We start from the raw sequence: 144179 nt of genomic DNA, 5'->3' as shown, positions 1-144179 counted from the left end.
TAGGTCGGATATGAAGAGAAAAAAGGATTCTTGCTGGAGGTCATTTAAGAAAAGTTAAACTTTGATAAAAGGGACCTGAGGGGATAGAAAATGAGCAATATTTACAAAAGATGGCAGCGTTGGTGGCGTATGTAGGCCACGGCAAACATTTGTTGTTGAAGTTGAGTGTGCGAGTGTGTTGGGTCTTTCCTGCGCCGTGACAGATGGCCACGCAGACTGTTGGGGGTCCGAAAGGCTGTCACGAAGGGCTGAAAAAACAGCCTCTCGCCTCCTGTATTTTTGTATAGACTGTTTGTGAGTGTACGCGTCTGTGTGTGTGTGTGTGTGTGTGAGAGAGAGATGCAGCCATTATAGGGAATCAGATACAAAAACTGATCCTGTTAATCTAGGAGGTAGATGTGAAAGAGGGGCAAGGGGGGGTGGGAGGGGTTTCACACCCATCCACACCATGTGGGACAGCAGTCAATCACAATTTGGACGAGCTGGCACAAGCAAAGCAGGGAATTAGGAAGGATTATCTATGGCGAACGGAGTGGGGGGGAGAGGTAGGCAAGGGGAGGGTGACGAAGGCGGGTGGGGGGGTTCTGTTTCGACTCGATCACATAACAGGATACGCCCCCTCCTCTCAGCATGGACATCACCTGTCCCTGTTGTTGTAATTGGTTGGTAATGGACTCTTTGATGGACTAAATGGCTAAATAATGCGTTGGCAAAATAAACATTGCAAATAATGAAGTAGAATTTAGTGGTTAGTTTTGAAAATGACCTACCAGTCAGTAACTGTCACACTGCCCATGTGAACGGGGATTTAAATAAACTTTCCAATTTTTAGGTTGTGTCTTGTAGCATGGGTTGTACAGTCATAGTCTAGTTTAACACATTGTAGACTCTACTTAATAATATACAATTCACTTTTTGCAGAATATTTGAAAAGTGTGCTCAAAATGTGCTCATGTCAGAGTGACGTTTAAATACTGCAATAACGGTGCATATTGATAAACTGCATGTGCATCTTAGTGTTTAGTTAAATTAGCCAGCATATCTTCTTAATCATTGGACAATTTTTAGTATGTAGGTGGCCAACAAAAAAGAAAATACATACATCAATTTACTAGAGCACTTTTCCTCACTAGGGTCATGTGCTAGCTGGAGCCTATCCTCGCTAACTTTAGGCGATAAGCTGGGTACACCCCTGGACTTGTCACCAGTTATTCGCAGGGCCCAAAATATGTATTTGGTGTATATTTGTAAATAATCTAGTGGGACCTAAAATATGCACATTTTACTTTTTGTGTATATGTGGACAGCTATTACCCGCCGTACACATTAAAGATGTTGTAAAACTCTGCAAGAGTTGTCGAGAGGCAAACATTGCATCATGCAGTTGAAAAGTTCAGACGCAAAACCAGACATCTCCATTTATTCATTTATTTTTTTGTAAAATTATTATTATTATTATTTTTTTTTTAATCTTTGGTTCCAGGGTAAAGCAGAGAATTTTTCTTTAGGGCATTCCAAGTTAATAAAAGTTCAGCAATTAGAAGGACTTGAAATGTGCCAAATGTAGGCTAAAGACTAATTAGCAAAGGCAGCATGTTACTGTTACAGTAAATGCGTCACAAATAACATACATATGTAGCTTCAATTAGTTTGTGTTTATCATTCAATGTAAGCTGTTTTATGGCTTTTTAAAAACATGTCACAACAGGCCGGAATGCTGGAAAGTTTAATAAGCAAAGATGTGCCTTGGGTATGCGTTTGGCTTGTGATCATCCAAGGTGTGAACCGTCTTTGTTCACTCCAAACGTCAAATTTGCATACATTGAAGCAAATGTTAGTCAACAAATTCCTTGAAAGCGACACTTTTATCCATCTGATCAGCACGATTTGTTTCGCTTTCTCCCCAAACGCTATCACCTGAGTCTTTGTCAGTGTCTCTCGTAACACTGAATTTCTGCTCAAATTCAGCTGCTGTTCCCCCCCACCACTGGAAATGAAAGCTCAAGTGCGGAACAGATGCACGTCTGTCAGTGATTGGGTGAGAAATAATTCGATCTGTCTGCTCGTCTTCCTACTCTCCCGCCGTTTAGCCGCCAGTGCACTCTACCAGCACACGGTGTTAGCGGGCATGCCTGTGCAAGGAGGCATCTTCCTCTTCCTCCCCGTCATTCTTTACCCCTCGCTCTTCATTTTGCATGAGGACGTCTCTGAGACAAGCAGAGACTCAATCGGATAAAGCATGAAATAATCATTGGCTGATTAAATATTTAGGGACAAAAGACATGAATAGATGAGAAAAGCCAAGTGCTGGTGCCCCATGTGAACACGTCTGCAGCTGACTGCTTTTTGGACCGAAGGGCGGTTATGCTGGTTTTCGAGGCACAGTTTCATCACAAGGGGCGCGTTGGATCACATTGTGTTATGTACAAACACAGTGGGCAAGTCTGGAAAGGCATTCGCTAGTTGGCGGGTCACAACTTGGCAGTTCAGCAACTTGGGATGATCTCATTATGCCTTGGATGTTGCACATTTGTGCTACACATACCAGCCGCTGCATTAGGCACACCTGCACAATCTAGAGTTGGATGAGAATATTGTATTTTCACATATAGTTGCTGAGAGGAGGCGGGGGGTGGGGGGGGAGGGGGTTGGGGCGTTCATTTTACTTTATAGCAGAGAAGCAGGCATGACATATCTAAATTTAATTACACTGGTACCTACACTTACGGGTGACCTAACTTAATAGTTTTTGCGATACGAACAGTCGATTGAGTTTCGGGCAAAGGTTTCAAGCGTTAGATGGTGCAAGCGAACTTCACAACAAGCAGCAGTTTGGCAGATAGTGAACAATTCTTCCAAAAAAAGACAACTGTAACGCATGCAGTTTGGTGTCACCTCCAAACCTCTCTGTTCATGTGTATAAAAACACTTACCAGTGACTCGATATTCTTATTGAGTCAGCTAACGTGGCTGGCTAACATTAGCTAAACACTTACCCGTGACTCTACAGTAGGAACAGAAAGTTTTCAGACCCCCTTAAAATTTTCACTCTTTTTTATATTCCAGCCATTTGTTAAAATCATTTAAGTTCATTTTTTTTTTCGTCATTAATGTACACACCGCACCCCATATTGACAGGGAAAAAACAGAATTGTTGAAATGTTTGCTGATTTATTAAAAAATAAAAACTGAAATATCACACAGCCATAAGTATTCAGAGAGGTAGGGCGGTGACTCCACACTGCATGCGCACCAGTCTAAAATAAAAGGGCAAATGCTTGCCTTAAGCTGTTTCTTGCCACCCTCAGTTCAAGTTTACTGAAAAATCAACCATAAAACAATGAGTATTTTAAAATTGTAAATTTAATGTTTAAGTTTAATATTTAAACAAACCACATTATAGTCTTACAAAAGTCCACTAGCTTAATGCTAACGCACAAGGCAAAATGCCATAGACAGGCAAACAAGACATCGCTGTCACTGAAGTAGCGGATATTTGAACATAAAAGCAACACACAAAGACAGACAATATAACACTCCGCACGGGAATATACTCTACCCTCTGCAAAAAAAACACTAATAATATTGTAGCTTTGCATGCAACTGTGGTGGCATCACACAAAAAAGCAGCTGGCATACTTGCATGTCCATAAAACTCACACAACTCAAACTCCACACGTATTATGTGCGCAGACACAAATTCATGAATACTTGGTCCTCATTAATGGAGTGTGTGCTTTTTTGTTCTTGCCATAAGCAAATCTGCGTTGTAATTAAAGTCAGACTGACAGTCCATTTATTGTGATGACATAGACCAGCACCTCTCCTCACATCACAAACACATGCATCAACACTTTCATAGGAACAAGGACAAACACACGCACACACACTAAAAAAATACGTCAGACACTGAGGCGCAGATGCACACACAAAACATTTAAATATGCGCACACACATGTACAAAAACAAACATCCAGTGGAACCAATTACAGGGCTCCACATACAATCAAACACTTCTTCAAGAGCCACAGAGCAGTCTATATAATAGTCTGTATAGAATCATAAAAAAGAACCCTGCCTTTTGCCTTTTCAACTATAAAAGAAATCTTTGTTACCACAGCAGGGACACAGCATGAGAAAGGAAAAGTAAGCACTGTGGCCAACAGGAAGTAGAACATGGCGGGGTACACTCTTGACTGGTTGCAGGGGGCACATACTCACATCGATGGACAATTCGGACTCTTAAATTAACCAATAATGCACGTTTTTGGAATGTGGGAAGAAGCGAGAGTACCGGGAGAAAACCAACAAGTAACATGCAAACTCCAAACAGGCAAGCTGGAGTGGAGATTCAAACCTCCTAGGTAGACATGCTAACGACCAAGCCACCGTGCTGCCCGCCAAAAAAATATGATCACAGAAAATAATGAATCTTTTGGATATGCACTAAATGATTTCTTACAAGAATAAGTTTGTGAGACTTTTGAGGCATGTTTCATCCTTCCAATTGTGCGACCTTGAGAGCGTTTTGAACGTGTCTGCTCCACAGTCATTTCTAGACCTTGAGGTAGCGCATTTGCATGAGACTGAACAACAGGAAATGAATATTCCAGCTGCACTTGGAGAGGAAGATTGACTAAACAAGAAACAGGATGAACTGCAGTTGTGTACAGAATACTGTAATATCGGTGTGTTTCAAATAAGTGAGCGAAGTTCAAAATCTTTATGACGGCTTTGATTTCCACACACGCAAATGCCAAATCAAAACATGCAGAAAATTATACCAAATGTGTTACGCCTTTACAGGAAGGAATATTAAGCAGTTTAAAAGAAAAAAATGTTTTCATTTACTGTGTTCACTGAAAAGTGCTTGAGGATTTTGCGTTCCCATGAATCGCTGATCTAATATTCAGTTGTATAAGCAAACTTTCTGAGAACTGCTTCACATCTGTTATAGAACACTGTTTTTAGCCTTTTATTCATCATACTGTATACTATGACGTAATATTTGTTGGACATGTATTCAAGTTTTTTTATTCTAGCACTGAATTTCTCTAGCCCCGTCACCCGCTCCGTAATGCTCGGTTCCCATCGAGCGAAATAACTCCCGTTATATTTTGGAGTCAACAGACAGATGAAACATGGCATCCAACTCGACTCTACGTTCTTCTTCGTCTCTTATCGACTGCATGTACACCATTTGTATAGTGCCCCCTAGTGTTCAGACTGAGACACCACATAACTGAAATACCTTGGGTTACGCCGGCACGGTGCACGACTGGTTAGCACGTCTGCCTCACACTTCTGTGGACCGGGGTTCAAATCCCGGCCCCGCCGGTGTGGAGTTTGCCTGTTCTCCCCGTGCCTGGACGGGTTTTCTCCGGGCACCCCGGTTTCCTCCCACATCCCATAAACGTGTGGTAGGTTGATTGAAGACTCTTAATTGCCCGTAGGTGTGAATGTGTGCGCGAATGGTTGTTTGTTTCTATGTGCCCTGCGATTGGCTGCTTCAGGGTGTACCCCGCCTCGTGCACGAAGATAGCTGGGATAGGCTCCAACAGCCTAGTAAGGATAAGCAGTAAAGAAAAATGGATGGATGGATGGACCTTGTGATACAGGCTACATTTAAATTAAATGTGTAGCAAGTGCGGGAAATGTGTGGCCTGTCCAACAAAAGTTGTTTTGTGTATTTGAACCACATTTGATTGAAATATAAGACATTTACGTCACAATTACAAGATGGTGGAGGTAATTTGAAATAAAATATGTGATAGTAAACAAAATCTGCAGTGTTCTCAATGTGAAATAAAGGGGAAAGGATTTTCAGCTTGACTTCCTTTTTTAATACGTGCTGCAATTACTCACAACTTGTGCAGTACTTGTACAACCGTAGACGCAAATCAAACGCACACGTGAAGTTACGTGCGTGCGTGTTTGGCGCTCACACACCTCGCCGTGGATCACATTTCATTGCCACACCAGAAATAAAGATGTGCTGTCAGAGGGCATGGTGCTGTGGTCGGGGGGGGTTCGTCATGGAGAGATGGTGTGAGAGCGGAAGTGGGGGCGAGATGGCGGCCATCACCCTGTCGGGGTCCAACTTTATCGCAAATGTTCCCACTCTCCCTCCTCTCATTCATTTTCATTCTTGCTATTTTTCAAGACTCTTCTTTTTTGTCATCTTTTACTTTCTGCCTTTGTTACTTTTTCACTTCCTACTTCTCTCGGTTTCAGTGCTATTAGCATTTTCTGCGCACACATAATTGATTCCTCATGCCTGCCTCTTGTGAAATGTCATTCATAATTCTGTGTGATAGTTATGCATGTGTGAGTGTGTGTGTGTGTTATCTGGCAGGGAAGTCAGTCTGCAGGCTCGCTACACACACACACACACACAATAAAGTGGCCGCTGACCTATTTGTAGCACAGACACGGAGAATGACAAATAAATCTGATTATACCAAGCTGGCCATGAGAAGAAGAGAGAGAAAAAAAAAACACAGCCACACTGAGCCAAATCTGTCATTCACACCTCTTTTCCCCCCTTTTTTTTATTATTAGTCCCTGCATATTTAACCTTCATCTCACTTTTGTATTTAACCTCTTTTACTCTGGCAGCTACATTAACGCCACATGTTGACCGCACTTGAGGGCGGGTTAGCGAAGGGAGGCACGGCAGGCTTTTTATACAAGTGACAATGGATATGTAGGAATGTAGCTGCCAATGAAATGAGCGTTTGCTCAGCCGTCGAGATGAGAGCACCTCCAAGTACACACTGTAGTGAGTGGCACATACACTTGTAAGCTTGACTAGAGCTCCAAGGTGGCATGACAACACAATACAGAAAGTATGGTGAAGACTAAGGAGAAGAAGAGAGATCAAACAAATAATAATAATAATACTAAGAAATAGTTGGGACAAAAACAAGAGAAGACGACGACGAACTTACCGGATGCCTGCCCTGAGGGTACATGATCCCAGGAGAGGAGAGGCTTCCAGTCCGTTTGATGGCCAGGTTCGTCCCCTGGCCCTCCACTCCTCTGCCCTCCACCGGTTCACAAAGTCCACTTCTTCTTGCAAAGTCAATCCAACGCAGGTCTATCCAACACTGTCACGAGAACACACAAGACTTAGTTTCCAGGCTCTCCTCTTATCACGCTTCCTTCCCCCTGCTGTGATCACTCAAGGTCCAAACATAGTGACATGACAATTACATCCTCTCTCCTTTCTTTCTTCTTCTTCGTCTCCCCTTTTTGTTCCTCACGTCTCCCGGTGCCCCTTCTTCACCCGGCCGTCCGCTGACAGAAACATAAACACACAGATGGATGGTCTACCTCCTCTGTTCGGGCTTCCTCCTCCTGTCACACGCTGCTGCAGAATGGAAGAGGAGGGACGAGGAGGACAGAGTGTGCGCAAGCTTTTGTTTTTTAATATGATTGGGGGCGGGGGGAGGGAGGGGGGGAAGGAAAACAGGAAAGACGAGCAGGTCAGTGGAGGATCCAGCGGGCTTTTCAGCAGCAAGCCCTAGACTAATATATTGCGCCTGTTGGCTTCAACACAAACAGGAGAGGCTGCTGAAGCTGCTCTTAAGGTGGAACTGAACAGACTGAAGGAAGGAGGCAGCGAGAGAGAGCAACATAGTTCTCTTCTTAGTTGTGAGCTCACACACACACTCACTCACTCATAGAGAGCAATCACTCATGCACAAAGACTGATAAGGAATTGAGATTGCCAAACAAACGCTCCGACGCTCATACACGCATTTGTGACAGCAATCAGCCCGCGCGCACACATGCGCACCATAATTACTCACAACGTTACTCATAGCGATAACGCCACGTGTGTGCCCGGTCTTCGCAATGTGTAGTGACATACGTGAAATATGTACGCTGCGCTGATAAATAACACGAAATCAGGGGTGTCAAACTCAAGGCCCGTGGGCCAGATCCAGCCGACCGCATCATTTTATGTGGCCCACGAAAACAAATGATCGGAGTCAACTTCCATGATTCTTGCTAAATTCTGTAACAAAAATTCTAATTGGCATAGTATGTAATAAATAACGTTGAGATATTGCAAGGTATTTTTGGGGAGCGGTAACAAATCCCTTTTTAAAATAACGAACAACAATTGAACAAACTATTATCCAAACTATAATCCAATTGAAGTCACCACCCATTTGTGAACAGCCCTAGTATGTACACTATATGTATTTTAACAATAATACTTAACTAATTTGAAAATTTCATATGTACCTTTGGCTAAAAAGTCAACCATGGGGAGTCTCTGTCGCTAAAATACACGTGTGGGTTTGCGATTGTTCAGTTCAGTCGCGTTTGATCGCGTCGCTCTTTGTGCGGTGACCCTAAAAAGAAGTTGTTACATAAAACACACAAAAACAACAAAACATTCGACATGATACACTATCTTCTTTTCTCACTTTTCCTATCGTTGAGAACGGCGTTTCTTTTGAAATGCGTCACAAAAAGTCAAAGAAAAGCAGAGTTAATGCTTTGATTTCTGTGGCGTGTTTCCCCCTCAACACGTTGCTCAAATTTTACAACATGGGCATTTGACTTGAGAGTTTGTACTGTACTTTGGCCTTCACACAGAGTTGGGCAGGTAAGGTATTTTACCCCATATGGAAATCAGGTGTTAGGCACCGCAGTAAACCATTTTGTCAGGTGTCTTATTGTAAGGGAAGAACACTAAAGTAGTGAAGGAAAAGGCAATAAGGTCTGCCTCCAAAAGAAATGTCATAAAGATCAAGTGAAGGGAGTGGCAGTATTGCAGGTGGAACATATGACGTGATGATGAAGCCACCCACACATCGTCAAAAAACACAACCGCAAACATGAGGGGGATTAACATAACAACACCCCACAATACCCCACGCGAGGACAGTTAAAAACATCTGTCTTTCTGTTTCTGGCCTGGTTGTTACCTCCTTTGCACACGTTATTTACAGGACAGCCCGTGAAGTCGCGTTATTTAAAGTCTTTCCATGTAGCGAGCATCAGCCTGGCCCAGGCGTCTTTTGGCCCGCTTCATAATGACTTTATCCGGTGCGGCGCTGCCTTTGAACTTGATCAAACAGCCATTAATCCTGCACTGTTGAATTGGACACAGCCTGTCTTGGCATGAGGGCGCAGGGTTTAGAGTAAGGCATTTGATAACGAGGGTCAGCCAGAGGGCACCCCCCAAGTGTTAATTATGGTCACATACAGGACTGATGTTTTATTACACAATGCGGGATGTTACCAAACTACTTCTGGGGAACGCCTCCTTGTACAACCCCTAAATTCAAGTTAAACTTCTTGTGTTGGTTATAGCAAAGACAATGGAATTTTCCAAAACAGCTTGGAAAACCTCAGTCACCACCTTGGATTGTTTGTCATTTTAAATCAGTACAGCCTGGCACAATGCATCAAATGCGGTAGCACTTACAAGTGTCAAGATACGAGCCATCGCTGGGCAGATTTGTTTGTCTTGAGTTGCGAGCAAAACAAATTTTGTTACGAGCACGAGCGATGGTAGTAGCGAACTTCACAAAAAGCAGTAGTATGGCAGATGGTGAACAATTCTTCAAAAAAAGGGCCAAGTGCTTGCATCGAGTCGTTTATTTTCACTTTCAGTTGACGTTTACTGTACAACTAAACAAAGAATTTGTTACTACTATAGCGAGGATAAGCGGGCCGAAAAATGGATGGATGGATTATTTATGAAAACCGGATTCATTTCTAGTCTGCTATCTTAATGCTTACGCGTCGCAAAACGCAACTTTAAACATTTAAAAGACCTATTTGAACACAAGCAGTAGATACACAAGCAGACAGCCATACTCACAGGCATATATATTCGTTATTCGCAACTAAAAATTATTATTAGACGGCCCCCTAGTGGCGCACACACCAGAATAAGCAGCACACTGACCATTGAATTATCATGATGGTGTTTACATGTTTATATTCTATTTAACTACTGTATGTCATTACTGTACAGCTTTATAAAGTACAAAAACGTTACAAAAAACTTGGGAGTGTTTTTGGGGGTCCTGGAACGTATTAATGGCATTTTCATTCATTTCAATGAGGAAAGATGAGTGAGTGTTTTGAGTCACAAGCATGGTCACAGGACGAATTCAACTCGTAAGTCAAGGCACCACTGCACCTGAAAGCGAGGAGTGAGCAAAGCACACACAATCAGACCATTAGAATCATGACAACATCAGCGGTTCGGTACGCATCTCTTACGACTAATATTACCCCCCACAAGCAGAAAGTTGACAGGTTGACTTTGCCTTCCCATTCGGCACATAAAGTATACATCTGTGTCCGACAGGCAATTGGAAAACAAGAATGCACAGTTTTCTGGGAAGGACTATGACCCACAAACCAGATATTAGATTTACCGCTGATATCATTGTAAAATAAACAGTTAATTCCGCTTCAGTCTATGTTACTTTGAATAGAAATTGTACTGAGCCTGCAGACTGACTTCCCTGCCAGATAACACACAAACACACATACCTATCAGGCATTGTAACACAACGGTTCCCATGGTTCGCCACAAAAATGAACACGAATATAATTCAAATACAATAACAAAGCATCCATCCGTGCAATTTTTTTACAGCGCTTATCCTCATTAGGGTCAAGGTTGAGCTGGCGCTTATCCCAGGTGACTTTGGGCGAGAGGCAAGGTACACCCTGAACCAGTCAATTCCAGCGCACGCAATTTCACACCTATGGACAATTTAGTGCCTTCGAATTAACCTAGAAATGTGGTAGAAAGTCGGAGTACACAAAGAAAATATACATAAGCTCGGGGAGAACATGCAAACTCCACACGGGAACGCTGGAGCTGAGATTCGAACGGTGCCTTGAGATACGAGCGACTCGATTTACGGATTCTTTTAAGATACGAGCGGTCGTTGGGAGGATTTCTCGCTTTAAATTGCGAGCCAAAAATTTGAGCCAAGCAGTTTGGCAGAGAGTGAAAAATTTTGCATAACGAGGCTTCAAGCTCCTAGTTGACGCTTACTCTCAAACTAAACAACAAACAATGAGAATTGCACATTGTGTATTAGCCTCATGCTAAAACACCAGAGACAGGCTAACAAAACCGTATAATTGGTCATGTTAAAATGACACTTATTAACATTACATCACTATTTAAGTAACATTCACAAAAATACATCTTTCCAGTGTCTGTATTTTTTTCAGTATTTTTAAAGTGTGCTGACATTATGGGCACAAACCACAAACTCATATTAGTCGTTCTAAGTTAGGACTGTCAAATAATTCAATAGTGCAAATTCCTCTCTTTCCTCCACCACGCACGCATGGGCACATCATAATGAATGCTGAGCATACTTTACATTTCATTTTGACTTCATAAAAGGTTGCGAGGGCCAGTCAGAGACTGCGGACGGATCGGGTGTTGGCCAGGAATGCCAAGTCCTTTAAGTTCATCCATGAGGTCAAAATGAGCACTAAACAACCACCTGCGGTGCTCCTTTGAGAACCAAGCCAAAATTGTTATGTGCACCTGCTAATAATACGTATAATTTGTTAGGAAAAAAGACAAGCAGGAATACGCACTGCCTTCCACTTCCTGATCCGGCCACAACAGGCGGCGAAAAGCGCGGGAAGCCTCATTGCAGTCCTTTTACGTCTCAATTTGGCTTCGTCACGCGGCTTCGTCTATCGCCTGGTTCCACCTTAAAAGAGCTCGGCTGGCCGGGAGGCTCTCCTCGCGCGCCGATTGGACGAAGCCGAGCCAATCGGCTCCGCTCGGGACCCCACGTTGGGTCGTGACGTGTAATGAGACTCTGGCCAATGGGAGCGAGGAGACGGCTGTCGGAACGGCCGTGGAAGAGAGGGATGGCAGCGGAGGGTTGAGGAGTCTTGTGGGGATTGTGGGCATTGAAGTTCCAATTATTCTGCTAGCGCGCGCGCGCGCACGCACACAAGACACAAAGCACACACGCACGAGCACGCCGGACTGACTGTCAGTCACGCTACGTAAACGCTCACTAAATTCCGGCGTGAATTTCAACCCCTAAAGAACACACATAAAGAGACAGTAAGCAAACACACCTTGCCAGTTTGTTTTATATTGGCTAGATTTAAGATAACATGTGGGCAAAAAAAACTAACAAAACAATTGAATCGAATCCCAGTCTCCTTTACTATTAATACAATTATTATCTTTAGAATACATAACATTTGTTATTTAACTCTTCACATAATTAAGGTATTTATAAACAAACAATTGTCATTGTATTACATTATTTAATACTATCAAATTATTTATGATTTATTGAAGATTATTCCTGACTTGTGCACAGTAAAAAATGGAAAAAAAAAATTGAAGGTGGAAAAAAAAAAGATTCATTCATTGTGCCACTGAGTTATTGGGATTTTTAATTTTCATTATAATGTATCTGCCCACTGTCAATAAATACGCAACAACGACTCAGCAATGTTAATCACATCAAGACAGTCAAATTTATTAACAGGACTTTTAACGTAAATTCAAAACATCATACACAAGTAGAATACCGGTAATACTTTTGTGGTAATGGAAGTATTTTTTGTTTTTATTATTTTTTTTGTAATGTGCTTTTATCAAGGAAAATACCACTCTATAATATTGTACTGTATAAAAACAGAGTAATGGCATAATTAAATTGAATATAAAGAATTAAACAGATTGTACATCATGATTTAAAGGGGAAGTGAACCCACAGATTTTTTTTATTAATTAATTGTTCTCTCTTTTTTTCTCTTTTTTCTCTTTCCTTTTTTTGCTTCTCTTATCCTTTTCTTTTTTGTTTTCAAGATTTCAAGATTACATTTTATGTGCCATCACTAATTGACCAAACCCCGAAAAAAGGTTTGCAGACTCCCTGCATATTCTGTTTAGTTCTTAATCCACAAATAAAATATTAACCAGAATATTGTGTCCTGATTAAAGGTGGCACATACAACGTATTCCTGTTAAAAAAAATAAATACAATTTTCAATAAAAAAACAAAAAAAAGGCTACACCTCCCCTTTAATGCTTCAATTCATTGTGCTGCTCCGGCTAGTGTGCCCACTTTGGCCACTTGGGGGCAGTATAGTACAGTCATGCAGACACAAACGAGGAACAGTCACCGCTATCCTCAGGCATTCAGTCACCTTTAATAACATTAGTATTTTTTTTCGCAGAGGATAAAGAATATATGCCTGTGATTATCGTCATATTGTCTGCCTACACGTGTTGCGCCACTGTTTGTGTTCAAATATCGGCTATAACACTGCAACCTGCAACTATCGATGCAAATCGATCGCCCCGGTTTCCATTCTGTTAGCATTCAGCTAGCGCGAGCATTCCTAAGGGAAAGTTGTTTGAAAGGTTGTTAAATAAATATTTACATATAATGCAACAAAGACATTTTTTTAAATAAATTATGTATTTACATTTCATCATGTTTTGTTATCAGTTTATTATATGTGTAAAAAAAAAAAACAATATGTGGTTAATTCCAAAGTAATGATCTATGGTTTTAATCCGATTTTTTTTAGCGGAAACATCCAAGGGTCCCGTTGATGCAGTCTTTCAAAATGAAGTAATTACTGGATCACAAACTATGATCCCAAAAGGGTTTAATATCAATTCAAACTCAACACACAATTCCATGTGTAAGTCCTGAAGGGAGGTGGGAGAGGAGTGTTGCTTTTTCCTTTTGTGCCAGCAAACAAATTTGATCTCGTAACCTTGCAGTGCAAATGTTAAACGATGTGTGCTCGAGTGTGTGTTTGCTTTGCGTGTTTTTTTTTTTTCTTTGTGTGTGTGTTTGTGTAATGTTTTGAGACGAACACTGTATATGTGGGACATGTGCAGGAACAGCGTGCCAGAATTAGCTCCATCCAACTTATTTCCTGCCCCCCAGCAGCAGGAAAGAACTGTGCCACTTGTGTGTGCGTGTATGTGTGTGTGTGTGTGTGTCTGTGTGTGCACACCAAGTTTGACGTTGACATATTTTCACATTGTTTGACTCCTATGATATTTATGTGCGGATGTATTTACTGGATTTATTATTAATGCTATTGGAGCTTTGATACGAGGCATCATCTGGAAGGAATATACAACCCCAATTCCAATGAAGTTGGGACGTTGTGTTAAACATAAATAAAAACAGAATACAATGAATTGCAAATCATGTTCGACCTATATTTAATTGAATACACTACAAAGACAAGATATTTAATGTTCAAACTGATCAACTTGATTGTTTTTAGCAAATAATGATTAACTTAGAATTTTATGGCTGCAACACGTTGCAAAAAAAGCTGGGATAGGATCATGTTTACCACTGTGTTACATCACCTTTTCTTTTAACAACATTCAATAAACGTTTGGGAACTGAGGACACTAATTGTTGAAGCTTTGTCGGTGGAATTCTTTCCCATTCTTGCTTGAGGTACAGCTTCAGCTGTTCAACAGTCCAGGGTCTCCGTTGTCATTTTACGCTTCATGATGCGCAATAATTATAATAAGCAAGACGTTGCTTGGATGGCAGCATATGTTTTTCCAAAACCTGTATATACCTTTCAGCATTAATGGTGCCTTCACAGATGTGTAAGTTAGCCATGCCATTGGCACTAACACAGCCCCACACCATCACAGATGCTGGCTTTTGAACTTTGCGTCCATAACAGTCCGGATGGTTCTTTTCCTCTTTGGCCCGGAGGACACGACGTCCACAATTTCCAAAAACAATTTGAAATGTGGACTCGTCGGACCACAGAACACTTTTCCACCTTGCATCAGTCCATCTTAGATGAGCTCGGGCCCAGAGAAGCCGGCGGCGTTTCTAGGTGTTGTTGAGAAATGGCTTTTGCTTTGCATGGTAGAGTTTCAAGTTGCACTTACGGATGTAGTACCGAACTGTATTTACCGACATTGGTTTTCTGAAGTGTTGATGTCGGTTTTTGATGCAGTGCCGCCTGAGGGATCGAAGGTCACGGGCATTCAATGTTGGTTTTCGGCCTTGCCGCTTACATGCGGTGATTTCTCCAGATTCTCTGAACCTTTTGATGATATTATGGACCATAGATGAGGAAATCCCTAAATTCCTTGCAATTGTACGTTGTGGAACATTGTCCTTAAACTGTTTGACTATTTTCTCACGCACTTGTTCACAAAGAGGCGAACCTCGCCCCATCTTTGCTTGTGAATGACTGAGCAATTCAGGGAAGCTCCTTTTCTACCCAATCATGGCACACACCTGTTCCCAATTAGCCTGTTCACCTGTGGGATGTTCCAAGCAGGTGTTAGATGAGCATTCCTCCACTTTCTCAGTCTTTTTTGCCACCTGTCCCAACTTTTTGGGAATGTGCTGCAGCCATAAAATTCTAAGTTAATCATCATTTGCTAAAAACAATCAAGTTGATCAGTTTGAACATTAAATATCTTGTCTTTGTAGTGTGTTCAATTAAATATAGGTCGAACATGATTTGCAAATCATTGTATTCTGTTTTTACTTATGTTTAACACAACGTCACAACTTCATTGGAATTGGGCTTGGAATTTGGCTGACAATCGTTATGGAATATATAACATCTATGCTCATTTCTATTAGCCCATTAATGTCATTTTGCATTATATGTTAGCATGAAGCTAGTGAACATTCTTTAGATTAAATTATGCAGTTTGGTTGAACATTTTGGTGTTTAAATATACAATGTCGAATTCTCTTTTTTTATGCTCCCATTGTATGTGTTGCTGCTCTGTGTATGTTGAAGTATTAGTTCTCTGAAGGTTTATAATTATAGTCACATCTATGCTAATTTCTAGGGCTTGGACTCGCCCGCTAAAGAAATCTCATAGTCCATCCATTTTCCGGACCACGAGGGTCGCTGGGGCCCATCCCAGAGAGGCGGGGCCAATCGCAGGGCACATATTGACAAACAATCATTTACACTTAACCTACCATGCATTTTTTGGGAGTGTGGGAGGAAACCGGAGTACCCGGAGAAAACCCACGCAGGCACGGGGAGAACATGCAAACTCCACACAGGTGAGGCCGAATTGAACTGGGTTCCTCAGAATTGTGAGGCAGATGTGCTAACCAGGCGGCCACCATTTTTTAATTGATGTTAGCATTAAGCTAGTGGGTCTTTCGGTAAACAAAATACGATGATTTGGTTGAACGTTTTGGTCCTCCTCTTTTTTTTTTCTTTTTTTTTTAAATAAACTAGAAAGACAGCTTTCTGTGTTTTCCAGTGTTTTTTTTTTACAGAACTCTCTTAAATAAAATGAGAACCAAGGCTAATGCTAACACAACATAAAAAGGTAACAGAATGACAGTTTTGTCTGGCGTCGTCATGTGATTCAAAAGAAGTGACAGCAACTTGTCGCGCTATTAACAAGCTTTAACAAGATCCGACAGTCGGGGAAATGAGGCGAGCCGGCACAATGGCGTCCACATCAGTCACTGTCCTGCCCTGACGCGTGTGAATGTAAAGAAAGATGAGCAGCGGGGACGCGCCGAGTAGCCCACTGCACTTCGTCAAATCAGCCCACTATGAATAATAAGCATGGTAGAAAGTGGTTATCCCCGCTGCCTCGCAGCTCTGAGGTTGGGGGTTGGAATCCCTGCTCCGGCCTTTTCACGTCCTCCCCGTATCATGGATGAAGGATAAACACGTGAGGGGTGGGCAAACTTTTGTTCTCCTGGGTCACATTTGATATGAGGTCATTCACAAATGAGGCAAAAAAAATTAACTAATGCAACGTGTATGTCATATTTAAAAATAGTTTATTTTAAGAAAAACATTGTAACAAATTCTAAAAATTGTATTTAGAATCAATTTAATTAAAAATAATTATTTAATTACTTTAAAAAAGTACAGCAAAGCATGTGATTGTTTTTTACCAATAGCTTTTATTTAAAAAAAATATACTTAACCAGTTCTTTAATAAAAATAAATACACAAGTGTTAACTATATAGTGTATATAAACATTTTATGAATATCTGTATTTTATTATTATGATAAATTAAACAACAGTTTAGTAAAATTAATAAAAACATGATCTTTATATGTAAAGTTTATTTTATTATTTTTTTCAATTATTTACAAATTAACCAATTGAATCTATTCAAAATAGTAAATTTATATGTAAAATTACACACATATATATATATATATATATATATACACACGTACACACATACATGTAATTTCTACTAAGTTAAGCAATATTAACCAGTTATTTTCATGAGGTAAGTGAATTAAAAATGAATAAATACATTTTAATCAACCAATTTTAGGAAAAACTAAATTAGGCTACATTACTGCAGTAAATACGATAGAACTCTTGATAATGTCCATGTCAGTGGGCTGAAACAATGAATGGATCGGGCCCTAAAGCTTTGCCTAGCCCCTCTGTGGTTTCCTTTGCATGTTATGTTTAGTTTACAAAGCCATTTTGGTAAGCCGCACATAATGCGACTGCACAGAAAGATAGATCTGGAAGTGCACATTTGTATCTATGTGTGTACAGTATGCAAATAAGAGTGTGAGAACACGGCGTACATACCGGCGAGATCACGTCATGTGTACATGCAGCACTGGTGTAGTGTGAATTACGTGTGTGCGTGTGTGTGTGTGTGTGTGTGTGTGTGTGTGCATGGCAGGGCACCCAGGCTGGAGTACGCAAAGTGGTTATCAGCCAACTTGGCACAAGGCAGTTGTGCGACTAATTGGAAGCGAGGCAGGCTGCGGAGAATGCACTCAGTGACTGCTCTGGAGTGAGCCACACACACACACACACACACACACACAAGCACAAGCACAAACCCACGTCCACTCCCACACACACGTTTATAATGAAAAATACATTAGCCTTTCCTCTTTAATCAATAGTTTTTCCTCACACAGAGAAAATACTACCGTGGAACCTCTGGGGTTGAACATAATTGAGGGCGAGGACCAGGTGCTAGGTTCTAGGTTGATTGGTATGCCTAGTTTTTGGTTCCAGGTTGACCTCAAAGCCTCGGCTTTGCATGGAGCCTATTTGGAAGCCAAGGGCCAGGTCCTAGGTGAACTGGGATGCCTGGATCTGTCTCTTAGGTTGATTAGAATGCATATGGACTTGGTTGCAGGATAAGTTACAGTTATAGTTTGTGGAAGACTTGGGCCAGGTTTTCCCCATCATTCCGATCTCTCTCTATCTGTCTTATTGTCCATTTGAAGGCACACAGTGAATGCATTATGTAAGTGTAATACTGTCGCAGCATGACTTCTTACAAGCAGGTGCACAGAGAGAGGATGAGAGAGAGGTGAGCACGCCGGAAACAGAGCAGATGCGTGTGTGCGTGTGAGGAATAATGCCCACAACATGCGTGGCGTATGTGTGTGTGTGTGTGTGTGTTGGCCTAGGTGCAGATGGCTGATGTCACTGTTGAAAAATTCATGATGCCAAACTCCTCAGGGGATATGTTGATGTTCAACTGCTGGCCTTTGCGAAGGCGCACACACACACACACACACACACGCACACACATCTAAGGTGTGTGTTGATTATACGGGATGCTGCAGAGAAAGCACAAATGCCAGAGGCAGAGAAATTTACTATGCTTGTGTTTCTTTGATTTTTTTACTTCCAATGAATTTAGGTTCCCACACAGTGATGGTGTAAACCAGTCTAGGGTTTAGTCCATCAGTCAATCGCAGGGCACCTATGGACAAAAAACACTGATGGACAATATGGAGGTCCTTATTAGGGTTGTGGGTGAGCTGGAGCCTATCCACGCTAGCACTGGGAAAACATTGCAAAACGAGCGAGATAGGAAACTAACTTGCATGGTTTCTTTGGGGGGAATTTGGGAGGAAGCTGACCACACAAACACAGGGAGAACATGAAAACTGGATGGATGGAAGATGGACGGATAGATGGAGGCGGGCGAGTCAGTCTGTAGTGCTGAGTGTAAAGCATGGGGACTCAATGTCTGATGACATCCTTGGAACAGTCAGGTAGCGAGTGTTATCCCGGGGGATGCACACGCGCACACAACACACACACACATATACGTGCAGACGACTCGATGACGATGCTCGCTCAATGTCACGTTTGCATTGGCGTCACTGAGGGCGATGTGTCATCCACAGGATGAATGTGTGTATCGCGACTGTGCACACGCATATTAAACGACAGTACAGTTACAGTAAAACTCCGTGTCGTATTAACAACACGTGCACATATTATTTTTCCCCATCACCTGTGCTAATAGTCTCCCATGAGTCATTACGTTCATCATTTTGGGGCCTTGATGACTGACCAGCTTTTCGCCGCCTCGCGATTACGGGAAGATAAATGACGCTCGGTGCCACATCGCAGTATTAAGACAGCGGGGAGCGACTCAATTACGCGGCAGACACACAAGCAACCTGACTGCGATGCCGACTGCACGAAAGCCATACACTATTGCACATGGACGCCTGCAAGAGGGGATACGTGTCAGGCGGCACCTTGCTGCTAGCTAGGAGCATTCGATTCAAGATGTTTATTGTCATACGCACAGTAAAAACACAAGGCTGTCATAAATGTGCGTGTAGTGGCGTGAAGTTGCCGAGCAGTTTGTAAGATGCCGTTTCCTCGTTTCTTTAGTATTAACAGCATTTAAAGACAGATTATTTTCACACCACCATCTGAAAAAATCAGGAAATCCAGCACTCAATGGATGTTAGTCTGAGGGTTAGCAGTTTCTAAGCCAGCCTGCTTGCGATGACTGTGTTGCATGCTGAGCTGTAGTCAATAAACAGAATTCGAACATATCTGGAAGTGTCCTTGTTTTCGAGGTGTGTGAGTGCTGTATGCAGGCGAGGCTGGATTTGAACCCAGAGCGGCTCCAACTACCGGAGACAAATTCCTTGTGTGTTTTGGACATACTTGGCAAATAAAGATGATTCTGATTCTGATTCTGATTCTGAGGAACTGCGAGGCAGATGTGCTAACAAGTTGCCCAGTGTGAGATTTTTTTTTTTCCACTGGAAAAAATAAAATGAAGGTTGGGAAACACTGCATGAGAACAGTGTTTTCAATTCTGTCTTTTAGGGCTAATGAAAGCAGGTGGACAAAAAGAAAGCATGGGGGGTAAAAAGCGGAAGCAACGGGGGAAAAAAAGAACAAGGAAGAGGCCTGGTTCCAGCTTTTGTGTCCAGTTAGCCGCAGGCGTTTTCACACTTGGCCTGGCATTGATGGATGAAGGTCGTACAGCGTGTGTATGCATTAGTGATGAGGATCATGATGATGGAACACAAACAGCACAGCCCAAAAGTAGCCATACTATCACAAAACAGGTGGGTCCTGCCCAACGGAGGCCCGTCTGACGGACAGCACCGGCATGACCTTGTCGTGAACTTGTCAACTCTCAACTGCTGTCAATGTGTGTGCGTGAGACTCGTTCTTTTAAGTCGACAGACGTCAGAAATGCCTTCTTCTTGATTTGTTTTGACAGTCGGCAAGCGTGCTACCGACACCTACGGGACATAATGGCTCTTGGTGTAATGCATAGTGTATCGCGGTTAGCACGTCTGCCTCACAGTGGCCTTCCTGTATGGACTTTGCGTCTTCCCCCCAGTGGCGTACAGTCAGGCCTTCTCTGCTGGCCTAAACACTATTAGAAGCACTGACCTACATTTACAATTCCATGAAATGATGTTAATTTATTTCCAAGTGTTGTTTATCTTCATTTCATAGTGTGTGTCTTGGCTGCGCAGCTTTCAGTGGCGTTTATTAGGTTAGATTTATTTTTTGTCCAATCAGATTTCAGCTTCTGCGTGTCGCCATTTCAATTTCACCTTGCCCAGGGCCTTCAATGCCGTAAATGCTGGCCCATGCCACATACACATTCATTCATTCATTGCCAGCCTTCCCAGTTAACATGGATATTTGACTTCTAAAGCTGTCAATGGCAGTTAAAGAAATGTCTATTTTTTTTTTTTTTTTTTTTTAAAGCCACCAGATTTCAGATTCAATAAACAGGGCCAGCAACAAGGCGTAGAGTGAAGGCGGCATTTTTCTGTTCTCTGACTGGTTGATTTGAGCAAAACGGTAAACTGAACAGTGTAGCGATTTGCATGTAATAACACCCAAAATGGCTGACAGCGACTTGATGTCTGACATTTAAAAAAAAAAAAAAAAAACATTTTCACTTTTCAAGAAATGCATGCAGCCATGAAGAAGTCAGCGTGTTTGTGTGTGCCGGCCGTGAAACACCAATTTGAATAGCATGCTCATGTGTGTAAAACTTCAGCAAGGGAGTTGTTGCTGTGTGTGTGTGTGTGTGTGTGTGTGTGTGTGTGTGGTTGTGTCACGAGGATTGCAAGTGACAGGCAGGAAGTATCAGAGGCTGTTGGTTAGCATTGCAAAGCGCACACACACATACACACACACACACACACACAACCGCTACACTAACTAGAAACAGAAGAACAGGGAAAGCAGCATTTTTGGCTGTTATACAGTACGCCCTTTGTCGCACAGCAGGGTGGAGTAGTGTTTAACACATCTGCCTCACAGTCGAGAGATTCTGGATTCTTTGTCCCACGTTCCAAAAGGTTCGGGCCATTAAAGGTGCTAAATCAGGGGCGGGCAAACGTTTGCACTCAATTTGAATATTATCCAGAAAGGTTGTTCCAAGTGAGGGTATGGAGGGAAGAAGTCGGAAGTTAAAATGGGAACGTACAATACGCAAAAAGAGCACATTTGAAGAATTATTATTTTCATGTCTTTACTTCATTATTAGTAGACTATTTAACTTTATGTCACACTTCCGCACTCAGTTCAATGCGCATCGTACTGCTCATTCTGGTGTGTGCACCTTGCCCAGATGGGAGCAGCACTATACAGACACAAGGATATGCATGCAAACAGAGGGGACGTCACAACTCCGCAGCAGTAATATTAGTTGTTCTTCGCTGGGGATAAAGAATATATAACGAGGACCACCGCTGCAGAACATGCATGAATGTACTTTGTCTCCACAACTAGTGCTACTGAACATGTGCTTTGCATATGGAGACATTTAGAAGGTATGCGAAGGAATGAGGGATGCGGAGAAAGAGGGAGATCCAGAGAAAGGGAGGCAGATGGTTATTAGCAGGAGAGATGAAAATGTGAGAACAGGAGGAGGGTGAGAGTGAGAAGAAGAAGAGAAGAAGAGAAGGTCAGTTGAGGAGAGGAGAAAGGACATGCAGAGTATGCGTGCGTGCGTGTGCGTGAGCTCTCACTGCTTCCTGCCACTGCAGAGAAACAGCTGCTACACACACACACACACACACACACACACACACACACCGGGTGCTATGGGGATATGTACAGAGAGCAGACTGGGAGATTAGAAAAGCAGGCCAAAAGGATGCTTTCCCATGATGCATTTGCGGGAGCATCAGCATTAGACGAGCTGTGTCAACACTGACTGCTGCTCCAGCTGAGGCTGACACACACACACAAGCCTGCACACGCAGTCTAATAAGGAGGTCATCTTAGCATTTTTGTGGTGTGGGCAAGATAAAAAAAAAAAAAAAGTCCATGCAGTGATGTAGATGTCAAGGTTTGTGCAACACAAAAGGCATAAAGACACGCACAAACGCACACGCTCAAATTAGGAGCACGCCGTCCTCACTATCGTTTGGTGTGGACCGGACAGAGCAAAAGCGTAAATAACAAAAGGATTGTGCCAAAAACGGAAAGACAAGAGTACACGCGCGCACACACACACACACACACACATACTGAGGGATGATGACAGATGGCATTGAATGCATTGGAGGGAACATTTTAAGGTTTAATAAAAAAGAAAAGTAAAAAAAACAGAGGTGACAAAGATGAATCATGTACGAGTGAAGGAGCAAGGGAGTGACACGGTGTCAGGAAAGAAAGATGGAAGGAAGGATGGTACGAGACATAGTATGGATGGATGGATGAAGGGGATGAGAGTGACATGCTCCCATCGGGGGAGACAAAGGGGGAGGAAAGTCATGCAGCGTGGCGATATGAAAGAGACAGAGAGTGGGTGAGGATGGAGAGACGGATGGAGAGATGGAGTGCGTGTCGTAATCAAGGAAAGCGTGGTGATGGAGGGATGAAGAAGAGGGCGCGCTGAATGAGTCAATCATGATTAATCAACGTTTCTCTCTCTCTCTCTCGCGCGCTGCTTCTACATCATGCAACATCAATCATGTACATTCATTTTTATTTTTTAAATAATGCACACAACTGATTCATCAGGGGTTCATCAGATGAGGTGAAGCAGCAAGTGGCTCATTACACAAGGTTCATATTGGACACTCAGTTCCAAGTAACTGTCAATAATAAGATGTTCATGCTAATGTCTAGTGTAAGTGTGACAGCGGTTGTTGTGTTAAAAGAAGTTGTAGTAGCACAAGAATTTATGATATTATAAAAATAGTCATGATGAGTCTATTTCCTTTTGAGAAAAAAAGTAGTAATAATATGGTAATATTTTATTTTTTCAGGACAATAGTCGAAATCAACTTTTGTTTAAACGTGGTATTTTTTCAAAGTTACTTATATATTTCTGAGATAAAAAGTCATATTTTAGAGACAAAACCCTTATTTTTCCAAATAAAAAAAAATAATAATTTCAAGAAAAAGTTGCAATATTATGAATTTTTTTTGTTTCAGGACAAAAAGTCAAAATAAAGACATTTCAGAGATAAGTTTTAGATAAAAAGTTGGATTCCCCCTCCCCACCCCCCAAGACATAAGGTCATACATTTCAAAAATAAAATCATATTTGATTTTTTCATGCAAGAAAAAAATCACTTGAGAACAAATATATGAAAATAATGATAAAAATAAAATAATAAATAAAATATGAAGATGTTTTTCCCCAAGACAATAATCGATATAGTCAACTATTAGTTTGAATGAAAAAGTGGTATTTTTTAGTCATATTTTAGAGATAAAATCTTATATTTCCAAATTAAAAAAATTCCTACTTAAAAAAAAAAATCGTAATATTATGAGAATGTTATTTTTTTTTCCAAGACGATGGTCGAGACAAAAAGGCAACTATTTTTTACATAAAAAGTGGCATTTTTACAAATAGAAAGACGCATTCTTTGTTTAAAAAGTCATATATTTTCAGGATAAAAAGTCTATAGTGTTTTAGATATAAAGTCTTTTTCAAGTCATGTTTCAATGGATTAATACTACAGCAGTGAACTTCTTTTTAACACTTGTGAAAACAATGTAATTCACACATTCATCATATTTGCATTACTTCTATTAGTTCAATATTAGATTCTTCTTACACTTGTATGACAGTTAATAATGTAAAGATTAATTTATTTTTTGGGGGGGAAGCACCCCTCTGTGTTGTGGATGCGGTACCAAAATGGTGGAGCCAGACAGAGGGCGAGACTGTATTGTAAAATCACAAGCGGCTGTAAACAGGTCAATCGGCCATGTTGGTGCGGTCACAAGCGGCTGAGAATAGAGCAGCATTCATCAGTGCCAGGCCAAAAGAACAGGAAGTGATTTTGTGTGCGCGTGTTGAAGTGCGCGTGAGAAAGCGTTACTTTTGAGGATGCTGGCGATGAACCAACATCTCCCCCTAGTGGACGTACAGGGAACGACAAGCCACGAGGACACGACTAAAATCATATTATATACATAAAATAGGATTTTAATCCCGGAATGCTTGATGAAGCAGCATGTGACTTCAGTTTTTTTTTTTTTCCAAAAGCAAGCAAGTATCAACATATATGTTTGTAATCATAAGTCCACATTGTTTTTAGATAAAAACGATTTTTCAAGGTAAAGACTTCCTTTCAAGATGTGGTTTAGTAATAAAAATCTCCTTTTAAAAATATAGTCATAATTTGAGATTTTAAAAGAATAAATTGTATGCTTGTGATTCCAGAATGGCTTAAAAATCTTTTTATTTTATAAAGAAAAAATAATAATTTAGTAATATTAATAGTTGTTTTTTCAAAGAAAAACCCAGTTTTCTGAAAGGAATTTTCTTTTAGATAAAAACTTATGATTCATGATAGTCATATCTTTTCAGGGTCTATATATAGTTTTTAGATGAGTGACTTTTTATTTTAAAAAAATAAAAATAAAATAAAAGGTCATTTAGATTTAAAAAAATGTTTGTGATTCCAAGCCATGTTAGTCAGATGACCTTGTGTGCATCTGCTGTATGCAACCTCTCATCATAAAACCTTTATTATTTTATGGGCAAGTCATATTTTGAGATTACATTTTTTACCACACAGAGAGATTATCCACTGTATATAAAAAAAAAGTAAAATAAAGTAAAACTACTCACCCTTTCAGGATGCCTGATAACGGTGAGAAAACAGGATGCAGTCTGCAGAGCAATACTGTCACCTAGCACATATCTTTATCAGCTTTAACACTGCTCAGGGAACTTTCAGACTGTGTTTGGCTAGAGGTTGCTGTTTTGGTTAGCAACAGGGTTCCAGTGGGCCCAGCAGTTAAATCTTTAACGCGCACATGTGAACGTCACCCTCGATGAAGTGAGATATTTATACTTTGAGCTCAAGGACTATTTATGCATTTCGCTGGTTGCTGCCGTTTTGGTCAGTAACATACGGATACTGAACACAAATAGCACAGTTGTGCAATATGTCACATCCGTGAGGTGGATGGATTATCTTGGCAAAGGACATGTGCTCACATAGACAGATTTGTGCAAATTTGAGAGGAAAAAAAGGCCTTTTGTGTACAACCCCAATTCCAATGAAGTTGGGACGTTGTGTTAAACAAATAAAAACCGAATGCAATGATTTGCAAATCACGTTCAACCTACGTTAAATGAATACACTACAAAGACAAAATATTGAATGTTCAAACTGACAAACTTTATTTTTACCAAATAATCATTAACATAGAATTTTATGGCTGCAACACGTTCCAAAAAAAATAAATAAACTGGGACAGGTGGCAAAAAAGACTGCAAAAGTTGAGGAATGCTCATCAAACACCTGTTTGGAACATCCCACAGGCTAATTGGGAACAGCTTGGGTGCCATGATTGGGTATAAAAGTTTCAACATTAAATATCTTGTCTTTGTAGTGTATTCAATTAAATATAGGTTGAAAATGATTTGCAAATCATTGTATTCGGTTTTTCCTCATATTTAACACAACATCCCAACTTCATTGGAATTGGGGTTGCACATAGAAAGAAAATAAATAGTCCAGCTCATGAAAAGCATTGCTTGTTCAGTATTGTTCCAATTTACTTGGCAGTTAACTCTTTCATGTCAAATAGTGTCTACGAACTGACATATTTGCACTTTGACCTCAATGATGTCACCGATTAATTGACTTTCATTACATTATAGTTGACGAAAAAACAACCTTTATTTGTTCCACTAGAGTAGGTGGAGGCTTTTCTTTGAGGAAATTCAAGGTCAAGTTAAAAAAAAAAAAAAAAAAAAAAAAAAGCACAAGGGAGCGCGGTTATGATTTGATTGACTTTATTTGTAAGGCACCAGAAGTCCTTCCTTAATGCACAACATTTCATATTATTTCACATAAATGTCTGCTGTACTTTTAATAGTTTCCTTGTTTTTTTCCATTTTTTTTTCCATTGTTGTTTAAATGTAGGTATGATGTAGGACACAAAACATTTTCACTTTCAGGTTTTACATTATACACAAAAAGTATTTAAAAAAAGAAAAAGAAAAAAAGAAGACCTTACAAAGCTTACAATGCTTCACGCTATGAGCTAGAAAGTCGGGGGACGCGAGAAGGGCAAGGAAAAGGGGCAAAGGTACTGCAATTGTCAACACCTCCCAATAGCAAGAATGATCCAGAATATACACATAAAGCTTTCTATGTATGTAGAAGTAAATGTACGAGGTGGGGACGACCTCCAGGTATGTGAACTAATACATCAGGGTTGGGGAACCTTTTTCTTATCACTAAATGATAGAACTTTTTTTTTTATTATTATATGATCAGCAAGTGTGTTTGTGTTTTTTTTTTTTTTTTTTTTTTTTTAAAACAGTTCCAATGATGAGATTTGGATTTAAGTATGGCAGGTTCATGTCATGTGGTCTCGGATTCCCACCAATAAAATATACTACAATTCAACATAGCAAAACCAAGTGCAGTGATCACAAAAAAAAAAAAAAGCTTCTTTTTAAGAAAATTAATACAATTTGCTTCCCCTGTGGACCATGCATTGACGTGCGTGTGTCTGTGGCATCACTACAATGAGCAACAGCATGAAAGAGAAGCAGAAGGATGATGCACTGCATTCACAAGCAGAGAAACGTATTATTCCAATAAGCTATAATTGTGCACACATAAACACACGCACGCGTACACGAGGGGAATGTATGGATTTTGTCCTCCTCTCGTTTGGACAGCAAATACACACGCTGGCCCCTGCTGTCTAACACACACACACACAAAACATACACACTGCTTTAATGAGGCGCTTTTATTTGCCACCCAGGAGTATTAAGGACACACTGGAAGCTTTGTGTGCGTGTTTTTTTTTTTTTTGTGTGTACATCAGAATAATGCCATTTTTTCCCCCGTTAAGTCATCATTTTCAAGAAAAAGTTAAAAGTCATTTTGTAATTCTGAGAAAGGTATTAAAATAATACACAAAATGAGAAGAGATTTTTTTTTTAATAACAGACGACAATAAGAGGTGACACTAAAAGAATGAAGACAAATTATTTGAGAGAGTAAAGTAATTTTTTTCCAGGTTAAATGTTATTTTTTGAGAGAAAAATCATAATATGAGAATGGTTGTATCACCCAAGCAAGGCATAAGAGAATTTAAAAAAAAAAAACAAAAAAAAAACAAGATGAAAAGTCTGTGTGTGGGGTGGGGGGGGGGGCATAATATGAGAATAAAGTCGTGTTTTGGGGTTGAAAAAACTAATATGAAAATAAAATTTGATTTTTGATGAAAAAAGGTGACAAGAATAAAGATTTCTAATAAAGAAGTCAGATCTTTCACGGTAAAAACATTATATTATGAAGCAAGTGGTATTTTTTCAAGATGGAGATATTTTTCCAGAGAAAAGCTGTAATATTGCAGTTGTGTTATTTGGAGAAAAAAAAAGTGATTTCTTTTTCTCTCTTTTTTTTATAGGAAATACTTTGGCTATTCTTTTGAGAAAAAAAAAGTCATGGTATTAAGAGAAAAAATATGTTATCGTAGAGAGAGCGAAAAGGTTGCAATATCACGAAAACAAGAAAAAAGTCATGATTTTACAAGGTTAAAGTCAACAAAATACAATATTCTCGTGCATTACCCCTTTCCTCAGTGTGATACTCCATACATTTAATACAAAAGCCGCATTATTTATCTGCCTTTGCCTTTTACACGAAGGCGGGACACATTCCTCTGTAGGTGCTGCTGTTTAGGGTAGCAACCGATTTCAAACAGGATCAGCAGTTTAATGTCTGTCTGGGTGGACAATAGCATCTATGAACTGAGACTATTACACTTACAACCCATTTCAACTCCAGGGTTGTTTACATGCTTCTTTAGGTGCCTGCTGTTTTGGTTAGCAATGGAGTTCAAATGTTCAGACACATGCAATCTTATTCAAAAAAAAAAAAAAAAAGGTTTACAGCATAATTAAGTTTGTATGAGAGGCCTGACAAACAATTCTAGTGTTTACCATGACCGCTGCGTTCATGAAAACTGAACAACGGAAATTTCCGACCTCAGGTTAGCATAAAAGTGCTTTGGAACGCCGCTTAAAGCCAGGTCCTACTGCAAATGTAAGTACATACACTTCACTCAGAGAATAAATTTGAATATTAAAATGTCAAGATGATATGAACCCGACGTATTGGCTGCATTGGATAGCAGCGTTTATCACTATATAGAAAGTCTTCATAAGGGCCGCAGGGGAGCTGGAGACGTGGTACACCCTGGACTGGTCGGCAACCGATCGAAGGGCACATTTTAAGAGTCTTCAATGAAACAAGTTTTTGGAATGCGCAATGCATTCCATATTGACTCAATTATTATTATTCCTGATTAATCAACAATCAATTTGAGAATGGAATAACTGTTTATCATGCCTGTCTCGTTTCCAAAAGGTGCCATTTCCTACTTCCCAGCAGTCTTGAACGCAGCGTCAGTCATGTTAAACGTGGGTAGAATAGGAGGAGGAGGGAGGAAGGAGGAATAAAGAGCATGAAGCTTCATCAATAAAACATTCAATAAAAAAGAGATAGATGAAAATATGAAGAAAGTCAGAGTCCGGTGAGAAGCTCGGAGGCCATTTTGTCTCCGTGGAGAGCGGAAGTCAGGGGGTCTCCGCGTTAAAATTGAGCGAGAGAGAGAGAGAGAGAATAGAGCTATAGATACAGATGAGAGAGAGACAGAGAGAGAGCGAGAGAGCGAGAATAGAGCTATAGATACAGATGAGGGGGTCACCGCCTAGTCAGACTTGTCGCCGTCCTCCTCGCGGTGGCTGTCGGCGGCGTCACGCGAGGCCTTCTCCTCCTTGGCCAGCTGCGCCTGGGTGGCCAGCAGGGAGGAGAGGGAGAAGAGGCCGGAGGAGGTGGTGACGGCGGGCAGGCTGGGCTGGGTCAGGCCCAGCGGCAGGGGGGTCATGGGCAGCGCCAGGCCCTGGAGCTGAGACAGCTGGTGGGCCTGGAGCTGCTGCTACACGGAACACAAGCGCACGCCACTTAGACTCGACACGCCCACAAACGGAATAGAACGGTATCTCCCCTGACGCCAAAGCGCTAATGGATCATGCATTTATACATTCACTGCCATTGACGGCTTTAGAAGTCAAATATCCATGTTAACTGGGAGGGCTGGCCGTCAGTGAATGAGTTTTAAATGCAAAATAAAACAAAAATCTGATTTTTGATTCTCCTATACGCGGTTTACTTTTTACAAACTGACGATAAGTTTTTTTCTGTGGGGGAAAAAAAAAAGCCTTACACTCACACATTCCTTATTTATAACCAAAATTACATCACAAGGTAAACATGTCCACAACAAAAGGCAATCTTCAAATAAAATCAATTGACATAAAAAAAATATATCTTAATAGAGTGGCAATACATACTGAGTGACAAATTGTGTTTGCATGCTGATCCTCACACACATTGTGTTTGTAAATAATGCATCAAAGTGCAGCAGACACCAAAAGCCACAGAAGTCTCATGGCTGCATACACTCAAGTGACATCTCAACTGACTGCAACATGTTAAATCTTTGGGCTCACAAGTGACGACGTGTCACCACAATCAATTCAGATTTTTTTTTTTCCCCAGAGGAAAGAAACTATGAATATTATGTGAATGAATTCATAATTTTCCGAGAAGAAAAATCCAGAACACTATGAGAAAACTATAAAAATAAAGTTTTTGGAGAAAAAGTCAGACAATCAAAATTTTTAGAGAAAGAAGTAAAAGCCAGAACTTTACAAGAATAAAGTTGCATTTTCCCCCACCAAAAAAGGTCTTAATAACACAAGAATAAAATCATGTCTTCAAGAAAATGTTGTAATATTACGAGAATATAATTTTGGCAAAGAAAGTCTTAATATTATGAGAATGAAGTCATTTTCCTAGTTTTTTAAATTACAATAAAGTTGTATTTTTTCCAAGATAAAAAGTCAAAATAATAGATAATAATAGAATAGGGTCAGATTTTTTAATGAGGTATAAGTTGTATTCCTCTCAAAAAAAAGTCTTAATATGATGATAATTTATTTAAAAAAATTAAAGAGAAAAAGTCGTATTGTGTGTGTGTGTGTGGAGGGGGGGGGGGGGGGGGGGTCCTTAGTATTAAGAGGATATTTTTGTTCTATTATATTATAGCTATTATTATATTATATATATTATAAAAATATGCTGCAAGCTGATGAAATGATATCAAATAAAGTATTTTATTAAAGAAAAATAGTCTTAATATTAGGAGAAGGGTTAGGGTTACTGGTAATATTAGGAGAATAGAATTAAAAGGAAAAAAAAAGCCCCTACCCTAAAAGGATTAAGTAATTTTTTTCAACTGAAAAAATTCTTAATCAGAGCCCATTATAGCGAGGGAAGCTGTTTTGAGACAAGTAGGTAATGCACTCTTAAACATTTGACTAACAATAAATGTCAGGAAAAACAAGAATAAAAATGATAATGACATGCACTATTACAGAGATTAACAAGAAATCGCCAATCCAAAGGGAGGGCCAGATCATCGTACCCTTATGATGGAGTTCATCTCTGGAGGGGTGACCTGCTTGGCCCTCTCGATGGCCGCCAGGACCTGCTGCTGGTGCTGCACACGGGTTGGGGGCGGCAGGAAAGCGAGAGACACAATGAAAGAAAAGAGGGGAGGACGGGTTAGATCAATATAAATCATCCAGACAGAGATCCCGACAAACCTTTCAGCTATTCACACACACACACACACGCACGCGCGCGCGGAAAAAGCCTTGTGTGACATCAGTGAATGGATGGTGTCAAGTAATGGGTGATGGTCAACCCCCTGGTGGCCAGATAGATAAGAACACTGCTTATCTGAATCTCACAGCCATTTATTATTACACACGAAGACAAACACGTATGGTAGTTGGGGGTGGGAACGATGAGGGAAGGGGTCAGTGCGGTGTAGGGATAACGAGTGAAAGTGATCTCACTCCTAGATGCTAGGGGGTCTCTGCCAGAGGGTCGTGTGTGTGTGTGTGTGTGTGTGTACCTCCTGAGACAGGTATGGGAGGACTTGTGCACAGATCCCGTTTAATCTCTTTACGATCTCAGCCTGTGGAGGAAAAGGGGAGATGTTATTGTTAAAAGACAAGCACTATATCATACAGTAATAAACACTAGTAAACACCAGTGGAGTTGTCTTTCTTGCAAGAAAGAGATACAATTGTACAGGCAAGAAAGAGGAAAAATTGTATAGAGCAAACACTTAGAATGCGGTCTTCAAGCTCTGACTGCTAACACAAAAGCTGCTGTCACTCTTACAACAAAATCAGGAGCCATCAGGTGATCACAAACATACAATTGTTTAAGGGTTACTTGGAACAGAGTACAAAAACAACATACTCCTGCGTGGCACCAAAGATGTTGCTTCACCAAGACATTTTTGTGAAATATGACATGTGAAATATGAATTAAAATCGTCCACGTATTCCTAAATTCCAGACATATTTCTGCAGAGGTCTGATATCAGCTCATTCGAATTTCTCGAGCTTATCTACGTCACTACCGAAGATCTCCGGCTTTCCTTTCCGCTCCCGAGCCAGCGCTGTCAACATAATCATGTGTGCTCTCGCATGTGGGTCTTCTACACGGAGGCAACCAATCAGTGGAAAGGGGGCGGTTCTTGACAAATATGGGCAAAGCGGATACAAAACTGGGTCAAACAGAAGTAAGTAGCTGTCAGAGGGGCCTTTTCTGGACATGACAAAACCAAGGTGTTTTTTTTAAATGAAATCTACACTTTTATCCTAAGAGAGTCACTCTATGGAGGTCTAAATAGCCAAAACATTCAATACATTTTGAAGCTAAAACAGTCCAGTGGATAAGCAGCCCTATAATGTTGTTGTTGGTTTTTACATACTGTATGATGTGTTGAAAAGGGGAGGAAAAACAAAAAAAATCTATATGTACATATAAAGATATCGCAGGACTTACCCTTTAAACCCTCGATACAGTACATGAAAACAGCCATTTTGTGATTCCAAGCACACACTCATTCGTATGAGCAACAGCAGGTATGACCTTCTCAAACTCTCTATCACACACGCACACACACACACTAATTGTGCACAATCCCTGCTATCGTCCTCACATGCAGGTCTATTATCACATTTGGCTGCTAATCACCCAATCCGAGCGAGATATGCAAATGAGCGTTAATGGCGTTAGAGCGTAATTGGTGGCGAGATGAGGTGAGAGTAGCAGTCATTAGGCATGCAGAGCGAGGTTTCCTCCTCCAATCAAGCGCTCCGCTTGGCTCCGACATACACAAACAGACACACACACGCACGCACGCACGCACTTGCACACACGCAGAGACAGACATCTTGAAAATGTCTCTGTGGGACTCGGCGAACGCTAACAAATATTCCACTTTTCCCGCCGCCTTTACGCTGCTTTTATCTGCGCTCCCTGTCATCTTCCTGAGCTTTGTTCTCACGTTCCTTCTTTCTCTGCTCGTTGTTCTCTGGCAGACTTCTTCAAGTGTTGTTTCTGCACCTCGCCTGGTGACACAGCAGGATATGGTACGCATCAGGAAAATAGAAAAGTGGTCGTCGAATGCTGGACAGACGCCGCTTCAAGGATCGTTAATTCCACTTGGAGACACTTTTGCAGCTTTTTTGATGCCAATTTAAATAAGCCTCGACAGTAAAAATGTAGGCAGCCGTTCACAAGGGGGATCAAAGAGGAACATGTTTGAGTATATTCCCGTTACCTACAACATGCTCTAGCAATGACTGACTGATGGTGCAGCTCAATAAATTCAGATATAGTGGAAAACAATTGATTTCAGATGTTAAATTTAGTAAAACTCTTTATAGGGGTGGGCAAAGCATGTCTTGTTAGAGCCAGAGTACATGGAGAAAACCCACACAAGCATGGGGAGAACATGCAAAGCCCACACAGGAAGGCTGCCTGAGGCAAGACCCTTAGAATTGTGAGGCAGAGATACTAACCACTTGTCCAGCAAGTGACCCTAAGGTAAAATTGTTTGTTTTAAAATATGAAGGGATTGTGTTGGCCCTTGAAAGTTCCGCTGTATGTGCTTTTCATTCCATTTCATGACACAAATCCCCTTTCCAAGATTTTCTAGAAACAGAATAGAAAAGTAAAAGCACTCCAGCTCAACTGCCGACTCAGCCTTGTGACGAGCAGAAAGAGAAAGAGAAGAGGCGTGAAAGGAGGACAAGAGCGTACTGCCATCGAGGAGAGAAGTCTTCCCTGAATAGAGGACAATGAAGAGGGAGGGAGTGATGGAGGGAATGAACGAGAGGAGGGAAATAGAGTCAGAGGTGGCGAGGAGGGAGGGAGAAAGTGGCGGCGCACAATGGGCCTCGACACGAACGCTCCTCCACGCTCGTTTCCACACATCCCCTTCCATTTCAACTCTCTAATGGGGCTAGCGCTTCTCCGCATCCACTCACACAAACAAATTACACACACTGAAACACCAATATCTACAATATTCTCATGCACACTAACACAACATAGCCCAAAAAAAGAGAACAAAAGAAATCACGAGCAGACACCAAGTGAACACACGTATGCAGCAGCACACGCTTCCCTGAAGGATTCATCCCTACAAGATAAAGGAGATAGATGACCCACTGTGTGTGTGTGTGTGTGTGTCTGTGTGTGCATGTGTGTGTGTGCATGACAGTCCTGTACATCCAACCTGAGTGCATACATGCGAAGGGGTTTAAATCATGGGGGCCGCCGATCTTCACGGATGTCCATTAGTCAAAGTCTACATGGTTCTCCTCATATGCCTGCCAGTGTATGCGTCAATGATAATACCATGCGTGTGTGTGTTTTGAGGGAGTGGATGAAGCCCATGATCGCTCTTCTCCCTCCTACAGCCAAAGCATAAATTACTCCCCTAGCTTCAGTCAAAGCAGCTGACGTATGAGCCCTGGGGTTTCTCATCTCAGCACGCCAACTCTTCGTTCCCTGTTACAACCAAGGCTTTCCTTTACCTTTCAATTCTGTAAAGCTTGTAGAAATCAGCAACACGATGAAGTGAGGCTGTATTAAATTCTTGCTAGCAGTTTTACACTTTACAAACATATTGTGGCATTCAGTTTTTTTTTTTTTTCCAAATAGATGAGAAATCCCATTGAAAACCAATAAAAATGCAATTTTGGATCCCACATATATCTTAAAATAAACTCATACAATTCTTTATGCTAAGATTTAAATTTGGACGACTGACATTTGTCCATCCAAAGCATGCAGCAAAATGTCAAATTGTTGCGACTTTCGCTTTTCTACTCAGGGGTCACCACAGTGAGTCACTCGCATGATTTGTTTCGCACAGTTTTTATACCAAATGGCTTTCCTGACGGAACCCACCAATTTTTTATTTATTCATTTTTTATTATATGGGGCGTTGGCCAGGAATTAAACCCACGTAGTCAGCATGAAATGCAACTGTAGGTAACACTATTCCACCAGTGCCATACATCTAACTAAAAAAAATAAAATAAATACAAATAAATATTATTTGAGTTTTGATGGATGATTACTAGCATTTGGACTACATTTTGCCCAATTCAAAGCATGCAATTAAATGTCAGACATTTTCCTGTTTTCTGCAAGGGTGCCTCACTACTGAGGGTGTCACAAGTGCTGTTGATAAAGGTATGTAAAAAATGGAAAAAAGAAAAAGAGTGGGAGTTTTTTTTTCCATGTCCAACTTTTTTCGCCAGAAGTCCAAAAAATATATTACAAATAAGCGTAAAGTAGTACAATGTTTGTAATTGGATACAAGTGCGGGAGGATGCCGAAATGACCTCTCAGCTTTGGCGCAAGGTAGTCTTTCCTTTGTTAGTGGTCACTCAGAGAGAATGCACTATTCTGCAAAAGCAACATGCTGTACTAACGTACAATATAATGTTGGCCATTGACTCACCTGTTTGTGCATCTCAATGTTGAGCCCGTAGGACATCTCGTAGTACTGGTATGGAAATAAGAAGACAGAAAGACATTTCTATTAGCATGGTGTCAAACAGATTTTGATAGATGTATGAGTTTAATTCATTTTGTGACCACGGTCAAAACTCAAAACACACGTATCTAAAGTCATCTTTTCTCTTTGAAATTAATGGAAAGGCCATTAATCTGTTCCAGCCCTGCAAAAAACACCAAGAAAATAGCACTAAAGAGTATTTTACTGTATAAAAAGATACAGTAGAGTGGAAATAAGAAGTACAGAAATAAATAGCTTGAAATATTTTTTTATGTTAATCCAATGGACATTGTGCTGCTCCTTCTGGTGTGCACGCACCTTGGCTACCAGGGCGCAGTACACAGTGCCGTGAAAAAGTATTGGCCCCCTTCTCAAATAATCACTTTCCCCACTTTAATGTTTAAGATCATCAAAAAAATGTAAATATCAGACAAATATAACCCAAGTGAACTTAAAATGGTGTTTTTAAATGGTGAATTCATTTATCAAGTCAAAAAAACTATTCAAAGTTAGCTGGCCGTGTGTGGAAAAAGTAATGGCCCCCTAAACCTAATAACTGGTTGGGCCGTCCTCTACAGCAGCAACTGAAATGAAGGGTTTTCTACAATATAACTGGCAATGAATCTTTCACATCTCTGTGAGATATTTTGGGCCACTCTTCCTTGCAGAACTGTTTGAATTCAGCAAAAATGGAGGGTTTGAACAGTCTGAATGTGTTGCAGCACCGGTTGTGTTCAAATATCTGTTGTTTAAAGGATTATAACTATCACAACAATTATGCTAGTTTGGTGAGCCACTCACTGGTGTTTTACGTTTTGGTTAAATAAATACACAAAATGTAATTGTCATGTTTTATGTTAATAGTAAATTTCAAGAAGGCAAGCACTCGGCCTCTTTTTTGAAGATTTTTTTTAACCTATTTTTTTTATCTGCCAAATTGCTACTTGTTGAGAACTTCACTGCCGCCATCTTTTGGTCATATCTCAAATCATTGCTCACAACCCAAGGTAAAAAAAAAATTGCCATCTGACAGCTCGCTTCTTAAAAACTCTTGAGTTGGGTCACTCTTAAGTTGAGTTATTCCACTATATATGAGGAGACAAAGTCGAAGACAGGACATTTTTTTGTAGGACGCGATGTAAAACTGTCATTTTTTTAGGCGTTGTTACACAAACTAATGTCCAAAATGGCCCGCAGTACTCTAGTTTAGGCAGCTAATATTCAGTTAATTTGGTAAGATGAGTGGATCCTAACAGGAAAAAGGAAGTGAACAAGAAAAGTAATGACAATAGACAATGCGCTTCTGTTGTGATTGTGTGTGTGTGTGTTAATGAGAGGGCCACCCTCTCAGCGTAAACCCAGTTAATCACCCACTCAGTCTGCAGGAGAGCCTGGGCTCTGTGACTGGAAAACAAACACACACACACGTGCACACGCTCACGCATGCACAGACACACACACTCAGTTGAGTTGTGTTCAATCTTACGCACATACACAACCTTGCACGCACACTCATTTTCTGTGTGCTTTTCTGTGTAGCGCACGAGCCCATGTAGAAGCTCCCTAAAGTAATTACAGCGCTTGGGAAATGGAGGTGCTGCCGACCGGGGGAGCAGGGGCAACCCGATATGCTATTAGAGATGGTTGTGTGTGTGCGCGCGTTTGTGTACGAGCGAGACAGAGGGGGGTGGGGGGGGGCGAGAGTGAGAGAGTGAGTGAGTGAGTGGGTGGGAGGGAGGGAGGGGGAGGGGGAGGGAGAGAGAGAGAGAGAGAGAGAGAGAGCACCATGGAGAGCAGAAGTGATTGAAAGGGAGGCTTTCAGCGTTATATTGTTTCATTCCGCTGAATATAAAGTAGACAAAACGCATTCCTTTACCAATAGGTGATAAATGGCAAAGTGGATATTTAAGGCCCCTTTTACACTGCTTTAATTGTTAAAAATTCTAATGGCAGTGAAGTGTTTGACGCGGCACTGACTTAAACAACTGTTGTTGTCCGACAATTATCGTATTGACCATTTCATAATGTTTGTAAACAACAGGCGCGAGGATACTTCTAGGTGACATAAAAGGAAATGACTACTGCTGACCTAAACTGATTTGCAGTTGCACCATCAGATATACCCCGTTTTTGGTTTTAGGATTTTCTTAAAAAAAAAAAAAAAAATTAATTAAGCCAACAAAGCCTGCAAATAGTTGTACAGAGAAGATAGCAAGACTGCCTGGAGGCAGAGTAGCCACTTCTTAAGGGACAGACTGGAAACCAAACCTTCATCATCGGATTGTACAGTGGACCGCTGCATATTCACGGTTCGACATTCGCAGATTCAACTAGTCGCAGATTTATTTTGTGAACCTACTGTATACTCTGCTTATTCGCAGTAGTTTTCTCCCATCCCCCGCTTATTCGCATTTGTTTGATCAGATCCCCCGCTTATGATATTTTCAGGGAAAATTTTACGGAAAAAACATTTTTCCCCCCCTTACAAAAGTAATGCCCATCAATTATTTGCAGATTTTCCACTGTGGGTCCACTGTACTTCATTCTGCACACCTGCTTTATGCAATTTCCCTTCTTCAGTGCAAGGAGTGAACTCGAAAGACAAATTTTGGTGTTTCCCCATTGTGTTATTACAGTAATTTATAAACTATTGGTTAATGAATGCCCATTTTGTGGTGAAAATAGACTTTTATCAAGCAACTACATTGTAAGGAGAGCATGTTAGCGCTTGGTGAGCGATTGCAGTGCAAGTTGCACATTGGGTCACGTTTAATTTGGGTAGACGTGATATTAAAGCATCACATTGCCTTTGGCCGAAAAGAACGTGACCTTTTACTAAACAACACGTGTTTTCATAATTTTGGATTTGACTGCGTATCTGTGTGTACAGCTCAGTGCTTGCAGACAGAGGGGAGTCCTCTAAATGTGTTTGTGCGTGTCTCATGGTGGAGGGAGCGGTGTGGTGGCGCAGATTAGATTAGATTAAAGCCAGTCAGAGGATCAATTAGAGGCAAAACATCACAGGGCTACATTGCCAGCAACAATGAGATTAGCTCTAAGGTGGAACATGTGTGTGTGTGTGTGTGTGTTTGTGAGTGAACATATATGTGGGGAGACAAAAAGGATGGTGGGGGTTGTTTGGGGGTTGTTCAGGTAGCACAGAGGAGACAAAGGGCATTTAAAGGATTATCGTGTGCTCCATTTCAACTGAGGTCTTGTTTTTTGGGAGATTTGGCGATTAGCTCGTTGGATAAACTGATTATTAGACTGGCAAAACAGACACTCAAGCTGGACAAACACTGCGCCATTTTAGCGGGGTTCTTGTTCAACTCACACTGTACGAGTAAATGCTCAAAGACACTTGGGGTGGGACACATTATCCATATTGAGATACAACATAGCTTACTGCTCATGATACTGGTGGTTGAGATAAGATAACGCTGTTCATGGAGTCAATGACAAACAGCATTTAAAAAAAAGAAACTGACATTCAACTTGAGCCATGCGGTGAGTCATCCTCGCTCAAGGCTCATTCTTTTAGTCGTATATCTATAAATAACTAATTTTATGGCTTTCTTAGTCTTGTTTTTGCAGTTTTTTTTTGTTTTTTTTTAGTTTCAGATGCCATTAGGGTTGGGCATCGAGAATCGAGAACCAATTGGAACCGGGACTAACGTTCTGGTTGTTCCGGGATCGTTCAAATTAAAAAAACTGTATTCCCAGTTGCGATGCCTACAGTCCGCCGACTCCGAATAACAAAGTGGCGAAAACCAAAGAAGAAGCGGCGAAAACCAACGAAGCTGTGCTTGTTCCCAACGGCAGCAGCGAACAAAAGTGTTAATTAACCGTTAAAATAAATGACCAGTCACCTCAGTGCAACACTTGGATTAAGATTAGATTGTGCAAAGGAGGCTTTCATGATGTGGAGAAGTCTGACGCGCTCTGTCCCGCTCAAAGCCTCAGCCTACATCGCGTGGAACTTCAGTCAAGTCAATTGGGTGAGTGAAACAATAAAATACGTCTATGCCAACATTGAGGCAGCTAACAAGTTAAATGCTGGGTTGCACTCGTGCAATGATCGTTTTTAGCGTTTATTTTAGTCTTCAAAGCAATGTAAGAGCTGATGACAGACACAAAAATTAAATAAATTACTTAACCATACTGGAAAGAAAGTTGAAGCAGTCGCATTACAAGCTTAACATTGAGCTAAAACTTCACAATGAATTGGGACAAAAGTCACAAAAACGTCTCACAGTATCACAAACACTAACCGTGTATCTCATCAGTGGGTAGGTCAAGGAATCGTTTTACAGCGTTTGGTTCCATTACTTTTGTTGTCAAAATTCATCGGCGGCGTGTGAAGTTACCTTTCATGCAATAATGAAGGCGTACCCTTCAAAATAAAAGGCTACATGCGTAAAACAGGAAGTCAAGTTAAAACGTGTACATATAAACCATTTGACGCGATAAAACAGTCGCAAATAACTATTTTAACAATGCTGTATTTAACTTTTAGCTGAAACAACAATAAATTAATACTAAGTCAATTGGGTTAGTTCCACCTCTCCTTGAGCCGTGATAAGGTCTATTCAGGGGTGCTGGAGAGGAGGGTCCGTCGGGAAGTCGAATCTCAGATTCAGGAAGAGCAGTGTGGTTTTTGTCCTGGCCGTGGAACAGCTCTTCACCCTCGGCAGGGGTCCTTGAGGGTGCATGGGAGTTCGCCCAACCAGTCTACATGGGTTTTGTGGACTTGGAGAAGGTGTGGGGGGGGGGGTGCTTCGGGAGTATGGGGTACCGAATCCCCTGATACGGGCTGTTCGGTTCCTGTACGACCGGTGTCAGAGTTTGGTCCGCATTGCCGGCAGTAAGTCGTACTCGTTTCCAGTGAGGTTTGGACTACGCCAAGGATGCCCCTTGTCACCGATTCTGTTCATAACTTTTATGGAAAGAATTTCTAGGCGCAACCGAGGCGTAGACTGTATGTATCCAGTTTGGCGGCCTAAGTATTGCATCTTTGCTTTTTGCAGATTATGTGGTTCTGTTGGCTTCATCAAGCCGTGATCTCCAACTCTCACAGGAGCAGTTTGGAGCAGAGTGTGAAGCAGCTGGGATGAGAATCAGCACCTCTAAATATGAGACCATGGTCCTCAGTCGGAAAATGGTGGCATGCCTTCTCCGGGTCGGGGATGAGATCCTTCCCCAAGTGGAGGAGTTCAAATATCTTGGGGTCTTGATCACGAGGGAGGGAAGAATGGAACGCGAGATCGACAGGCGGATCGGTGCAGCGTCTGCAGTGATGCGGACTTTGTATCGGTCCGTTGTGGTGAAGAAGGAGCTAAGCCAAAGGCAAAGCTCTCGATTTACCGGTGGATCTACGTTCCTACCCTCACCTATGGTCACGAGCTGTGGGTCGTGACCGAAAGGACAAGATCCCAAATACAAGCGGCCGAAATGAGTTTCCTCCGCAGGGTTTCCGGGTTCTCCCTTAGAGATAGGGTGAGAAGCTCGGTCATCCGGGAGAGGCTCAGAGTAGAGCCACTGCTCCTCTGCATTGAGAGGAGCCAGATGAGGTGCCTCGGGCATCTGTTTAGGATGTCTCCCAAACGCCTCCCTCGTGAGGTGTTCCGGGTGCGTGCCACCGGGAGGAGACCCCGGGGACGCCCCAGAACACGCTGGAGAGACTACGTCTCTCGGCTTGCCTGGGAACGCCTCGGTCTGCTAGAACAAATGGACCGAGATGACCAGATGATACGTTTAATTATGCTGCAAAATCGATCAAGAAGGTGGCGGCGTAGATGGTATGTAGCACCAAGGGGAACACTGAGTTCGTCATCACAGCATGTGACTAAAACGGACCAATCACGAGAGATGATCTCCGGCGCATTCTACGCGCAGCAACAGTTTTTGCCGTGTGCGCGTCAAGTGGCGCAGGGAGGCCTCATAGGGGCTGCGCGGCCCAATGCGTCGTTTTTTTTTTTTAATGTAGGAGGAAGCCGGCGCACCCAGAGAAAATCCACGCACAAGCACGGGTCATCTGCTGACTGTGAGGCAGATGTGCTAACCACTGTTGCATTTATGCCAAGCGCAAATCTAATACCTTGTTCCCTGGCTCAAATAGGTTGTTTTTACATAGTCCTGCTCACACATTAACTAGTTTACCATTAATCCTGGTTCATGCTATGCCCTTGGCAGCATGGGCAATAATTTAACATTGTAAAACTCCTTTTATTGGGTGACCTATCATCATTTTCTATTTTATTGATCATCAATCATGCACACAATTTCTTGGCAAGAGGTTTTTTAAATTATGTTTGTTGCAGTAAATTTATATATTCTGTGTCCTTGATGATTAGTTTTTCTACAGTATATGTCCATGCTATGACTATAAATGACAATATTTTCAACATGACTGTGATAAAAACTGGTAAATATCTACATTTGTCATTCTGAGGAAAGATTGGACAAGAGCAGTATGCAATTTGTCTCACGATGAGTTTTACGTTACGTGGACAGCGTTGCTCTGACGTGGTCGCTCCACAATGTCTCGTGCCACAATGTTTATTTTACGTTACACCTGGTCCTTTCTCCAGCTGACTAAATAAACACTTGCGGCTATTATATGAGGAAATATACTAAGATAATTGTTTTATTGTCTCAAGGCTTGCATCAGTTGCTGACGAGGCTTTATTAATTCAAGCATTGCCTATAAAATGCCACAAGGTGAGAGTATCACAATTGCCTATATACTGTAAATAGTTTAAAACATAGCACAATCTATAATTGAAATTCATCTAACAACATTGACTTCAAAGTAATGCACCAGAAGTGCACGTGTACTTGTGTAATATACACGCCGCAAAGATTCTCCAAAATGTCCACTAACAACCCAGACTAAATTTAGCTCCTCCCCGACATACAAAGCTTGTCTCTCAGATTAGATGAGTAACCTTACTAAGTTTTTCGAGATGGGAGGCGTCATTTTGTCAATGTTTTTGCTTTTAATTGCAAGCCAAAATTTGTGATGTGCTCTGTATCGTGGCAGTGAACTCAACGGACTTGAAAACAAGCAGCGCTTTGGCATAGTGAACAACACTTCCAAAGAGGCTTCAAGCTGTTTAATGCTACTCCCAGTTGAAGTTTACTATCAAACGAAACATAAAACAAAACAAAAAGTAAATACAATATAACAATACTCACAGGCAAATATTCGTTATCCTCTACGAAAAACAACTACCGGTAATATTACTTCAGCTTCCTGAGTCACTTACAGACACAAACTCTTCTTCGTTTATGTCTGCATGACTGGATTATACTTCTCTCCCATGGCCAAGTCCCACACATCAAAAGGAGCCACAATGAATTATGCACAAACCTTTAAATTCTCTACATTCTATTTATTTATGGTATTAGCTAGACTATACACTGATCTTATCGGCCGATAATTAGCATTTTATGATGATCAGCTGATCGGCTTTAATGTCATAATTCCCAGATCCGATCAATGGCTCCGCAAAATTTACTCCGCGCCGCCATCGTGTACGGTATATTTGAATCCAAAATCTAGTTTATTTTTAGTCTTGTCGCGTGTCTTTTGACGTAGTAATGTAAATACCTGATCACCAATAAAGTTATTTATTGGTGGTCAGCACGTCTGAGACATACAACAACACATAATGCGTGGATCAGACTACAAGACAAATTTGGTCTTTCACGATTGCACTATGTCAGACTACTGCAATAAAATCTTGTATTCCAATACCACCGCGTCCCGTGTTTTACGATCACTGGGCTTTATGTTGTCAACTCAAACGCGACCGGATACACTTGTTACCACAGGCACGACAACAACAATCGATCACGTAGTGTGTATTATAAGAACTAAATGTTCTCCCCGTGCCTGCGTGGGTTTTCTCCGGGCACTCCGGTTTCCTCCCACATCCCAAAAACATGCATGGTAGGTTAATTGACAACTCTAAATTGCCCGTAGGTGTGAATGTGAGTGCGAATGGTTGTTTGTTTGTATGTGCCCTGCGATTGGCTGGCAACCAGTTCAGGGTGTACCCCGCCTCCTGCCCGATGATAGCTGGGATAGGCTCCAGCATGCCCGCGACCCTAGTAAGGAGAAGCGGCTCAGAAAATGGATGGATGGATGGAATATTATAGAGTGCCATTTTCCTGATGAAAAAAACATTTTTGCTCTGATTTTTGGGGAGGGTGGAACAGATTAATGTCATTTCTATTCATTACAATGGAGAAAGATTATTTGAGAAATGAGTGTTTTGCTTACGAACGTGGTCAAAGAATTAAACTTCTCAAAGCACCACTGTACTTTCTTGACACAAATTACGGTACCTCTTTCCTACCAAGACAGGGGTTTGGTGGTACCTTATGGCATTTTAGGACATTTCAGAAAGAGCACAAAAAACTAAAAAAGGTGAATTTGTAAATAGTGAACCGCAAATGTGTGGAAGGGATTACTGCAGTTTCACTTTATTTGAGTTTTATCACATCATGGGTAATGTCTCTTTGTGACACTAAGGATTTTTAAAATGTTACTTAAAACTTTGCCAATAAAGGTTCTTCGATGGCTAAAGTTTGTCAAACTTATACAAAACGAGCCCCATCAGGACCAAAAACATACAATTGTTTACACCTACCTTTGACCAGGGCATAACAAACCACGTGCTGCGTCTCAAGACAAAAAAAAAATTGTCGGCTTCACTCACCATGATGTAATGACGCTGCATCTCCGACTTCTCACTGGCCAGCTTGTCACACTCGAGCTTGAGGCTGCACAGGAAACAAGACAACCAAGAGTCAGCAGTGGTCACTTCACCCCTCGTCACCTTCATTTTCCTCCCTTGTCGGGCATCTTAAACATCATTACTGTCCTGACCTTCCCGATCATAAGCAGTTGGTAAAATGTCTGTTTTCTAAACCAGAAAGCAGGCAAATCTAAATATAGCTCAGGCCATTAGCTCTAATCACGTCAGCGCTGATGACACGTGAGGCGACGGGACAAAAAGGAGGACACGTCTACAAGTCAGCCAGATGGTAAAATGAACACGACAGGAAGACCTGGGGGGCGGACGAAAAATCACCCCGTGTGCGTTTGATTGAGGAGCCGGTGCCGACACGCCAGGCTGACAAGGCGTGATCCCACGCGAGGACGGATAAGGCTGGGATGGTGTAAAGATATGCACAGGCACATGGCAGATAGATCTAAAACCCGCTTGATGCTCTGTGTACATTGATGCTGTCCGCGGGAATGAAAGCTGTGTGACAGTTAACACGGGCTGTGTCACAATGTCACACGTAGCTAATGCTGTAACATTACTCAGGTGTACAGGTTCACTTTTTACAATTACGACACCAGCTGCAAAGTTAAGATTTGCTTCACACTCAACTCTTGTCTTAACTTTGATCTTTCAGTCAACCTTAAAACTCATCGACTCATGAATTTTTCTGTAGAACAAACTATTACTTGATAAAAGCACCTATTCGCGCCTATCTGCGATTACCCAAAATATGAAGAAAAGCGTTTTATTTCCACACAACCACTATTATTTAACTCTGGTGCTGTCCATTTCTTATCATCCTTGAGATGGTTCTACACCTTCATTGGAGTCCAGTTGAATTTGACTATACTGATTGGATTTGATGAGGAAAGCCACACACTTGTCTATATAAGTCAAAAGAACTGCCTGAAGAGCTCAAGAGACATTAAGGTTCGTAAGAGCACTGTGGCTGCCATAATCCTTAAATGGAAGACGTTTGGGACGACCAGAACTCTTCCTAGAGCTGGCCGTTCAGCCAAACTTAGCAGTCGGGGGAGAAGAACCTTGGTGAGAGAGGTAAAGAAGAACCCAAATATCACTGTGGCTGAGCTCCAGAGATGCAGTCGGAAGATGGGAGAAAGTTGTAGAAAGTCAAGCATCACTGCAGCCCTCCACCAGTCGGGCCTTTATGGCAGAGTGGCCCGACGGAAGCCTCTCCTCAGTGCAAGACACATGAAAGCCCGTATGGAGTTTGCTTAAATTTTTTATTATTTTTTTTTTTTTTTAAAAAACAAAAAAATAACACCTGAATGACTCCAAGATGGTGAGAAATAAGATTCACTGGTCTGATGAGACCAAGATAGAACTTTTTGGCCTGAATTCTAAGGGGTATGTATGGAGAAAACCAGGCACTGCTCATCACCTGTCCAATACAGTCCCAACAGTGAAGCATGCTGGTGGCAGCATCATGCTGTGTGTGTGTGTGGGGGGGGGGGGGGGGGGGGGGGGGGGGGTTTCAGCTGCAGGGACAGGATGACTGGTTGCAATCAAAGGAAAGATGAATGCGGCCAAGTACAGGGATATCCTGGACGAAAACCTTCTCCAGAGTGCTCAGGACCTCAGACTGTGCCAAAGGTTCACCTTCCAACAAGACAAGGGTGCTGTGTGTACATTGATGGGGAGGAAAAAAAAAAAAAATGATTTTAGCAAACGGCTGCAATATAACAAAGAGTGAAAAATGTAAGGAGGTCTGAATACTTTCCATACCCACTGTACATTGTATAGAATCTAAAATAAAATAAAAAAATGTTTACCATAAGTCTTAACTATAGCGCAAACTTTGATCCCAAAACACCATCATTTTAAAGTAGTCAAACAACATTACCCTAGAAAATAAATGGCTTACAGATGACTTGATTCTGAAAAAATGCCCTGTAATTGTCACCTTTGCACCCTATAAAAACACCAATGGTCACATAACACGACCTCTGTTGTTTGTTAGCTTGAGCTTTTTTTATACCACTCATCAGTGCAAAAACATACACATGCAGTGAAGATTCTCTCTTTATTTCTTCCGTTAACAACCCAGGCTAAGATTATGTACTATTCGCACATTTTGTCCATCGGTGTGAATGCGAGAGTGAATGGTAGTTTGTATACTGTATATGTGCCCTGTGATTGGCTCACGACCAATCCACGCTGTACACCGTCTCTCGACTCCAGCTCACCTGCAACTAGGGTTTGGCATCGAGAATCGATTGGAACCGGGACTAACATTCCGGTTCTCCTGGAATCTTTCAAATTTAAAAATTTCGGTTTCCAGTTTCGATGCTTACAGTCCACCGACCCCGAAAAAGAAAGTGGCAAAAACCAACAAAGAAGAAAGCGCACGAAGATGTGCTTGTGCCCTACGGCAGCGGCGAACAAACGTGTGTGTTAACTTTGGTAAAATGCATGACTAGTCGCCTCAGTGCAACACTTGGAATAAGATTATATTGTGCGAAGGGGGCTTTCACGATGTGTAGAAGTCTGATCCGCTCCCTCCCGCTCCGAGCCTCAGCCTATATCGCACGGAACTTCAGTCAGGTCAATTGGGTGAGTGAAACAATAAAATATGTCTATGCCAACATTGAGGGAGCTAACAAGTTAAACGGTGGGTTGCACATTTGCACCGATGGTTTTTAGCATTTATTTTAGTCTTCAAACCAACGTAAGAGCCGATGACAGAGAAAAACAAAGCTTATCATTGAGCTAAAACGTCAAAGGTCAAACTAGCAACTTTACATCACAATGAATTGGGACAAAATTCATATAAACGTCTCAAAGTATCACAAACACTAGCCTTGTGCCTCACTGGTGGGCAGGTAACGGAATCAACGTTTTATAGTATTTGGTTCCATTTATTACTCTTTTTCTTGCCATCTACGTTTACTTTTGTTTTCAAAATTCACCGGTGTGGTGTGAAGCTACTTTGTGTGTCAAAATGCTGAGTTCGGGTGCATACCCTTCAAAATAAAAGGCTACAAGCTTAAAACAGGAAGTGAAGTTAAAACTTGCACATATAAACCATTTGATTCAAATAACTCATTTAACCATGCTATATTTAAATTTTAGCGGAAACATTAATTAATTAATATTAAGTCAATTGGGTTCCACACACATTGCCTTTTAGTTCATAGGTTTGATATTGATACTGGTTATAAAGAACCCCGAGTCAAATATTCATTTTAGTCAATGCTGTGGGCTTCTAAGAAAAAGGATGTTCATAATTTGGACACCCATTATTTAAACCATGCAAACCTTATGACCCAGCCCCCTAAAAGCATCGGAATCGAGAATCATTTGGAATCAGAATCTACATGTGGAACCGGAATTGCTTAAATTCAAACGATGCCCAACCCTACCTGCGACCCTAATGAGAACAAGCGCTCAAGAAAATGGATGGATGGATATGCCTCTAATGCCAGACAAAACAGCTGTTGTCTTTCCAGTTCATTTCTTGCAAGAGGAGAAACTGCATAGAGCACGCACAGAATTTTTTGACTGACACGATAGTTGCTGTCACACTTATCCAAAACGCGGAGTCGCCTTGTGATCACAAACAATTGTTGACAGCATCTTGGAACAAAGCGTATGAGGACCTCCGGCAATGAAACACATGCTTCTTCGCCTAGTCTTAAATACTCTGCTCATAAGACACTGCCTGCTTTGGTAAATTTGCATTACAAACAGTTGAAACAAATGTCAATGTCATGTTCCTGCTGAAAAGCACCACATCGACTTCCTGCTTTCCATATGTGCATTTGTAGGCTGTGTGGTGTGTTGTCATGACAACAAGCCTCCCCCCTTGTCTCCCCACCGCCAGTTCACCTGGGATTGGCTGTGCGACTCTTGTGATTGGCGCTCATCAGCCAGCGGGCATGCACCACTGCTCTCCAAAGACACTTTGATGGAGTTGTATTGCCGATTCTTCCGTCTCTAAATCGCTTGCGCTGTCATCTATATTTTGATTGATGTATTCCCTGATCTATTTATGCATTGGACTGAGGGAAAGGGGAATTAGGAGGAAGAGGAGGAGGGGGTGGGAGGAAGACAGCGACAGATATAATGGCTGCTACTATCCCCAGGGGAATGCCTGTTGTACATTTGCCTTTTAAAGGCTTCCACAACATACAGCATATCACTACAAAGCTTCTACTGTGACTCCCCCATTTAAAACCCCTCTCCCAAGTCAACAGGCACACAACAAAAAAGCTCTCTTTCAACTGTGCTTTGGCTCTCTAATAGGGGTTAAACGTTGCTGCTCCCCGTTGAGGGAATCACAAAAAAACAAAGACCCAAGTAACGAAAAAAAAATAAAAGCAGTATGTTATTGCTCTGTCGCAATGCTCCACAAATACAACAAAGAAAAGTGATCATCATCGTACTCAAAATACACCGGGCTTTCATCTGTCTTTGCTATGGTAGACTCAAATGCACACAGGAACAAAAACGTTGAAGGAAGTTAACCCGCACAAAGAGAAAGCCCCGTGATGATACTTTTTTTTATCAGTTATTCGGAACATAACAAGGATAACGTCGGATAATGAGCCGACTTTTTTTTTATCAGTTATTCGGAACATAACAAGGATAACGTCGGATAATGAGCCGCATGCTTCTTCACCATACCGAAAGCCTTGTAATCGTAAACATATAATTGTTAATAGTTACTTGGAACGGACCAAATAAAAATAACCTTGGCTAATGAGCCACATGCTTCTTCACCATGTCTGGTTTCGTGATCACAAACATACAATTGCTACCAGTTGCTTAGAACATAGTGTACAAGAATGCCAAATTAGCCACATGCGGGTTTCACCTGTCTAATGGCTTGTGATCACAAACATTCAATTTTTAACAGTAACTTGGAACAGAGCGTACACAAATAACCTTATAACCTGATAATGAGACACATACTGTGTCGCCAGGACATTATCACTGGCGTTCCATTCCCACTGTAGCATAGAAGTAAAAATTCTCTGTGGACCAATCAGTAAATGGAAGCAGGTCAAGCTCCACCCTTACAAAAAAAAATTGAAAAGTAGCCACCTGTTGCTTTTTATATACCCGATTCACTTTAAAAAAAAAAAAAGTAATTTTTTGATTGGATTTAAAAGGGTCGAGAAAATTAATAGGTTTAAGGCATTTCTGAGATATTTAGAGCTGAAAAAGGAAACAAATATGCAATTATTTTCATTGGACAGCTGCAATTACACAACATCACATTCTATGTTTTTCTTCTCCATTTCTTAAAGAAAGAAAAGTAATCAACCATAACGATATAAATGATGCCATGTTGTGGAAATAGGCCAAAACATTTCCACTTTGGTCCCACGCAGACACTAGATTAAATTAGAAACAATCAAGGCCACGTCATTTGAAACTGCTTTTAAATCTTGTTTGCATGTGTTCTCACCTGTGGTATTGTGCTTGGAGGAACTGGAACTCGTCCTTGATCCTGTCACAGGAGTCGGATGTTGTGAATTTCAGCTGCTGTGATGAAGCCTGCCAAGGGAGGAAGAACAGTGTGAAAAAGCATCCTGGAGTGACGGGCTGAGAAGAAAAATAATTAAAAACACGAGCGGGAGATAGAACACTTTTTCAATTGAAGGTTTCATTCCAATGATCACCAAAAGAAATCGGTAGCGCAATGTGGATCACATCCAATTACACCCCCACAGACGACGCGCCCCCATACCCTGTAATGATAAAATGACAAAAACACTGCCCAAAATAATAATAATAATTTTTTTCCCAAACAATGTTACTTTTTCCTAAGAAAACCGTAAATACAGAGCTCTATTTTTTAATGCAACCTTGGACTGCTAACAACAAGCTAGACTCAAGCCATTCAGATACCTGCACAGCTGCTTGGGATGGCAGAGTGTGTGTTAACAACAAAGAAAAACGCGACTAGGCGGGGAGTTTCTGCAGTTGTGGGGAGACAGGTTCCTCCCAAAAATTGGCAAATAGGTGAAGTTGCGATTGTAAAACCGCGAATATGCGGGGATCTACACTACATCACTATCCGATCACATGTATTAAATTCAAAATGCTACTACAGCACAACTATAATACAAGCCATTTCGCTGTCAAAGGAGGGACTGCCATTATACAGAAACAACTGTCTACACACACAACACGGGGAAACAAAAAAATAGAAATAAAAAAATAAAATCAAGCTGTTGCTGAGAGACGCCAACTTTAAAGCCAAATAAGCTTTTCCATTATCTCTCTGGACCGTACTGGCGAGGAACAAACTCATCAAACAGCACCGTGGCTATTTGGTACTCTGCCACGCTGAGCATGTGTCAACACAAGGCACTTAGCTGCAGGCAGCCTCGCACATCACGCTGTGATAACTGCTCCCTGCACCGCTTGGCTTTTGCATACAGTGTGTGTGTGTGTGTGTGTGTGTGTATGTATGTGCGTGCGTTTTTGCACACAGGTTGGCCCCGGAGCCCAAGGCTAGAGTTGCTGCCCCAGATCTTGTTTCCTCCGAGTGAAGCACAGTGTGTGCAACCATTTTAAATACCACATTTTTTTTCTGTGTGTGTTTGCAGTCAACAGCCCCAGGTAGACCTTGTAGTTGCACGCAAATGTTGGGAGGTACACCAGACTGAGATGGAGAGTATACAGAGTTTGAAGGAAATCAGAGCGTCAGGAAAGTCATGTAGACATTTCAGGACCTTCATCTCACTCACACTCACATACACGCACACACCCGCATGCACACACATACACGCACGCACACACACACGACAACATAGAATTGAGTTTATAGTATCGCGTTTTACGTCTTAAAACTTCATCGCCAGGCTCTACCCACACGCTATAAGAAAGCGCTTCCTTGCAATTTAGGGCCATCTGTCGAGTGGTTCAAATGTGGTCAAACGTCTAATACAAAAATCTCTACGACAGGTTTGCTTTGAAAATACCCCCGGAAATGGCTAAATTGTCCCTAAAAACATTGCTTCAAACCAAAATGGCAGACTTCCTGTGTCTTTCCCAGAATGGCTTCTTTCGACTTTTTTATTTATTTATTTATTTTTTAAAGTCAACTCATGATAAATATGCCTACGAATTTTAAGTATGCCAAATAAAACATTTGGTCAAGTTTGCAAAGCGTTTTATGCCAAGTCACCAAACTTTGGCGCCATGCTCAAAATTGTCCGTACATGGAAATGTGAGTGCTTGTTCGCCTACTGCACATATATGTGCCTTGTAATTGGCTGGCAACAAAACCAAGGTGTGCACCGCCTTTCAAATCAGCTGGGATAGACTCCATTTATCCGTGACTCTAATTGGGACAAGTGCTATTGAAAATGGATGGTGGCTGGACGTAGTTTCGGGGAACAAATTTTCAAAGCTCTCAAAAAGGAGATTTATTTGAATTAAGAATAATGACAAGAAACAGCAATTTCAAGAGCACTTTTACAACCATTTAAAACATTCAAAATCAGTCAGTGGGACCAACTTGTCAGTCGGTGCATGGGTTGGTCTAAATATGTACAGTGGGTACAGAAAGTATTCAGACCCCCTTAAATATTTCACTCTTTGTTATATTGCAGCCATTTGCTAACATAATTGAAGTATTTTTTTTCCTCATTAGTGTACACACAGCACCCCATATTGACAGAAAAAAACTTACTTGTTGAAATTGTTGATGCTTTATTAAAAAAGAAAAAATATCACACAGCCATAAGTATTCAGACCCTTTACTGTGACGCTCATATATTTAACTCGGGTGCTGTTCATTTCTTCTGATCATCCATAAAATGGTTCTACACCTTTATTGGAGTCCAGCTGTGTTTGATTATATTGATTGGACTTGATTTGGAAAGCCAAACCCCTGTCTATATAAGACCTTACAGCTCACAGTGCATGTCAGAGCAAATGAGAATCATGAGGTCAAAGGAACTGCCTGAAGAGCTCAGAGACAGAATTGTGGCAAGGCACAGATCTGGCCATGGTTTCAAAAATATTTCTGCTGCACTTAAGGTTCCTAAGAGCACAGTGGCCTCCATAATCCTTCCATGGAAGACATTTGGGACGACCAGAAACCTTCCTAGAGCTGGCCATCCGTCTGCTGCAGAGACAGGACGACTGGTTGCAATCGAAGGAAAGATGAATGCGGCCAAGTACAGGGATATCCTGGACGAAAACCTTCTCCAGAGTGCTCAAGACCTCAGACTGGGCCGAAGGTTCACCTTCCAACAAGACAATGACCCTAAGCACACAGCTAAAATAACAAAGGAGTGGCTTCAGAACAACTCGTTCACCATCCAACCTAACAGAACTGGAGAGGATCTACAAGGAGGAATGGCAGAGGGTCCCCAAATCCAGGTGTGCTGTTCTTGAATGGCCCAGCCAGAGCCCTGACTTAAACCCAATTGAGCATCGCTGTAGAGACCTGCAAATGGTTGTTCACCAACGTTCACCATCCAACCTGACAGAAGGATCTGCAAGGAGGAATGGCAGAGGATCCCCAAATCCAAGTGTGAAAAACCTGTTGCATCATTCCCAAAAATACTCATGGCTGTAAGCTCAAAAGGTTGCTTCTACTAAATACAGAGCAAGGAGTCTGAATACTTATGGCAATGTGATATTTTAGTTTTTCTTTTTTAATAAATCTGTCAAGATGGGGTGCTGTGTGTACATTGAGGGAAGAAAAAAAAAATGATTTTAGCAAATGGCTGCATATAACATTCATTCATTCATTCATCTTCCATTCCGCTTATCCTCACTAGGGTCACGGGCGTGCTGGAGCCTATCCCAGCTATCTTCGGGCGAGCGGCGGGGTACACCCTGAACTGGTCGCCAGCCAATCGCAGGGCACATACAAACAAACAACCATTCACACTCACATTCACACCTAGGGACAATTTAGATTCTTCAATGCCCTGCATGTTTTTGGGCTGTGGGAGGAAACCGGAGTACCCGGAGAAAACCCAGGCAGGCACGGGGAGAACATGCAAACTCTACACAGGCGGGGCCGGGATTTGAACCCCGGTCCTCAGAACTGTGAGGCAGATGTGCTAACCAGTCTTCCACCGTGCCGCCCTACTTATAACAAAGAATAAAAGATTTAAGGGGGTCTGAATACTTTCCGTACCCACTGTATATCATCTTCCAGTCTTAGAAAACACTGGGAGCTGTCTGTGTAACACTAGGCAACTGGCTAAAACAAGGTGCTCTACAGGCACCCAACAACAGATGGATGCCCATAATGTGAATGAAATATTGCCGTAATACAGCGACATGTGCCATCTGCTGTGACGGCAGAAAAGGTGGCTACATGTGGACAGATGGACCCAAAATTATGTTTGAGCAAGAAAGAGAGTGACTGGCCTGCATGGTGAGCATCATGGATGCCAACATCCAGTAGTGTGTGCGTGTGTGTGTGAGACAAGGATATATGTTGTGTACTGTGTGTGAGGGGGAGGCGTGATGAGCTTGTGCGTATGAGGAACAAATATTCACTGCCGTGAGTCATACAACCCACACAGCCTCTTCCTCACAATTTGCATAGTCGACGCACACACGCGCACACATAGCACTTTAAATGTAGGACAACCTCTAATTCGATTCTGCCCCGCTCCTTTGAGACGTAATTAAAGCATTAAAAAGCTTTGTGCGCCGGCAAGGCAATTGAGACAGTCTTCAGCGAATAAATGGGATTCGTCGTTTCAGGAAATTACTGCCCCGCCTTCCTTCCCGTGCCACCTGAACCCCCATGCAAGGCGCGCGCACGTGCACACACACACACACACACACACACACACAGACACACACACACGCACGCACGTACGCGCACACACACACACACACACATCCCTTCTCCTTGCCTCTTCACCCTGCCTCATCTGTGTGAAATCTACTGCAAAGCGTTTTTTTTTTTTACACCACTGAAGAGTTAAAGAGAATGGAAGAAGATTAGGGCACACATACAAACAGAGTACCAGCAGGATACATCGGAAAACATCCTCCTCCATATAAATCCCGCCTAAGGGTAGTGGGAGAGTGGGGATCATATTTCCTGGAGCTCTGCCTGGCTGTTTACTTCTCACTTTGTGTGTGTGTGTGTGTGTGCATGTGTGGGTGGGGGGGGGGGGGGGGGGGGGGCAGGGAAGTAGCGTTGGAATTGCAAGCCCTGGCTAATGACTGGATATTATCTCACACCCACTCTTTAAAAGGACTGCAGAAGATTTACGCAGGGTGACTAATAGTTGGCTGTGTTGTGTTTGTGGGCTACAAGGCTGTTTTGTTGTGCACCATAGCAACAGTGCAGTCAAGGACAGCGTGACTGCATCCACTTTCTGCACCCGTCAAAAAGCCTGAACGTGGAAGATGGAGGCAAACGTGCGGTCGTTAAAATGAAGCCGGAATATATATAAATATCAATACAATGGAAATTTAACACAGCATGTGGCTCCATAACCAAGGTGGTTTGTTTGAGCATCTGTTCCAATAAAACAACTGAATGTTTGTGATCACGAAACAGCTTTTTATTTAGTTTCGTATTAGTCAGACAACTTTATTTGCGTTGAGCATGGAATATTTGTTTTAGTTTCTCAGACCACTCTGGTGAGAGTAACGAGTATAGTTTTTGCAATTGGCAGTGTGCGCTTTGACAAGAACAAGGTAATAGATAGCAATAACTGTGCTTTATTGTGAATCCACACCTCTGCCAGGGTTAAACTGTAACTTTTGTAATGGAAATTTACCACCACATGTGTTCTAAAAATAAATGTCTTTAGACTTGGTGAAGCAGCAAGTGGTTCATTACATTATATGCGATTGTCCTTTAACTCATGAGTTCTTTTAATGGTAAATGTAGTCTTGAGGTGGCTAATTTCTATTGGAAATGGTATAGGAGCTTCCATGTTATGCCTAGATCAGACTACAGGATTTTAGTCCCGATATTGGCCCGATTAGCTATCGCAGCCGATTTCCCAGATCAGGCCTGACATATCTTGTCGGGAACGACAAAACCTCTTGTAGTGTGACATAATTCACACCAATTCACGCCAAAATGAAGTCTATCAAGTTTGATTCTTTTTTTTTTATATCTTCAGTGTTGTGTGACATATCAACGACAACTCTTTTTGCGTATATAATGATCGGTACATCCCGTGCTTGCCGTAGTCAACATACTTGCGTGCCATTGTCAGCATTTATTCACACGCACAAACCAATATTTTCCGAAGCTTTAGAGCATGATTCGACGGAACGTCGACATGTTTACGCACAACTGTTAGTGCTAGCACTAGCTTGCTAGGCTACCTAACGTTTTGTTGCCTGCTTGCGAGCCGTATCGTATTAAAAGTATGTGAACATACCTCAAGCAATCCTTGAAAGAACGTTCTCTCCCGAGGACCAGTGACGAACACCACATTTTTCCATTGGGAAAGACCAAATTTGTCTTGTAGTCTGAGCCAGGCATTAGTCAGAAAACCTTAATTACTGCACTCATGTTTATCAAGGGGTATACGTTTCAAACCACCAACGATAAGGGAAAATCGATAGATCCTGTAAAAGTTATTTTGTTATAGTTTTACCCCTCTCACATGCTTTAAACAGTACTTATCAAAACACCCTTTTTGAAGTATTCCTTAGCGCCAGTTTTCACTCTCTTGCTGTCAAGAAATAGCAGACGATCGATAGCTGTTACAGTAATTATAAAACTTCAAACAAGTGATATTTTAACACACACACACAAACAGAGCTAGGGCTGAAATGATAAATCAAATAACTAATAATTTGATTACAAAAAATACACTGCAGCAAAATCTCTGCCTCGAAGCTTCACAGGGATCATTTTTCCACATGGACTAATGTTACTGAAGTCACAGGCAACCCTCCAGTAGAAATAAGTTGGGGCAATGGTGGCTAGCCATGAGGAAAGATTCTGTAAGCTACCAGCCGCCACAACTCACGGCAAGGCACTCAACTCGTAGATGGGCATTTAACAGGTTAGTCAGTTAACAGTCAGCCAACTCGTAAGTCTCATTTGCTGATACCCTCGTCACTCACCAGGCCAGGCCTCGGCTCGCCTTTTAAAGCCAAACACACTCAAAAGTCACAGATACTATAGTAGAATGTGTGGATGGTCACCCCAAGTGAACAAAAATAATGATACCTGGACCTCACCATCCACGTTATTTTGTTTAATAATGCAATTACTCCATTAATCGATGGCATAATTGGTAGAACACTTGATTCTGAAAATATCCAATTTCTGCAGCCCTAATGGTTAATACTTGTCGGATGTCTCCTGACACACTGTTATGCCTCTGGTGCTACGTCAGAAGCTGACAAATTGACAGGTCAAAATCGCACTAAATCGAAATTGGGCACTTAGCCCTCCAGTGTAAATCCAGCCAAAGAATAGCTCCAGCCTTATCACTAGAAAGAAATATCAACGGCTATGTCCAAGAACCCGGGTCAACTCAGCTGCTTCTAGTATGCGTGTGTTTGTGTGAAAATGTCTGTGTGTGTCTGCGTTGAGGTAAAGGATTGTGTCTTCAGCCGCTCTGGACAGGGGCTTTGCAGCGCAGAGAGAGCCTAATCCTGTTTGGGCCAGGAATTTGATTTTGATTATTATCTCTCACGAACCAAACCAAGGCTTAGCCCCCGCCCCCCGCCTCCCCACACTCACACACACCTCCCCTTTCAGCCCGCCAGAGTTGACCTCGTTAAGATGCTTTAAAGAGGATTATTCTACTTTTATCACTTGGAGTGAGGTGCCCTTGCAAACACAGACTTGGCACGGCTCGGCTCGCCTCCCTGCTCGGCGCAACTATCTTGACCCTGTGTGCAAGGCCAGCCAAGCATGCGGTAAAAACACACACAAACATGACACTCATGGCATGCTGCCCTGGAGACACAGATGCACAAAAATTGCACACACACACACACACACACACATAGATGTGACAAGGTGGCTGTGGGAAGGCATTTAATAGTACTAGACCCCCCCCCCCCACACACACACACACACACACAACCACCACCACCACACAGGAAAAGAGCGCAGAGATTGCAAAGCCGAGGGAAATGGGCAATTTGTCAAGAGCGAGGGGGGGGGGGAAATGGTGAGGCAGGACCCGGCTGACGGTTTGGAGAGCATGTCTGAGATTAAAGCCAGACGTGTGGAGGGGTGGGGGTTAAGATTACACCCCGTATGGTTGTGCAGATGATTGATGTCTGCTTGTAAAAAGCAAGGTTATTACTCACAACAACCCACAGGGGAGGAATGGCAAGCGGGAACGAAAGATTAGTCTCAAAGTTTGCTGCAAAGTGGCCAATGAGACGACGATGGATGGATGGATGGATACAGAACTGTAGATGGATAGACAGCCAGTACTTTCCACTAACTCCTGCAGCTTGTCACAGCCAACGTTTATATTGGCTGTGACATACTTGATAGCGTCCCTGAACAATTTTTTGTCAACAACTAATCATGACTTTTAATGTTATTGGTCAGCTTTTTTTTACTTTTTTCTAGACTTTACACCGATCTGATAGGCTTGATCGGTATCGGCCGATAATTAGCATTTTATGCTGATCGGCTTTAATGTCATAATTTGCCGATCCGATCAAAGACATCATTGATCGGCTCCGCAAAAGACATTTACTCCACGTCGCCATCGTGTACAGTATATTTGAATCCAAAAGCTAGTTTATTTTTAGCCTTGTCGTGTGTCTTTTGACGTAGTATTGTAAATATCTGACCGCCAAAAGTTTTATTTTTATTTATTTATTTTTTTTAAACTTCAGCGGTGTGGGACAGACAACACGTAATGCGTGGATCAGACGACAAGACAAATTTGGTCTTTCACAATTGCACTATGTCAGACTACTGTAATAAAATTTTGTATTACGATACCACCGCATCCCATCTTTTATGATCACTGGGCTTTATCTTGTCAACACAAAAGCGACCGGATACATTCGTTACCCTAGGCAACGACAACAACAATGGATCGCGTCGTGTGTATTATAAGAACAAAGTGGGGAAAAACGTGTACTGGTAGTCACCGGGGCTCGGGAGAGGACATTAATTCAAGGATTGCTTGAGGTATGTTCACGTACTTTCCATACGATGCGTCTCGCAAGCAGGCAACAAAACGTTATGGAGCCTAGCAAACAAGTGGTAGCACTAACGGTTGTAGCTGCCGTTCTGTCGAATCATGCGCTAAAGTTTCGGTGTGTGTGAAGTACTTTAATACATAGAATACATGACCTGGATAGAGAATACTTTTGTTGAAGATACTCAGTATACAGTACGCAAGCAGATACAGTAAATGAACAAGTTATTTAAATAGACACACTGCTCCATCTTGTGATAGGATCAGTCATCAGTTATCGTTTTTTTTAAACTCACTGATCTGTGATCGGCCCCAAAAATTCCTGATCGTGTAAAGCCTACTTTTTTTGTTGTATAGGTTATATCTATGCCACTTTTCCTCATCAGCATCATGAATGAGCTGCAGCCAATCCCAGTTTACCTTTGACAGAAGGGGGTGTGTAACTAGGACTGGTCACCGTGGTATCGCAGGCCACATACAGACAAACAACCATATGCCCACATTTGCACCTATGGACAATTTTGCATTTTCAATGAATCTAAAATGCATGTTATTGAAATGTGGGAGGAAGCCGCAGTACCTGGAAGAGAATCTAATCAAGCATGCGGATAACAAGCGAACTTCACACAGGAACCCCCAACACCAGAACTGTGAGGCTGGAAAAGGTTTTGAAATGATTTGCCTTTGTCATATCATTAAATTGTTGTTTCTTCTTTATTTACGTTTATTTAACCAAGGATAGTCCCATTGAGATTCAAGATCTTTTTTGCAAGGGGTATCCTGACCAAGACCGAACTTGCCATTTTAACAAGTGTGTGTAAACCTTTATATCTACTCCAGATACAAGTTTGCAAGTGTTTTTAAGCTTTCTCTGTCTGTCAATAAACTACCTAATACCTTTTGTTGTGGCAAATACTTTCCATATCATGACTAACCAACCAGTTAATCCAAATACATTGTCAAATATAATACAATTGGTCCAAAAATATATTCTATTTTTCCTCATCCATCTATGGCAGCAACATATAGTGACAGGCAGACCAATTAATTGCTCTTCCACTAGGTGGCAGAATCTACAAATATTCTGTGTATCCACCTGTTGCCATTCATACAATAGAATAATAGCTTTGTGTTCAGCTAAACAGACCCAGATTTTACAAAGAGTCAGTATATTTGTGAGTAAATTGAGATGAGATTAACATTATTTCAGTACTTGCGTGACATTTTGTTGGGTGGTGTGCTGTGACATTGACTGTGCTATATTACTGTATTAAAGATGAGTACAGGCAAGAATGCGGCAAGATTGTACAGAGCAAACACAGTATGCAAGGTCTTCTGACAAACATGGCAGCTGACACTTAGCCGCCTTATAGCCATGTCTAATTATTGACAGTTACTTGGAAAAGATCGTGCAAAAATAACTTTGGATATTGAGCCACCATAGACATTATCATCTGATGTCGCAGCCTCCATTACATTAAATTACACACATCATTGTGTACTCTGAATTACACAGAGACAGGAAGTAGACAAACAAACAAGCAAGGTTGTCGTCGCCTTGCTGTGAATCCTGGCGGAGTCTGAATGGGATCACGGGGATGAAGCAATACATTGTTCCAGTTGGGGCCTTGGCGCTCTTAGGCGGACAAACAGACCAGCTAATTCTCTTGTCTGCTGCGATGCGGTGCGGCCTGGTATTTTGTGTCGAGGCAGAGGTCTAAGGGGGGCTCCGGCGGGGTTGAGGCCAGCTGGGCCAATCAAGCAACCCCCGTGGAGAGCTTTGTTCCTGCCCAGCGCACCGTTCTGCACTGGTGAAGGGTTAGCTCGACGCACCACCACAGCCAATCTACCCCCCCCAACACACACACACAGGGAACAAGCTGCTGAATACTGATGCAGCAGGTCCACACAAACACACACTCGATGAGCACTCGAATGAAAACGCAAATTATGAATCTTTTAAATTCAGGACATTCTGCCATGCAATAAACAACAAAAGGCCACTTTGCGAATAGAAAGTCTGCCAATTGCTTATGAATTTGTACCTTGACTCTTCTTCCACAAAATTTTTTTTTATTTAAAATGCAGATGCACGCGACGCACACATTCATATTGCTAGACACCGACCGGCAAGACGTCAAGGCTAAAAGGTAATAAGATCAGAAGTGTTAGCACAGATTAATGTTAGCTTAGTAGTACATACTCAAATGTTTGGCTAATTTGTCAATGTGAAGGTCTGGGATTTGTGTTTGGTGGGCCACATCTAAACACTAATTCCATCCATCCATCCATTTTCTGAGCCGCTTCTCCTCACTAGGGTCGCGGGCGTGCTGGAGCCTATCCCAGCTGTCATCGGGCAGGAGGCGGGGTACACCCTGAACTGGTTGCCAGCCAATCGCAGGGCACATAGAAACAAACAACCATTCGCACTCACAGTCATGCCTATGGGCAATTTAGAGTCTCCAATTAATGCATGTTTTTGGGATGTGGGAGGAAACCGGAGTGCCCGGAGAAAACCCACCCAGGCACGGGGAGAACATGCAAACTCCACACAGGCGGGGACGGGGATTGAACCCCGCACCTCAGAACTGTGAGGCTGACGCTCTAACCAGTCGACCACCGTGCCGCCCCCTAAACACTAATTGATAAGCATAATTTGGTAGTTTGGTGTTGAAGTGCTGCATCCACCAATGAAAATGCATCGTACTACACTCAACAGCCATCGTCCCTCAGTGTTATTTTTGCTTTTCTTTTCATATGGACTGAATCGTGCGAGTGCTCAAGCTATGCGCTGTTATTTGAAGCGCAAATAACCTGGTGCGTGGAACTTGGCTTTAAATGGGGTTCACACATACTGATAATCGGGCTGAATTTTAGCATTCCCCGCACTTCCGATCAAATTCAGTGAAGGGCACATGTCTTTGAACTATTATCCTGACCGATCTGCTGGGGGGGAAAAATACGACTTTTTTTCCCATTCTTTTTATTTTCCATCAGTCTGGGATGACATGTGGCACTATGCTGTCTCCCATAGGTCAGTCTTGGTACTACTACAGATATCTGGTTTGTGGGAGGAGACTTGCAATTGTTGACGGAGATACCGTCGTGTGTGTGTCATCTGTAAAACATTACACACTAAGAGCAGTAAGTACAGTGGTGCCTTGAGTTACCAGTTTAATTCTATGGTTCTACGGTTTGAACGATATTCTGGCAATTTTGGGTTCGAAACCGTCACGTAAATCAACCCGTAGTTCTGCTAGTTATTGCAGCATACAAGGTGAGCCTGTTTTCCTGATTACCGGGTTTGCTCACAATACGCTCGCAATCCAAGTGGGAGGATACGTGATGTTAATTTCAGTCAACAGCAGAGGGTGACATTGCCCACAATGGCAGCCCCCTGAGATCGGTGAAAATGTATGAATTTATCTGTTCAATTCTTATTCCATGAACCCAATATTAATCAGAATACTCTGTTTAGACTACTGGGGTCACATAAAATATATTCTTCCCCTTCAAGCTCGAGAAGTGAAACCAGTTTGTATTTCCTAACACTAGATGCACACTGTCATGTTTGAAAATCCCGTTTTATGACATTGTGATACTATCTGTATGAAGGGAGCACAAGTCACAGTGTTTCCAAGTGCAGTCATGTGTATCTTGTTGCTCTAATTGAGTCCGAGGCGGCGACGCCCCTCCCATTCAAGCCATCCTTGACAAAAATCAACATCACCTGTGACCCATGTCGTCAACTTGGCTAGTCAAAAGCAAGCCCCTGCGGTGGGTGGGGAGGTGCACGTTTGTCATGCTAATCAGCTGGCCTAACCTTAATGACCCAGACATCTGCTGGCCCGCGTGTGTCATGCCACCCCCCCACCCACAACCCGCATTAAAATTGCCCCCCCACCCACACCCCCACACACAAAAAGAAGATAAGACCCTGGAGGCTGCTAAGAATCTGTGTGTGTGTGTGCCCTTGCAAGAATGATCAACGAGTCTATTTTCACTGGCTGCAAATAAACACAGCTAGGGTTGCGCACTCACACACTACACACAAATGCGGAGGGGAGGATATGGGGACGTTATTTAATGGGCGAGACAGGAGACCACCGGGATTAAGACCCCCTCCACACACAGCCGGAGGTTTTAGAGGAAAGGCTGGGGGCTCCTCTGTTAATTCAAGTGGGCTTCATAATGTCCCTGACCCTCCCACCACTACAGCAGACCTCTGTGTGTGTATGTGTGTGTGTGCGTGTGTGCGCGCATGTCTGTGAGTGCGTGCGTGCGTGGTAAGGGTTAAACCGATTTGCGTCACCTGCCAAACTCAGAGTTGAGGAACAAATGGCTTCAATTTACTTTGGGGGAAATTCCTAAGCATTTGGGGACCAGGACTGTGCGGTTTTGGCCCATTTGGTAGAGAATGAAAATAATAAAATAAGCTTTCCCACACGGCTGGAAGTGCATTTCCAGGTTTGGAGCGAGCTAGCCAGCTGGCTGGTTAGCTGCCACCAAGCCATGCAAATATAGTATATAAAAGCATAAGTGTGTTGTATTTTACAATAATACTTAACTATATTTTCAATGTTGAATGTAACTGTGGTCACTGTCGTCAAAATGTGAGTGAGATGAATGTTGCGAGTCAGTTACGTTATAGTGACTGCATTCAAAATAACCTCCTCTGTTTTACTTCACCTGCGTGACACGTCCCTCCTTTGTTGGGTACCGAGTAGTGGGTGAACAATTCAACGCTTGGTGAATTTTGCTCCATGATGACAGTAAGACCATCCATTCTGAGCAAATCTTATTTACATGACACATATTAATAAGAAATCCAGCCTTCTCAATAGCCAGGCTTCAACAATAGCTTGAAAAAGGATTTTCTGGGCATTTTCAACCCAAATTATCTTGCAATCCTGATAAAGGACATTAAAGATTATATTATATTATGGAAGGGGACCTTTAAAGTAAAAAAATATTTTACCTTATTGAGGTCAAATAGCTTTACAATAAGCCATGGACCAACCCACAAAAGCATACAAATGTATGCTATACAGCATCTGCTAAAATTATTGTCTCCTGTCTCAACTGCCACATCAAGATTTTCACCACCATCTCTCTGTGTATCTAAACAAACACATTCTCACTCTTGACCTTTTAAGCATTCCATTTAGATCTTAAATACACAACATTAAATTGATGAAAGCATACTAAGAAGTAAGAACACTAGATTTTAAAACATTACTTGTTACTATTGGTATATGGGTCATTCCACTGAGGTGGTACACAATTGGTGACATGTAAGACAAATTTAAGAACTTAAATCATTTTGTTGAAAATGTTAGTAAAATTTATTTGATGTATACCAGTTACATTTAGGGGTTCATGGGATAAAAACATACATAGTTTCCTTCATATGACCATTATTTGACCATTATTTGACCAGTATTTGACCATGGAAAGCTGTTTATTGTATGAAAAGCTGTTTATTGTATGAAAACAAATACTAGTGTTAGAGTAGGTCCACAAACCAATTTATGTCCAACTTGTTAATCCACCGCAAAATATCGAGTAAAAATTTTACTTAGGGCAAATATAGATATGTGTAACTAAATAAAAATACAACATGGAAAATGAAGGACCTGAACATTACCAGGTATAAGTGAATGAATTGGCGGCACGGTGGACGACTGGTTAGAGCGTCAACCTCACAGTTCTGAGGACCCGGGTTCAATCCGCGGCCCCGCCTGTGTGGAGTTTGCATGTTCTCCCCGTGCCTGCGTGGGTTTTCTCCGGGCACTTCGGTTTCCTCCCACATCCCAAAAACATGCATTAATTGGAGACTCTAAATTGCCCGTAGGTGTGACTGTGAGTGCGACTGGTTGTTTGTTTGTATGTGCCCTGCGATTGGCTGGCAACCAGTTCAGGGTGTACCCCGCCTCCTGCCCGATGACAGCTGGGATAGGCTCCAGCACGCCCGCGACCCTAGTGAGGAGAAGCGGCTCAGAAAATGGATGGATGGAAGTGAATGAATTCAGTGCATATCAGAACTTAATAGGGCTAGTGAATTTTTCAATATCAGTTTCCTTACTTGGTATGATACCATCCACAGTTAGACCATCAACTTGAAGCTCGAACGTTGACATGTTCCATCACTTGCCATTTTTAACTTCCAATTCAATCATTTGACCAACTAATTGTTTGTACATGATAAACAATGTAAGGTCAACATTTTAGATCATAGGGAACATTAAGGTTGTTAATATTTTTATTTTAAGTCAAGTTTAACGATTGCCATTTTTTACTGCTAAAACCCTAGATGTACCTTTTCAGTGTTATGCTTTGTCAGTTGGAAATACACACAAAATTGTTTATGAAGAACAGCATGTATGTAACTTTGACTGGGCTTTCTGCCAGTCACACACATTCCCAGTTACATACACCATGGCATTCCAGAGTTTCCACATGTATTCCAAATACCAATCCTTGACTGAACAATACTATGATTTCAAAACATTAACACATAGTTCTGAACACAATGTCTCTACACAAGTCAATGTTAGTAAACGACAATACAGCCATTTAGACCTGTGCGTAATTTTCACACCAGCGGTCTTTGCCAGTGCCCATGTCATGTTACAAGCACCAGTAACAATCCACAGTGCACCACACAACATCGACATTTTTATCAACAAAGTGAATCATATCTTTTGAACAAAGATAGTTAAAAACGTTTGACAGGAGGCCTTTATAATCGGAACCGAATCAAAGTTTAATAATAAGGATTAAAGTATGCGCGTAATCATGACCACATCCTCAACACTGCTGTGACTCGTCAAAATTACCAGCGAGTCAGCAGTGCAGTCAGGAGACACAGAAAACAGCCTGTGCACTAGCGATAGAAAATGGTCGAAATTCACCAATCATTTCTCCTTCAACGAATCAAACAAGAAACCATCTAATTCTATACAAACTCGCTTTTCATCATTGCTAATAACTTGACCGTTTGAGATTGAAGCTTGTAACATTTTGACATAATTTTCTTGAAAACACTTACCAGGTTCTACCGGCCCCTCCATGTTCCCATCAAGCTCAAATGCTGCCGTATGCTGGTCGTATGGAAGCCGAAAATGGTTCTGGGTGTCGCAAAATAGTCGACCGCTTTTGTTATTTTGTTCAAGTCGCTCGAACGAAAGTATCACCGACACTTAAAAATATAAGTCAATATTGTCTCCTACTCCTTCCGAAGCAATTGATTGATCCTTCTATGATTATTTTTGGAGATTATTGCATCAATTCCAAATAGTCGTCGTAAAATGGTCGTTGTTTGTTTACAGTTATGAAATTGAGAGGGCGCTTGCTCGTAACGCGTTTTGACCGACAAAGTTACAAGCACGATGCCCATTTCTAATAAGTGCCTCTAAGAAATCTCGCCGTGGAATGTCATTAACTTCTGTTGAGTGGTAGGCGCACCCTTTTAGCAGATATTGGGAAAGTGGTTGCATGATTTTGCCGATATTTTTCATACTGTGCCTATTTCCGTTGATGACTGCTAAAATGTCACACTTCGGCGCTGGTCAAAAATCACAAAAATGTGTTTTAAATGGTTAATTGCAAAATAATTGGAGGTGGAAAATTCTTGATACAATATTATTTTATATCTACGTTGATACCCGATTACTGATGATACTGTTGTGTGTTAATATTTGATGCTTTTTAATGTATTTTGCCGTTAATAATTGCTCGTAACATTTCTCCACATCCGTGGAATGACCCATATACTAAAGTAGCTGCCCGTTAATGGCAGGAAAGAGTTAATTGTCAAGCTGAGACATCTCACAGTGCTTAATGATCAAGTGGCTATATTTTGAGTCAAGTACTGTAGGTGGGAAAGAGAAGGGGGAAGGGGGGGGGGAAGAAGAAGAGAAAAAAAAAAAAGGTTGCGAGTGTCAAAGTTTGTGAATAAATTTATTAAGGTAATATTTGTGTTTCCATTCGAGGTGTCTTCATTTTCATCATCAGTTTAGTTAGTCTGGTTTAAGCTAATAAACGCTCAGCTACGAACCTATTGTATTATTACGTCACATCCTAAAATTATAGCTGCTCAAGTGAAGTTGCAAAACAGGCGCTTTTTTAAATTAATGCCTTGTGTTTTTTAAACTTACAATAAATGCTAAGAATATTAAGAAGAAAAAATGCTAAGTTTAAACTGAAATGTATTTGTTTTCTTGACCCACTGAAAATATTTCAAGACAATTAAATAGTTTGCTGCTTCATGTACATTTAAGAAATGAAACAGTTGATTATTTAAAAAAAGGAAAACAATTGGTTATTAATTTTGATGTGAAATGGCTAACTTCTCTTGTGTATTAATAATTGGTCTTTAACCAAGCAAAAACATAATATATCCGAATACTCGATTATTCGATAACATTTTTAGTAGGATACCCGAATACTAAAATATACGATAGCTGCACCCTTACTGTACTAACAACGAACAGCTTAGTGCCGCGCTATACTGACCATGAATGTCCACTGGGCGGCACACGGGACTTTGGAAAAAAAAAAAAAACAGTTAAATACGTGATATATTTTCAAAATAACTGAATATCGTCACTTTTAACACGTAAAATTATATTTAAAGCAAATTCATTTGGCTAGTATGAGCAAAATGTTTTATTTTTGATCGAAAATTAGCACTTACATTTGCCTTTTACCATCATGTTGTTTGTTCAGTCTATCAGTGCCTCTGTAGTCACTGTGCGCTGGAAAGCATCAGGACTTCCAATCACTAACCAGCAGTGTTGACATCATTCGAATTCATCTTATTTATTGGTTTAGAGATGCAAATATGTAATGCCCATGAGAGCAGCCTCTGGGTCCACTGCCCTATGTCCAACGCAGCAACGGTGAGAGTGTCTGACGGAGTAATAACACAAACCAGCAAGTGACTGACGTAATAATTGCGCGACACAATAAACAGAGCAAAACTTTAGAGCATGATTCGACAGAATGGCGGCATGTTTACGTCCAACCGTTCGTGGTACTACTAGCTTGCTAGGCTACATAACGTTTTTTTGCCTGCTTGCGAGCCGTATCGTATTCAAAGTACGGGAACATACCTCAAGCAAGCCTAAACGAACGTCCTCTCCTGTCCTGAGCATCAACACACGTTTTTACCCATTTTGTCCTTGTAATACAAAGTCGCCGCGCTCCACTCTTGTTGTCGTCGCCACGGTAACGAGTGTATCCGGTCGCATTTGAGTTGACAAGATAAAGCCCAATGATCGTAAAAAACAGGATGCGGTGGAATCGGAATACAAGATTTTATTGCAGTAGACTGACATAGTGTAATCGTGAAAGAGCAAATTTGTCTTGTAGTCTGATCCAGGCATTACGTGTTGTCTGTTCCACACCGCTGACTTATTAAAAAAACATCTTTATTGGCTGTCAGATATTTCCAATACTACGTCAAAAGACGCGCGACAAGGCTAAAAATAAACTAGCTTTTGGATTCAAATATACTGTGCACGATGGCGAAGCGGAGTAAATGTCTTTTGCGGAGCTGATCAATGACATCACTGATCGGATCAGCGAATTTTGACAAAGCCGATCAGCATAAAATGCTAAATATTATCTTATATCGATCAGCCCGATAAAATCGGTGTAAAAATCTAGTTTTAATTTGCTTCTATGCCGGTTTGTCGAAATACAACTTAACGTGAAACCAGTCCGCGGCGCAAAATAAGATTAGGGGCCACTGTACTGTGTAAAAAAATATATGTATCGCCATCGATTAATTGACTTCGACTCGACTTTCACCACAATAGTCTTTAGTCGTTCAACCCCTAGTGTGTGGGGATTCTGGCTTGCTATCATTTATCTTTGCCACTTTTTTACATACAAGCGGCTTTGTTGAAGCTGCATTAGAATTAATCAAGTAATTTTTTTTTAAAATAAAGAAATAAATAATTACAAAAAAGCAACAATATGCCAAATGCTGTCAAGTGGGTAAGGCATCAAAAGAGGCTTTTTCCATCTGCACCACTATTAATCCAATGAACTGTGCCCGTAACCTGCGACTAGAGCAGATTACTAAACTAAATTCATTGGGGTGGGGGATAAAGAAAAAGCAAAAACCCATGTCTCGAATTGAATTGTCTAATGCGAGCTCAACTGAGGAATAACTTGTAAAACAACCCCAAAAAAAAGTTAATTAATTCACCCTTTGATCCTCCTTAACTTAATGCTTGGAGTACAAGACAAATTTGGTCTCGCACGATGGCACTATGTCAGACTACTGCCATAAAATCTTGCTGTGTCGTGGTCAGACTTCGGCAAGACTATAAGACATTACAGTACATTATGATATCACTGTATCCTGTGTTTGATGATCATTGAGAGAATCTTGTCAAATCAAGCACTGTTTTGAGGTAAGGGGGACCGGAAAACATGTCAACACTACCGTATACAGTCGTTACCATGAAAAAAAAAAAAAGAGAAAAAAAAACGTGTGGTGTTGTCCCTGGGTGCTCCGGAGAGGATGTTTTGGGCTGTGCATTCTTCATGGAGCCCTGTCTTGAGGTAATGTTCAAGTACTTTTTATACCACTAACAAGCAGGCAACATAACATCATGTAGCTAGCCAGTGCTAGCACTAACGTTTGTTCGTAAACATTATGCCGGCATTCTGTCTAGTCATGCTCTAAAGTTTCAATAAACATTGGTTTGTGCGTGCTGTTGACAATGGCGATCAAGGGGGGGCAATGAGCCGTTTCAAGACGCAATCCCATTGGTTGACGTCTGGTGACAAGTCGAAGGGTTCTCGTCCAATAACGGGGCTAAAATCCTGTAGTCTGATCAAGGCATAAGCGAGGTCAAGTGTGGTATAGTGCCGGTTCACCCAATTTGACCTCCAAGTGACTTTTGAGGGATTTCTTCACCCAAAAACGTTGGTCCAAATGCCAGATTTTCATAAAAAGGTGATGTGATGATACTTGAGCAAGTGAGCATGCTTCCATGAGAGAGGCTAACTTATCTTGACACACTTATTTATGTGAATGTCACAGATGCAGCTCATCCACAAGCCTGTGACAGAAGAGGTAGCAGCACGACATACACAGGGTGACAGTGGCGCTAACAGGTGCTTTGAGTTCCAATGGCAGATTATAATAAACGAGGCCATCTTTACAGATACGCTTCATTCCTGACTCTCGTTTGCAATCCTGTGACTCAAATATTCCACAGTCAAGTGGGAGACTTTCAGCTTTACTCTTAGTGAATACACCATTTTCCCCCTCTAACGTAGAGATGAAATGGTTTAGCGATAAACCATGATACAATTTTAGATTCTTAGTATTACAACTTCAAATTTTCATTAGCATTACTGCCATGCTTACCGTTACAGTGCTATTAAAATAGGCAGCCAAGATGACGTCGGTACTGTATTTTTTCACTCACAGAAGACTAGGGCTGAGTGGGGATTTTGATTATCGTTGGTACCTTATTTAGCGTCTCACTGCATATGTTATCGTGCTACTAAACACGATATTTTTCACCCACAAAGAAGAATGGGGCAGAAGTTAAGATTTTGATTATTGTTAATACTAGAGCTACAAACGAACGAATCAGTGGTGATTCAGATTCACTTGCGAATCCTAATGGAAAAAAAAAAAAAATCCCCAATCAGAATTTCCGCGTTACTGTCTCGGTACATGTGTTAGGGTGCCACTAAGGCCTACATATGTAAAGCCAAGACGATTTTCACATTTCTCACCCACAATGATGACGAGGGCAGAAGAGAGTATTTTATCATTACTACCATATTTAGCATCTCAGTGCATGTTGCTGCACAACGAAACTGTGACAGTCACATTTATTCATCCACAAAAAAGACTAGGGCAACAGCGCAAATGTTATTTATTGATACTACCGTATTTAGCATCTCTGATAGTAGTAATTTCTTCTGGTTTCCCATACCTAGTAGGCAAACCAAAGCCAACTGTAAGCATAACAACAAAGAAGACGTGTCTCAGAAAGTGACGACGTCAAATGCATCTTTATGCCGAGTAACGATCAAGACTGCTTGCTAGCTACCTGGCTATGAAGCCACATGCTTGTACAGATATTCATCCATCCATCCATATTCTATAGCACTTGTCATCAAACCAGTCGCAACATGCAAACTCCACACAGGAAGCCTGAGCAGAGATTTGAACATGGGACCTTAAGACTGTGAGGCACATAAACTAACCACGAGGACACACTGCTGACTCAATTTGCTGTCCATCCATTTTCTCTGGTGCTCGTCATCATTTGGGCTGGAACCTATACCAGCTGTATTTGGGATGAGATGCGGGATACACCTTGGACAGGTCACCAGCCATTTGAATTGCAGGGTACATATGAAAAACAATTCACACACACATTCACATCTATGGACAATTTAAAGTCCCCAATAAGCCTAACATGCATGTGATGTGGGAGGAAGCAGCAGTATCCAGAGAAAACCCACAAAGCACATGCCAATTCTCAGCCGAGATTTGAACAAGGGACCTCTGAAGCAAAATCTCCTACCCATTACTCCTCCATGCCAACCAATCTTAAATATATATATTCTGAATTAGAACATTTTATATTCAACTCTATCAATGTAATACAGTACAAGCCCACTTATGTTTGGCCAATGGTAGAGTGCGTGCTATGGACTCAGTCTCTGTTACCATGGCAACGCAAGAGTTCGGGCTTCCAATACTAACATGCATTAAAAAAAAAATTTATATGCCCATGCAATTTAACAACCAGGACTTGCTGAATACAATGTTTGGCTATTTTGTGATTAGCATAAAAACACTAACGAGCATCGTTTAGAAAGCAGAATAGCAGGAGCCCTCCATATTCAAAAAGGAGAAATGCCAAATAAAAAATTACTTACTGAGTGTCTTGATTGTGGAAACATCATGTCAGTCCCTTGTTGCTGTCTTTTCCCCCCCTAAAACCAAAAAGCCTTGTGTTGATGTTTTTCCTTTGTCCCACCCCCCAAAAAAGCTTTCAAGTGGAGCTGTCCAGCGTCTAGCTCACAGCTAGCTCGCGAGAGACCCCCCCAAAACACAGAAACACACACCTTAACCCTAGTAAAAATCTCAAATTTGACTTTGGTTTGGTCTTGACGTCGTGGTTGGAGCTAGCCAGCGAGCATCTAAGCTAAGCTAGCCGTAATTCTTCCCCCGCAAAAGCTGTCAGTCAAAAATTATTCATCGCTCGGGAGGGCATTTGGAATTACGCTTTACACTCACTCGGTGTCAGCTTAAAAAAAAAAAAAAAAAAACGCTATGAAAAAACAAAGCAAGTCGACTAAGTTTGCTCGGTGAAAAATGTAGGGAAAAAAGACAAAATGTCTGCTCGTTAGTTCATTCCCGTTTTTTACGTCCCAACTCGCGAGAGGAAAACAAGCCAAAAAACACACACACAAACACAGCAGCGATTCGTATACGTGTCGTTAAAACCAGCCGACAACTTTCTGGATTAAAGACAGAGGAAAAAAGCGTTTAAAAAGTCGTATTGTCTCTCCTTGTCGTGGATGTGAAGTCAAGTCTTGTGCGTCTGTCTTCTCTGAACGACGACAAGCCCGGATGCCTGCCTTTACGCCCGACATAGAAATACACTGGCTAGATAAGCCCGGAAGACAAGCGCACAGCTACACTAAGGACAGATCTATGTGATGAAGCTCTACAGCAGTCAGACGCTTTTGCACATGTATGAGCAGATAGCGTCACCATGTGGCTATTACATGTAATAATGTAATAAAAAAAATGTGAATATTACGAAATAAAATGAGGAATAAAAATCTCTCTCTTAGCTGACTATGGAACCCGTTTCCAAAAAAAAAAAAAAAACTAGGAAAAGTACGAAAACAAATCATCAATAATTAAAAACTAAACAAAAAAACTATCATTACCAGTCCTCATTTTTTACTGCATTTAATCATAGCTCACTGTTTATGTTTGTTAGGTAGGAGTTAGCTGACATTTTTCTAGCTAGGAAACGATTCAGGTGGCCAGACAATCACTGCCCTCTGTTTAGATTGGAATGATATAATTTAGTTGTTGTTTCATGTACATGTGATAATTAAAGGAGAGGGAGAGGGGGGGGGGGGCACCCCTAAAATGAATCCCAGCAGATCTAAACCTCTTATCCTCGTATTGCCTCTGGTCATGATAACGAGAAACTATCTCTAAATAAGAGATCAAGTCATATTACGTTTTTTTTTTTTTTACGTTCTTAATCACAAAAAGAGTCTCAAAGGGCTTCACAGGCCCACAGCTGACAAAGATCAATGACACCCCTTTATCTTGGGGAGAAAAGAAGGAACCTTGAGAAGCCCCCTCTTTAAGCAAGAGAGGAGGGGGGAGGACAGAGGAGAAGTGGGAGCAAAACAGGCCAGTGTGTAGTTTAACTACACACCAAAATTTAAAAATAAGTATTAAGATGAGATTTAAACATTTTTATGTAAGCAGCTCGAATATCTGCCGGTGGGGCACTCCAGAGTACTGGACTCGGAACAGAAAATGCTCTTGAACCTACGGACTCCTTTTGGGCTCTTGCAATCGCCTAAAGACCAGCATGTTGCGATCGTAGACTTCGGGACGGAACATATATGGTACCACTAAGTCAGCAAGATAAGAGGGTTCTAGGCCTTGTGCTAGTTTATGATTAACAAAACCATAAAAGTGCCTGTGTCCAACAGAGCCAATCGACAGTAGAAAGTTACAGGACATTAATTGTGAGACACTAAATAATCATTAAAACATAGATATTTTGCAATAGCAAGTAGTTTTTTTTTTTTTTTTTAAACCAGGGAGAGGGGGGTGGGTGCTTTTATCCAGACATATTGCTAAACAGTTAATTAAAATAAAAATCCTTTTTTTAAATTTACCTTCATTCAACTAAAATAGAAAAATGAAATTGAGAAAGATTTAAACAAAACTGTCAATCACGTCTCACAAGGTTAACTAATGTAAAATAAACACCTACAGTATGAGAGGTAAACTATATATAACTATTGTCTGGTGTAAGTATTAAAGCGTCAGATCAATGTAATTGAAGCATTTGTAAGGTGACTGAAAAAGAAGCACAGAAGGAATCATGTAGGCGAGTATAGGAATATTTTTTATTCCAATTGAAAACATTGAAAAGGAGAAGGCTATGAAAGTTGTTTTCATGTTAAAATGAGGTTCAGGCAACAGTGGTTGAAATGAAACATACAAAAAAAGAGAAATATGGCTAAAATACTGTAAATCAAAAAGTCCATAAGAAGCACAACCCTTTCCGTGAGGTCATGGCTGGCATGACGTCACCCTCCCCGCCCGACAAACGCATGCAGTTAAAAACAGCAGATCAATCATCTTAAATAAAGAATACGTTTGTTAATTAATCACATATTTAGTGTTTGTTTCTTTTCAAAAAGTGGACCATGAAAATTCACGGGCCCTGATTCCCCCTCCCCTTTCTCTCACAACATTGGCACTTAAGTATTAAATCAAGAGTCTGGCTTTACAAAGAAAGGGGATTGGCACACATTGTACAAAATTTACATTTGGCATACTGTACTTTAAAAAAAGAAAAGAAAAGAATACATTACTTTCAATTTGTACACCACTACACAAAGTTATTGAAAAACAGAAAAAAATCTTAAGTGGTCGTAAAATATACACGTGGAAAAGCTTGTCCGCCTTACAAAAACGATCGGAGCTGGATGTGACTGTTAATAATCAGAAGGCAGCGAAAGCAAAAGCCTTTTTGGGGCGGCAGGACAGTATCAAGTCCTTAAGTGCTCTGATCCATGGAGACGACACAGTCCGATGAAGAGGGGATGGGATGGTGGGGGGCAGAAGTCTCCTTCATTTCAAGAATTTGATGGCCATTTTAACACCTTCACATCTCAATTAATTTGATTTATTTTAATTTTTTTTTTTTTACAAAGGCATAATAAACATGCTTCAATGGGACAAAACAAAGTTGAATTGAAAATACTAGTAATGTACATTGCTTTATTTTTGCTTGGCACTGTCCCTGAAATCTCTCCAACTCCCCACTTTCAATTCACCTATGAGTTTGAGTGACTCGGCGGGTGCTGCTGTTTTGGTTAGTAACAGCTGGATTCGTTGAATGTGTGAGCAAAAGTGTCTATGAACTGGAATAACTACTAGGGGTGTAACAGTACGGTGTATTCCTATTTACAAGTACATTGTGTATGGTACAGAAGTGCACCCATACGGAACATATTAGCTAAGGGACAGGGAGTGTATAGTCTCCTCTGTAAACAAACACAGCGCAGCTCAGCCTCTGGCTAACAAGATGCTGTTGGCAGTGCGTCCAATTTGGAACAGCATCACAGGAGCATGAATATTGGCATGAAAAAGAAAACCTAACGCGGTACAAACAACTTTCCGCTTCTTTTAAACTGTCTCCCACAGGCTCTTGAGATGGAACCAAAGCAAGAACAAATGCCATGACAAATGTAATAAATCATTGCTACTGTGTCACTTTTTTGGCAGTGTATTTCCTAAAAAGACACTTTATTGTATTGTCCTAAGAACCTTTCAATGGAGAATTTAGTGCTAGCAATTAGCATTTATGTTGTTTCATTCTATTGATGTGGACATTTCCGACAAATAATATATTTAAGCTGTTGTTTAGATTCAGAAAACTTTATCCCTGTGGGGGAAATTATTTTATTGTTTACATTTTATTGGAGGCGGCATGGTGGCCGACTGGTTAGCACATCCACCTGACAGTTCTGAGGAGCCAGGATCAAATCGGGCCTCGGTTGTGTGGAGTTTGCATGTTCTCCTCGTGTCTGCATGGGTTTTTTTCCGGGTACTCCGGATCTCCAAAACATGCATGGTAGGTTAATTGGAGACTCTAAATTGTCCGTAGGTATGAATGTGAGTGCGAATGGTTGTTTATGTGTGCCCAGCGATTGGCTGGCGACCAGTTAGGGTGTACCCCGCCTCCTCCCCGCAGTTAGCCATCATACCTAGTGAAGTTAAGCAGTGTAGAAAATGGATGCATGGATGGAATGGACATTTTATTTATATTTAACATACTAAAGTATGTTATGGATTTTTTTGTTTCATATTAAATCTGTTTCAGTTATTAAAATGTTAATTTTAAATTTTTTTTTTTTTGCATTTTGTCCATTTATTGTAACAAAACATGATTTTTGGGCATACCATTACACCCCGAATAAATGACACTTTTCACAACTATTACTCTTTTCACATTTGAGCGAGGCATTTATTTGTCTAGGACAACAGCAAATACTGTATTTACCATATTCATTTGGGGGAGATTTTGACCTACTCTAGAATTATGATTCCCAATACCTTTGCACATTAGCATTCCGTGAAAGCTTATAACATGTACCCCAGGAAATGATCCAATTTTACTTGAACAGTCGAAAAATTATTTACTAGAAACAATGCATCGCCGAATATAGTGATATAGTATAGTGACAGGCAGAACAATTAAATGCTCTTCTATCATCACAATAAGTATTCCAGTTTATACATTTTGTGAAATTTTGCTTGGGTGGAATGTTGCGAAATTTACCTAATGTAAAATATGTATGCGCCTTGGCTTAATAAAGGTGGTGGAAACACTGCTATACAAAAAGACGGACACCTCGGCTTGCTTCTGACTTTAATATGAGGACGCCTACATTATTAAGACAAACTGGGACCTTCCAAATTGGGAGAAGCCTTTAGCAGCAACAACCATGACTGTGTGGAAATGTCAGAAAAGCGGACAAGTGAAGATTGGGAGGGAAAAGAGGAGATATGCTCCTTTTTGTCTTGTAAAAAGGCAAAATGTGAAGAAAACAAAAAGCCACCAGGGAATGTCACATATAGGCATCTGTGGTTTAGATGCCCCCCCCCTCCCCACATAGCACTGTTACCGACCAAAGTTGCTTGTAGTAGCCCTTGTGATGACAACTGACCTGAATTACATTGTGAAATGAAGCGCTATAGAGCAGGGCTTCCTCAACTGGATCAACTCAAGAGCCAAATTTGAAGGGTGCTTCCTCCCGACCCCCTCCCATTAAAATACGTCACTGCCATATACTGTACACGGAACCAGAGCAGGAACACACTACAAAGATTCAAAAGCCCTTTACCGATAAATGATGCGCCTGCTTGAGCAAAAAAATATTTGCTCTAGAGAAAGGGTATAACATCAAGAGAAACGCTATGGGATTGGTACCAACTGTCAACACATCCTGCGGTAAAATTACAAAAATTCAAGAATGCTCCAACAGTAAATATTAAATGACTAGATGTTTTTGATTTTCATTTTTTTGTGTCATTTTCAGATTTTAGCATAAAGCGTGAACCCGAAAAATGTAGACAATGCTGCCATTCCACCGTCAAGCATTTTCAAAAACAGACGGATAAACGTCGAAAGATAAAACACGTCTCCGTTAAAATAGCTTGTATATTTTACAGCAGTATAAAAGCCAGTCTCCTCGTTTGAGCTCGAGGAGATCCCGCTGATCTTCCAGAGGAAAAACACAACTAAATAAATGAACTACTTCAGAGTAGTTAATCAAATGTGCCAGTTGATCACAGAAAAACAAAACAAAAACTGAAGCAATGCAGTTCAATGAGAAGCAAACTGGCAGCACAACTACTATTACCGCTACGACTAGTACTACTACTAATGACTGTAATGAAATGGTGTACACAGGGATATAGCTTCCACCTTCAGAAGAAACAGAATGCCAATCACAAGTTAGAGTGGATTGTCACACCATAAACCATAAACCATTCGGCAGTACAGTGAACCCCCACTATTTGTGGAGGATAGAGACGAAACGAGTCAGTGACGTCTATCCAAAAAGGTTTGTAACTGCATATAGATGCCAAACGATGGCCTCAAAGTGCTGTTTTCCCAATTAAAATAGACTATAGCCATACTAAATGAAGCTCCTCCCCTCACCCGAGTTCTACGGCCCCAAGATGCCACCAACTATTAGATTTGTAGATTAGACATGGTTATGGTCTGAGGACAAAAAGAGGGAATAGGTGCCAGCGACAAGGTGAGTTTTTCAGCAACTAACGCAAATATAAGGGGGTTCACTGTACGTTTGGATCGCAGCCACTAAAGAAAAGGGGAACCTTTTCCCTGTCAGTTGTTACAAAGTCCTCAATGGGCCATTGTATAGTTAATCATTAAAGTACATATTGATACATTAATAAATAAAACGATTGATTTCATTACAGTTCCACTGAGGTTTTATGAGGATGAGGGGAAAAAGCTCAACTTGAAGTTTCTTGGTTTCTTCACCAACTGTTCAAACCGATTGCCATATTAGGGGTTGTCCATCTTAAAAAGTCACCCAAATTAGTTTTCGTCCTGGTGAAAATGCATATTTGGTAGGCATGTTTATCATGACAAGTCTTTAAAAACTAATAATAATCATAATCATAAACAACCTAATATCTAAACAGTTGGGTAGAGGTTGTGAGCCTCAAAAAATAGTAAGTTTGCTTTAAAGCGGCCATTTTAAGGTTATTTTGCACATTTCCAGGGGGTACTTCAACTAACTCCTCCGAGAGTTTATCCGATGACTCATATTTTAACCACGGACTAGACCAGTGATTCCCAACCACTGTGCCACTGGAAAATTATCCAATTGCACAAAAATGATTACAGTATTTATATTCTACAAATAATGTATCGTTCTGTTTATGCCAGCGACATATAGTGACAGGCAGAATAATTTAATGATTTACCACTAGATGGCAGAAGGTACAATTAACACGTGTATTTAGCATTTTGCCCTTATACAGCTGAATATTGTCTTTTGTGTTTCACTAAACGCCCATATATCACATCAAGTACTTTGTAATTGAGACAAGATCATTTCGGTACATACACTTTTGGTGACATTTTTGTTATGTAGTTTTCCGTGAGATTTGCTTTGCCGAGAGCGCGAGATGGATGGACGAGGCTAAATTGAATTTGAGTTTGTGTGCGGGTGGAGGACTTGGCATAAAAGGCAAAACACTAATAATTCAACTCCACAAGATCAGAATTTAACCAAACCTCCGAAACCCTCACACTTGAGTAATAGGAAAGAAACCCCTACTTACAGAAATGTATACAATCAATAATTCCACACGCCTTGAGGGCCAGAGAATTGCATGGCAGACCGGATCCCACTCCTGTACTAAAGGAATACTGGCAACAGATTTCTATTTACAAAATTTTTTTTAAATAAAATGGAAATGTGGTGTCAAATTGGCAATGCAAGAGTGGAGTGATTTGCAGTAAATGTAGTGGTAGTGCTGTCTTCTTAAAGGGGTGTTAAAGTGAACTCCGATTGCAATGACATGTTTGGTGTATGTGATCTCTTTCGACTTGAGTAACATAACAATAGGATACAACTTTTGATAATCATTTCCAGATTTCTATATTTTTACAAATCGTAATTTCAACAGAGGCCACCATTGTCTTTTGGTCGCAGTGCATTCTGGGTAGTGACGTCAAATGGGGATGTGCTCGACGGCCGGAGTTTTTAGCAGTGGCCACAGTAGCAGCCCCTGGCAGCAATGAACGCTGGTCAGCCATTTCAGGTCAAGTCAGAGTGTGATCAGGGAAATGAGGAGAGTGAGGAAGACAAGAAATGAGGATGAAGATGACGGGTGTGAAGAAACTCGAGTTGGTCATATTCACTGGTGTATTTGTAGCTACTGCGAAAGCGGGCTGATCAAGGTACGTGGCTGGCGTCGTTTTGCTCGGCTTTCGCTTGTCACGCGTGGCCGTTTAGGCTCCTCGTGAAGAAGAATAAAAAAAAAAGAATCTGGGCTGAAGTGACGAGAACACAGCCGCGGATCTTTCGGCAGCTCAACTCTTCCGACCGCATCCTCCCACCGTTTCCTCAACTTTCTCTCTTTGGGAAAGCTATGAATGCTTACCTCCCTTTTTTTGCATTCCGTCCTGATTGGAAATTGCATCCAAACGTGGCACAGCGTGGCATTTTTAACTCTTTTCGCTGACGATAAGTTGTTTGCATGTGACTAGCTTAGCTCCGCAGAGAGCAGCAACGTAACAATTTTACAACAGCCATTCTACGTCATCATTCCCAGAATGCTTTGCACACGCTAAAACATGGCAGCGACAGTGCATCAAATTATGGTCTGAAAAATCATTTTTTAAACTTCTAGGAGTAAATTATAAATATATACCACTGTATTTCAGAAGCAGGGGTCAGTAGTTGTAAAATGTATTTGTCATTTCAATCGGAGCTCACTTTAAAACACAAGGGGGACAGTGTGTATGGTAGGTTACAATCCTTTGAGTGTAGCCACCGTTACCCCAAAGTAGGTAAAAAGTAGATAAGTCGTCTATCTGTGTGTAAGCAAAACTATTTACATTCAACAGAGCATGTGGACTCTGAATTGGGAGAGTATTCTTTTAACACCAGAAGATATTATATTCCTTAAGGTGAGCACACTGCTGTCGTGTACAGCATGCATGGCGTACACAGGAGGGGAGAGAGCCCTTTAAACCGTAAAGTTTTCGACATGGGCCACCCTGCGACACACAAGCGCTGTTGATAATATAGTAGGTTCAACCACAAATTCCCCCATAAAGAGGCTCACGTGATGAGTGTATACTGTGATGAGCAACAAGAGCCTCGAAAAAAGAGATAGGAAGCGTGGCGCGAAGCTGATGACTGTGTTCCATGCAAATGTGTGTTTCTAGAAGTAAATAATACAATGTAAGTGTGTGTGTTTGTGTGTGTGGGTGTGTGGGGGGGGGGGGGGGGGGCTTGCTCTCGCCCTCTCTTTCTCTTCGTGTCACGTAGTGCTTCACACCAGGTTGTACTCTTTGAGGTTGAGCTGCAGGATGGTGTCTTTGACGGCGGCAAAGACGAAGCGGATGTTCTCCGTGTCGGTGGCGCACGTGAAGTGCGAGTAGATGATCTTGTCGCTGTCTGGGTTCAAGTCCACAAACATCTTCAGGATGAACTCGCGGCCTGCCAGCGGGTCACGCTGAGGGCCTGGCAAAAGAAAATAAATAAATAAACAAACACACACAAGCACGGCACATCGTGTAAACTCGTAGTCCTTTTTCTTCATTTTGTTACTTAATTTGCAAAACTTACTACCAAGGGCTGAGTGAAAAAATTCAATAAAATGTGGAAACACAGGTAATGTCACAATAGTAAAGTTGTAATCTCACAAGAACAAAGTGTAATGTAACAAGAACAAAGCTGTAATATTAAGAGAATATCACCGTAATATTACGAAGATGGAGCTTGTTTTGTTTTTTTAATAAAACAAAAGCCACGTTATTGAATAAAGTGATAATGGTGCGATAAAAACTTGGATTCTATAAGAATAAGTTTGTAATGTTCAAGAATTTAAATGTAGTATCGCAAGAAATAAGTTGTAATATTACAAAGACTAGGTTGTATTTTTTGTTGTTGTTGTTACGTTACAGAATAAAATAAAAAAGTCATATTAATAAGTTGATACATATTTTTTAGTGATGCACCCCAATGAAAATTCTTGGCCGGAAAACCCAAGGCCGGGAACCGAAAAACCGAAAGAAATTACCAAGCCAATTAGTAGTGAAATTGCATTTATTGCTATCGGAGCAGTCATTTTTTTTAAAAATAAAAAATAAAAATGTCAAGAACTTTATCGCCGGATAGTTATTGCAGTGCATTATGTAATAGGATAAAGGATTATTCTGCATACTGTTTAAGTACAAAACGTAAGCATTACTCTATTGTTGTAAACATTCTTAAATTATAGTTCCAATAGGTGTTATTTTAATGTATTTATTGCATCAACTTTCTAATGCTAGATGAGTTTTACATTTCCTGTATCCACAATTGCTGATTTAAAACAAATCTCCAGACACTTATTAGTTTGTCTGCTATTTTGCTCTTCACAGTAATATTATCATACTAATGTCATAAAGTGATAAATATAAACTTAATCCTAATATTACAAGAACAAAATCATGTTACCAGTCTTCTTGTTGTAAGAAAAAATATATAGTTTTGTTAATGTGACACTGTAAATGTAATGTTACAAGAATAAGGTTCAAGTTAAAAGAAAAGTTTTGAATATCGCAAGAAAAATAGTAATATGAGGAAAAAGTTTTTTTTTTGACAAAATAACAGAATAACGATGTACTGCGAGGAAAGAGTTGTAGTGTTATGTGAACAAAGTATTATTTTCAAAAATTTCTATGAATGTTATAAAAAAGAAGAAAATCATGTCACAAGATTTCAGTTGTAAAGTTATGACAATAACAATGTTCCGAGAATACAGTTTGATGTGAAGAGAACGAAGTTGTAAACAAAACTGAGGCCCTAATACTGTGAAGTATCATGACGAAGTCTTAAAAGTCATAATGTTACAAGAATGTTGTAATATTATTATAAAGTTACTTTTGTAACATATTGTGACTTTTACGAGGATAAAGTATTTTTCGGTCGAAATAAATTGTAATGTTAGGAGAATAAAGTCCTCAAATTCGGAAGACTAAAGTTGCAAAAATTAAGAAAATAGCGCAAGATAAGAGGGTAATGGCATCAATTATGAGAAAAAGTTTTAAGAGGCCGGCACTGGTTAGCACATCTGCCTCACAGTTCTGTGGACCGGGGTTCAAATCCCGGCCCCGCCTGTGTGGAGTTTGCATGTTCTCCCCGTGCCTGGGTGGGTTTTCCTCCCACAACCCAAAAACATGCGTGGTAGGTTGATTGAAGACTCTAAATTGCCCATAGGTGTGAATGTGAGTGCGGACGGTTGGTTGTTTCTATGTGCCCTGCGATTGGCTGGCGACCGGTTGGCGGGCGTACCCCGCGTCCCGCCCGAAGATAGCTGGCATAGGCTCCAGCAGCCCGCTACCCTAGTGAGGATAAGCAGTAAAGAAAATGGATGGATGGAAGTTTTAAGAGGAAAAAAAGTTGAAATTCTACAAGGAAAAAGTTTATGTGAAGATAAAGTCATGATTTTAATGAGTGAATGTCAAAGTTGCCATGTATTTTTGACTCTGAATATGACTTTACTCTCAATATTCCATGACTTAATTCTTGAAATATATATTTACATTTCACTGTAACCCAAATAAGACTTTTGTACTTTGCTATTCTAAAAGTAAACGTAATGGGGATGAGGCCAATTTGTTGTAGTTCACCCTTCTAGCCAGAGGGGGGCTCTTTAAGATCAAAAATGAATCTTTGCACGTGTCATCAGAAAACTATTCTTTTAGATTAAATTTGAAAAAAAAAATCTTTATTAATGCATACAGACGTCAAAATGGCAAATAACAGCTAACAATTAATATGAAGCAAGCAGTACCGTCAAACTCCGGGAAGTAGTCCACCAAGTGAGAGTACATGATCTTCTCCTCCAGCAGGTCTCTCTTGTTGAGGAAGAGGATGACAGAGGAGTTTTGAAACCAAGGATATGTGATGATGGTCCTGAACAGCGCTTTACTCTCCTCCATGCGGTTCTGATCATCCACAGAAGGTTAGGAGAGTGAGAGGACAACAAAAACATTTAACTGGAACCCAAAATTGCAACACATATTTTACAAATGTACACTTGCTTTACTCTGACCAAAACTAAAGTGGGAGGCACCGCATAACAATAAATAGCCCAAATTATAGAGTATTTGCAGTTCGTCTTCAAAGGCCCGCTTATCAGACTTCTCTAAAAGATTATCCTGAGTAATTATCCTGTGGTGTGGGGTGTGTTAAGAGGGATTCCAGGTTGACCATCGTAATTGTGAAACGTGTTCAATATTTACGATAGCAAATCCTTAGATGTGTGTTAAAGTGGAGGGGACACACGTTCATAATTCAAGGGGGTAGGAACCAACCCTGAATAGCAAAAATCTGCGAAAAATTGACACCCATTATAATTACATTGCTAATAGGTGAATCCCTGGGTGATGAACCGCAAATATGCGGGGGTCCACTGTATATATTTTTTTAATTAATTGGCCGATTAATCGGTTATTAGATTCTTACTCTTGTAAATATTGGATTCGGCATCGGTGTAAAAGAATCCATATCGGTCGGGCCACAATCGGAGCGCTGTGTTGTGTCATCTAAAGTACACCACACATTATAATTAGAAGCCAGAACACACCTGCCAAGGTGCTAAAAATCCTTGCGTGTATATCCCACTTTCAATTTGACCAAAATATTTGGGAAATGTATACATATACTTGTGGCTAAAGCTAATATCAACTGCAAAAAGACGTGCTGAAATCAGAGAGATTTAAAAACAACGTGTCCGGGCTTTAGAGTGTGCAAGGTCGAGGCTTTTATCTCGGTCCTGTCAACGCAGCCAGCTCATCTCTGCACAGTTTGATGACTAAACACTGTCCAGCCATTTAGAAGCACCTTAATGACACCATCAAAATTGTCTTGTGTCACTCACTGCCAATGTGCCATATATACATACATATATATATGTATATATAAAAAAAAAAAACTTTATCATGGAATTATGAAGTAAAAGGGCAACGGAAAATATGTGCACATAAGTGCTGTGTGTTGGTAAGAGAGGGCATGCACGGATTTGTGCCAATTCCTTTACTGCTTGTCACTACAAAGTGAAATATTATTCGTTCTGTGTCACTTGTGGACTTCCAAATGGTTCTAATTTCACAACATTTTATCCATGGCTCCAGGCTCAAACATCTTCGCTGTACAGGCAATGTTTAAGTCACATTTAAACATTCTTAACTATCATAGTAGTATGAAGAGAAGTTAATTACTGTATAAAAAAAACTAAAATAAAGTAAAACAACTCGACAGCTGCCTGGTAAAATGTATTTCATTAATTGTATTGCTCATATTGTACGTCTGGTACATATCTGTACAAGACACTTTCCTCTTTTATCCTAAGGTCAATTTTCAGCTCTATGTTTCTATGATCACTCTTCGCCATCATTGGCACCATTCAATGAGGGCATGAAAAAAAAAATCAAGGTTAAAGTTAAAAGAAAAAGACAAGGGGAAAAAAAGTCAGCATTTGACAGAAATTTGGAATATCAATGAAATAAAGTCACCGTAATATGACAAGAATAAAGTTGTAATGTGACGGGAATAAAACGGTAATATGACAAAGTTCTAAAAAAGAATCAAAATCAAAAGGGGGGAAAAAAGCCATAATGATACATGAATCAAGTCAGAATACAGTAGTAAACAAATATGTTGTAATGTTATATGAATAAAGTTGTGAGAATTAAGTCCTGACACTGTTTCCACATAAATTTATCTGTGACGGGCCGCCACAAATGAATTTTCGCCGCCACAGATTTTGGCTTTTGCTGCGCCGAGATTGCGCCGCTGTGCTACTTGTCGAAGTCTGCTAATCGATACCACCACTTCCCTTTTTGATACGATCCTGCAAATACAGTACCTCAAATGACTGAAGTATCAAGAGTATCGCTATGTACCTTTGAGAATCGATCTTCTGGTATCAGAGGCATCGACATTTCAGATTGTGTCAAACCCCACTCCACTCTTGCAGGCGTAATGGCCGTCTAGTCACAGCACACTTTTTGCACTCTTTTTGCCGTATTTGTGTGTGTTTTTGCTTGAAAACACCACCACATGTTGGGAAAAGCCTATGTACAGTCGTCAGGATCTGACTTTAGGATTATGTTGAAAAAGACTACTACCGGAAGCGAACCAAAAAATTGTACCGGCATTACCAGATAACTAGCAACCCTTTATTGCGGAGTGAGTGTTTTTCTCAATGTCTTTATGTCTCAAAATGTCTGTTGTCGTATTAGAGCGGCTCCAACTACCGAAGACAAATTCATTGTGTGTTTTTTGGACATATCTGGCAAATAAAGATGATTCTGATTCTGATCATTGCTGAACAGCCCCACGGCAACGAGACTGACTCTGACAATGACGAGAGGGAACCCGGCATGTTTGATGGCGAAATTGCCCAGCTGTTCATTTTGGATACAGATGAGGACTTTGATGAATTTGTGGATGAAGATTGATAAAAAAATAACGCGAGTACATTGTTAAATACTTCAATAAAGTACAACCGAACTCACTGTTTACATTAAATACTTCAATAAAGTACAAGCGAACTCAGTTTTGCTCCTGCTGCCTTTTTAAAAATATACGCTAGCATGCATGCTACCGTATGTTTTACCATGCCTGCGCCCAATAATACGGTGCGCCTTATGTATGTGTTAAATACAGAAATAGACCCCGTAACTAAGACTGCGCCTTTTAATACGGTGTGCCTTATGGCCGTAAAAATACGGTATTCTTTTGCATGAATGGCAACAGGAACCTGGTTAATTGTACTTTCTTGCTTTAGTGGAAGGGCGTTTAATTGTTCTGCCTTTCACTATGTCGCTGGCATAAAAAAAAAAAAAAAAAAACTCACAATATGTATTATTTTTTTAAACTAATTTTTGGACCAATTAAGTGAAACTGAATCATTTCTCGCAGCACAATGATCTCTCACAGTACACTGTTTTGGTTGGAAATCACTGCTTTAGGCGCTAACTAAGCACAAGTCTGACTGGATTTGCCATGGAAGTGATCAACTAGAACATTTTGCTGAAACTCAAAATCATACAACTTTTGGGGCATTGGACATTACACACACTTTTTTTTAAACTGTCCTGTTCAGCTGCATGGCACACACACACACATTCATAATGTCTATATGACAGCTCTCACCTCGTTGTCCGACTCCACCAGCACCTGGTCGTACTCGCTGAGTGCCACCAGAAACATGATAGAGGTGACATTCTCAAAACAGTGAATCCACTTCCTTCTCTCCGACCGCTGGCCGCCCACATCCACCATCCTGAACAGGACGCACCAAACAAACAGCAGATAACAACATTGAGAACGCATCCATATAGGTAACATATTTTAATAGTGACGACATACAGAGGCGCCTGCATTGATGAAACTATTTGGGGGGGGTAATCAATCTAGGGAAAGTTGATCTGACATGAAGTGAATCAATTGTATATTCTTCAACTGAAAATGTTGAGGAAAAGAGCCACCAGGAAAAGATGAGTCTATTCAAGACAGGAATGGACTTTTCATGCAGGAATTTAAAGGGTGCAAAGGCACGTACATCTTAAAGAGTTGCATCAAGTGGGAGACGACTATCACGTTAATGTCACATGACACAAGAACAAAAAAAAATTAATAAAAATACATCCATTCATACTGCTTTACGTCTGGGCTATGAAGTATAGGGGCAAAACAGACTACGGTACTTTTAAAGCTGCACCAAAGAGACCCCCCAAAAAAAAAAAAGGGCTAAATTTGACACACCAACACCACAGAGAAGAGTTAAGCCTGCCAAAAAATAAAAAGCTGGTTAAAGAGTTTTAAGCTATACCTCAACAATTGAGTACTATGTTCTCAGTCTTTGCACATTTTCATCACTTATTTTCAAACATTTATATAGAAACAAAGTAACAATAATTCTGCTTCAACTCAAGAAAATACTTCAATGGTGTCTGTCCATCTGTCTAAGCAAGTCAGTTTGAATGGTCATTTGTCTATATGTGCCCAAGTAGTGACTGGCAACCAGTCCAGGGTGTGTCCCACTTCTTGCCCAAAGTCTAAGTACTGGCTGTGTTCTATGTGCAACAACAATCTCCCCTGTATTCTTTAAGTGTAAGCTACGGGGTAGGGTGCCAAAACAGACTACCATAATTTCTCATGTCTAATGCACATTTCCCCCCCCCCCCCCCAAAAGAGTGTCAAAAATTAATGGTGCGCATTATACATGGGTATAGGGGAAAATTAATAAAACTTTCCCATTTTATAAATGGATGCCACCATCTTATGGAGGTTATGAAAAAGCGGTACACGTTCATTTCAATATGCCACCGCCACCTAGAGGTTATGAGAAAGGTGTACACTTTAATTCTAATATGCCAGTGCCACCTAGAGGTCCTGAAAAAGGTGTAGCCTACACTTTCATTCCAATATGCTCATAAGTTTACATACCCTGGCAGAATTTGTTAAGTATTATTATTTTTTTAAATAAATACTACTGATGACTGAACAACAACCATCATTAATTTCTTTATGGTTATGTTTAGTTTGATGATAATGCTTTTCTGAAATGCTTGACAGTTTAATTTGAATCTCATTAAAATAAAACAATGCGTTTCGCCTGGCCCTTCATGTTGTTTTTAAAGAATTGTACCCATCTTCAAAATTCTAAATAAGAGCAAGTAAATAAAAAGGAAGTGTTCCGTGTTCAAATAAAGTGCTTAGCTTCAGAATAATTACTTGAAAAAATGAACAAAATAAAGATAATACTTCATGTTTTGATTATATGGGTAGAAGCAAAATCATGCATTGTAAAAATGCATTATACATAGGTAGAAGGGTTTTCCAGAATTTTGAGGTCAACTTTGGGGGTGCGTATTATACATGGGTGCACATTATACACGTGAAATTACGGTATTTGTAAGGAAAGGGCTTCCATCTATCTAGCAATCCAAGCTATCCGCAGGTATCAGTCGATGTGAGAGTGAGAGAGGATGGTTGTTTATCTACACGTGCCCAGCGATTGGCTGACCAGTCCAGGGTGTGCCCGGTCTCTCGCCAAAAGTCTGCTGAGATAGACTCCAGCTCACTTGCTACTCTAATCAGCACACTCGCTATAGAAAATGGATGGATTCCTGTCATCATTTTTCACTGAACAGGTAAAAACCTTGATGACATCACAAATTGGAATAAGAACCCGCAAACACATACCCTCCTTTTCATCCTCTTGCAAGAATGAGTGACCCACTTACAAGATAGACTCTGCTCCTATGCAGGATGAGCCAAGAGAAATTACATCTTCAAAGCCAATTAAAAGAGCAAGTACGAGTGTTTATGAAAGGCTGCCTTGTTAGCGTTGGGGGTTGTCGTTGGAATATACAACATGTGTTTGTTTGTTACCATCTAGCATTGCGGTTGGCACGCTCCACATTAAGGCAACTAAACAATCATGCGCTTCAGTGAATACAGCCGGACACCTTAGCAGTTCCTCCCCAAAATAAGCGAAGCCATAGAGAGCATATAGTGAGTCACCGTCATCAGCAGCCGGACCGAGTGGAGCCTCTCAGATTTGCTGCAGCGGAACAGCCGGGAAGCTCTTGAGTACAACCACAGTGCAGTTATTTCCAGGCTCGCCAAGCGTAGGAGGAGGCTGACATGATGGCTTCCGATCGATCTGCACTCTACTGTAATCACTCTCGCTTGTTCACTATGTTCATTCCTTCCCCTTTTTTTGCAGGAGAAGGAATGGAAGCTGTTCTATGGCTTGGTGCCTAGGCTGTTTGTGGGCCAAATCTTGAAAAGATGTAGAATACTACATTTTGTGCAGCTTGGGAATGTTTAGGAAACATAAATACAGGTGCATCTCAATAATTTAGAATACCATGGAAAACTTAATTTCGGTGGTTTCATTCAAAAAGTGAAACTCAGATTCACAACAAAGTGAAATAACATTCCCCCCCCCCCAATAATTTAGACAAATATAGCTTACAACTCACAAAAACCGCCTAAAACACAATATATATACATACATATACATATATATATATATATATATATATACACACACACACACACACACACACACTGTATAGGTACACTTTAGCGGCGGGCGGCTATATCTCGCTGGGAAAACGTAAAAGTAATTTTTGTTCTGAAGGGTCATGTGACATAACATGGCTTTTTTGATTGGTGGTTACATCTGCGACACTGTGATGCCGCTGACCTGCAACTCAATTTCCAAATCACAATAAACTAGTTGTTGATGGTCAGTCACTCATGAAAACTAGTTGTAGAGCAACGCACACTGCACGACAGTTCAGTGGCATTCGGATGCATCGCTTGCCAAAGAAACAGGGTATGGGTAGAAGCAAAATAATGCCTTGTAAAAATACATTATACATAGGTAGAAGGGTTTTCCAGAATTTTGAGGGTGCGTATTATACATGTATTCGCATTATTATACATGGGTGCGCATTACACACGAGAAATTACGGTAGTCTTTCCTGGGCAGGATGTGTTAAAATAAAATACCAAAGTGTGCCGAGCAGCCAGGACAGACACACACGTCCCACTTTCCTACACTACAATGAGTTTCATTCTTGGTTCTATGGTTGTGGAGTTAATCCAGTAAATTGCCACTGAGCTGGAGTCTAACGAATGGTGACTGTAGAGACGCTTCTGTTCTTGTGCTTGATTTTGATATCCTGAATGTCTGTGGTTCGTCAACAAAAATTGCAGAACCTTTATTTTTTATTTATTTATTTTATTTTTTTTACAATGAGATTAAACTAAACAGGGACGGTAATAAAGGAGTAGCGACTCTTGTAGAATCTGTACAATACAGTGATACCTTGACTTACGAGTGCCCCAACTTACAAGTTTTTCGAGTTATGAGCTGTGACGATGTTCTTTTTGTTGTTGTTTTTAAACTGAGATACAAGATGAGGACACTAGCAAATAGCTGTAGTAAGTCAACTCACATCCAGAAGCGCACACCATGTTCCCGATGTCACTCACTAGGGCACGCCCCTTAAAAGGCACACATACAACACTACAGCTGTTGTTGACTCAGCTTATCCAAACACTCCATAAAACCAGTTTATTTTAACATTCTCAAAACAATGTTTTGTTGTGTTTTTATATTTTTTCTTTAAGAAAAACAAAAAAAAGGTGGGGGGCTGGAACAGATTATGGCACCAATGGGTAATATTCATTTGAAATACACGAGTTGGGAGCTTGGTCACAGAACATATTCAAGGTAACACTGTACATTGAGATGTTTCATGGGTTTATAGGACATACGTTAAGCATGCTGTACATGTAATTGACGCCTTTTCAACATTAAATGGAAACATGGGCAGGCTGCAGTTAGTCAAAGCAGTGCAATTCTTTTGTCTACCTGAAAATGATGCTTTGCAAGTCGAAAGGGTATTCTATGATCCCAGTGGTTGGGATTCGAACCCTAAGCACATCCTGTTGGGTGGGTAGATAGGAAGATTCAGCGATACGATCCAGATCGCTAAGATAGCTGGAGACAGGATGGAGAGCGAAAGACGAGAGAGAGAGAGGAAAGAGAAAGTGAAGCATAAGAGTAGATACAGCACACAAACCCTCCAAAAAGCAAGTGGTTCAGTACAGATGTAACCAAAGGAAACATTCCCGAGCACCACGAGGGTATTAGATGAAATGTCGTGCCACAACCCCCAAAGGAATTTCAGCTTCATCCGAGATGGCAGCTCCCAAAGACAGAATTTACGGATTCTTACGGATTCAACAAAGCTATCGTTTGACTCTAAAATGAGCAATTTGCAACACAACATGCTAGCTTTCTAACATATACTGTAGATCTGGATCGTAGTCTTTTGGGAGCCCACCATCAGGGATGGGTTCACGTGCAGCCCAAAGCTAGCTCAATGGCGACAGCGGCGTAGACGGTTCACAACCAGGCCAACCAGAGACGTCACGGGCAGTGCTCAGCCCACCAGTACCTGAAAATTATATTCTCCAGGTCAAACGGGTACTCAATGATGCCGGTGGTGGGCACTCGAACCCGCAGCACATCCTGCTGAGTGGGCACGTACCCCGACGTCGCTATTCGTTCTAAATCGCTAAGGTAACTGTGGATTGGGAGGAACATACTGTATGACAGGGAAGCACACATTGATATGGACTCATCACACGTCATTAGGTACACCTTCAGTAGCACAATGTTTTTTTGTTGTTGTTGTTTCAAGTATCATTCAGACAGATGTGAGGTAATCAGAATTTGTTTTACAGCATCGGCTTTCCAGTTTTTGGAAGCATATCATTCCCTTGCCCATTGCTTCAATTGACATTGGCGCAGCACTGAAAAACTGCTGCCTGGCCAGAGGTTTTTCTGGCCCTGACTGCAGTTCACCAGTTTTAGAAGCTCTATGGGTGTCACATTATGCCATCAACCCTTTGTTGATGCTGAGTTCCAGTGCAGCCCTAAGGATAGACTTTAGGCTTTGTGTGAAAGCCTTCTTTTGAGGTTCAGTGTTCTTATCAGTGGTGGTAGTCACAGGCCTTCCGCTGCGTGGTTTGTCAAGGACAGATTATGTTTCGAGAAACTTTCCAGGAATAAATTGGATGACAGAGCATTGTGAAGGCCAATAAGTGTCTCAAACTGGTGTTAAACACTTTAAAGTTAAAAACTTTTTGGGAAGTGGCGATTTTGCAACGCTGCTCCAATGTAAATTGGCGAGTCATGGGCAAGGGAATGATATGCAGAGAAAAACCGCAAAGCTTACCATGTCAAATGTTGATGGTCTCACGTCTGTCTGAATGAAACTTGGGGACTTTAAAGACAGCCTGTATGCTAATTATTGTGGTTGCACTTTGTACTGCATCACACAGAGATGTTTCTAATATCATGTCCCTCACATTTATTACAAATATTACATCATTTATCGACTGTACAGGTGTACCTAACGGTTTGGCTGGTGAGTGTCATGCAACGATCCAGAACAGGGGTGGGCAAACATTCCTGCTGAAGGGCCATTTTATTTTTAAAACGTCACGTAGGAGAGATCTTTCGTTGCTGAGGAAAATAAAAAAAATAACTACAAAAAACTAATTTGAAATATTTCTCATTTTTTCTTTTTAACTAATTACATTGAACCAATTATTAATTAAAATAATTGCAATCTGAATTTATATTTAATTTGTCTTTATTTTGTATTTCCAATGAATCAACGCATAAGGTCATAAATTAATAAAATATATTTATAGAAATTAATACATTTTAGGAAAATACAGCTAAATGAGTGCAACAAATAAGGCCCAGTTGATAACATAAATGCCTAGTGTGCCGGATTTTAAAAAAGGGGTGTATGTGCATTTAATCTTTCATTTTGCAATATTCTTTGCCCACACTTGATCCAGAACCAATTTAAGCAACTCAATATTAGCTAGTACCGTATTTTCCACACCATAAGGCGCACTGGATCGTCAGGCGCAGTCTCAAATACGGGGTCTATTTCTATACTTAAAGCCATACATAAGGTGCACCGTATTATTCGGCGCATGCTAAAACAAGGTAACGGAAGCAAAACGGTGAGTTTGGTTGAACTTTATTTTACTACGCATTAGAAAATACACTCACATTATTTTGTGATCAATCTTTTGTAACAAATCCATCGAAGTCCACATCATCTGTATCTGAATTGAACAGCTGGGCAATTTCGCCATTAAACATGCCGGGTTCCTCCTCGTCATTGTCTGAGTCAGTCTCGTTGCCGGGTGGCTGTTCAGCAATGATGCCGGCTTTCACGAAAGCTCAGACAACAGTCAAAGCAGATACCTTAGCCCAGGTATCCACAATCCATTCACACACGATGCCTCCCAGTCTTAGTAAAGGTGTGTTTCCCGTCTCTCATCCATCGCTACCACGCCGCTGGCAACTTCACTTTGAACGCCCTGTTTACACCAATGTCCAGCGGTTGGAGTTCGCTGGCAGTTGCTGCGCCACGGTAGTCTTTGCGCAGATGGAGAGATGGCGCCTTTTCCCATTTACAGCTGCGTAACTGATAGCCTGTAGTTTGAATTGTGCCTCGTAAGCATGTCTCTTCGCTGATGCCATTTTCGGGGGTCCTTATCCAAACAAATGTTGTTTTGGAGCACACCGGTAGTACAGTATACCTACCGGAGGCGTGGCGGAGGTAAGCGTATGTACTGTACGTAGCTTTATGTAATGTTCTCTAATTGGTTTATCGCTGCCAGCGTACGTAGTGTACGTATTACGTCCCAATGTCGGCGGGAAATGGTCCGACAGTCAATCAAGCGGACCACTTACCAAAATCGCACAACAGCATTTTTACAGATTTTGGAACTCAGTGCACACATAAGGCGGACTGGGTTAAAAGGCGCAGTCGATTTTTGAGAAAATTTAAGGCTTTTAAGTGTGGAAAATACGGTACTTGGACAGTACAAATAGATACAAAATTACTTTGGAGACTAATCATTTATATCTTAACCTTTGCGTGCACATGCATCTCAATTAGACAGTTTTATAAAAGCCAGACTTACTATTTGGTGGAGTCCGAGAGCTGGTACTCTCTCCTGCGGTCGTAGGCCTCCTGGATGCCAGGGTCAGCCCACAGCATCTTGATGGCGCCGATGTACGGCTGATCGAACGATGTCACCATCTCCACATCCACCTCGCGCACCAGCTGTGCGTTGTTCTGAAAGGACAAAACGGGAAACCTATTCATGCGGGTAATAGTAAGACAGCACTCGACTAGACTACAGGACCTTTGGTTTTGGTCCATCATCAATATTACAACACCAATTCCAATGAAGTTGGGACATTGTGTTAAACAAATAAAAACAGAATACAATGATTTGCAAATCATTTTCAACCTATATTTAATTGAATACACTACAAAGACAAGATATTTCATGTTCAAACTGATAAACTATTGTTTTTAGCAAATAATCATTAACTTAGAATTTTATGGCTGCAACACTTTCCAAAAAAGCTGGGACAGGGTCATGTTTACCACTGTGTTACATCACCTTTTCTTTTAACAATATTCAATAAACATTTGGGAACTGAGGACACTAATTGTTGAAGCTTAGTAGGTGGAATTCTTTCCCATTCTTGCTTGATGTACAGCTTCAGCTGTTCAACATTGTGGGGTCTCTGTTGTCCAGGTCTGGACTGCAGGCAGGCCAGTCTAGTATCTGCACTCTCACTACGAAGCCACGCTGTTGTAACATGTGCAGAATGTGGTTTGACGTTGTCTTGCTGAAATAAGCAGGGGTATCCATGAAAAAGAGGTTGCTTGGATGGCAGCATATGTTTCTCCAAAACCTGTATGTACCTTTCAGCATTAATGGTGCCTTCACAGATGTGTAAGTTACCCATGCCATTGGCACTAACACAGCCACATACCATCACAGATGCTGGCTTTTCAACTTTGCGTCCATAACAGTCCGGATGGTTCTTTTCCTCTTTGGCCCGGAGGACACGACGTACACAATTTCCAAAAAACAATTTTAAATGTGGACTTGTCGGACCACAGAACACTTTTCCACTTTGCATCAGACCATCTTAGATGAGCTCGGGCCCAGTGAAGCCGGCGGCATTTCTGGGTGTTGTTGATAAATGGCTTTTGCTTTGCATAATAGAGTTTCAAGTTGCACTTACGGATGTAGCACCGAACTGTATTTACTGACATTGGTTTTCTGAAGTGTTCCTGAGCCCATGTGGTGATATCCTTTACACATTGAGGTCGGTTTTTGATGCAGTGCCGCCTGAGGGATCGAAGGTCACGGGCATTCAATGTTGGTTTTTGGCCTTGCCGCTTACATGCAGTGGTTTATCCAGATTCTTTGAACCTTTTGATGATATGGACCGTAGATGATGAAATCCCTAAATTCCTTGCAATTGTACGTTGAGGAACATTGTCCTTAAACTGTTCGACTCTTTTCTCACGCACTTGTTCACAAAGAGTTGAATCTCACCCCATCTTTGCTTGTGAATGACTGAACAATTCAGGGAAGCTCCTTTTCTACCCAATCATGGCACACACCTGTTCCCAATTAGCCTGTTCCCCTGTGGGATGTTCCAAGCAGGTGTTTGATGAGCATTCCTCCACTTTCTCAGTCTTTTTTGCCACCTGTCCCAGCTTTTTGGGAACATGATGCAGCCATAAAATTCTAAGTTAATGAAACAAAGTTTATCAGTTTGAACATTAAATATCTTGTCTTTGTAGTGTATTCAATTAAATATAGGTTGAACATGATTTGCAAATCATTGTATTCTGTTTTTATTTACGTTTAACACAACGTCCCAACTTCATTGTAATTGGGGTTGTACATTAAATACCCAAGGTTGTTGGCACTTAGTTTATCAAAACAAAGTAGTCTCAATGATTCTTTTTCCTCTTGTACAAACGTATACAAAATCACTTCAGTTATCATTTGATGTTGACGGGATAATGCCATTATTTTTTTAAACATATACCTACCTATAATTTGACTACTTTGTCTCCATTGCTAATCTCTCAGCAGCCAAAGTGCTTCTCTGAAATCCTTCCTTCACTTGCCTCATTAAAACACTTTTTTGGGGTAATATCACGTTTTTCTCAAACAAATATGAATTAATTCTCACACTACCATTTTTTAATCATGAAATATGACTTTAAAAAACCCTCAACTTTATTCTTGTAATATTACTAGGGCTGCCACGAGTGACTATTTAAATAATTGATTCATCTGCCAATAATTTTTCGATTAATCGATGAATCGGATAAAAAATTGTTTTTAATTCCCATCCCTTTATTCAGAAACAGGACATTATTTCAAACTGACAGTGCAGAAAAGGCACAAACAAACTGATTACGAATAAGTTCTTGTTTGATCCGTAACATGTCAGAAAATAGGGTAGAATGTTGATCATTGTTTTACAAAGTAAAAGCAGATGTTTGCAAATGTCTTATTTTGATAAAAACCCAAAGATAAGTCTGCTTTCATGGAGGACGACAAAAAAACACTCGTAATATTACAACTATCTTGAAAAAAAACAAGACTATTCTTGTACACCCTTTTTCACTTGATATAGTTTGGACCAAATTATTATTCTGGTAAGATTTTGACTAATCTTGTAATATTAGGCCTTTTTTACCTAAAAAAAAAAATCCAACTTTATTATTCTCGTTACGCCATTTTTACCTTGAGACAATGAGAGTTCTTATACATAAAAAAAAAATTAAAAATTCTTCAAAATATACATTAAAAAAACTGCCACGGTGGACGACTGGTTAGCACATCTGCCTCACAGTTCTGGGGAACAGGGTTCAAATCCCCGCCCCGCCTGTGTGGAGTTTGCATGTTCTCCCTGTGCCTGGGTGGGTTTTCTCCGGGCACTCCGGTTTCCTGCCATATCCGAAAAACATGCGGGGTAATTGAAGACTCTGAATTGCCCATAGGTGTGAATGTGAGTGCGAATGGTTGTTTGATTCTATGTGGCCTGCCATTGGCTGGCGACAAGTTCAAGGTGTACCCCGCCTCCCGCCCAAAGATAGCTAGGAAAGGCTCCTACAGCCCACGACCCTAGTGAGGAGAAGCGGTAAAGAAAATGGATGGATGGATGGATGGATCCATTAAAAAAATTACAAAAATTAAAAAACCTGATTCTGACTTTATTCTCGTAGTATGTAGTTATGGTTTATTTTTTCTTTTCAGTGGGGCTCTAATACCCATTTTTTAAGGTTGTTAATGAATAGCATCAATTTCAAAAGAGCTACAGTGATTATTTTCAAAAGGGCTTACTTTGTTCTGTTCGAACTTGTATGGGATCTTGAGGGTCTCAGTGGCACGGATCATGGACTGCATGGACGTGAAGATGTTCTGATAGACCAGTTTGGTGAACCCCTTCTTGTCCTCGTCTGTGTAGCCTGACCCGTGGATGATTCGCATCTGCTTGATAAAAGTGCTCTTGCCACTCTCGCCAGTACCTGAGGAAGAAGACGACAACTACTGAAACAAGGCCCATAGAGGGGGCTGCGTGAAACTGTTTGACAATGCTGTTCCTGCTATTAAGTTTGGGGAAGAAAACAACACACTAACACAGGACGATCTATAATATTTGTGCAACGGCGAGCAAACTAAAGTATAAAACGAGTTAGTAAAGAGGTGTGAGAAGTAAGCTGATCCAGCGAGTCAGACAGCTACTTTTCTCTTGATGCCATGTGAATTTGTGCGGTAGAACGCCGCCATACTTAGCGACAGGCCAATCTCAGCGGCCCACCTCCATCCTGGCGCTGGTGCAAACGACTGTGAAGGAATTTGAACCATCACGCCCTCAGGCAGTGGTCCAAGTCCTCCCCTCCATGGCAAACTTTCTGTGTAACAGTCTTTTTAAAAAAACAAAAACAAAACAAAAACGGAGTTTACCCTGTTTGTTTGTGGGTGGAGAGCTACTGAATCAAGGTGTCCATAAAACATTACAGCTGTTTTCGATACAGACGTCTCTGTTTGTAACAGTATGTAGCAAGTTAAAAAGACACGTCCGTAAAAGCATTGTATTTGTAATTTAATGATGAAATACACTGGAATAGTGAATTTAGCCACCTTTATTGTCAGACATCAGCTCAAAACATCAAGGCTGTCGACACTTGCTTCATTAAGACATGGGCTGCAACTATCGAATATTTTTAGAATTAAGTTTTTTACTGATTAACCCACGGACTAATGCATAAAGATTATTTTGCAATAAAAATGATAAAGTTCATTTGAAGTGCAGGTATTATGTTTGTATATTTTGGGGTCTCCATCATATTCTTCTACAATACTGTAGTATTTGTGACTAAGTATGGCTTTAAAAGGCAGGGCCTGGCCTGGTGAGTGACATAGGCATCAACCGAATGAATGTATAGAGTTGGCTGTTGCTTAAGTCTGCGTGATTGGTGACTCAGCATTAATTGTGGAAATCGGCAGCTTGTGGATTTGTTTTCTCACCATTCATTCAATAAAGCGATTGAAAGTGCACCGGCAGCTGGGTTGAACTAGCGACGTTGCACTATATTAGCTAACATCAATATGTTATCTCGTGTTGGCGATTGTAGACATGCTGTTGTAGTAGACATGGCATCTCATCTTATTAAGTGTGAAATCCCAAATTTTGGACATTCTCAGTCTTTTATGGACTCTTTCCTCCTGACTTGCTGCCATCTCCCCAACTTATTCCTCCACGGAATGGTGTGCGTGTCTGCAACAACATTAGTCCATGTGGAAAAATTATCCTACAAAGATTTGTGACAGAGTTTACTTGATCTGTTCAGCCTCAAATTTTGGAAAAAAAAAAAAAGAAAAAAAAGCAACAGCAATTATTATTATTGTTGTATATAGTGGATGGGGGAGGTGTGATCTAATGCAGTGGTCCCCAACCATGGGACCGCAGAAAAATACCAGCATGTGGGAATATGGTGCAAGGTCACAAAAGAGACTGAGAAAAAAAATTATTAATTGATAATTGAAATAAGTTTTATTTTGAAATTTAGGTGCGGCCACCTGTGCCTCTATGCACGTCAAACCGCTTATCTCTGGTCACGTGATATGCTGCTTTTGCACTTGGAGTTATTTTCTGGATAAAAACCAAGGCGGAATATCTTGAGATTACCAAAAATGTCAAATTAAAATCCTTGCTTGAAGTCCAACGTCATATCTTTGTTAAGCAGAATTTTCTACAATGACGTCAAACACAACATACCAAGAACATGCTTTCTTAAGCAGTTTAGTGGAAAAGTTTAAACAATGGTCATGAATCAAAAATGGTTTTGAGGTTGGACTGGGAAGAGAAAGGTAGATTCACTCGTGGTTTGTAGGGATTGGACATAAACTGAAATCAATTAATGTTTCTAATATATTGGATCATAAACCATATATAGTGTACCGTGTACACATAAAATGGAGTTCAGTTGTAACAAAAGCTTCTGTCACACAAAGATCCCGTGAAAATTGCAGAGGCGCAATATAAGAGCGACTACTACTACCAACTAATCTACTAACGCAAAGACATGGCATAGACACAGTATCCCACAATCGGGTAATGATGTGATAAGAGTGTATGACATAAAAGAGTCACAACTGCTTTCAACACAACAAAGAAAGTGAGTGTGAAGTTAACACTTATCCCCAGTGTTCCTGGCATTCCCTGCCACACATTGACCAGCCTCTGTTAAGGCTCTGATACGACCTGAGAACGTGGCAAACTGCTCTGTGGCCTTCTTCACCCAATTCCGCATATGTGCAGTTTATACATAACAGCAGAATAATTTCAGCTTTTACCAACTGTAAAAGGGATTCATATTTAACGATTTGTTGACCTTGAATATAACATGACTCATACTGTTATATCTTCTATACGTGTGTGTGTGTGTGTGCGTGTAAATAGCTTTCAAACAAAGGCTCCACACATACAGTGTATTATAAAAGCTTAGAGTCCAATTTGCCACTGAAAAGTTCAGATAAATAGGCCAGTCAAAGTGTGTTTGCCTGGAAGAGCATCCGTGTAGATGATGATGATGTAGATGGGACAGTAATAATCAATATTTGTTTGGACTCTCACATGGCCTAAAACAAAAGTGATATCACCTGTGTTTGCAGCTATGTGTACATACGCGTTTCTATTTTAAGACTACTTTTGACCCCGCTGAACCAAATCAGTAGGCGGGAGAAGAGTAACACGTACACCATCATCTATCTAGTATCTACACGCTACAGTATAGCCTTCAGGTTTTCGCTGACAATCTGCAGTCATGCTATAAGAGGACACTGGGAGGCATAAAGTTGCAGAAAATGTCCATCAAAAAGAGTCAAGTGCATCTTATGTTGAATGGAGAGAACAGATGAGTGCACAGTAAAGCAGCAGTCCAATTCCTGGATAGATTCGCATATAACAAATCATCCATTTAATTATTATTATTATTTTTTTTTAATCCAGCACTGAATATGATTGACGGAATTGTGTAATAGTTGCTTTTTTTTGGGATTATTTATTATGAAGGAGAGCGTATGACAGACAAGAAAATTAATGCATAGTACTATAGTGGAACCTAAATGTAACATTGTTGTCTCTTATAAAAAAAAAAATAAAAAAAAACACAGCAAACACCAGGTGATCAAGCCTTTGTCAACAAGTGACGATGTGCATGGTCATATTGGACAAAGGTATTGGGACACTTTATTTCACATTTCTTGCGTTAAAGTGAATAATGGGGTAAACTTCGCTCCCAAAAAACAATTACAGTATTTTACCAAATCATTCAGTCCCAGTGCTGAGTGAGGACTAGGTACTTTGAATTGGGCACACAACGTTAAAAGCTTATTGGCTTCCCAGTGTCGAGGACTGGCTAAGTGTGGCGAAAGGTTTAGTCATCTAAACATACATGATGTTATGGCTAACTACAAGTGTGGCTCGGAGATTTTTTAGCCTGTTAAGACAAATTGGCTAAGTAGTTTCATGACCCTGTGCCAACCCTGATAAAGTAGATGCTAAGCTGTTAGAAAAGCAAATTGGTCAAGCTCCCCCAATTTTGTTTTAATTAACTGGAAGCAGACAATGTACATGCAAACATCAAAATATGCAAGCTTGCTGACAGGGTGGACATTTTTGGCTAATGTTAGCATTTAATGAGCACATGGTGGACCACCACCGTAATAGACGACTACGCCCCCGATTCTGTGTCTGCGCCCTGGGAAAAAGGTGGGAAAATGCTGGCTACAAATATGGGTTACGTTGTTGGCATAGGGACAGAACTCCTTCGTAAACCGAGGAACCCTGTATCTGGACATCATCTTTGCTTTCGGAGTGTGTCCGATTGCACGGTCATGTGCGTTCGACTTTTCCCAAACACATAAAAGTGGAATCTCCTGCAGGCATGACAAGCTCCATTCAACAGATCCCATTGTTCCTGCGGATGAGTGGAAAAGCCAGCAGAATCTTTTCTCACAGTCAAGCTACTGTACATTCACTGGAGCTACTCCTTAGGGTTCATGGTAGTTCCCATGGCAACCCCAGCTCTGGACTCATAAATACATGGCAGACAACACTGGATGATAGGCTTCGTCATGTCTCCATGGAGCCAAGGCAAACACGCAAGGTTTCTTTTTTTCCTCTCTCGCTTTCCTTTTCACAGAGGTCAAAAAGTGTAATGAACATGATAGACTCACTCATGAAGAGCATTATGTCACTACATATACAATGTGTTGTACTGTATGCCATCTGTACATTTGTACAGTATTTAGCATAACTGAGTACATGTGGAGTCCGATTCAATAAGATGTTAATATAAGTACATGAAATCACGAGACGTCAGCTTCTAGCATGATCGCAGCAAATCAGGTGAGAGTTCAGTTCAAAGGGCATCTAAAAGTAGTGATGCACTGAAATGAAAATTCTTGGCCGAAACAGAGAAGTGAAAATGAGGAAACAAAGGCAGAAAAGAAAATATTGTGACGATTAGTAGTAAAATTGCATTTATGGCTGTACACTAACCTCAGTAAAAGCAAGGCATTACAATTACCATCCATCCATTTTGCATACCGCTTAGCCTCACTAGGGTCGCGGGCATGCCGGAGCCTATCCCAGCTATCTTTGGGCGAGAGGCAGTGTACACCCTGAACTAGTTGCCAGCCAATCGCAGGGCACATACAAACAAACAACCTGTCGCACTCACATTCACACCTCCGGGCAATTTAGCATCTTCAATTCACCTATCATGCATGTTTTGAAGATGTGGGAGAAAACCGGAGTACCCGGAGAAAATCCACGCAGGCACGGGGAGAATATGCAAACTCCACAGGCGAGGCCAGATTTTAACCTAGGTTCTCACAACTGTGTGGCAGATGTGCTAACCAGTCGGCCACCATGCCCCCGCATTACAATTACATAAAATGAATGCTATAAAGAATATATCAATTACACAACATTCATGGGAGATGCGAATGCTCAGTGCAGCAAAAGACGGAGCACAGAGCAGAGTGCTAGGGTTGGGCATCGAGAACTGATTGGAACCGGGATTAACGTTCTGGTTCTCCCGGAACCGTTCAAATTTTAAAATTTTATTTCCCAGTCCTCCGACCACAAAGTGGCGAAATCCAACGAAGAAGAATGCATATGAAGGTGTGCTTGTGCCCAACGGCGGCGGTGAACAAAAGTGTCCTAACTTTGTTAAAATGAATGACCAGTCGCCTCAGTGCAACACTTGGAATAAGATTATATTGTCCAAAGGAGGCTTTCACGATGTGTACCGTCTGACACGCTCCGAGCCTCAGCCTCCACCGTGCGGCGCTTCAGTGAAGTCAATTCTCAGTCAATTGGGTGGGTGAAACAATAAAATACGTCTATGCCAACACTGAGACCGCTAACAAGGTAAACGGTTCCTTGCACTTTTGCACTAATGGTTTTTAGCGTTTATTTTAGTCTTCAAACCAACGTAAGCTCCGATGCCATAAAAATAAAAATATTTTTTTTTAAAAAGCTTAACATTGGGCTAAAACTTCACCGTAGCATCTTTACATCGCAATGAATTGGGAGAAAATTCACATAATTGTCTGACAGTATAACACATACTAATCTTGTGCCACATGAGCAGGTAAGGAAAGGGAATCAGTGGTTTATAGTATTTGGTTACATCCATTTAAAAAATAAACAAAATAAATCACCGGTGCCGTGTGAAGTTCCTTTTCGTGCCAGAATGCTGAGTTCCAGTGTGTCCCCTTCAAAAAAAAAAATTTAAAAAAAAAAATAATAATAATAATGCTACAAGCTTAAAACAGGAAATCAAGTTAAAACTTGCACATACAAACCATTTGACGTGATGAAATAGTCCCAAATAACTATTTAACAATGCTATATTTAACTTTTACCTGAAACATTAATTAATGAATATTAAGTCATTTGGGTTAGTTCGACACACATTGCCTTTTAGTTCATAGGTTTGATATTGATACTAGTTCTAAAGAACCTCGAGTCAAATGTTCATTTTAGTCTATGCTGCAGCCTGCTAAGAAAATGGATGTTCATAATTTGGACACCCTTTATTTAAACCATGCAAACGTTTTTGAACCAGCCCCCTAAAAGAATCGGAATCGAGAATCGTTTGGAACCGGAATCAAAATAAGGAACTGGAATCGCTCAAATTCAGTTTGCTAACTGCGGTGGTCTTCAAGTCAGGGAATAATATGAGAAGCCACTTGAAGAACTATCACAAGGCTAGAATAAAGAGAGCGAGAGAGATCAATTATTGTTAGCAATTCCAATTAAGTTAAAAGCGCGCACGAATAGATGACCTGCTTAACTTGTCTCTTGTTTCCATTTCACCCATTATAACAAAAACACTCAAACCTAACAAAATCTATCTATATCCTGTTTATAGCATAGACATATGAAGATATATGCAAAGTTCAAAAGCCCAGGCACCTATAGAGAGGATCACATAGGAAAACAAATTATCATTAAAATAAAGTACAATACGGCACGATACGACTGGTTAGCACATCTGCCTCACAGTTCTGGGGACCGGGATTCAAATGATTGAAGACTCTACATTGCCCGTAAGTGTAAATGTGTGTGCGAATGGTTGTTTGTTTCTGTATGCCCTGCGATTGGCTGTCGACCGGTTCAGGGTGTACCACGCCTCCTGCCCGAAGATAGCTGGGACAGGCTCCAGCAGCCAGTGACCCTAGTGAGGATAAGTGGTAGAGAAAATGGATGGCTGGATAAAGTGCAATAATTGCAGTAGTAATGATTTATGGGACTATGATTTTAAATAGATCAATTGGTTTGTTTTGCTAGTAAATTTGCAAAATAGTGTGAATAATCAAAGATACTTTTATGTGGTGGTGGTACACTGATGCAATCTGTATTAAATGCATGCCAATCATATGTTTGTGGTAATGCTCAAAATCAAGTGGTTTTCCCAGGGGAACGGGATTAGGATCCCTCACTGTCAGAACTGGCCCCTCTGAGTCGAATGATCAAACAAAAGTAAAGCCTTTGTTTTTCTTTTTTTGTTTTGTTTCTTTTCAATGTAATTGACCTGTTTTGTCTTCCATTGCTTGTTGCAGACAAAAGTCTTGTAACGTCACATGGAAGGTTGAGTAATTTTAGTTTAATTTATATTATACAGCAGTTAGTTTATTTCTGCACTTGTATGACCGTTAAGACTGTTAAACTGTTATTCAAATACTGTAAAGGTTTTATGATTGTGACAGTCTTGTAACGTCACATGGAAGGTTGAGTAATTTTAGTTTGATTTGTATTATACAGCAGTTAGCTTATTTCTGCACTTGTATGACCGTTAAGACTGTTAAACTGTTACTCAAATACTCTAAAGGTTTTATGATTGTGACAGTTTTAGTGGAAAATGTGTTTTGAAAGATGCACAAAGTATAAAAAGGTTGGACTGTACAAAAAAAAAAATATATATATTTTTTAAAAAGCAATGATATAAGCTCAAGATGCAAAAATTAGGCAATCTGTGGCAGTGTTAAAATTAAATAAAACTAAAATGAGGGTATGGGAGTGTGAAAATTCAACACAAAACTACTGTCGATAACGTGAAAAAGAAGCAATGAAATCAAATTTAAAATATCCAGCAGAGCAAATCCGCATGAGCAGCTTAAAATTCCCACTAACTATTGTGTTATTCATTCAGCCAATGAAATAAGCATTAACTCGCAGGAAAGAAAACCTAGAAACAGATCCCATTTATTGGGCAGGGATAGCTGAAGGGCAAAACCGACATTTTAGTTATGATTTACATGAAGATCAAAAACCAGAAGCACAGCATAACAGATCCATGTTGAAAAGTAAAGAGAGTGGCAAGGGAGGAGGTGCAAAGTGTGACAAAAATGGTGCCCTGAGTTAATGATTCCCGAATGATTCCCCCCCCCCCCCCCCCCCCAAGCACATCTAACAGGAAGCGATATCCACTCCAACTCAGCACTAGCAAGGCTGGCTGGGGGCTTTTCTCACTGCACAAGAACCAAATGGCTCTCAAGTGGTCCTTTTCGCCCGCAGGAACTTTTCCAATGACACTTTTCGGAAGTGAACCTGCTTTCTGCCTGAAGGAATCCAGGCCTGGCCACCATAGAAAAGTAACGTTTTAGACTAAAAAAGTACTTTTCGGCGGGTTTATCTACAGCCTGTAGACCAGTTCCATGGATGCAAGGATCATCCAGCAACTCATTAACTTTGCTGTAACAAAAGTTGTCTCTCTTCATTCAAAGTTTCCATAAAGCATGCATATTTTTTAGGAGAGCACAATTAATCGAATTTTTATCCTAATTACAATTTTGGCTACCACGATTAAGTCAACCAGATCGCTGGCAAATTTTACATTTAAAATGCAGGCTGTGCTACAGAATGAAGCACTCTCTCAACCAGTAGCCAGCCAACCACCAGGGGTCGAACGTATGGTTAAGGCTTGATTAAGCTGCTTTAAAATAATAATAAGATGCGAACCCTGCAGTGGGAGCCTCAAGTCACTCGGACTTTTGATAGGGAGTCAGATCAAGAGAAAAAAGCAGGCTTTACACGATCAAGATTTTTGGGGCCGATCAGCGAGTTTAAAAAAACGATAACTGATCACCTATCTGATCACAAGATGGAGCAATGTGCCTATTTAAATGACCTGTTCATTTACTGTATATACTTGTGTACTTAATTGCTCAAAAAAACTAAATATGTGGCTTCACCCTTGCTTAGAAAGAGGGTGTGAGTGAACAAATTCATTTCCCATGTTACTGTTACCAAGAACAAGAGAGAAGCTTTTCCACCCCCCAAATCTCTTCCCACCATGTAAGTCAGTTAAGACAGCAGAGAAAAAAATCTTAAGGGACAAATACAATAAGAGAAAATGAAGAGTAACTACACAACAACAGTGGCCATCATAAATTAGAGTGGAACAAGAAAGAAAGATTAACGCTGTGACAATATACCGACAAAAAATGCACAACTACTTGACTGCAATCTTTACATAACTCGTCATGTCATAAGAGGGAGTGTATATTGTCTTTGGGGATAACCACGTGGCACACCCCTCCTTATTTTTTGTCCATCAATGTGAGGTCATGCTGGCTTGCTCATACATGGGTTGGAAGTCCAGAATTGTCCTTTAGGGAGTAAAAAGCAGCCCTTCCCATTAGGCACAGATCAACTGATACTCTATGTGGAACTCATGGGCACCATTGACTTTTACTACCAAGCGTGGAAAAGTATAAATAGAGCTGTACTGAGCAGAGTATGAACCTACACAAGCCCCTCTTACACTGTCTGTAAAAGAGGTGGGACATTGTTAGTGTGTAAGTGAATTCCGGGACTGGGGTGTTCCATTTAACACCCCACATTCACTTCTCCCATACGGTTGTGTTGAACGCACTCAGACACACACGTCACACCAGACTCTGATGTTTTTATGTATACAATTATCGGATTGCGGGATGCTGAATCTCTGTTAGAAAGTGCACAGAGCTGCAGCAAGATCCCGCTTGGCTGGTGTCTGTGTAAAAGGCGATGTCAGCTAAAAGCCCTCCGTTACGGCTCTGACGTGGCCATTTTGGCCGATCTCTGTGTAAAAGAGGCTACAGAGCGTGAGAATTGCGAGAGCACAGCACAGGATGCAGTTTTAACAAAAATTCCCTGCATACTTTGTCTTCTTGAAAACTTACAATTAAATTATCCCATTTTGGCTGCAGTTTAATCCAAATGCCAGTCATATTTTCAAACGGACAGTTTCTCCATCTCTCAAACAAGTGCTCAACTTCAATGATGTGTAGCTTATAAGGTAACGAGTACAAGGTACAGTTGTAACTTAGGAATTGTCATTAGCCATGTCCCGAGCTATAACTTTAGGTTTGGATGAACGGCATATACATACAGTGGATATAATAAAAAATAAAATAAAAAATAGTCCACACACCCCTGTTCAAATGCCAGGTTTTTGTTATGGAAAAAAAACGCTGTTCTAAGGAGGGTTTTCCTGACCTTTTGGAATTATGGACCAAAAACTTAAGTGGGTTTGGGAGACTTTGTTATGATCCGATAAAACCAAGGTTGAACTTTTTGGCAACAATTCCAAAAGGTATGTTTGGCACATCAGCAAAAGAACAAAGAATTTGGGGCTGTTTTTCCATTAGCTGGTACTGGGGACTTAGACATGATGGAAGGAATTATGAACAGTTCAAAATATCAGTCAGTGTTGTCATATCATTCGGGCTTCTGCTACAAAAAATAAAATCTGGAAATGCCCACTTGAACAGCTGGAATTTATTTGGAGCTGATCAGAGGCTCTTTAAATATTGACAGGTATGGGTTGACCACCACCATTAAAACATGGTGATTAATGTGATTGGTGAATTCTGAACACAGCCACATCCTAGTTAAAAAAGGATGTGCACACTTGTGTAACTACATTTGAACAGGACTTTTTATATCCACTGCATATACACAGTAAAAAGCAATATCGAGAGAGGCTAGCGGTCTCAGTCTGTCACATATCTGCTGAAAGTCAGGGTGTGTCAATATGAGTTTGCTCAACCAACAGAACTGGCAGACAAATAGTGCACAACTACGAACACATATCTTATTACCATGCTGCGAAAGGACATTTTTCACCAACTAGGCTCAAACCTTTGGGAATGCAAATAGAGCAGGTGGCACCGCCACTGACTAACCCAAACCCTCACAAATGCTTTCGGTAGGAACGTCTCGATACAACATACCGATATTGGACCCTTGAGTATAGGCCGATACAGAGGATAGGTATGAGGAAAAACTGACCCATTTATTATTAATCAATGGGTTACATAAAGTTTAACATTAAACATAGGAATACACTACAATTTGATTAAATATTTAATTAGAAAATCCAGAAAAATAACTTCAATAAAACCTAACAAATTTATATTGCAACATAACCACTGTTTAACTTAAAGCATATTTTACTATTGAATAGATAAATCCAACAAATCCAAATTATACTTTTAAAGTGCAAAATGATTCAAGTTCACTTCAGTTGTTATTTTTTTTTTTTTTTACCCTCAGTAAATGGTGGGAACAGCATTTGCTTTCTCCGCGTGTGGCAATACACTTGAACTTCTTTATGCATCTGTGGTATAGTTTTATTGTGGCAGATAGGAATAAGGTAGTGAGGTTCAAAGAGGTGTACTGCCCCGTTTTGTGTGCGCCTTGTTGGGCTAGGGCGCGGTTCCTGCTATGTGCGTCTTCACCTCTGAGGGGCAGTGTGGTGCACGCAATGAGATACACACCATCAGTAACAAAGAAAGTAGAAGAAAGTCATGATCGAATATTGTTAAAATAACATTTTTCACAGAGTTTAAGGAATATATGCCTGAGAGTACTGCCTGTTTGTATGTTTATAAAGTGTTTGTTTTTAACCAATAGGGATTAGTTTGAGACGAGCGATATATGTACCACAAGTTCGATGCTAATTTTCATTAGCTCATCAATTGTATTTTTCATTGCTTGCTAGCTTTGAGCTGGTGTTTGCTTTGAGCTGGCGATTTTTGTGAAGAAACACAAACAAAGTTTTTGATGCATTTGAACATAGGTTCATTCTTTTAGTTTTACAGTCAACTTCAACTGGCGCATCAATAAATGACATTAAGCAACCAACATTCACTCCTCTTGCTACTTTGTAAGCACCTTAGCAACCTGATGTTGTTATCACGTGGGCTCTGCATGCCATGGACATGGTCCCGGCGTTGCTGGATAAAAGAACTGGAGTGCCTGGAATGGACTGCTTGTATAAGTGTGCTTATATTGGAGATTTCAGATCCAGTCTGATATAATCCAATACTCATCTTTTTGCTGATATCAGACCAATATAAAATATCGGCTCGGGACACACCTATTTTGCGTGTCATTTTTACCCTCTGAAACAAGTGCACTGCTCACCTAAGTCTTGAATTGACGTCAGCAACTGCTAATATAGCAGGTCAACAAATAAATATAGCATATCGCCTAGGCTTACTGGAAGACTTCAGACCATAATGGGCATAGGTTGGCTCCATTCATGCAACATCCTTGGGTGTTACCAAAAAACAAACACTCATTAACCTAGATATACCAACCTGTTTGAGCCACATGATCTGCATGACTGATGAATGATGCATATGCTTAGTGTGTGTACGAGTATACCATGTGATATTTAAATGTTAAAATTAACAATTTGCCTTTTAATTGACGAGGGCAATAGGGCTGTGCATCTTGACTGGTCTCACAATTCGATTATGATTATCCTGTCTCCGTTTTGAACCGATTCGATATCACGATGCATTACAATTTATTAGAACAGTTTACATCCTGAATTCTTCTGTAATTGGAAAATTTAGTTTTGCATCAACAAAGGCAAGGCAAGCAGTCAAATAAATTTCAACTCCCTTGATTATTCAGAAATGCTTTAGAAATCAATTCCAACATTAACACCTTTACACTGTAAACCAAAAATAAATAGCTCTAGCATCCCTGTATTTATGAAAATGTTCTCTCCTGTCAAAAAGAAATAAACAACTCTCTCTAGCAACTTTCTTCTGCTCGAAGAAAAAACACTTTTTGGATGTGGCAAAATGAATTGAGTCTGAATTGAGTAGTATTTATAACAACAAATACAAAAATGTCTCAGGGCCCAGAGAAGCCGGCGGCGTTTCTGGGTGTTGTTGATAAATGGCTTTGGCTTTGCATAGTAGAGTTTCAAGTTGCACTTACGGATGTAGCGCCGAACTGTATTTACTGACATTGGTTTTCTGAAGTGTTCCTGAGCCCATGTGGTGATATCCTTTACACATTGATGTCGGTTTTTGATGCAGTGGGATCGAAGGTCACAGGCCTTCAATGTCGGTTTTCGGCCTTGCCGCTTATATGCAGTGATTTCTCCACATTCTATGAACTTTTTGATGATATTATGGACCGTAGATGATGAAATCCCTAAATTCCTTGCAATTGTACGTTGAGGAACATTGTCCTTAAACTGTTCGACTATTTTCTCACGCACTTGTTCACAAAGAGGTGAACCTCGCCCCATCTTTGCTTGTGAATGACTGAGCAATTCAGGGAAGCTCCTTTTCTACCCAATCATGGCACACACCTGTTCCCAATTAGCCTGTTCACCTGTGGGATGTTCCAAACATGTGTTTGATGAGCATTCCTCAAATTTCTCAGTCTTTTTTGCCACCTGTCCCAACTTTTTGGGAACGTGTTGCAGCCATAAAATTCTAAGTTAATGATTATTTGCTAAAAACAACCAAGTTTATCAGTGTGAACATTAAATATCTTGTCTTTGTAGTGCATTCAATTAAATATAGGTTGAACATGATTTGCAAATCATTGTATTCTGTTTTTATTTAAGATTAACACAACGTCCTAACTTCATTGGAATTGGGGTTGGAAATCGTTTGCTATGAAAGCGGCCACAGATTGGGTAATTTTCTTCACCTTCTCTGAACTAGGTAGCAAAGTTGAAAGCGTTTCAACTGTTGTTGTTTGGGCCGGGTCCGCTTTTGCAGTAACAGTAGTGTTAGCTTTTCTGGGTGGAAACAGCTAACGTGGTTTTTCAGATTGGTGTGATTTCCAAGGTACTTGATTTTTGAGTCACATACCTTACACACACCATGTCTTGTCAAGTTCTTGCTTTCCATTGACGTAAAATCCAAAATGAGCAAGGCGTCCGCTTTCAATATTAACCAATTCAAAGTGGTAACAACAGCTTGAGAACATATTTATAAACGCTCTTGAACGCTCAGAATGTCTTGAAAGCCGTGTGGTGTAATTGTCGCCTATACTGAAAGTCTGGATGGTTTTTTCTTTGTTTGTTTTTTTAGACAATAACGAATGAAAACTGTGTTTAGACACATTTGAGTAAGCTTGTTTGGTTAAAATCGATCACTGCGATGCTTTGTTGCAGAAGGAAGGAAGCCGCGAGCCATATGGAGGTAAACGCTGCAGATTAATTTCCACTTACATACACAGGTTTAGTCAGATCATTGTTATATTGACTGCATTGCTCATAAATAAACATGACTATTCATTGATTTTTAAAACTTATTTGAAAAAACATTTATTCAACTACTAAAACTCAGCGTTAAATAGGACTTTAAAGAACAACCAGAAAATAAATTAGTAACAAGTAAAATAATCTATTAAAATAGCAATAAAAAAAACAACAAATAATTACGTGCTGATCCTGCTGTGCGCGCCTTGGCCTTGGCGCATGCATGGAGATACACACATGAAGATAAAAAGTAGAAGAAAGTTGGAATAAAATTTTATAAATATGACTCGTTTGCCGTAGATTAAGAATATATGCCTGTGATCATAGTTATACTACCTGTCTGTGTTCATTATTTGAAAGTAAATCCCTTCCCACACTTCGAATGCTAATTTTAGCTAGCCCGTCAATAGCGTTTTCAATTGAGTGCTAGCATTAAGGTGGTGATTTTTCTAAAACTAAGCGCATGTTATATTTAAATATACATGTGTAGTTCTTTTTGCTGTGTGTTTAATTATAAACTAAACTCCAACCGGGGTGTCATTAAACATCTTAAAGCACGCTCAGGGAGGGCAGAATAACATACGCCAGATGCTTCCTGCAAACAACGGTGCATTCAGGGTACTTTTACAACACAGGAACTTGCAAACACAGACTACACCATTCAGCACAATTGTTTTTGTTCAATTTTAATGTTTTTATGATCCAAGAAGCCAAAATCTAAATCAGGGTTAAATTTAGATTTAACCCCCCAGCCCTAGTTTGTACCATTTTAATCAATGAAACAATAATAAATCAGCAATTTTTTTTAGCATATATTAAATAATCGATTTAACAAAATTTTGGGGTGGTGATGTGAGTGTGCAATGGTATATGATCGCAATATAAGGTATCATTCCAACTTGAACAAAGTTCCTTTGTCCACACCGGCTATGCAGCGAATTTGGTCTCCAGTTCTGTCGCTGACGTCATACCACGACATGGCGGTGTATTAATTTTGGAGACATAAAAGTGGCGTTCCCAGGGAAATTACTTATTTACCGATTGCTCCAAAATAGATTATTATTGGAAATGACTGCCAGTTTCATTTTCTTTAGCCAAAACTACAGAATTTGTTAGTGAAATATGTGCCATAGGTCCTTTAACGTGTGACAATTAGGCTTTACACGATCAGGATTTTTGGGGCCGATTACAGAGTTTAAAAAAAAACGATAACCGATCTGATCACAAGATGGACCAATGTGTCTATTTAAATGACTTGTTCATTTACTGTATATACTTCTGTACTGTATACTGAGTATCTTCTCTAGTCCAGTGATTCCCAACCAGTGTGCCGTGGCACATTAGTCTGCCATGAGTAATCTTCAATATGCCGTGGGAAATTATCACATTTTACTTAACTGCTCAAAAAATTATTACTTTACAAGAAATAATGTATCTTTGTTCCTCTATCTATGCCAGTGAGGCATAGTGACAGACAGAACAAATAAATGCTCTTGTATTAGATGGCAGGAAGTACATACAGTAATTAGTGTATAGCTACTTTTTGTGACATTTTTGTTTGTTGGTGTGCCATGAGATTTTCCAATTGTAAAATATGTGCCTTCGCTCCATAAAGGTTGGAAATCACTGCTCTAGTTAGGTCATGTATTCTAATCAGTCAGGTCAAACCAACATTCCAAAATGACAGAAATAATGACAAATTAAATTACTTCACACACACCGAAACTTTAGAGCATGATTTGACATAACGCTGGCATGTTTACGCACAACCGTTAGTGCTAGCACTAGCTTGCTAGGCTACATAATGTTTTGTTGCCTGCTTGAGAGCGGTATTATATTAAATGTACGTGAACATACCTCAAGCAAGCCTTAAATGAACATAATCTCCTGAGCACCGGTGACCACCACCACACGTATTCCCCCATTTTGTTCTTATAATACACGTGTCGCGATGTCGTCGCCATGGTAACGAGTGTATCCAGTCGCTTTTGAGTTGACAAGATAAAGGCTGCGTGATCGTAAAAGACGGGATGCGGTGGTATCGGAACAAGATTTTATTGTAGTCTGACATAGTGCAATCGTGAAACACCAAATTTGTCTTGTAGTCTTAGACACACATAACGTGTTGTCTGTCTCAAACATGTCTGTCCCACACCGCCGACATGTTTTTTTTTTTTTTTAAATAACTATTGGTTGTCAGACATTTACAGTACTACGTCAAAAGACACACGACAAGGCTAAAAATAAACACGCTTTTGGATTCAAATATACTGTACACGATGATCAATGATCAGCGAATTGTGACATTAAAGCCGATCAGCATAAAATGCTAATTATGGGCCGATACCAATCAAGCCAATCAGATCAGTGTAAAGTATTGTTACAATTATTAAAACGAGTGATTTACAAACCTGAATTTCACAAACAAGCTGGGTAAGACCCTCTTCCACACTTACCCTTTCAAAAACATATTTGGGGGTGGTAGACGGCTGGATTCCAGTTGATGAATAAATGTCCACTAAAGTGAATGAGTTAACTGCAGAGGCAATTCCTCTCAACATTATTAACACTCATACAGTTAACCACTTCAGTTAGTGGCAAAAAAACAACATTAATTAAATGAAGAATGGTGAAGACCTAATTTGCAGCATATTGGGTTGTGCCATTTTTTTTTTTTTTTTTTTTTTCAACATTCTTACTTGTCATACAAATGTAAAAAGAAGGTAACCAATGTTGGACACAAAGAAAGACAACTTTGATGATCACCAATTGACAAACTGCATAGTCATGCTGGGGTCCTTCTAAGCCTGTAATTTCTGGACATTTGCCTCTGTTATTAGGTGGAAAATTGTCGGGTCATCGTCATCCCTCCAATTCTGTCTGTGCCATTTATACACAACAGCAACATGGGTATAATTCCATCTTTTACTGGAAAGAGGGGGTAATGTTTGTCGATTACCTTCATAACTAACATCGGAGGCAGATTCTCCATCCCATAAGAACTAGCGCAAATAGTTGCAAATAGCCACAAGCACTTGTTTAGCCACATTTTTCCCAGGTCCGATGCAACTCAAATTTGGACGCAAGTCAGAAGGCACCCTAGTCTATCACTAGCATACCCTACCTAAATGCAGTAGTTAAGTCATAATTACGGTAAATATTTCCATTCAAACTTTTATGCAATAAATATAAAACAAACAAATGAAAAACAATAAATAGTGTGATAGCTGAGCGCAACTTCTTGCGCAAACTGGTTAACTGCGCGCTTGTAACCTCGAAACCTCGGATGTCGGGACCATCGTAAACTGAGGACACCCTGCATTGGAGTCGTAATACAGGCAGGACGCTGCCAGTATGTAATGGAATTATGCAATGCTGGAACAGAGGTGTGAAGTTTAACGCCAGACACTCACTTGTCCCATCATGTTTGTGTTGGAAGCAATTGTTGCTGTCCGACAATAATTTTACAACACACCAGACACTGGCGCAGACCAAATGATCTGATTGTGGCAATATCCCATTTTGCTGGATTATAAGGAAAATGTCAAATCTTCTAATCGCTGATGTGGCAATTTTGCAGGCTCTCTGTGTAAGAGGCTTGTTGCATCCTCTGCATGACCACATGTTTGCAACTTGCAAGCCTCTCTTTTGTTCCTGCAACTTTTACGAGACACCATGACAGATAATTGAGGTCTATAAAGTGTGCCTCGTTTCATTAGTGCCTGCACCATATTGATGTGTTTACATTTCAAAGAAAACAGGATGACACTTGACGGATAGTTTTATACTTTTTCCTATCTAGCCAGCCCATGCAGATTTTACCGCTATAAATGGATTTTGGATTGAATGTTTTAATGAGCATAGCTACAGGCAATTCAAATGCTTATTGGTATTACACGTGAATAGTAGAATGCCAAGTTTTCATTGTGAACAAAGTGTCAGCAGCACTGGAGTTTTAATCCAAGATGGTATCTGGATTAAGAGGCTCAGGAGTCAGAGGCCTACTTGTGCTTCCCTCAATTTGCCAGATGATTTGTCAACACATTTAGAATATAAAAACAGAATGTGTGCATGTCACGTTTACTGGGGGTCACCTTATTGAGGACCTTTCTATTGCAGCCAATGAGAAAATCCCATCCAGCCTTTTCAAGAGTAAATTAAAAGGGATTTCTTTTTCGAAATTAAAAGAAATTTCATTTAAAAAACACCTTGGTTTTGTCATACGAGTGTCCAGAAAAGGCCCCTCTGACAGCTACTTCTGTTTGACCCACTTTCGTACCCACTTCGTCCATATTTGGCCAGTATGTAAGGGAATTAAGCAATACTGGGACATAGGTGTGAAGTTTAACGCCAGAACTTTCCTCTGATCGGTTGCCTCAGTGTAGAAGAGTGACTTGTGAGAGCACACGTCTTTGTTATGTTGACAGTGCTGGCTCGAGTGGAACGGGAAGGAGGAGATCTTTGCTAGTGACGTAGATAAGCTCGAGAAATTCGAATCACCTGATTTCAGGCCTCCCGACAGAAAAACATCTGGAACTCAGCAATGCGTGGACGATTTGTAATTAATATTTAACGTGTTTACTGAGACAATAGAGACAATATTACATTTGAAACACTAGAAAGTCGGTTTGGTGAAATATGGGACTTTGAAATACCAAGGAGACTACAGAGAGTCTGTTTGTCTATTAGTAATAATACAGCATAAAAGCTTTGAAAATATTAGGAACAGAAACACATTTCCAAAAAGTGGTCAGTCAGTCATTCCACATACTTTTCAGGTCATTTTCACACCTTCAGGGACCCTTAAGGGTCCAACAAGCTCTCTTCATGACTGACCACTTTCTTCCATGGTACCAAAAGAAGAGCCATGCTTCCATGAGCAAAATCAGCTTTAAGCATGACAATGCACCATCTCAAAGAAATTCAGGCAGAAACTCACCCAAAAAAGACTAATGGTTGCAAGAATTGTGAAGCTGCTTACAAAGAGGACACATTACTGTACACGTAGCACTCTGGTAAACAGTTCACTTAAAATTGGCATGACTAGAAAAGCCGGGAGAGAACATAAAATGTCTTCTTATTAAACTGTATCAACAAGTTGACTATAATGTGGGGTCAAGCAGCTGTTAAGAGTTCCAGTCACCACAACGTACCACGAATTTGCATATTAACAAGTCCGTCAAAAGCATGTAAATGCGAAAAGTGGGTGCAATGTTTTGCATACCACAAGTTGCACTGAAATAACACGGCATGAAAATTTACCATTTTGGAACCTCGGTCTACTCGGTGTAGGATGATTAATATGCTTACCCAGCAGAAGCAGCTTTAGCTCCCTCCTGGCGTCCCGTTTGTCCCGCCGCAGTTGCTTCTCGATCTCAGAGTTAATCCGTTTTGACTCCTTCGCCTCTTCACTCAGGCAACAGGCCATCATGGAGTCAAGAGTCATCACCGCATGAGCCAGAAAAACCCTGTCTGACGGACGAAGGGGGACTCGGAAAAGGTTTTCCGAGCTCAAGTCAATGGAATCCCGTTCAGCCGAATGGGATCACGCTACTTTCTTTGCTCGTTGCCGGTGACAAATATTTGACAGCTTAAGACTCGTATGCAAATTAGCGGTTTACACGGAAAAAAAGACTTGCCCGAAGATAAGTGGTAAAAAGGCGACGTTTTAGAAGATGGAAAAGACCATTTTCTTGGTAGAAGAAAAAAAAAATACAACAGGCTAGCTAACGTGGAGGGGTTAAAAAAAATCTGATTCCCAGTGTGCCAACACCTTTTTAATCATTCCCCGCGCCGTTGCTCAGTCGTGAAAGCTTAACTACACACACGCACACAAAAGCCTTTTTTTTTTTATTAATCACTCGTGTCCCGGAGACAGCGGGACACTGCTGGCCGACCCTGCCACATTTGTCGAAGCCCACCCGCGAGCCTAGCCGCCCCGACGCCGACACTTTACGCCCGCGCAGTGGTAGCAAACGCCGCCCGTCAGCCCGTCCATCTACCGCAAGCACACGTCGACGAGCTCCCAGCGTCAAACATTCGACTTGCACATTGAAGAAGATAACATCACCGCTTTAAAAATAATAATAATAATAATAATAATAATAATAATACAACGGGTTAAGTTATGGGAGAGTGGGAATGGCTAAATGGACGAGCTAACCAGTTAGCGAGCTACGTTAGCTTGACTAGCCATCCCTGGAATTGCAGCGGAAAAAAAGCACGAAATGACGGGAGGAACTTCATCACTAGGAAGCGCACTTTGTCCAAACGTTTTCTCCAGGGTGGGGGCAAAGAGCCCTCAAAGTGTTGAATACTGACACTCAAATTGGGCAATTCATCGTTCCTGGTGGTGTTTTTTCTTTTTTTTTCCTGGTTGGAATAGCGCCCCTCCTCGTCATCCACTCCGCTGCCCGTGATGTCACGAGCCATTTAATTGATTGACAGGCCGCCGCGCGAATGGAGACGTGTGTATGCGGGCGTGGAAAGGCGGGGCTTGGAGATTCACGGCGTTGCAAGGTTGTGTGAGAGGACGCCTTCCTCCCGTCCTTCCTGCCTTTCCTTACTTCCTTCCTCGTTGGAGGCGTGTCTGCCCCCCGGTTACGCTGTGCTCACATTTAGCTACCTCGTCTGGATGATTACACTTGAGCCTGACAACATTGTACTAATTGAAATTGCTATAACACAGAGTTAGCACATCTGCCTCACAGTTATGAGGTTTAGGGTTCAACTGTGGAGTTTGCTTGTCCTCACGTGCTTAATTGGGGTTTCTCCGGGTATTCTGGCTTCCTCCCACATTCCAATTTCACCATGGCTACAAAAATGCTGTAAAAAAAAATTCTGTAACTCTTGATCCATGAGGTATTTTGACAAAGCATGCCACAGATATTGTTAAAACACCTTGCAACTGTTTTAAATTGTGAAAATGGCATGGCGAACCCAGTGGTTAGCACACCTGCCTCACAGTTGTGCAGTTATGCATGTAAGGTTAATTGAAGACTCTAAATTGACCTTAAATGGTTCTCTATAGTTGTATGTGCCCTGCAAATGACTGACGTCCAGTCCAGGTTGTACCCGGCATCTTGCCCCAAGTCAGATGGAATAGGCTCACACCCACTAGATTAATGGATGCATTATATGTCAACTTAAAAGACATATGGAGAATTGCTAGTAGAATTAGTGCAGAAATGCAGTGGAAACTCCAAAGTTTTTTTTTTTCTTCACATATGTTGCTGTAAATTAGTTTTACCAAGCAGCTGCCATGATGTACATACATTATGCTGGGTTAAATCTATCACCGTATAGAATGTGTCTTCAAAGGATGAGTAGTTTTACTTTATTTTGGTTTCATGTAATTGTATTATAGAGTGGTTAACTTTGCTTTTACTTGCTTCAGTTAAGAGAAATGTGAAATGTTTTGTGAATAAAAAGGTCAGCCTCTAAAATGCTCAGGGCCCCAGGACAGTTGTACCCTATTTCCCCCCTGTTCGACGCCCCTGCTGACAAATATGTGATGGCGTAAATACGTATGGGCCCCTGATTGGCTTTAGAGGAGATGACGCGACCCGCAGTAAAAGTATGGCACTTGTCGGTTTTTGAAATAAATATTTACTTTTGATGAGTATTACAAAGAAGTTGTTTGTTTTTGCAGGGTTAGGAAATACACCACTGAACAATGCTGTGTTCGACTGCCTGCTCGTAGGCGTAGCGCTATTTTGGTCTAAATGTCGTTTGTCTGCTTTTGCGTTTGAACTCCCCAAATACAAGAATTTAGGCTGTAAATGTAGGTCAGTGTTTATGATGGTGGCTAGGCCAGCAGAGATGCTGATGCTGACAGTGTGATTCTGAAATAAAATTAATAATTTTACATATTTTTTCCTTGGGGGGGTTGGGGGGGGGATAGACATTAGAACAACTCGGAACCAGTTTTGGTTGTGTTCAACTTTAGATGTGTGTCAGTGGCTCGAGCTTCTGCAACCCAAAAAGAACACCTGGTTGCACAGGTAACATGACAGCTACTGTCAATATTTGAAGAAACTTTTCTTTATTTGAGTGACAAATGACAAGACTGTGGAAAAATGTCTCACCTTTCCAGTAAATGTGACATTACAATAAATAAATACAAAAATGTGTCATGTTTGCTATTCTAATGTAGAAGGTTAGAGAACAGATGACACGAATACTGAATAAACTGACAGTCATGCAAGTTTAGTACAGTGGAACAGGTTTTGGGTTAAGCTTTAACGACAACCTCAAAAATACGCTGAACCGGTCAAAATATATATTTTTTTTAAAAAGCAATGTAAAGTTAGTAAAAGTCATTTCTGGCGCTTGTTTAGGATAAATTGTTAAATATTGACATGTTAATACAGTGTGTGAGAGAGAGAGAGAGAGAGAGAGAGAGAGAGAGAGAGAGAGAAAGAGAGAGAGAGACAGACAGACAGGCAGACTTTGACCAAAACTCTGGAGATTTGCAACAATTGTAATTATGTGGAGGAAGCTGTGATTTGGACAGGCAGAAAGACAGATAGACAAATTCTATCGTTGAGTCAAGTGACACCTTGTGGACATTGGATCTAATTGCAATTGGGACGCTCAGACACACCCACCATGATATGGCACACTGGTTTCGCCTTCAAGGCATTTTTTTTTTCAGTCACTCCTAAGTACCGTACACTAAATAAGTCATGATATCAATTTAACATCACTTAGCTTCAAGTCAGCAGTATTGAATATGATATAGAGGGAGAAATACATACTGAATGTGTACTCATGTGCTTCCCAATCTTTATTGAACCAAGGCACATATTTTACATTGGAAAAATCTCACGCTATACCACCAAAGAAAAATGGCACAATAAGTACATAGACTTAAATAATGAAGATTTCCTTTCAGTTTATTGAACTTAAAACATGTACTTACTCTTGGCCCTGCTTAGTTGACCAGAAAGATATTATTCCGTGACAACAGGTTAACTCTACGTTCTGCCATCTACTGGAAAAGTATGTAATTGTTTCTGCCTGTAACTATTTGTCACTTGCATAGATACAGTGGGACGAAAAAGAATACTAATACCAAAATAAATAAATAAATAAATGAACTATCCCTTTAGAGGTTATACCACAGCATCTTAATTGGGTTGAGGTCAGGAGTTTGACTGGGCCACTCCAGAACGTGTATTTTGTTCTTCTGAAGCCATTTGGTTATTCATTTGCTTCTGTGTTGTGGATCATTGTCCTGCTGCAACACCCATCCTCTTTTGAGCTTCAACTGTTGGACAGATAGCCTCAAGTTCTTTTGCAAAATATTTTGATAAACTTGTGAATTCCATTGGAGATAGCAGGCTGTCCAGGCCCTGAGGTAACAAGCACACCCATACCATGATGCTCCCTCCAGATGTTCCAGAGTTGGGATAGGTTTTGATGTTGGTGTCCAATACCATTTTTCCTCCACACGATGTTGTGTGCTCCTACCAATAATTAAAATTTGGTTTAATTTGTCAACAGAATATTTTGCCAAGTGCCCTTTAGCAAACATCAAATGCGCAGCAATCTTTTTTTAGACAGCAAAGGATTTCTCTGTGGTGGTCTTCCATGAACCCCATTCTTGGTTAATGTTTTACGTATGGTGGATTGGGCAGCAGAGATGTTGGCATGTGGCAGTCATTTCTGTAAGTCTTCAGCCTTTTATTTATTGATTTTTTAACTTCATTGAGCTTTCTGCACTGTGCTTGTGCAGTCACCTTTACAGGACGGCCACTCCAAGCAACAGTGCTGAACTTTCTCCATTTATAGATAATTTGTCTAACCGTGGGCTCGTGAACATCAAGACTTCGAGATACTTTTGTAACCTTTTCCGGCTTTATACAAATTTATATATAAAGCCCTGACCTCGACCCAATTGAGATGCTGTGGCATGACCTCAAGAGAGCTATTCACACCAGACATCCCAGGAATCTTGCTGAACTGCAACAGTTTTGTAAAGAGTAATGGTCCAGAATTCTCCCTGATCATTGTGCACGTCTGATCTGCAGCAACAGGAAATGATTGGTTGAGGTTATTGCTGCCAAACGAGGGTCAACCAGTTATTAAATCCAGTGTTTGCTTATTTTTTTTTCTCCCTACCCTGGGACTGTTAATGTTATATTCAATAAAAACATGAAAACATTTTTTGTGTGGTATTAGTATGAGTACATTCAACTCTGGCCAGCAGTTTGAAAACCACATACTTCACCTTTAAGTGATTAAAAACCATCCATCCATCCATCCATTTTCTTCCGCTTATCTGAGACCGGGTCGCGGGGGGCAGTAGCCTTGATTATTGATTATTGATTAAAAACCCATTTTTGTTTATTTCTAATGTGTGGAATAAAAGTGAGCTCAGAGTATTAACTATGGCCCAGGTTTTTCACCTGGGGAAAATGATTTCAAGACAGCACATGCAATTTAATTTCTCCCATTGGGCCTTAGACTGATGACGAAAACTTTATTTTTGTCCTGGTTAAACTGGAGAAAGTTCTCTCCCATCCAGGATTGGACGTCCCAAAATACAGTAAAAAGGAGCATCCGTTGGACATACTGCCCTACATAGAGATGTACAGCTGCGTGTCATCAGCTTAACTGTGGCAGTTGCCTTCTTGCCTCCTGAGGACACTGCAAAGATGAATATAGAATTTAAACACGACAGGGCCTAAAATTCCTCCTTTCGTGACTTTTTTGTCCTTTCACTTTTAAGACCAATTTTTGCATTGCAGTGCCTAGAAGCCACGTTTGACACGTGATATTGCTTCGGATCTTAGCTTTCACTTACTTTCTCTTACTTTCATTTTGACACAAATTGCGTTTGGAATGTGATTCCAGAACACGGGAGATATTTACTGGCAAAGTGTAACCTGGCTTTCCAGTTCTTGAAGATTACCTGTAAACCCTCTCTTTTTACAGTCACAAGAGTAGGTCTTGCATGTAAGATTTGGACAATGCCTATGCCTTCCGACTCAGGGGTATTCTTTTCATCTGTTGATTTGATGATGAGAAGGGTTTATTGGCATTTTGATATTGTGTAGCTATTCAAAAGCAAACCCCAAAAAGTGTCTCTTTCAGCATCCCCTCAGTCACTCATTAACATGAAATTTGGGAGGCATATTTATCAGTGGAACCACAGAAAGGCTGACGAACACATGCTTAAAAAGACATTTTAGTCTGACATTTTGGTCTCAAGCAGCCTTTTCAGGTTCATTTAAGGTCCTTTAAAGACACATTTGTCCAAGAATAAAAAATATTTCTGCTGAACTTAAGGTTTCTAAGAGCACAGTGGCCGCCATAATCCTGAAATGGAAGACGTTTGGGACGAGCAGAACCCTTCCTCGAGCTGGCCGTGCGGCCAAACTGAGCAATTGGGGGGAAAAGAGCCTTGGTGAGAGAGCTAAAGAAGACCCAAAAGATCACTGTGGCTGAGCTGGGAGAAAGTTCTAGGAAGTCAAGCATCACTGCAGCCCTCCACCAGTCGGGCCTTTATGGCAGAGTGGCCCGACGGAAGCCTCTCCTCAGTGCAAGACACATGAAAGCCCGCATGGAGTTTGCTAAAAACAACAACTGAAGGACTCCAAGATGGTGAGAAATAAGACTCTCTGGTCTGATGAGGCCAAGATAGAAATTGTTGGCCTTAATTCTAAGTGGCATGTGTGGAGAAAACCGGGCACTGCTCAACAGTGAAGCACGGTGGTGGCAGCATTGTGTTTTTTAGCTGCAGGGACAGGACGACTGTTTTCAATCGAAGGAAAGATGAATGCGGACAGGTACAGGCATAGCCTGGACGAAAATCTTCTCCAGAGTGCTCGGAAAAAAGACAATGACCCTAAGCACACAGCTAAAATAGCGAAGGAGTGGCTTCAGAACAACTCTGTGACTGTTTTTGAATGGCCCAGCCAGAGCCCTGACATAAACCGGATTGAGCATCTCTAGAAAGATCTGAAAATGGCTGCCCACCAACGTTCATCATCCATCCTGACAGATCTGCAAGGAGGAATGGCAGATGATCCCCAAATCCAGGTGTGAAAAACTTGTTGCATCAATCCCAAAATAGCTCAAAAGGGTGCTTCGACTAAATACTGAGCAAAGGGTCTGAATACTTTTGGCTGTGTGATATTTCAGTTTTTATGAATTTTTGAATAAACCTGCATAGATTTCAACAATTACGTTTTTTCCCTATCAATACAAGGTGCTGTGTGTACATTAATGTGGAAAAAAATTCGCTTCAATGATTTTAGCAAATGGCTCCAATATAACAAAGAGTGAAACATTTAAGGGGGTCTGAATACTTTTTGTACCCACTGTATGTATATATATATATATATATATATATATTGATATATATTTATCAACCAGCAAAGTTCCTGCCTTTAGTATGTAAACAGTCCTCTTCATCATGCTGTTCGCATTTGGACGTCATGCGATCGAGCAAACACCAACAATTGATCAACACTCACCAATGCAAGGTTTCAGATGTTGTCTGATGGCAGATACAGAAAGACTGGAAGAGTCACAGAAAGGTATACAATGGTCATCCTTGGAAATCTTCATGGATCCAACACCTGTTGTGAATTAAGCCATTCAACTTCTAGTTCGAGAACAGCTAGTGAGGCATAAAGTACTAAAGAATTGAACAGATGGAACCTGGGCATGTTTAGAGAGAGTAAAAATAAGTTCACCTGTAAACGTTACAGTGCATTCAATGTTCATCTTGGAAGAAAAAAAGCCCAATATCGCAAACCTTTTGCGATTAGTGTATTTCTACATCACATTTCTTGCCATGACGTATTGGCTGGTTTTTAGGGGCAGATTTCCAGAAATAAGGAGACAACATATGATCTACTTGGTTGTATAATTTTACTCTTGATAGGTGGGTAGGCACTCCAGAGACTGTGTACAAATAAAATAGTTTCCATAATGTTTTTCTTTCAACTCCAATGTGGTGATGTATAAAGGCAAAAATCCCTTCAAATCCGTTCTCACTCCCCAAATATTTCTGAACCCGACTAAACTGAAACTCAACTTCAGCTGTGTCAAGTTGAATGGTTGAGATGTTGAAATGGACCAGTTTGAGCAGATATTCGGATGTTTTATTTGATGAGCTCATTCAGTTTAATCATTGATCATGGCCTGTTTCCCACAGCAGCCAGCCAATAAGGGGACAAAGTCTCTTCTTTTAAACACTCTTACTACCGCCGGCCGCTGTGGGGCGGCTGTAAAGATTCATCAGAAAACGATAAGGGAGGAAAGCCTCCTGAATCACCGTCGAGTCATTCGCATTGCAGGTGGAACACAAGACACCTTCCACCCCAAAGCATGCTGGGAGAATGAGGCAGATCATTTCCTCCTATGGTGGAGCCCACGCCCTCTCTCTGTGTTGTAATTCCCTACTTCATTTTCCCGTCTTTTTTTTTTTTTGCTCATTACTTTCTTTTCTCTGTTCCACGGGAGCCGCACCCTCGTATTCAGTAATCTGTACTTTGTATTATCCATGAATGGTATTTATATTAAGGAATGTAATCATCTGTTTTATGATTGCAAAGAAGAGTTGTGTGGCAGAATGGATCCCTTAGATCTTGATAATTCTGTCACAATTTTCGAGTTGAAATTCAATTCCTTGATCCCCATTTACGTACGTGCTTACACGTTTACCTCACTTGGTTTCCATGGTAACCGGGAGCTCAGGCGTTCTCCGTATAAGTGAGGCTACAAAGGCCCGGACAGACCGGTCCTGCAGGCACAAAGAAGACAAAAGATTGACATCTAAATAAGCAGACCAGCATTGCGAGGAGGGAGGAGTGACAAAATGCCTGCTCTGGATTGCTCTCAAGACATTGCGCCAGATGACTCGCGATATATGCAGACTCACAGATTTCCTCATGATTTCCACAAGGGCGTTTAGTTGAGCTCAAAGGGTTTCCCAAGGTGTTTCGGCTCAAGAACCAAATTCCTAAAATACATCATGTATTACCAAAGCATTGCAATATACTGCATGTTACAATATAATATGAACGAACAGTCACATAGAGTGACGGTGTAGTTTTTAAAATCACATTTCAACTTATTAAAAACAAACTCATTTAGTTTTACTTTTCATACTGTACCAAAAGCATAACATGTATAAAAAAGAAAATATGACCATAATGAAATTTTAAACATTGTCACATAGAGTGACGGTATAGTTTTTAAAATCACATTTCAACGTATTAAAAACAAACTCATTTAGTTTTACTTTTCATACTGTACCAAAAGCATAACATGTATTAAAAAGAAAATATGACCATAAGGAAATTTTAAACATTGTTTTATAGTTGAAACCTTCAAATACTCCTCCCACACACTGTAATCACTTTGAAACTTTTTCAAATACACTTCCTTAATACATTGTCAATGCATTTGCACACACAAAAATTCCACGATACAGCAGGACCATGATAGATGAATTGCAGTATGCAATATATTACTATATTAAAAAAAGAATGGAAAAGCTTTGGTCACAAATCTGCGTCCCTGCTTAATGGTTAATTGCATTCTACTCTCACTTCTGGCGGGCCATTTCGGGCCCCGACCCTCAGTTTTAGTCAGTCAGTCAGTCAGTCATTGCTGTTATTATTTTCTTGTCCCAAAATAATGCTGATTCAACCAAGGTTTAGAGCATAAAATGATTGTATTTTTAATAAACATGTTAACTGTTCACATTTAGTTTTTCCTCATACTTTCTTTCGTAATTGGAGACAGAGAAGATTCTAGAGTTCCTGCCAGCCGAAACTATATCCCAAATGATGACAGAAAGACACGTGACACATTTCGGGTTGATGACTTTCAAAATAATATATTTTGTTGTGTATGTGCTTAAAAAAAAGAAGAAAAAAACCACTTCCTCTCACATTCTAAAAACATGCATGTCAGTTTAACTGAAGACTACATTTTCCATGGGCATACAATAATAAGAGTCACTATTAAAGTGACTCATTTTTATTCAAAGTGTCAACCTCAAATACAATTTTTCTTTAGCCCTTGTCCTCATTCGGGTCATCTAATAGGCATGCGGGATGTGGACTATGGGAGGGAGCAGGAGCACCTGGAGAAAACCCACGCGAGCACGGGGAGAACGCTCAAACTTCGCACAGGTATGCCAGATCAAAGCATTATCTCAGTATATACATTTTCTGTGACATTTTAGATCGGTGCCATGCATGTGTCTTGGCGCAGTAGTGTGGAAAATCTTGGCCATCCATGGAAACTATCAAAAATCAATTACTTTCAACCATGTCGCACGTCAACAGGAAAACATTGACGCGGTAACAAAAAGGGCCCCTTAAATCATCTTTGTTTACATCCTGTCAACCAGTGACGGGGAGTAAAACAAAAAAAAAGTACAAATCATTACTGTACTTCTAAGTATTGTTTTCAGGTCATTTTACATGATTTTTTTTTCGGACAACTTTTTAGTTTTACTTTCTTCATTTAAAAAAAATCTGTAGGTTCTACCCGTTACCCTGTCGAAAAAGGCTTGTTATATATTTTTTTAAACTTCTGTGGATGGCTCCAAGAAGGATTTGTGACAAATGCATTGTGGCGGCGTAAAAACCACCATCTTCTTCCCTTAAAAAACATTTTCTGAAAAAAGTTATACTTTACAAATAAGGTGTTGTCAGTTGTTATCACTATAGCTAATTCAGCATATATTTTTTTGCTACTCAGTGAGCAAAAGAAAACATTTTGAGTGTCCAGTGATTTGTTTCCCCCCCCCCCAGTACAAACACCATGAAAGTTAATAAATGAAGTAAACTATTTTATGTGCATCTTTTTTAAAAAGTGATTATTATTTTCAGTTATGCCCAGATATCAAAACGAGTCTTGACAGTATAAATTCATTGTTACGTTTTACTTTGGTACTTAAACATTTCAGTCTGTACTTTTTCTTTTTACCAGTTTTTCTTTTTTTTTTTTTTTTTAAAACACAATTACCTGTACATCTTCGGTACAGAATGTGAGTACTTTTGCCACCACTGGCCTTGGCACATTACAGTAATATTTTTACATAATAGAAATCTTACAGCACACCACTCAGAAAAGTACATATACCCAAAGAATGATAATGCCTTTATAATTTACTCACAAACTGTGAGTTATTCAGTGTGAAATCTTTAAATGGGAAATTCATGATGTGTGAAATTTGTAAGAAGATTGTTGCTTTTTTTTTTTTTTTTTTTTTTTAAAGTTACTTTATTTTTTATTTTTTTTTAACTTCAATACAGGGGTCGAATCAATACTTCTACATTTGACATGATTCCATTTTCTTCCAAGTGTGTCAATACTTTCGCTTTCTCGGTGGACTTTCAAAGATACCCATCCTATTTTGAAGGCTTCCGTCTCGTTTCTTCCGGCGCCGCTGCGGTCGCGGCGTTCTTGCGGCGCGGTCGCCCAGAGCGCATTCCAACCGCGGAGCGTGGACACGGAACATTCCTGCGTAGGCGAGGTGCGACGTGGATCTACCCGAGCAGCAGGTTGGTTCGTGACAAAATAAAGGTCGGACTTGTGAATGCGAATGACACAGTTAGGCCGCTCCAGCTGCACTTTGGCCCGCAGGTGCACCGGACCGGGCATCTGACGGGACATGGACCACGTGAACGAGACGCTGTGACGGACTGAGCTCTCTCTAAGGTACTGGAGTGTTTTTTGTCATTTCGGTCATTCTGATGACGCTTGAGCTCTAACTTCAACTCACAACCAAAGTTACTCCGTTTACCCGAATGACACAGATATGCAGGTACAGATACTTGTGTTCAAATAAAAAGACTGGTCAAATAAAAAGCACCGCTTCGACTCACTTACATAAGTCAATGTATAAAAGTAAAAAAAAAAAAATAAAAAAAAAATGTGCTCAAGTGCAAAAATTTCAAATGATTTTTTTTTTTTTTAATTGTCAATTATATGCAATACCACAGGTGGCAAAGGTACTCACACTGTGTAAGTAAGTAGAAGTACAGATATTTGTGCAAAAGAAAGTGGTAAAAGTAGAAGTACTGATTCACTCCTTTAAGTCAGTAAAAGTATAAAAGTCCAGATTCTGAATGTAAAAGGTAAAAAAGAATGTTTACTGTCAGTTAAGTACAGTACAAGAGGTAGCAAAAGTACTCACACTAGGAACTTGAGTAGAAGTACAGATACTGTGAAAAATAGAAGTAGTGATTCAACTCCTTGAGTAAAAAAAAAAAAAAAAAAACCCAAAAAGTCCCTTCATCTATCAATGCATCCATTTTCACATTTTAACACTTATCCTGTTCAGTTTGGAACTGTGCCCAAGTCAGGCGAGTGTACCACTAGCTGAACCCAGAAGTTGGTGGTTTTAAACTGGCGCACGACACAAAGCCTTATTGTAGGCGTCAAACCATTTTCTTAAGGCAATCAAACATATTCCTTCTCTTAATCTGTTGCATCTGGGTTGTTAATGCTCCCTGGCTCATGTTCCGCCATGTCGCCGAGATTTTCCCTTAACATTACATGAAATGAATGGCAACTTGTTTTAGGGGTGATTCAGCCCCCCTAAAAATTTGTCAAACACGCCCCCTCCAAATATTGGGTAGTATGTGTTAATAGCGAACATTTGTTGTCCTACACTCCTAAAACCGATTGCCAGCCCCCCAAAACAAATACTGGTCTTCACAAAACGCCCCAGTGAAAAAAATACCATTTAAAATCTCTTGTAATATAACCAGTTATCAAGTAATATACAAATGTTCTTGTGTATATTGAATGTACTGCAATGTACAATGTTGTTTACATCCATGCTCCTTTAACAGTTGCGGTAAATTATTTCGGGGTGACCTAGTAGTCTTGATGCAGTTATATTAACCTTCATTCAAAGTTCACAGTGACAGTGTAGCGTGTCTAAAACAAAGTCACTCCTATCACACTCATTCGATCTTGGAGCGCAAGTGTCATTTCAACTGAGAACAGACTCTTATTTGCAGTGCTGACCCGGCAAACAAAAAAGAATAGAAGCAAATACCAATACAACCCCAATTCCAATGAAGTTGGGACGTTGCGTTAAACATGAATAAAAACAGAAAGACTGAGAAAGTTGAAGAATGCTCATCAAACACCTGTTTGGAACATCCCACAGGTGAACAGGCTAATTGGGAACAGGTGGGTGCCATGATTGGGTAGAAAAGGAGCTTCCCTGAATTGCTCAGTCATTCACAAGCAAAGATGGGGCGAGAAGATGCGTGAGAAAATAGTCAAACAGTTTAAGGACAATGTTCCTCAACGTACAATTGCAAGGAATTTAGGGATTTCATCATCTACGGTCCATAATATCATCAAAAAGGTTCAGCGAATCTGGAGAAAATCACTGCATATAAGCGGCAAGGCCGAAAACCAGGATTGAATGCCCGTGACCGACATCAATGTGTAAAGGATATCACCACATGGGCTCAGGAAGACTTCAGAAAACCAATGTCAGTAAATACAGTTTGGCACTACATCCGTAAGTGCAACTTGAAACTCTACTATGCAAAGCAAAAGCCATTTATCAACAACACTCAGAAATGCCGCCGGCTTCTCTGGGCCCGAGCTCATCTAAGATGGACTGATGCAAAGTGGAAAAGTGTTCTGTAGTCCGACGAGTCCACATTTCAAATTGTTTTTGGAAATTGTGGACGTCGTGTCCTCCGGGCCAAAGAGGAGAAGAACCATCCGGACTGTTATGGACGCAAAGTTCAAAAGCCAGCCTCTGTGATGGTATGGGGCTGTGTTAGTACCAATGGCATGGGTAACTTACACATCTGTGAAGGCACCATTAATGCTGAAAGGTACATACAGGTTTTGGAGAAGTATATGCTGCCATCCAAGTAACGTCTTTTTCATGGCCGCCCCTGCTTATTTCAGCAAGCGAATGCCAAACCACATTCTGCATGTGTTACAACAGCATGGCTTCGTAGTAAAAGAGTGCAGGTACTAGACTGGCCTGCCTGCAGTCCAGACCTGTCTCCCATTGAAAAGGTGTGGCGCATTATGAAGCGTAAAATACGACAAAGGAGACCCCGGACTGTTTAACAGCTGAAGCTGTACATCAAGCAAGAATGGGAAAGAATTCCACCTACAAAGCTTCAACAATTAGTGTCGTCAGTTCCCAAACGTTTATTGAATGTTGTTAAAAGAAAAGGTGATGTAACACAGTGGTAAACTTTTTTGGAACGTGTTGCAGCCATACAATTCTTAGTTAATGATTATTTGCTAAAAACAATCATGATTATCAGTTTGAACATGAAATATATTGTCTTTGTAGTGTATTCAATTAATTATAGGTTGAACATGATTTGAAAATCATTGTCTTCTGTTTTTATTTATGTTCAACACAACGTCCCAACTTCATTGGAATTGGGGTTGTACAAGGACAACAAACTGAACAGTGTGACATAGTTACATAATACATTACTTTACATCATAACACATGGTGAGGGCACAGACTGTGAAAAGACAACAGAGAAAAAAATAATAGACAACTACAGTATAACGGTGTATGACAACAATAATGTTTCATTGGAGTTGGATTTTATCTAGGTGCTAGTGTAAATAGCATGTAATTGAAAGCATCATGGCTCAGTAGTATGTAAAATGACCAAATAATTCAAAAAAAAAAAAAAAAAAAAAAGTCAGATGTCTTCCGAGGGTGAAGGGTTTGACTTCATTTGAGTTTTATTATACAATGGTCAATGACCCTTTTTGCTTATATTACAGTTAGGAACGTGACTTAACATATTGCCTGTACAGTAATTGCAAAAAGATAGATAGGGGCAAAGCCCAGCCACGTGTAATAGACGCCCCCCAACATGTTTTAAAATGTCTTATGTTAATAGTTGAAACCATAAGTATACCAACAACTATGATCCCAAAACACAAAAATATAATTCATAATTACGTTACCTTAAAAATAAATGGCTTACAGATGATTTGATTTTGTCTACATGTACACTTCCACTAACAACAAAAGCTAATCTTATCTCTTCCCTGACATAAAAACAGTCAAGCTGTATTACTTCGACATACTTCCTTGACATCAATTTCTATTTAGACAGGGCTTTAGTGGAATTATGGGGGAATTACTGTACAGTTGATAACGGTTTTATAGAATTTACATTCATTCCTATGTGGGCAAATGTTTACAAATGAGAAGTTAATGGTGTTTCACTGCAGAGAATTGTGTGGCTAACGCTGAGATGTGGGTGGTTTGACGTCAGGTGTGTTTGGGCCATGGCGGGCTGCTGGGACCTTTGCCGGCGCACCTGCATGTGCTGCCTCTCAGAGGAGGAGCAGAGGTCCATCACCGTGGACAAGGAGATCAAGCGCCAACTCAAGGTTCAGAAGCGGAAGGAGCAGCGGCAGGTCAAAATCCTCTTGTTGGGTGAGTGATGCCAACCACCTTTTCTGTTAGCTCACAGGTGTGAAACTATGGCGTTCCACATCATTTTATGCGGCCCGCAAAAACTTTATTGGTCTTTATTGGTCCGTGACTTCTGTTCAAAACTAGGCATGGAAATTATCATAACCAAATACAGGGTTGATTATGTACAGTAATGCCCCGCATATTTGCACTTCAATATTCATAAATTCATTCAAATTCATAAATTTGTTTTCCCCCTGTGGAACCTATTCCCAGCTATTAACTGAAAACCCCACTTATTCACATTTGTTGTGCTTTCCGAAATGCCGCAAGATTCCACAAAATGGCGCCAAAGCCCTGTCTTAGAGGAAAATAGTACATTGGTGCAAAGGAAATATTTTGTAGTAATACAGCTGGCATCTTAGTTTAAACTCTTAATATAGGCAATGATTTTATTATTAGGGTTCTCACATGGAATATATTGGGTAAGGGACAAGAAGTAGAATTGCCTAGTAAGTAATCAAATACAGTGCACCTCGGCTTCTGGTTAGCAGAGGTCATGGCTAGCAATCTAGATTTAAAAAAGAACTAAGAATACATCTATCCTGTCATCCATCCATTTTCCACAGCGCTTGTCGTTATTAAGGTTGCAGGTGAGTTGGAGGCTATCCCCGCTATAGGCGAGATGCGGGGTAAACCCTGAGCACAGTACACATGCAACCTCCATTACAATTTAAACAGCCTCTCCTGGCCTCTTCACTTGGAGCCAAAGCAAATAGAAATAACATTAGAATAATCGTACACAAATCGGTTCCGTTTTTTGTTTAGTTTTTTTTTGCTGTGGAACCTGTCCACAGACATTAGCGGAAAAAAGCTATTCGCGTTTTTACGTGGTGCCCTTTGGAGGTATGAGTTTAATGTTCCGTGGCCATGCTCGTATTTCGACGCACTTCATATCTGAAATCATCTTTCCCCATTGAAATGAATAGAAATTCCATTCCGGCCGCTGTGGTGGGGGTCTGGAGCGCGCTCATATCTCAGGTTTTTGCTTCTATCTTAAGTCAAAATATTCGATCCAAACAACGACTCGTATCTCAAAGTCAAGCAAGTAAGTCGGGGCACTCGTGTCTCAAAACACTGCTGTAGCTCAACTGAGAGGCGATTGTTGGATGTCAGGGAGGAGCTGATCCTCTGATTTCGGCCTCTCAAAAGTAAATATTCTCAGATATCTGTAGTCCTTCATGATTTGCAAGCATCTGCTTTTACTTTGGAAAACAACAAAAAAAATTCAAAGCAGTAAATGAATCATCATCAATTTATGGGGAAAAACATAGTCTGTCTAATCTATTAGGAAAATAATTGTTATTTGAATGACCTTTGGCATGTAGTTGAACTTAAAGTAGCCTTGGAAGTGTACATCGCACGAGTAGCACTTTCCATGAATTAGTAGAAGTACAGTAGCTCTCAGTTTCAAAAACCAGTGAGTACAACACTCCCTCTTGTGTAACATTAATTGTTTATTTGGCCTGGCTTAATTATTAAACAATACAAAACAATACATAATAATAATTGGGTAATAAATAGTCATTGGTGAATGTGAGTGTGAGCTGTTGTTTGTTTACATGTGCCTTGCGATTGGCTGGCGACCAGTTCAGGGTGTACCCTGCCTCTCTAAAAATATTCAAGAGTGACAGCGCTAGTTGCCCTAATAGAGTTTAATGTGTTTGGGATAATAGTTTGTGGAATATTTATTCCTATAGCCAACAGGTGTCAAAGCCGTGGCCTGGGGGCCAGATCCGGCCCGCCACATGATTTTATGTGGCCCGCGCAAGCAAATCATGTGCGTCAACTTCATGTTTCCTGTGAAAATATAAAAATTACAAATTTTCTATACTTTTAATGACATAGAAATATAGTAGTAGAGTATTTTTTCTTACCAATCTGCATTTTAAAATACATTTTATAATAGTTAAAAAACATGTTTTTAGAGGCTTCTGGATCTCAAGTGTAGTTATCCCTCAATTTGTTGTGTATGTGTAATTATATGAGGTGATAATTCATTTGTAGTGGACCCCCGCAATTCATAAAAATGAAGAAAAAAACAATATTGAAAAATAAATTAGATTATTTTTTTAATGAAATGGAAAAAAAGGGGGGAAAATGGTAAAAAAGAAAATCTGTGAATAAGTGAATCCGCGGCTGCCGAGCCGTGAGTATGTGAAGGTCCACTGTGTTAGGGTTCACAGTCATAACGGCGCTCCAAAGGAAGTCCAAACTACAATGTGGCCTGTGACAGAAATGAGTTTGACACCCCTGCGTATAGGCAATTATAAACCTTCTTAGCGGGAGCAGCCATTGCTCAAATTTTTGTACGATTTACGGCAGAGGTTAATCCATGTCCTCCGCAATTTGCCATATTAGTGTTTTTATAGCCTAAGACTTTGCAGTATTCAACTGTTATGTTGCGCTTGTCTGCATCGTTCATTTCCTAAAAAGAAGACAAAGTGATGATGTTGCACTTTCTTAAAAGTATTGAAGCTATTTCAAAAAGTATTGAAGCTATTTCAAATATAATTAAATATGTTCCTGTTTGCACAAGATAAAAGCAGTTTGTTTTGCATAATGTCCCTTGTGCCCCAGTGTCAACTGAAATGTGACCTTAAAACCAAGGCAGGGACTGAACAGTGATTGTTGGCCTACCATTACACCCTCTGCAATCATACATTTATGGTTTCCCCATTTCTAACTAGCCCTGCTTAGGGTAACAATATCTACCATGTGCCCTGTGATGAAAACAAGTTTGACACCCATGTGTTACGATGTGTAGCCTGGCCTGTTTGGTGGCCTAACGGGAGAGGGAAGTATGCCAAGCATGTGTCCACATGCAAGTATGTCAAGAATGATTCCGATTGTGATCGCTAGACTGGTTACGGCTGTAACACTGATTGTTCTGGATATTGGTAAAAAAAAAAAAAAAAAAAAAAAAAAAGAAGGATAATTCGGCTCAGTGTTGGTTGCGAATGCCGCATATGTCTCCAATCTCCCGCTCAAATGTCCAGAGAAAAATGTTTGTTAAAAGGTCTTTGTAAACAGCTGTTCAGTGTCATTTCACACTACATGGTGTTTTCTGGAACTTTGACAAACCCCGGTTATGATGGAACATCACATTTCAATATTCACAGGGATTATGAGACTGCTGGCTCCAGCCTTCAGTTCAAGTTTCTTTGATTATCCTATCGTTATCTTTTTCAGATTAATCAAAGAGGTGTTACACAGAGAAGCCAACAAAGAAGTATTAGGGGGAGAGAAAAATTGTTGGAATCTTACAAGAGCGCCGTCCTTTTTTGTTTGTTTTGTTTTTGGTTTTTTTCAAATAAAAAAGTTTTTATATTACGAGAAAAAAGTTCTATTTTCTGACCTACAAAATTGTAATAATACATTTGTATTTCTGATCAAAAAGTTTTGAGCCAAATAGTCTTAATATTACAGAAATAGTATGATTTTTATCCTGATAAAGTAAGAAGGTTAAAAGAAAGGTCATACCTTTGTAGGAATACTACGATTGTTCTTGAAAATATCATTTCTTTTTTTGTATTTATTTCGTAAAATATGACATTGTACCATCAAAATTACTCCGTTATTCTTGCAATCTGATTATTTATTTTTTCTTTTCATTATGACCCTAATACCTCTTTGTAGAATCCATCTTCTTCTCATCAAAGACCTAAAATGACATTAAGCACACACTCCCGCCTTCAAGTATTTCTGAGTTCCTTCATGCTTGTGGAGTAGCCTACAATCTATATTAGTACATATTGGTATCATTTGTGCCACTTGCTTCCTCAGGAACTGGCGAGAGTGGAAAAACAACCTTCATCCGCCAGATGAGGATCATCCACGGTCGGGGCTTCTCGGAGGAGGACAGGAAAGAATTCACTAAATGCATCTTCCAGAACATCTTCACGGCCATCAAGGCCATGACAGGCGCCATGACCACGCTCAAAATTCCCTACTCAAACCCAGACAACGAGGTGCGCTCGCAAACATATACAAACACTTGCTGTATGCATGCGGGCTCGCTGGACCGCTCACGAGCAAGTCCGCCCACCCGGGCCCCCTCTGGTCTCTAAATAGACATAAACAAGGTCCATTATGAGCACAACCAGTTGCACTTCTGCAGCGGTGGCAAAAGTATTCACACTCTAAGTACAGATATTTGCGTAAAAGCAGAAGTACTGACTCAAACTCTTGCACATTGGCAGAGAAGTCAAAAAGCCCTCGTAAATGTATTGAAATTTCACTTCACAACAAGCAGCGGTTTGGCAGATGATGAGCAATTGTGCAAATCTAAGTTTCAAGCTGCATATTGCCAACTCCTAGTTGACGTTGTGTATTTAAAACAACCACATAACTTTGCCTTAAAGTCCGCTAGCTTAATGCTAACGCATAATGGGAAACGCCATAGACGGGCTAACAAATAGCGTTGGCGTTGCGGTGTTATAACCCTCTAAGCAACGGATATTTGAACACAAACAGTGGAGCAACACATACAGATGGATATATAACAATGCTCACAGGCATATATTCTTTATCCTCGGCAACGCATGACTAATAATACTGTGGCTTACTGAGCTGCTTAGGTGTCTCCATGTATTGTGTTATACTGCCCCCATGTGACCAAGGCATGCTGACCAGAAGGACAAGCACAATGTTATTGAATTGAAGCAAAAAATGCGGCGAAAACCATTTCATTTATTCACATTCTATTCAAATATGTCATTGCTGTATGTTTTTATAAAGTAAAATATTATATTTTATAGATTTATCCTATTAAAACCAAGTTACAAATTTTTTATTATTATTTTTTTTTTTGGAGGGATGCTTGAAAAAATGAATGCCATGGGGGAAAGATCATTTGAAATATGAGTGTTTTGAGTTTAAAGGTACAATTAATGATTTGACATTAACTTAAAATTGTTTAAACCCTCAGAATGTCAGCCTCTCATCTGTAAATATTCTCAGATTTCTATAGTCCTCCATGAAAGCAGATTTGTTATCTTTGTGTTGAATCCAAATAAGACATTGGACAACAATGATCAACCTTTGTAGGTATTTTCTGACATGTTATGGACCAAACCAGTAACTGAATCATAATCAATTTATGTAAGTACTCGCATTTGTACTTGGTTACTTCCCACCACCGCGCTTCTCATTCACACTCTCCCGCAGTTCTACGCCAGTAAGATCGAGAACATCAACACGGCGCACATCACCAAGTTGGAGCGAGACTGCGTGGACGCCATCCGCCGCCTCTGGGCCGATTCCGGCATGCAGGTCTGCTACAGCCGACGACGCGAGTACCAGCTGCTGGACTCCACCGAGTAGTGAGTGCAATGTTTTCTATCCCACTTCGCATCTGGGCGTTTTTTTTACCGGACAGGTAATGTTTACATCAAAACTTGCCTTCTAAAAAGTAGTTTTAAAGAGTCTTTAGATCTATATGAGTTACTATTTCAATTGACCTACTGAAATAAATGAAATGATTGACCGTATTGTAATTTTCTGGGGATGCACCTGTATATTCTCTCCTTATATGCCATTTGGAAAAAATAAACAATTGAGGAGAAATTCCTGAAAGTCTTGATTCATTTTCTTACTGAAACATTTTCTGCAGTCATCACATAGTTCCTGTTAGTCAATATTTTTGCAATCCAGCCAGTCGAGGGAAGTGGTTCCTTCTGACTCATTTCACTGCTTACGTTTTTTTTCATTCAATGAAAATAAAATCATATAACACGGAAAGATGAAGTGGCTTTGGGGTTTTCCTAATGGAAAAGTCAATCAAACACAAAGTCACTGTTTGCCTCCCGTGTTCCTCTGTTTGCCAAGTAGTGTGTGTGTGTGTGTGTGTGTGTTTGCCTCAATAGTGGCCATAAAGGCCTCATCTGTACATAGTGGCTCAGCTCCCGTCTCGTCTTTTTAATCACGGCTAATTCATCACGTATCTTCCATCACTTGTGTTTGTTTTCCACACAGGTGGGAGGCCATATCGCTAGCTGCAGTTTCATGACTTCTAACTGACACATTTTTAAAAAGAGTTTCTGTGTCTGTGTGCGTTCAGCTACATGAGCCAACTGGATCGCATCGCAGAGCCAGACTACATCCCCACAGAACAGGACGTGCTGAGAGTCCGATTCCCCACCACGGGCATCCATGACTATTCCTTTACCATCAATAAAATCACGCTCAGGTGACTCACAGTAGCTATTCTCCCATGAACAACAATCCTATTACAGCGGTGCCCTAAGGGTTTAATTAAATCTTTTCCCATTGAAATAAATGGAAATGTGTTTTTCAATAGAGACAAATATCACTCTATAATATTGTATTTTATAAAAACATACAGTAATGACATCATTGAATGGAATGTAAAGAATTAAGCAGTTTTTGCCACATTTTTTTGCTACAATTCAATGGACATGGTGGTGCTCCTTCAAATATTCGCACCTTGTACATAAAGGCACAGACATAGAGACACACACAAAGAAGAGTTTTGCAACTGAGTCAGTAAGCTTCGGTTACATTAGTCATTTTAAAAGAATAAAGAATATATGCCTGTGAGTACTGCTATATTGTCTGCCTACATGTTACTCCACCGTTTGTGTGCAAATATCTTTTCCTTCGAGGGTTATAACAGCAGAATTAACCACAAAGACAGCATAGACATTGTTCATCAATTGTACTCTTAAACAGCCGACTATTTATTCAACTCTGAAAAATATGATATATATATATATATATATATATATCATAATAATATGATAAGAAGATGATAATATATCATCTCATCATCTCTTTTTGTACTGTGAAATTGTGGAGAAAAAAACTAGATGAGAACATAAAAATGTGCAACTTAAAACAATTTAAAAGTACAAACTACAAACAAACAGCTTCAAAAAACTACAAATTGGACAGCTAGTTTGAAATTATTTTAGTTAGCATGCTTTTTATAAGGGCTTCATTTTATTTTTCTTTACTGCTTATCCACACTAGGGCTGCTGGAGCCTATCCCAGCTATCTCCGGGCGAGAGGCGGGGTACACCCTGAACCGGTGGCCAGCCAATCGCAGGGCACATAGAAACAAACAACCATTCGCACTCACATTCACACCTTCGGGCAATTTGGAGTCTTCAGTCAACCTACCGCGCATGTTTTGGGGATGTGGGAGGAAGCTGGAGTACCCGGAGAAAACCCACCCAGGCACGGGGAGAACATGCAAACTCCACACAGGCGGGGCTGGGATTTGAACCCCAGTCCCCAGAACTGTGAGGCAGATGTGCTAACCAGTCTTCCACCGTGCCGGTGGCTTCATTTTATTTTAAAGTAAAGATGGATGGATGGATGGATGGAAAACATGGATTAATGGATTATGTATGTTGTTATGGATATTGAAATCATCACAATGTAAGGGGTGGCTGAATTGAATCTTAAAGTTAAACTTAACCTAACAAGCTTTGCTTCCTTCAGCCCCTTCTCGAACTTGTACTTTATCACAGGTTTTTAAAAAAAAAAATGTAAATTATTATGCTTGTGCTTGGTTGAGACAAATGAAAATCAATCAAACAGTCGTTAATATGCTATTTTTTTTTAAAGTGCCCTGTGCCTTGTCTGTAATCTGCTTCGCTCTTCAATTCAGTTTGGATTGTCAATTGTTATCTAGTACGCTTTTCCTCACTTTTTCCCCTTCTTCCTCTTGTTCCTCGGCAATTCTCGAACAGGATCGTGGACGTGGGCGGTCAGAAGTCAGAGCGTCGGAAATGGATCCACTGCTTCGAGAACGTCACCTCGCTCATCTTCCTGGCCTCCCTCAGCGAGTACGACCAGGTCCTGGAGGAGAGGGACACCATTGTAAGTGTCCCCACCTTGTCACAGTCTTGTCAGTGTCACTTTGCCAATGTGCCACAAAGTGGCACTCTCACACAAGAAAAACTCCCTCCATACCTGACACCAAGGCGTTTATTGCACCATTTTAACCTTTACATACTGTTGTTCATTTTCTATGCACACATCGAGAATATCCTCATAATAATTGTCTACATCCAATTATTTACTACACAACGTTTCAAAATGTATTAATAGCCTGTCTGACATTAACAAATCGATTAATTCTGAATTAATGAAGGGAAAGCATTTGCTCCGTTGCAGGTTCTTGTTTAGTTCATTGTATCACTTCTGTTTTCTATGTTTAAAATGTACTGCACATTCATGTACTGGTAAATCGAAAAATTCATTGTGGTAGACACTGGTCAAATTTGTACAGTCTCAGTGTACACAAACGAAGCACAGTTACAGAAGAATGGCACATTTTTAAATACCATATTTTGTGTGTTCACTTCAGGAAAAGGGTGAAAGAATGACATTTAGGGTAGTTTTATTGTTGTCAAAACGTGTTTGTGCGTGTCTCAGAACCGCATGCAGGAGAGCCTGGCTTTGTTCTACACCACCATCCATTCGCCGTGGTTCCACAGGACCTCCATCATACTCTTCCTCAACAAAACTGACATCCTGGCCGACAAAATCCTATCCTCGGACCTGAAGAAATACTTCCCCGGTTTCATGGGTAAGCGTTGTTTGCCCAGGTTGGCAATGAGCTTTAAAACCCTCCCTTGCATGTTTCCTAACCTTTTTTTTTTTTTTTGAGCCAAGACACATACTGTATTTTAAATTAGAAAAAGCTCACAGCACACCACCAAACAAAAATGTCAGAAAAATTGCAGTACAGTCATACAGTCATCCCTCGTCATATCGCGGTTCACTTTTTGCGGTCTCGCAGATTTTAAAATCGTACGTAACTGATTTTATAATGTGGGTTTTTTTCCCCCTAATTTCTGCAATTAGCGCTAATTATTTTTCAACACGGACTAATGCTACTGCAGACTAGGGCTGTGAAAAAAAAAATCGTCCAACTCGGCTAAGTCGACCACAAAAATTGGTCGACGCAAAAATGTCAATCAAAAGTATTAATAAAAGCATATTTGCGCCGCCCGGAACCAATTTGAGCCGCCTGGAAACATTTGGCCACTGTCCGCCGTACAGACATTTATTGCAGACGGACGCACTGTTGGGCCAAAAATGAGAGAGGAGCGTCTGCAAGTGATTTTTAAGATGCTATTTTATGTGTAATGTACATATAAGATGATGTATGAGTGAGCTGAATGGTAGTTAGTTGGTTGTCATGTTGATTCACTCTCATCCAGTGTTTTCTCTTTGTGTGACTCATGCACTCAGTCACAAAATCATTTGCCAAGTGACTTTCCCACCCACTCCAAATTCCTTTTCTTCATCACCAACATGAACCATAATTAAGGGCTATTTTAACCCATTCTAAAGTTCGCCTTCAAATGACTCACTTACCGGCAGGTACTTGTTTTTTTTTTTTTTTTTTTTTGTATTACATACATAAGTACATATTTTTCACATTTGGCCTTTGCTGCTGGTGTGAAAGGCTGCATGCAGAGCACTCCTTGACACTCCCCATCTTCCACCTCCAGCAACATGCCCCCTGTCCTCCTGTAGCCCATGGCAACCACAGACAGATAGATCGCCTTCCCCTCAAATCCCGTGTGTGTGCGCAGAGCGGGGATGCGGCAGTGTGGACGTACAATGAACACACAAAACGATCGATTCTTTATTTTTGTACAAATATGATTTTAGATGGGATGAAATAATCTCTGCAGATAATAATTTTGCTTTTAGAGATAGTGATGCAGGATGTGGCTTAATATCCAAGGGATCGCGAGATGGAGCCAAAGTAAAAACAAATGCCATTATTAGTGTTTTCATAGCATCATAAGTTCACACTGTTGCTGTTGCACTTGTCTTCATTGTTCATTTCCTAAAAAGAAGACAAACTGTTGATGTTGTACTTTCCTAAAAAAATATCGATTAGTATTATTATTAGTATTTTTTTTATTATTATTATGACTTAGGAAAAATAGCACTCTGTAATATTGTACTTTATAAAAACATAAAGCAATGACATAATTAAGTAGCATTAAAATAATTAAACCGTTTTTGCCACACTGCATCAATTGAATAGCTATTGTGCTACATTTTCTGGTGTGCCAGGCTTGGCCACCTGGGGGCAGTATAAGACAGATGGATATACTGTTGATTTTTTGACATCTCAACTCCACTCTCTGCTCATCAGTCCGGAATTAATATTAGTCATTCTTCGCGGTGGATAAAAAATATATGACAGTGAGTACTTTTATATTATCTGTCTACATGTGTTGCTGCACCATTTGTGTTAAGAATGTTGCTTAAAGGGTTAAAGCGCTGCAACATAGATGCTATTTAGCATTAGCATTAAGCTAGTGGACTGAAAGGGTGCGCTATGTGGTTGTTTTAGGCACACAAGGTGTTATTCTCTTTGTTTGACAGTAAGCTTCAACTAGGATCGGCAATCAATAGAATGAAGCCTCTTTTTTGAAGAATTGGTCACTAATTGTATCTGCCAATCGGCTGCTTGTTGTGAAGTGAGTTGAGTCATTGCCACCATACAGCGATCGTGTCGGAAAACAAAGCACAAAATCGGTCAAACGACGACTCAATTCTAAAAAAAAACAAATAAAACAACCCCATAAGTCAAGTCGCTGGTATCTGAAGGCACCACTGTACTCGCAGATTTTCGATTTCCTTTGAATTTAGGTTCATCTGGAAATTTCCCCTGAAAGTCCTGTATTATTTTATGAAACTTTTTCCAAGTAATGTATGTAGTATGTAATCTCCTCCTCCATCAAAATGTATACTTTTTTTTTCTCCCCGTTTTTTTCTGCTTAGCAATCTCCATGTGTTTCTGACTAACATTCCCCACTCTGTCCTCTTCCATCCAGGTAGGAGACAGGACGCGGAGGATGCCAAAAAATACATCCAAAAGCTGTACCAGCAGCAGACCAACAACCCGGAAAACAGGGAGGAGGGGAGGAGCCTCTACCCGCACCACACCTGCGCCACAGACACGGACAACATCCGCAAGGTGTTCAGCGACATTAAGGACACGGTGCTGCTCTCGTCTCTGCGGGAGTATGGCATCTTCTGAACTTGAAAACAGCCCTATGGACGATTGTTCATAAGATGAAGATGTACGGTGGTAATGAAGGCCAGCTTTTCATTGAACACGTGAAGGATTGGGGTTGTTTTCATTAGAAAGTTCTTTCAGGTAGCCCAAATTGTAATTACTGTACGAAATCCTACGAAACAAACTTGAGGCTTAACGCTTTGCACGTTTTAAATAGGGTGCACGACTACTATACTCCTGGTTTATTGATATACTGTACCATTTAAGTACCAAAATCGCTCTGGCATACGTGGTGACATTGTCCTTTTCTACTGTACATCAACATTTACTATGAAAGTTCACACCCAGGAATCAGAGCTTTTCGGTGTTAAAAGGTTTACGAAGCAGCAGATGCAAATTCGTGTGCTTCGAACAACACAATCAGTTCCATCGGAAATAATTGAAAATAAAGAATCAGTTCCGGGCATATAAACGGTCATGGACTCAACAGTTTGTTTTTTTTAGAAGTGGAAACTGACCCGAAAAGGCTGCTCCATGAGATCAGATAACGATGTTATGGTGAAGCAGCATGTGGCTCATTGCCCATGGTTATTTTTTAACACCCGATTCCAAGTTACTAAATTGTGTAAAAATAAAAAATAAAAAAGTGAATTTGTTAATAGTGAACCTAAAAAGGTGGGGCTTCATTGTACCTCGTTTGCTCAGTACAATCTCTCCTATGTATTGCAGGAAATGGCTTCTGTCCCACTTATACTTACCAAACGTACAATTGTTTACAATTACTTGGAACAGGGCATTCAAAACTATCCATAAGCAATGAGCCACATGCTGGTTCACTAAGAGATTATTTTCTAACTATATATCGTAGCCTGCTCTGGTAAATACAGTGCTGTGAAAAAGTCAATACTTTTAAAAAAGCCCCCTTCTTAAATTCTTATATTTTTGCTTAGTTTTTCCACTTTGTTTAAGATCATCAAACAAATGTAAATATTAGATAACTGTAAACCAAGTTAACTTAAAATGCTGTTTTTAAATGGTGATTTCATTGATTAAGGAAAACAAAACAAAAAAGCTATTCAAAGTTACCTGGCCCTATGTGAAAACGTAATGGCCCCCTAAGCCTAATAACTGCTTGGACCATCCTCAGCAGCAGCAACTGAAATCAAGTGTTTTGTATAACTGGCAATGAGTCTTTCACATCTGTGTGGCGATATTGTGGCCAACTCTTCCTTGCAGAATTGTTTGAATTCAGCAAAAATGGAGGCTTTTTAAGCATAAACGGCCTATTTAAAGTCATGCCACTGCATTTCAATCGGACTTTGACTGGGCCACTCCAAAACCTTCATTTTTTTTTTTTTTTAAGCCATTCAGAAGGTGGTCGCCCACCCGGGCCCCCCTTCCTCAATGTGCC

General features: G+C 40.6%; 4 protein-coding genes across 24 annotated transcripts in view; 1 reads left to right on the top strand and 3 right to left on the bottom strand.

Moving 5' to 3' along the window:
* Positions 1-11694, bottom strand: part of tle2b (TLE family member 2, transcriptional corepressor b) — an 86165-nt gene extending 74471 nt beyond the window's left edge. For 4 of the 16 annotated variants that reach the window (XM_061780711.1, XM_061780712.1, XM_061780715.1 and 1 more), the window contains exons 1-3: positions 11382-11559; positions 7216-7418; positions 6951-7109 (exon numbers count right to left, since the gene is read on the bottom strand). In XM_061780711.1, the coding sequence (XP_061636695.1) occupies positions 6951-6974 (24 nt within the window). In that variant the 5' untranslated portion in view covers positions 6975-7109; positions 7216-7418; positions 11382-11559. Of the gene's footprint in view, positions 1-6950; positions 7110-7215; positions 7419-8256; positions 8518-11381; positions 11564-11604 lie in introns of those variants that run through there. The other 12 variants (XM_061780713.1, XM_061780717.1, XM_061780703.1 and 9 more) reach the window with 11 other exon arrangements.
* A 14827-nt stretch (positions 11695-26521) lies between these two features.
* On the bottom strand, positions 26522-72297 carry tle5 (TLE family member 5, transcriptional modulator). 2 transcript variants are annotated; one of them, XM_061779389.1, is made up of 7 exons: positions 71569-72297; positions 49965-50053; positions 44459-44522; positions 35676-35720; positions 31755-31817; positions 31260-31334; positions 26522-29705 (listed from the first exon to the last, which is right to left on the bottom strand). In XM_061779389.1, the coding sequence occupies exons 1-7, from the start codon at positions 71593-71595 to the stop codon at positions 29481-29483; spliced, it is 588 nt and encodes a 195-aa protein (XP_061635373.1). In that variant the 5' UTR covers positions 71596-72297; the 3' UTR covers positions 26522-29480. The 2 variants fall into 2 exon arrangements, with proteins under 2 accessions (XP_061635373.1, XP_061635372.1); XM_061779388.1 differs by having other exon boundaries at positions 26522-29708; positions 71569-72296.
* A 1484-nt stretch (positions 72298-73781) lies between these two features.
* LOC133480519 (guanine nucleotide-binding protein subunit alpha-11) lies at positions 73782-117711 on the bottom strand. 3 transcript variants are annotated; one of them, XM_061778664.1, is made up of 8 exons: positions 116583-117711; positions 97030-97214; positions 93781-93935; positions 91221-91349; positions 90632-90760; positions 86389-86518; positions 83021-83174; positions 73782-80703 (listed from the first exon to the last, which is right to left on the bottom strand). In XM_061778664.1, exons 1-8 carry the CDS (start codon positions 116716-116718, stop codon positions 80513-80515), a joined length of 1209 nt encoding a protein of 402 aa, XP_061634648.1. In that variant the 5' UTR covers positions 116719-117711; the 3' UTR covers positions 73782-80512. The 3 variants fall into 3 exon arrangements, with proteins under 3 accessions (XP_061634648.1, XP_061634650.1, XP_061634649.1); XM_061778666.1 differs by lacking the exon at positions 91221-91349; XM_061778665.1 differs by lacking the exon at positions 90632-90760 and having other exon boundaries at positions 116583-117710.
* A 9946-nt stretch (positions 117712-127657) lies between these two features.
* LOC133480756 (guanine nucleotide-binding protein subunit alpha-11-like) lies at positions 127658-143244 on the top strand. Of its 3 annotated transcripts, none has more exons than XM_061779330.1 (9): positions 127658-127810; positions 127875-127967; positions 131546-131709; positions 135535-135719; positions 136918-137072; positions 137810-137938; positions 139467-139596; positions 140155-140308; positions 142584-143244. In XM_061779330.1, exons 3-9 carry the CDS (start codon positions 131559-131561, stop codon positions 142787-142789), a joined length of 1110 nt encoding a protein of 369 aa, XP_061635314.1. In that variant the 5' UTR covers positions 127658-127810; positions 127875-127967; positions 131546-131558; the 3' UTR covers positions 142790-143244. The 3 variants fall into 3 exon arrangements, with proteins under 3 accessions (XP_061635314.1, XP_061635313.1, XP_061635315.1); XM_061779331.1 differs by having other exon boundaries at positions 127699-127810; positions 127893-127967; XM_061779329.1 differs by having other exon boundaries at positions 127688-127967.
* The last annotated feature ends 935 nt before the right edge of the window (positions 143245-144179 follow it).

This window comes from Phyllopteryx taeniolatus, chromosome 7 (genome assembly GCF_024500385.1).
Source record: "Phyllopteryx taeniolatus isolate TA_2022b chromosome 7, UOR_Ptae_1.2, whole genome shotgun sequence".
Taxonomy (NCBI): Eukaryota; Metazoa; Chordata; class Actinopteri; order Syngnathiformes; family Syngnathidae; genus Phyllopteryx; species Phyllopteryx taeniolatus.
This window is presented reverse-complemented; position numbering and strand designations above follow the sequence as displayed.

Excerpts from the sequence above, each read along its gene's own strand:
- tle5 (XM_061779388.1), bottom strand. The coding sequence starts at position 71,595 with ATGATGTTTCCACAATCAAGACACTCA. Across the intron at positions 44,523-49,964 it reads CTCCAAGCACAATACCACAG|CCTCAAGCTCGAGTGTGACA; the intron begins GTGAGAACACAT and ends TTTCCTGTGCAG. Across the intron at positions 29,709-31,259 it reads AGATGAACTCCATCATAAGG|CAGCAGCTCCAGGCCCACCA; the intron begins GTACGATGATCT and ends TGTTCCGTGTAG.
- LOC133480519 (XM_061778664.1), bottom strand. The coding sequence starts at position 116,718 with ATGACTCTTGACTCCATGATGGCCTGTTGCCTGAGTGAAGAGGCGAAG. Across the intron at positions 91,350-93,780 it reads CTCTCGGACTCCACCAAATA|TTACCTTAGCGATTTAGAAC; the intron begins GTAAGTCTGGCT and ends CCCAATCCACAG. Across the intron at positions 83,175-86,388 it reads TGGTGGAGTCGGACAACGAG|AACCGCATGGAGGAGAGTAA; the intron begins GTGAGAGCTGTC and ends GTGGATGATCAG.
- LOC133480756 (XM_061779330.1), top strand. The coding sequence starts at position 131,559 with ATGGCGGGCTGCTGGGACCTTTGCCGGCGCACCTGCATGTGCTGCCTC. Across the intron at positions 131,710-135,534 it reads GGTCAAAATCCTCTTGTTGG|GAACTGGCGAGAGTGGAAAA; the intron begins GTGAGTGATGCC and ends TTGCTTCCTCAG. Across the intron at positions 140,309-142,583 it reads ATACTTCCCCGGTTTCATGG|GTAGGAGACAGGACGCGGAG; the intron begins GTAAGCGTTGTT and ends TCTTCCATCCAG.